The sequence below is a fragment of the Pocillopora damicornis genome, chromosome 2, assembly GCF_964200805.1.
Source record: "Pocillopora damicornis chromosome 2, jaPocDami1.2, whole genome shotgun sequence".
Classification (NCBI taxonomy): Eukaryota; Metazoa; Cnidaria; class Anthozoa; order Scleractinia; family Pocilloporidae; genus Pocillopora; species Pocillopora damicornis.
In genome coordinates, this window is record NC_142671.1 from 31854957 (window position 1) to 31977456 (window position 122500).

Genomic DNA, 122500 nt, shown 5'->3' on the forward strand with positions numbered 1-122500 from the left:
TGGCAGCTTATCAAATGATGTTTTACTTCGTCATTGCATTCAGACAGTCGTACCAAACCACTTAAGCCACACGATGAACCAAAGTTTTTTCCATCTTTGCTATTCAAAAAGCAGTCCTGAGACATAATGAACGTCTCGCTTGTGAACGACTTCTTCCTGTACTTGCAATTGTTTCCAAAGCGATACAAGTTCGGGAGATCTAAAGGAACTCATTATAACTTTGTATATTCGATACGATTTCAATTTCCGCGTCAAAGGAGAAGCGTACTGTAATTCGTGAGTGGTCAGTGGTTACGCTCGTGAGGTAAAGAATGGGTTTGTGACTTTCTCATTCAATTGAATCACTCGCGTCACTCTTATAAAATGGTTGAACGGAATACAGACTTCGAGCAGTCTCTTATTTTTCTTAAAGATAGTGAGGTCACGCGTATCCTGTGAGCATGGTGAATCCGAGAGACGCGAGACTCGTATCTCGCGTCTTCGCCGCTCCACGCTCTCAGACTTGGGCAAAGATAAGACACGTTATTTCCGGTGCGATACAAGAGGTTCAATGGTTATCTCGATTATCTAAACACATTTATTTACGTGGTAAAGATTTGCTTTTAAATCTATGAACTGATGCTAGTCCTATTTGGAACAAAGTGTATTTGAAATAAAAAAGAATACTAAGTAAAACAAAAGTTGTCTGCAACACGAAGTATGCCTTCACATTAAGACTGAGAATCCTAATGTTTATCGAATGTTCCCAAAAACCTTCTGATAATCTGCCCGCATCCACCCCTCACCCCGCTCCTCGCCACTGAACCGTACTGTTTTCACTCAGCAGCTGGTCAGCGGTCACGTTTACGAGGTAAACAAACCGATCGATTCTTGATCGCCGTTCTTGTCGATCGGAAAATCAAAATACCAGCGTGATATTGCCGCGAAGATGAAGCAGTTATGTTATTTGATTCGTACTTCACATTCGAGTCGAAGCTTGGGTGGCACAGGTTATTTCTTGCGGTGGAATCGACGAGGGGAATTCAGAAAGTTGTAGTGTTTGTATTGTTGGAATAAATGGTCGCATGGGGATGGTAAGTTTAACAAACAATTTCAAATTTTGCTGCTTGAATTGAAAGAAAAGTTCATTTGAATTGCTTTCTTATATATTTCTGACGGTTTAAGATTAACCTGCTTGATTTATATCGGTTACGCTTCATGTTGACAAGTCCCTCAAAATGGCGGCCAAACTTGGAGATTGCCAAAAATTAGGTAAGTTCACGGAGTTATAAAGTTCTCGTAAAGGTCGGGCCGCAAAGTTTTTTTCTTTAGTTATCTTTTCTATGGCACCTACTTCCTAGCTATGTTAGTTGGATCAGTTAAGAACGCCTCACTTTTTCAAAAATTTACCTTGAATTTGATCGGTTTTGGCGTGTTTGATTTAGGCGAACCGATAAGGTGTCATTCAAGTCTTCCTGTTTCCTTGATTGACACGTGATGTATACGAAAGTCCCCTCGATAGATAAGATAGAGTTAATATACATGGCTGTGGTATTTGTTTTTTGCTGAGTTCCGTAGTTTTTTGTAAATTGTCTTCTAAAGTTGTATGAAATTAAAATCTTGAAAAGTGTCACAACAAGCCTTCGCTTGAGTGAAATTTAAGTTCCGTAAAACTCTGAAAAATAAAGAGATCCGATCAAACTGATTGTGGTTTTAGTATAGGTACATGAATGTCTTACAACACACGAGAAACGAGCGAAATCCGTGTCTCAAGCAAAATCGACCGGACCGCTCTTACAGAGACACTCTCTTAACATTGTTATGCTGTTTAGGTATGACAGTCTATCCCTGACCAAAATTAGGTCTATATTTCTCCAATCCCCAGCTTGCTCTCTTACTGTCAATGCCAAACGGCGATCCTTATCTGTGAGTGATGTTGATGATCCAAAGAGAGTTTAAAATAATTGGAACACTCTTAGATGGAACTTGTCCGCCTTTGTTATCGGTGTTGTCATCCACTTTAGACCACTAATAGCAGGACTGCCGTTGGGGGTGAGAAACCTCGTACGTGTGACTTTAAATAAAGATATAAATTTGAATTCTAAATGGTTAACGCTCTCTCCATGTAATTTCAAATACTTGAAGCTGAAACACGATATTAATCTCGATTTCCAACGCATACTAAAATGCTGAAAATTCCTGTTTCGCATTGTTATTGTGGAGCTCAAGGGCCCACACCTCGTCTCGTTGAAAGAAGAATATGATCACGTGGCTCTTTAGCCACGTGCTCGCGGCGTGCTTCTCACTGAATTTAAGCGCAGTTGGCTGGGGTTGCTATTTGGATGTGTGACCACTCATAATATCCCGTGTTATTTACTCTTTTATTCGATATCAATTCTTCACTTTGAAGACGTAGCATTAAATTTATCATTTCCAAGGTGAAACCAGAGTGATTTGTGATAACGACCAACGCATTCCAGCGTTAAGAACTACGCCAAACTAACATGTATCACGTGACTTTTTGTATCAATCATTCAAGTACGAGAGATGCAGATTTAAATGTGGTAATAGAATGCCTGAAAAAATGCAGATATTTGACGATCGAAGCAAGGCCATACACACGGAGATCTGCAGAATACTCTGAGATTGTTATCTAGCAGACAGCATGAACAATGCGCTTGAATAATTTGTACAAAATGTCTTCGGGTCACGCTACAGAAGTTTTGCAAGGAAATGTTCGATGGTGGTAAGTGACAACGACAACACTATTTCAGTTTTATTTCCGGAAGAAGAAGAAGATTTCCGGAATTAATAGAAGACCAGTTTTTAAATTTGATAGAGCTAGTGATATTTCCTTTCAAGAGAGAGGGCATAGGTATAGTTGAGAAAACCTTGCCACAGACGCATCCAAGACAAAAATATGGCAGTGCCCCAAGATTCTTTTGATTTTTTCAGAGATAAATGATAAATTACAAAGAGGAATTTGAGTTAATAATGTAGCTTTCTGGCAAGGGGAGATATTTGACCTTGAAAATTTAAAAACCCAGTCATTTATTTGCCTCTGTTGATTAACAAGCCGTCTGATACTTGTGTCGTGCATTAATTAAACTTGTAACAATATGTATGGCAACCCTCAGAGTAATCGGTTATATACCATTGCGGTGAGAGCTTCATACCCTGGTGAAAGTCAAGAAAAACTGGGGGGAGGGATGGTCTTGTATCTTAGTTGAATATCCTTGATTGACATCAGAAATTCTTCAATATCGTCAGCAGATATTGTAAGGGAAAAGGCAGAATCTTTCAAAAGTTTTTTCAGCTGTTCGGTGACTTAAGGCTTATAGCTATAGTTCTTTGACGTTGTCCATAACGCATAGCTTTACAGATGATTCTGTGTTGACATGAGAGAGTCCCTGCCTCGGCCCTGCAATTTTGGGGTTCTCGAACCGTCTCTCAAGGGCAAATGCTTCCTCTTTGTACACATTGCTCTTTTACAATTTAAAAAAACTCACTTCGATCGGCTGTATAAATGGCAAAGCAAAGTTCAAGAAAGCAATCTACCGAAAATGAAAACTTCCTTGAATGGCTCAAGGAATAATTAATGAACTGTCTCTGTTCCTCGTATGTACCCCGGAATCCCTAATATCCAAGGAATATGCATTACTTTTATTTACTCGTTGTTTATCGCTATCAGCATCCGATATGTTTCCATTACTATGTGTGCTTCCTTGTTAGTGATAACGTAGCGATTGAAACATCCACTTGAACATCATAAACAAACGCTATAAAATGAGTTTGTGTACAATTTATTAATAGAGTGAGTTTTGATTAAGTTTGACTTAAATATGGTTTTTAAAAGAGTGTTAATAGACTCGACAGTGGGCACGCTGCCGCAACAGACAACAGTGGCACGCTGGCCGATTTGAACACGTACGCTGGTTCAGGGAGTCTCGCTCGACTCGACTATAGCACTGTGCGGATTCGAGCACGCCGGTTCAGTTTTGAGCGAACGAAGAATAAAATAACAAAGATTAAAAAAAAACACTCAATTTAACTGTGCACAACTGAGTGGTCACAACAAAGAAAAACAAACTGCTCTACTCGACAATGGCTCACCGGGTGAAATACTAACAACAGCGGCCGATAAGAACACGTATATTGCACCAGTTTTTTCAAAGATTACGATTTCCATTTGGTTCAGTCGCTGGATACATCTTTGATCGAAATAAGTGCCTTGTCTTTGAATTACTGGCTTCCTAAGTTTGTGCAAGAGGTATCCAAAACCTTCTTCCGAAAATGTTTTGTTACTTCTTATTAGGGAGGTTGTTAGTAAAGGTTGGTTGTTGGCGTCTTTGTTGTAAGCATTCATATACGTGTTATTGATATTAAAAATAAAAAATGAGTTCACTAGAGTTTGATGCTTTATCAAACTTGAGGGTTTGATATTATATGCAACTCATGGATAGTGCGTCATTCCAGTGTTTCACCTGGGTTTCAAACCACATGCACGTGACGAAATTGGCGTGTATTGGTTGGATGATCACCTTATGAATAATTGATAAGTTTGAGAAAGTATTATGAGGTCACCACTTGTCCGTTAACATAAAAAATACTGTTTTTACAACCAGAAATATGATGATAAAGTTAAAAACCAACAAAACTAGGTTTATAAACGTAATGTTGATTACAGGTACTTATCATCTTCCTTTGAAGATCCTGAAATACATCACAGAAGAGTTAAGGAAATACTGTTCAATCTTGTATGATTCTTTAAAGGATTAGTTCATGCATAGCGTGCGTATATCGGGTTATGAATGTACATGGTAAGTTTGGAGAGCACGATAGAACCGTAAGAGTCGCTTGAGGCGCACCCGAGAGCAACTCTAGCTTCACAAGTGCTCTCCAAACTTTCAAAGTGCATCTATAACTCGATATACGCACTGCTAAAAGCATGAGCCAATTCTTTTATAACATAGCAGACAGAAATTGTGGTCGAAGAAAAAGTTTTATTATTATTGTGTCGGCCTAACCAGGTAATTACGATCTATGACTAAACGGCGAGTCAAACACGACCAAGACGCATTTGGATACTCATAGAATTGGAAATTTGGTGATAAGAAGCTTAAAACGAAGGAATTTATTGTGAGCGAGAAGTTCGAGTCAAAACATTTACTATTGCTAGAACGCGCACATTACAGAAATTTTTGCAGACAAGGACAAAGTTGAAACTGTTTGAAAGGAAAATTATTACTTGAAAATGGACAACTTGGAGATTTAAGAGCGGAGTTCGAGTATATCAAGAAAAAGATGGCGGATCAGAATAAATGCCAAAACCATATGGCGTCTGTGGTCTTGCCGGATGTGAGAGGTGTGCAATTTCTTAGTGATAGTTATGATACTATAGTCCAGTCCAAAACTACCATGGACGAACACTTCGGTAATTTTTGCTCTAAGATTGGATTTGTTAGCATCAAATATTGACGAGATAAGCAAAGCTGTCGTCGAAATGCTGCATTATAGCTATCAATACAACCTCAAGATTGTTGGCGTAACTCAAGTCAAAGAAGACGAACTTTCCCAAGATACCCCAAAATTGTTTAAAGCTAATTTACCTAAAATATATAGCCAATTTAATGATTCTTCCTAGGTATTTCTGAAATAAAATAAACTGGCATTAAGTGGCATAACATGGTAATGGCATAAAATGGCATAACATGGCATAACATGGCATTACTCGGCATAAAATGGTGTAACATAGGATAACATGGCATAACATGGTATAACATTGCATAAAATGGCGTAATATGGCATGACATAGCATAACATGGTTTAAATAGCTTAAAATGGCATAGCATGACATCATATGGCATAAAATGGCATAAAACTGGCATAACATGGCAGAAAATTGCATAACATAGCATAACATGGCATGAAATGGCATAACATGGCATAAGATGGCAGGAACTGGCATGAAATGGGACAACATGGCATAACCAGCCAAAAATGACATAAAATGGCATAACATCGTATAACATGGTCTTAAATGGCACAAATGGCCTAAAATGGAAGAACATTGCATAAAGTGGCATAAAATGGCATAACATGGCATAAGACGGCATAAAATGGCATAAAATGGGATAACATGGCATAAACTGGCATAAACTGGCATAAAAAGGGATAACATGACATAACATAGAATGGGATAACATGGTATAAAATGGCACAAAATGGCAAAACATGGCATAAAAAAAGCATAACATGGCATGATATGGCATAAAATGGCGTTTTGATTGTTTTTTAAGTGGTCACCCCACCATTCCCGGGGGTGACCGCTTAATAAAGTTTGGCTTTATTTCTAGATATAAAGATAGGGAATGCATCGCTCGCTTGTCAAACTCATTCCTCAATTTTTTTTTTTGGTATGCATTTCTTATATCCTCCTTCAGACTTTTCAACATCTATCTTGAAGAAATTTTAAACTTTCTGTTAGATAAATATATTGATAGACAGTTTACTTTTTTATAATAAAAAAACGTAGTCTGTAAGCTGAATTACGTAATTATTTACAATAATATATGGAGTGAGCGGAGTCCAATTTGGTCTGTTATCATATTAGTGAGTCCCATTTGTTAGTCCCGATGAAATGTTTCATAGTATGTTAGGCATCATTTGCTTGACGGGGCATTGAAATCATAAAAGAGTTCTTCATTTTGACCCGTAAACGTTCTTTCCCAAACATGTTTTGGAAAAGGTGGCACGCTCGAGTTCTGGATTCGAAGTAGGTTTGTTATTTTATTTACATAATTCAATCTGAACGCAAGGTAATGATTTAATAATTTATTGCCAACTCGAACTTAAACTCGAAGTCTAATTAGAACTCGGACTCGAATCCAAACTGGATGGTTCGAGATGTCTTACAGTCACATAGAGAGAGAGAGTTAAAAACTACGAATTTTGCCAACGCTTAACTACAGGAAGAATGAAATTAAATCAGTTTACGAGACTTGCGTCTGATGATTGCTCCAAATTCGAGGATGTGGAAGACTTGTATGAGACTCCGATTGACTCCTTAAAAATTTTAACTCGAGGCTTTTGGGCACGTGTTTGTCTGATGTGACTCCCAACAACTGAATGCTTCTGATTGAAATTACAGCTAAGCTACAAGAGAGACAATTTGGATTAAATTACAATGTGTATCGATTAGCCTGCAATCGATCAAAATATTTCAACATTTAGGTAAACAAAGGGGATAACGTTCGTGTTGCATAATCTGGTGACGTGAAAACAACTGCAATCATTTGATAAGATGCCTCGATTGATCGTAAACACCAGACATTTAGTAAATTCGGAGTTAGTTCTACCTCGGCGATTGTTGAATTTGTTGCTTATAGCTTCCACGACTCCTTATCTTCCTATTCAGTCTTCCTTTGACGCAGTGCAGGAAGGCGTACTTTCAAGACCTCTTACAAGAATTTATGATTAGTATCAAACAATACCGTACTTCTCACTGTTACACGTGCAAACCACAGTAGCAGAATTTTATAGACCTGAATCCTTAACCTAAATTCGTTTAGGCGGTTGTCTGCGGCTGTTACATTTGGCGATCAATAACACCGTAATTATTCGAGAACGCCTTTATATCGCGGCAGTTTGTTGAAATTTCACTCAACGTCAGTTCCATCTATGAGGTGTTGTCACACATCCTGATGATATGGCTAAAACTACGAAGTCGACTCCATTAACTTTTCTTTTCCAATTAATTCCTCACGAGCTAGTCCAAAAACTACTTTATAGCTGATACAGTGATGCCATTTGCCATATAAACAATAGCCTCTATTTGGCGTGAAAACACGAAAGGATATTTTTCCGCAGATATCCTCTGTGCTGAGGCGCAAAAAGTTTTGCGAAAGCGAAGCTCGAGCAAATGTATGAGCTTTGAGGAAGAGATCATGTCGAAAGCCAAATATACAAGCATATTTTCGCGAAAAAAAATCCTTTTTGAGCGCTGACGGCTGAATTTTTGGCCCTTTGACGAGTGACGGTTAAACTCCATTGAGACCCTCTGAATAGAATTAAAAAAAAAAAAAGGGTAATTAGAAAAAATGCAAGTTTTTTTGGATTACGATTGCTTCAGATTCAGCCTGGGACCAATGCCACAGCAATAAGGAAAGCCAGTACCGAAAAAATGACACCGTGTTCGTTCTGACGAAGGGCTAACGCTTGACACGTCAGCTTTAAAACTCTTTACGGTGGCCAATTTACGTTATCAACTCAGTTGATTATCCTAAATTGCCATGTAGTTTCCAAAGGACTACCTCTTGTATAAGGCGAGTATGGAAATACAATCTCTCCGATAATTTTCTTTCGGGTAAGGCCACAATATTGTAGGGAAATATCCCTCCATTACTTACCTATTTATGTCCCAGTTAAGTAATCGTTTGTGTCATCATACGAGGAGGAGGATTGAAGTGCTGAACATCAGTCATGTGCCATGTGGCCTATTAGCAAAACAGTTTTTTGGTGTTAATATTATTATGGACTTATTCCTGGTAGCGTCTGCTTTTTCATCCCCTCCTACCAAAGAAAGTGGGAAGAGGATGGTCAGATTACAATAAACCTTCCATCCTCTTGAAATAGTATTGTATAGCGAAGTATCTCAGTTCAGAATAGGTTAATACAACGATGAATGCAAAATTCTTCTCGCAGATACAGTGGTAGGAAAAGTGCACTCAGGTACCGGAGGCACCGCCTTTGTTTGTGACTTGTGGATGTTGAAGAACATGTCATCCTATATATGATAAACAACATCGGATCTTTTTCTAAATGGATATTTGTTTACGAAAGTAAAAGTATATCTTTCATCTAAAACATTCTTGAAGGTTTTTCTCAATTTTGGGGAACCTCTTTTTAAAGATCAGATCTTTGGTACGTTTCTGAATTCTATTTTTCTGTTTTGTTTTTTTTTTCTGATTAATATTGAATGACAGTGGTGTGACTTGATCGTGACACTAGCGTTTAATTTGTGCTGACCTCTGCAAGGTGGGATGAAAAGTTGAGGCATAAATTCCCAGTTTTTTAGCAGTTTGCCGATTGTGTAGGGGTTACATCTCACCCTGACAGGAAAAACCAGGATTAACTAGTTTCAATTTTTCAATGGTTTAATCAAAGCTGACTGAAGCAAATGTGGGTGGAAATATTAATTAAAGATTTGTTTACTTATATATTTACTTAACTGTGTACTCGGGCACCGGTTAAATTGGACCTGTTAGCGGGTAAGTCCTTTGATTTCAATGATCACACTTATTCCCTCCTCCGCGAAGAGAGCATTCAATTTTAATGAGGTTATTTACCTTTTTCCTATGTTGCGTTGCTCTGTTGCCATTGAAAGAGAACCATTCATTCAGTTCACACAGGCAACCACTCTGGAGCAGTGGGTGACCACTCTTCAGTGAGATTAAGATAAGTAATGAATCTGGCTCTACTTTTGGCTTTTCTTACAGCTCTGGACTTCGGCCTCAGCCAAGGTTTGTGGTACAGGCATTGTATTGATCTAAATGATTCGAATTTTTTTCGTCAATCTAACCGGGTAGGTTTTGTAACGCTAAGACATAATTACAGCTTATCGCGAAAGAAAAGACTTAGAAGATTGCGCATCTCTAACTGGCAAGAAATAACAGTTTCCTTTGAAACATCGTGATTTAGAACATTCCATTGCACGTTGGGCGAGGCAATACTAAGGATCTTGCCTGAAAGAGCATCTTTACTGGAACATAGTACTTTACTCCTCACCATTATGTTAGAAGCATACCGATTTTCTATTTTCTAGTATGCCTGCATTACTGATTAAGAAAACCAGCTTCTTAACTGAACAGACGTGTTAATTTTTTAAATACAAGATTTCGAGGACAATAAGAGAGTAGAATTCATGGAAAACAAAACTCCTTGCAGAGAATGGTTTTGTTATACGAGAATGCATACATTACTACTGATACACGGTATTTTCAAAGAAGCAGTTGTCGATGTAAAGCACTCAAAATTTACCCTTGTTCAATTTTTTAAAGTCAGATTAAACAAAGACTTTAAAATTGTTTAAACGAGAAAAAAGTTAAACTTTCTACAGGGTGCAAAAGTTATACTGTCATAATTTTGCTCAAATCTTTTTAAACTGAATTGAAATCTAAAGCTGAAGAAAATGTGTCACATATATTCTTGCTGCCAACTGTTTTACGTTTCTTCCTTCTACCTTTGCAGAAAATGGATGCTCGACTTTGCCAGCAGGAGATCAGTCTTTCAGCGAAACTCTTGAATATCCTAATATGACATGGTTTGAGACTCCGTCGATTGTTCCTCTCAGTGCAGGTAGAATAAAGAACGCTTATCGCAATTTAGTTCGGTATGGATTTTAGCAGAATACATCGTACGTAGGCGCAACAAATGATGATATAATTCCGTTTATTGTCTAATTCTATTTCCCCGCCCCCTTATTATCCTTTGTGACGTGATCGTCCAAAGAAAGTTGAATCAGAAGCAAAGACCCATTTTCTCTTGTCGTTTTCTGGATCGTTTTCAGTTGGCAAAAGGTTCTAATAGCATTGTACAAGGCAACTTGATTACGTTCAGGGAACGTTGGCAAGAAGATCAGCGGTTATTGGGCATTCTAGTTATCAATACATAACTATCAGAAATGATAAAGAGGATCAATTAAAATCTAGAGGGTGAAATTGCAATTAACTGTTGTACATGTGGGTCACGATAAATTTTGCGATCCATAATTAGATATGTGGTAAGTTAATTCGGATTTCAAACGACCTGCCTCTACTTAGAGAAAAAGAATTCGAATGCGTTTTTGATTTCTGTGCACTTCCTGCATGCTGGAACGAAATAGGTGATTGCTATATCGAAGTTAAGTAAAAACATAACGTTTTTTAATTGAACTTGCTTGAAAGAAACTTTCTCAATCAAACACTGTTCAATGCAACTTTTTCCCACCAGCTTGCACAGGTAACGAGCCACTTGGACTGGAGAGTGGTCTAGTCCTAAACCAACAAATGACAGCATCCTCCCAAAAGAGCAGCCTCTACGCTCCCTTTAATGCACGACTGAACCGCAGAAAAGTTCAAGAAAGGAAAGGAGGATGGTCGCCTCTAAGAAGTAACACAAACGAATATCTCCAAATTGACTTCAACCAGAATGTTAAAATTACGAGAGTTGCGACCCAGGGGCGTCGTGATTGGAACGAATGGGTAATCACCTACACTCTTCAATATTCTGCTGATGGTCAATCTAGTTTTCAAACATATCAAGAGAGTGGCATTGATAAGGTGAGCAGCGGTGATATTTTTATGCGTCGAATGTACTCTTGTTCAAGTTGCAGAGACATTCTGAGTACTATTTATTCTTACAGGTGTTTTCCGGCAACAGCGACAGGAACACCATTGTCACCCATACTCTCATGCAGCCAATAGAAGCTCGGTACGTCCAAATAAATCCAAAAACATGGCATCGCTTTATTTCAATGAGGGCAGAGTTCTACGGCTGCAGGCTTTCGGGTAAGCTTTGCATCCTCTTATGCTGATAATTATCATTATTATTATCGAAGTAAACCTGGTCTCGGTTGTTTAAAGGCTGAATAACGCTATCCAGCAGATAAATCGCTATCCAGCGGATAAGTGTTAAAAAAAAATTATTACTCTATCGGCCGAATAGCACTTTATCCGGTGGATAGCATTGTCCATGCTTCCAACAACAAGGGCCAACAAGGGCCAGGATGCTTCCAACAACAAGGGCCAACAAGGGCCAGGATGCTTCCAACAACAAGGGCCAGGATGATAGTGTCTTGAAATATTGAAAACAGGTCATACATCGTTGTATCAGATAAGTAATTCTCGTGCATGGAACCTTGTCAAATGAAAAGCCATGATCCTCAAAAACGAGTGGCATTTTTAGAAATGTACAAAAGAAGCCAGAAAAAATATATTCAGGCTTCTACAGGGCGTTCGCACGCGTGCCTCAAAGAGATTTGTTAGACGCTACTACCAACTGAGGTATGAGGCCACGCGACCCTCATGCTCCACATTCTGCTATTGCTCGCTTCTTCAAGTATCATGAAATTTCGCCATCGTATGAAGAGTTTTTTTTATCTGTTAACTAACATGGGTCACGATTCGAAACCGTTTGCAACATTTCTGAAGAATAAAGTGAGTAAGTGCCGTTGTAAAATTGACCAGAATCTGTCTTAACAAGGAAATGAAATGAAAAAGTGTAGTTTAGCACTTGTAAAATAAACGACATCTGGACTTCCATCAGTCAGTACCTCTTTGTGCGCCGCACCAATAGTCTCTAAATATTATGTGTCTGCTGACAGACCGGTACAAAGTTCTTGGGCGGACCGTTCACATGGATTTTGTGCGAGAACACCTAACATCGCAGCGAAGCATCAACTTCGGCGATTCCCAGGAGTGGCCCAATAACATTGACCTTCAAGTTATGGCAGACACCATTGTTGTATCGGTATGATGATAAATTTCTGGCCTATACTATTATTCTGAAATACATTGGAGCAAAATATGTTCTTTTAAAGTAGGCACAGTTGATAAAGGTGAGAAACGGCTAGTTAAGAGGGAAGCAGATAACTACGCAAGGGAGCAGAAGGAAATGAAGAGGTGTAAAATTACCAATCTTCTCGTCCTTGAGGCTCTTTCAATTGCCAAACACGATGCTGTCACATTGATTTTTTGTTATTCCAGTTACGGGGAAAGTATTGAAGGAGAATGAGACAAGAAAAATAGCCACCGTACAAAAATTACTGCTCTGAAGTTCAAATGACGCCAGCTAAGGCAAGGAAGAATTTCCCGCTTGTCCCTCAGTCGCAAAAAGTTTCAGGTCTTCAGGAAGTGTTGAGGAGGAAGCCTCACAAATCTTAGGAGATTTTGATCCTGGGAAGAATATCGTTTATCTTATAAAGATAAGGAAATGGCGATTTGGCTAGTTATTTTGGCCGTTAGGTTCTGTTACAAAACAACGACAACAACAACAACAACAACAACAAAAAACGCAAAATAAAAATCCTAAGTAGAGAAAGAAACGCACTGCTTGCTATAACCAAAACGGGAAAAAAAAAACCGACTGACACTACGGCTCACCCTAATTGTATAACCGAAACACTTTAACAGCGTTTGTAATGCTAATAGACTTTGGTAAAACAATAAACTTGTATTACGCAGGGTAACATCAAATTGCGTGGCGTAAAGAAGTTGACAATGTTTAGCCGTAAACTGGCATTTGTTGACTCAAGTAGTAAATTGGACATCAGAGCTCCGGCGGTGACGAAAAGCTGCAGTGCAGGAACTCTCGGAAAAGATGGATGCGATGGAAATCATGGAGCAGATGGACCAACAGGTAAAGCAAATAACGCCTTGTCGAATTTTCTACATTCTTTAAAATAAGGAATTATTGGAGCACAACCTCTCTTAACTGCTTGTAAGCCATTCTCGAGTGGCTAAGGACACAACCCATGATGGAGAAAAGAAAGAATCAAAGAAAAATTGTTTTTTATCATCTAGAAGGAAATTTATTAGCGGAAAATCTTTTTTGATTATAATCGCAAGTATTATTTTCACAATGGCTATCACCGTGTAAGACAAATTTATTCCAAGCAAATTTTCTGATCAAATCTAATTAGAAAGTAAGTAGGTAAGTAAACAATTTATTTAAAGAAGGTAGCAGTCGATAGCTACAAGGCTAATAAACTTGTGTTCCTCATACAACACATATGATAATACTAATACAAATATAGATATCATTAAATAAAATAAAAACGTTATCATAAAAATAGAAGAACAGTTCAAAACGTTAAAGTCCTATGATAAAATCTAAAATAAAGTAGATCTCAAGGATTAAATGACACAGTCAGGAAACTATAAAATGATTCAAACTCTGTTAAAATTGCCAAACACTATTGACTTTTGAGGTCTCTAAGAGTATGAATGTGATTCTTTCTTTTTCATTTAATGTGCAGAAGTATTTTATTTATTCTTATAAGTGGAGATATTTGCGGATACGGCAGAAGGATACATCAACATACTCACAGATGGAGGAAATGGTATGACAGGCGGCAACGGTGAAGACGGCGACGGAGGACCTGATGATGACCATCAGGTATAACAAAGGAAACTTTAATTACTTAAGAAACAAGTTATTATTTTTTCTTTAGTGAAGCGTTCCTTTCAAAGTTGTGTATCGGCTTTATGGAAAAGCATAGTTCTGATTGAACAATAGAGTGCTAGGTCTGTCAATTGCGACTGTTTTGAGAAGACCATGGGTCAAGTATCAGAAATGAGAAATTCAACAATTAAGGCGCATGAAGAAATACCTTAACCCCTTAGACAAAATAAGTCCATATCTTTGAATTTGTTTGGAGTCGGATGACATCGTTAGATTTTAACTTCCTCTGTGAATTTTGAACTATGATTGTGGGCTTCAATTTCATTGGTAATGGATTTCAAAATGGCTGCCGTCTTTGTGTGTTCAAATCCGACCAAATTGCAGTTTAAGGAGGTAAAAATATGTCAAATACTTGAAAATAGATCTACCACGATCCACTTTCCAAGATATCCGTTGCTGCCATGATAACCTGACCCGGTATGTTGTAATTTATGATCCATCAAAAATTTTTTCTCTCAAGCGATTTATCCAAACGCATCACGTGACCTAATATGCCACTGCTAAAACAGGGGAATAGCCGAGGAAATACCCTAAGGGATATTCCTCAAATTCCAAACCTTGTGTTCACTACAATAAAAGTCTTCCGGATTGAAATTTAAATCAAGATGAGAGAGCGTCTACTGTTGCAGAAGAAGGGATATGTTTATTTGTTTCTAACGTCGAACCAAAGAACGCTGAAAAGTAAACATGCCGCGCAGCAAACAGTAAGCTGTTCGTTAACATCTTTCCCGCGCGTTGCAAAAATATTTGAAGTGTAATAAAGACACTAATCTCCATTTGGCGAGAAAATATGCTCGTGTGTTTTCCTTGAACATTATCTCTTCCTTATGACTCACAGTTTTTTTCAAGCTTCGCTATAAAAAAGCTGTTCTCATGTCGGAACATATAATTACCGTCGGTGGACAAATTCCTTGGCGTATTTTCGCGCCAAATGGAGGCTGTTGTTTGTATAGATAGAAAAAAACTTAGATAATGGTAGAGGATGATTTTCAAATTTCACTCAGGCTGAAAGATAGTAAGTAAGTTCTGTAAACCCTTAAGAAAGGTCTTTAAATTTCCGAAGTTGATGACAGTATTTTCGTATTTATTTTTTTTATCTATCACATCGCTTTTTTCATTTTGTTCATTTATTGCTCTAAGACTCTTTCATCTCGACCTAGGAACGTAACAGGAATCGGAGGGACGATTGTGAAGGTGACCAGTACGCCACAAGAAACAGTCAAGGTGTAATAACTGCATGTACATCAAGAATCCCCGGGATACCAGGTCGAAAAGGAATGCGAGGATATCCTGGAGGATATGCTGGGAATGCAGGTTATTGACTGATAAGCAAGTCCTTATACACGATATACCCCTTTCCTTTGGGTTGTTGGTACATCAACTGAGCCTCAGATCACTGATTTTTTTCGTAACCGAAAAGGAAATGTGGAGCAATTTTAGAATAAAGCATTTTTTTCTACGTTTTAATTTGTTAGCAGACTACTTGGGATCCTACCAGTCGCTTTTATAACTTACGCCTTCATTTTCCTCACGTTCTCGGTAGGAAATGGTGGAGATGCAGGGCATCAAACAATCAGCATCAGAAGCCTGCGGGGGAAGATGAATCTTAGGACATGTCGTGGAACAGGAGGCCCAGTAGCTGCTAATGGAATGGGAGGACCAGGTAAGAGGATTATATTCAGTGGTGTCACGTCCATTTGAGTTCAGGCATCTTTTAGGAGTCTCCCTCAACCTTGTCACCATTCCCTTGCGAAGGAGTATTCAATAACTTACAAAATTTAAGATTTTCCTATCATTCCACCATTAAACCATTCTACTATATTACGAGAACGTTACGCGCTAAATATGTGATAGCATTAAAGAATAGAACAAGGCAAAAAGGACAGAAAGAGGACCAACAAAATGGTTGCAATTAAGCAATAAACGATTCAAACTTTCATTTGCGACCAACTTCTAAGGGAAACACATATATCTGTTTGACCCAAAGGACGCTAATATGTTTCGTTTCTGATCGTTTCATCTTTAACGACAACTTAAAGCTAACATACTAGAAAATCAAACAGTAGTTGAGAAGTAAATCCCTTTTTCGATGATTTAAAGTACAATGAGGGGGAACATTTTCTCATTGCTCGTATTTTTCTCACTCTTATGCGACCTCAGACAAAATACAACACAAATCGCAAAAATATCTGCTTATATCTATTTCATTTTACTCTTCTAGACACTTTCTTTCAGGATTTGAACATTTTCCAGCTAAAATGTGATTGGCTAAATGGCTTGAAAGCTATACAGTCGACTACATTCAGCATTCGGTATTCAAAGTACCGAAAATTTAACTGCTTAATTGCTGTAACTTTCACCTCTATTAAGCAGTCGTGGTTCCCCTTTTCTGGGCATGAGTCCCAACGGCCTGTTTTTTTAATCCTGTGTCTGTATGGAACGGTCACTTATTTAATCAAAACTAAGAATAATCTTTCAAGTAAAATTTAATCCACGATTATCTCCCGAAATTATTGTTAGTAGTGTTTTATTTAGCGAGGTTTTTGTTAGGTGATATCTTGGCCATTCTCCGTGAGTGAGGAAAAAGAGCATTGAATGCTTTGTGTTGCTGTGATACCTAGATTCTCTCAGGATTCCTATCTATGTCTTCATTGTAGCTCACTTGCAGGGACCACAACTTTAGTAATTTATCATCTGCAAATCGAAGTAAAATTCATTTAATTTAATTGTGATAAGATTCCCCTACGGAAGCGAATAGTCCTCTAAAACGTACCTGACATCCAACGTGTGGCTTGTTGAGTTACATGTAAAAGGCATGGGTTCGAATATCTTCCAAGACTGAATTTTGCTTTGCTTCTTTTCTGCGCTTTTTTGTTCATTGAAACTCGCCAACGCGGATCATCTATTAAATTCGATTTTGTTTTTAACAGGAGGTCAAGGAGGACGTGGAGGCCGTGGAATTAAATGTTATCATGACCGAGTCTGTTACTTCACTGCGTGTACCGGACACTGTTACAAGGGTGGTACCCTACCAGAGGCGGCTCGCGGGCCTCCTGGCGATCAAGGACCTAACGGACCAGGTTGAGTGGGTTTAATTCTTTAACTGTGTCAAAAGTATAGTACTCTCAAAGCTATAACTGAAACCCTGTTGCCACTCAAAGAAGACAATAGAAACTTTCTTTATATCAGAGCACTCAATAAAGAATATCTTGTTGTCAGCCAACTGCTTTTAAGATAGAGTGGAAACACTTCTTGGACGGGAGCAAGGTATAGCTTACACAGACAGACTGACTGACTGCATGTATATGAATGAATGAATATTTCATCACTGACTATCCGTTTTACTTAATGACCGACTGACTGACTGCTTGTTTATTGACGGGTCGACTGAATGACTGCCTTGTTTATTGACCGATCGACTGACTGACTTACCGGCTGCCTATCTGACCGACTAACTGTCCGAAAGACTGACTGACTCGCTCACTCGCTCATTCGCTCACTGACTGATTGCGTATGCTATAGCTTTCAGGTCTACTCAATTATAGTTTCGGGCAATTCTTGAAGTTGTGGTTTGATCTCGATTAGTTTGAATTAAATAACTTTCTCTTTTATCATACCATAGCTGTGGTAATGCCTGGTACTAATGGTGAGATAGCAAACTCCTACCTTCAAAACTCAGCGCTCAGTCGCAGCCAAAAAGACATGTATCCGTTGCCGCTGCTAAAGGTGATGACAAGATACGCTGAAGACCTTGTCTGGGCAAACAAGACAGCAGACGCCGAAGCAGTCTTGACCTTTTTAGTCAACGTTACGGACGGAAGATCAGACTCATTGGAACTGAAAAAACGTGAGTATAACTACCAAAGCGAAGCCATTCAATGCAAAAGCATGATTATGGACAGCGGACTTTGGCAAAACCTTGACATGCATATTGCTGCTATTGGTAAATTATATGTGATTTATCAATTCTGCCGTATCAGGGATTCTCTTTCCATACGAGTTATATTTATGGATCTTCTTGTTAATACTAAGGGAAAAGTGTATGATGTAATTATGTTACAATAATCAAATGGCATGGTTTCCATGATCAGACACTTTAACCCGGACCCACCTCTTTAAAAGAAACATGTCTGGCATCCTTGCATGCGTCAATTACTCTGTTTTTATGATGAAGTTCCACGGTAATTTCGGATCATTTAATTTCATGTTCTTGTTTATCAAGTTAAATCGGATTGAAAAAAAAAAAAAAAAAAAAGAAAAAAACTAGGACAGAGGCCCATGCTCCTTTTGTTAATCTTTACACTTCGGGAAATTCGTCGGCGTCTTTCAAAATATTTAAAACAATGCCCCCCCTGGGCCTGAAACTAATGCATGTGCCCTGCTTCTTCTTGAATTAGATGCACAACAAAGGTTGACATTCCTAGACGCCGCAGGATATGATAGATTTGGAAATAATGAACTGTTTGCTCCTCTCATTAAATGGGAGACATTCAAGACACAGCTGACAGCACTGAGAAACAACGCTAGGGACTACGAGAGTGCTTACAATGGAATTCAGACATCGATTCAACAAAATTCTGGGATAAAAGAAATAGCACAAACTATTTCTACAGCAGCGAGGATTCAGGTCGACAATCAAAAATCCAGACTTCAAGCTGCGAAAACAACAGCAACGAACGAAAAAAACGTTTACGTCCAAGTACGCAGCAAATGTTCTGTATTGTTATGTCATGGATCTGTACAGATCTAGTAATATCATGACCATTTTGTTTAATATAGGCAAAATAATATTTGGTTTTGAGAAGTAAGAACAGCGGACAAGTGAGATAACGTGTTAAACACTAGAAGAGAAATCCCATATCTACAAGCAACCATGTATTATTCTATTTATTTTATAAACACCATAGGCCATTCCTGAAAAGAAAATTCGACAGACGACCTTGGATTGAGAATGGTGAACTCTTTGCCATTCATTTCTCGACCTGACAAGGTGACCGGAAAGGCGAGTGACGTGTCAGCAGCTGATTGGCGATGTAAATTGCGCAAAAAAAAATTATCGAAATTTTACACTTGTACAGTTTATATTATAGAGTTTCTTAAACCACGAGACTTCTTTCCATCTAAAATTTTATTACTCAGCTCGTTTATTTGTTGGATTTTTTAAAGAAGCCGAGATTAACCTAACACATTAATTTCAGTTCCGAATATTACGAAATCGTCTCTTGCGTGTTTTTTTTCCTGCATTGTTGTTCTTCTTGTTAGTAGAGCCTGTATGTTTACTATATTTGTTCATCCCATCTAATCTCATCGGAGTAGATTCCATGTTGCGGTCGTTTTATCAGAGAGAGATCACAGATGACGTCAAAATGTAGTAAGAACGAAAAAAGTACCACACACGGCTGTCTTCCCTGATTCTTTATTGTACAGACCTACTGCAACATCGATTCTACTTGATTTACACATAAAAAGACAATATGCTGTTGATAGTTTCGTCATCTATGCGCCTTTCCTCCAACAGATCATAAGTTAGAACCATTCAAAATGTTTCTATATATTTTTTAGCTAATCATCTAATTTTATTTTATTTGATTTTTGATGGATTAGGCTATCACCCAACTGGAACTTAACATGAATGGTTCTCTTACAGCTCTATTCAATGAGCTGCCTGATGGAGATGCAGATGCACAGTTCACTAAGCGAGACCTCTTAGTTGTACTCCAAGGACTCGCAGGGATTGTTGCTGCAGGTACAGTGAGTGATCCCTTCACGGCTGCTTCCACCATTTTCAGAGTGATCGGGAATTTTGCAACGCAATGCAACACCGGGACACTCCAGGAAAACAAAGACAAACTCTTAAAGTGGCTGACATTTGGTAAGAATTATGCTGCTCTTAAAGATTCAAGTGAATTGGATTTTACCCAATTGGATGTAGAAGCTGTACCAGAAATCATGAAGGTAAACTACCATATGTCTTCTAAAATGATCACAATTAGTTGCAAAGAGCTTTCGAGCCATCTTAGATTTAAGTAATAAAGTTGTTGTTTCAAATTTCAGTCAGGATGAAGAGGTAAATCCTACACGAGACCCTGCTTGAGATACGTAACAACTCGATCAAATTTTAACTACAAAGTAAACCCCTGGTGTTTGGAGATCAGGCTCTGGTCCTATGTTAACTTTAACAGGCATGAATTTTCGGTTTATCTATGTGAAAGCAATTTTCCAAATTTTTTTTGTCCCAAATCATTTTTCCAAATGAAATAAAGAGTGGTCAAAAATTGAAAACTTTCCTCGAATTTTATACTGATATATGCAAGTATTCAAATGGCACTCATTTTCTATTTCGTTTCATACTTTTTTCCAAGGCCAATCTAGAAATAAACAAGGAAGGTCTTATAGCGGACCTTGGATGTATGTTAAATGAGGCATCGGGGGCATTTAGAAGGGAGATGGAAAGCTTCTTTATTTCTGGTGCAGCAAGGATTGACCTCATAGCCAAAGTTATCGACCTGGACAATGCTATTGGAGGATACAATTTTGATATTCAAAATTTAGAGGCAACGTCTAATGAACTAGCAAGTCTTCGTAGTGCTGGCGGTAAGATTTTTTGCCTTGTAAAGAAAACCTCTAATAATGAATGTTAACGGTGGTTACCGTTGAAGACGTGCTCTGATTGGCAACTCAAACTCCGAGTATCCTTAGCTATTTGCTTTCGACCAACTCGCGCGGGATTTGCAACCAAGGATTTTTTAATTGTTGCAGGAATAAATGAGCTAAATGATCTTTTTGTGCTATACCATCTCATTTGTTTAGTTTATACTAAAAAAAATATTCATCTTAGTGTTTGTGGCTAGAGGTAGACATTTACCTATCCGCCTCGCGACGATAAATATCTTCAATCAGCCACTTCCGCTACGGAGAATGGCTGTTTTGCGTTTTACCCCAAAATTGCTGTCTTTAACTTTGAACTTAAAATCAATTTTCACGCAAGTATATTAAATAAAATGCATTATGAACCTGTACATTAAACATGGGATGAGACTATTCCCAGTTTCCAGCCCGAGCCTACGATACTGTCATCCTCAGCGGCTGGATTATTTTGGGCTTCACATCTAATATAACTCATTCGCTGGAGCCATTTGTTTATCCCAAGTGTGCATCTGCTTTAAACTGTTCATAATCTTCACGTTGAACATTATCACCTTCGATTTACTCATTCAGACTCACCTATCGCTGAAAATGTACAGCAGATTTTTCTTGACGATCTCCTGACTTCCTATCAGCAAATGGAAACCAGTTTCACCAAGAATCTCATCCAGTTATACAAAGGCTTCGAGTTCCGCACACTCTGGAATGTAGATGGCACCCTAAAAAATCACCAACGACTCGCAGTTGGGGCTGCTCCCGGCACTGGACAACTGCGAGGAGTTTTGGAGTTGAACAAGGCCTTGACAGCGTTCAATTCTGTTCTTAGGAAAGGACAGCAATGCTTTTCACAGTTCATTCACCAAACCAGCACTCACAAATGGTCTTTCAACAGTACCACACACCCTTTAGTAAGTATTGCATGCTGCTAACGACGTAGGCTTAAAAGAAGGGGAGATAACTTTATACAGCATGTTGTGCCCAGGCGAGCCCACCGTTTCAAATGAAGCTTTGTTGCCATAACACCACATGATGTGTAGATCGGCAAGTGAGGCACATGATGGCTATATAGCCAACGGATGCTGACTGACGACAATGATGAAGATGAGTTTAATCTATTATCAGAACAAAAGAAAGCATAGCCTAAAAGCTATGCACTTCTCACACTTAGTCATTTGTACCCTTTTGACGGACAAGACATTCAATTACTACACTTCAGTGTGCATTCCTCCCCCAAGATGTCTCCAGATATTTGCACCTAGTTTATCAAGCACTTTGCTTAATGCTAGTGAGAACCTAGTGACTCTTGTCTTTGTTTCCTCTCTAGTTATTTAGTGACTTGCACAATGGCAAAGCGATGTTTGATTTATCTATAGACGACAGTTGTAGCAATTGCTATAATATACGCTTACTAAAGGTAAGTGGTAAGTGTATTGATCAAACGATATGAATTCCCAAGCTAAGTTTAGTCGCTGTTTTTGAGGGCCAAATTTATCAACTCATCTATCCATGCTTCCGCCTGTAATCTAGTTTTTCTTCAAATAATTTATTTTGGGAAGGTTCCTTTGACTTCTGTTTTACTATATCCATACTTGTCTACCTACATCTCTTTATCAGTTTGTGTCTGGCTGCTTATTGACCTTACTGTTCAGTTGCCTGACGACCTTACTCTCTGACTTAAGGCCCATTTATATGGTCTCGGGTACCTAAAACAGCCCCCATCCCTCCTGCGAGTTACCCTGACCTTTTCGCTTATTTCTTTGGAAAAATTCAACCAACCGTTTACATATAAATGGTAAACTCTTTACGGGGGGCAAGACAACTCTGGGGGGCGGGTCTTCTCGCCTTGGCGAGTAGGGTAATCCTCTCAGGCGGGACGACTTATGTCATACTGAAACACTTCAGATCGCCTGCCTGAGACGAGAAGGCTCAAATTGTTTCCAGAACCTTTGTGTTTAAGGGAGTAAAGAGAATGATGAGGGGACAGTTGCTACAACACACATTTCCGTATGAACGCTTTCTAAAGTTATTTCGAGGCAAGGGTTGCCTCGGGTCAATTTAAGCCATAAAAATGGAGTCTTACACAGTTCATATTCTCACTTCTGACCGTCCGATTTCCTAACTATGTGACTTGCTGTTTCAAAAGTTTCTTACTGTTTAACCATCTGATTGTCTGACTATTAACTCACTGACTATAAACTGTCTGTCTGTCCACCTGTATTTTTTATATTGAGATTACTTGTTTTAATTTTCCATTTTAGATGTATATTGAGCTCTACGGGAGCGGATCTCAAACCGAAAACAACCTCCCGGATAGAGTTTACCTTGGGTTAAAACATTCGACAGGATCGTACTTTAGAGATGGAAATGGAGCAGTGAGGGAATTCCGACAGCCATTGGCATTACAGTACAGAACGTTCGAGTTCAACCGCTTTGCAATAACTGATAGATCTAGATGTGCAGAAGCCCAATTGGCCGGAAATGGTGGGCATTTTTGTCATACTTGGTCGTTTGTATCCAGTCTATTGGAAAATTAAGGTCTTGTTTAATGCACCATTGAAAAGCTCGAAGAGCTGTTGAGTTTAAATAAACATCATTCAATAATGATAAACCGAGCAATCAGCACGCAAACGTATACTTTAACGGTTCCTCTAATGGTTAACGGCGCTAACACCGTTAAGGATCCTTGGAGCCAGTTTCCAGTGGTTAAATGTGGCCTAACTTAGAAGTTCCTTGGTGCTTAGTTAAAGAGCATTTAAAAGCCAAATTTGTCTTTGAGTTTCTCTCATTTTAGTCATCACCAACAATGCATACAAGTATAAAATGCTGTGTTTTACCTCCGGTAATTCTGGGACCAACACGAATGAAGAGTTTAGAGTCAGACATAAAAACCGTTCGACTTCGATAAGATTTTAGCCAACACATCAAAGATTGAATAACAATTTAAATTACTCTCAATTTCTGTTTCATTGATTTGCGATATTGAACGTTGTAAAACATGCAGTTATTAATCCTTTACACCCTAACGTCAGTATGCATATCCCCCATAATGTTTTATAGAAATGTTTTTTAACAAACAAGAGCTTCTTCAGTTAGTGAAAATTTCCTCTGATTCTCGTGACCTTTGTGATATAGGGGTGATATTGTAAAGAGGAATCAGATGCCAATCATTCTCAGGGGTTAATGGTTAATAATACCTTCATGACTGTGATCTTCCAGGGGATTCTTCTTTCTGTTTGGGAGAAGACGACGTACGTTTGGTACCAATGTGTTGCCATTACCTCAGCGGTGACTCGTGTGACGACGCACTCAGCGGAGGAAATGAGTGCCAGAGTCCATTTGGAACTTACGAATTGACTATGCCAAAAGACGATCAACTTATTTGTTCGACGGAAAGTACACAAATAACGAACAAAAACTGCAAAGATTTCGATGTGAGTCTCCGCATATTAACCTATTTAGTCATAATTCTTCTCTTTAACTTTTTCATGAATGGATTTTTCCTTCTTTCTTGTGGTTTGCGCTGGATGAAGTTTCGTCTTTAGGGAGACGTTTGACAAACGGTGATAAGTTATTGCTTATCACTCATCCAATAATTAACCCGGCCTCCCAGTAATTGCAAAGCTAGGACCAGAAGACGTCGATTAAAAAATGAGTTTATATGATTGCGCGAATGGCTTCCTTATGATAAGTTGTCATTGTGGTTTCCATGGTCATACCACGCAAATTTTTTCGCGATATCACGTTGTTGTTTAACAGAGGACGGAAAAGAAATGTACAAAAGTTTGACACGCACGTGCTGAGCTATTGTTCTGTCCATTACATCTTTTGTTTTGCCACATTCTTGCTGCTGTCGTCGTGGTGATTTGTGTAAGGTTTCCAATAATAACAAAGAAAAAGAGCTCAAGATATATGAAAAAATAATTATATAGAGAGCAGAGTGAAATCTCTTTGAAATGAGACTTAAATTAGCTGACGTAGGAATCAAGTACAATGTAGAACACACGAGGCATCTGATTTTCATAGTTTTATTATTTTTTTTCTTTGACAGCGTACCATTTATACCCATATGAACATCTGGGTACTCAATCTGCTTTGGACCGATCAGTATCCCAAAGCACCCGACGATTCTAGATGTGGCCATTCTGCTCTTACGAAGTCTGTTGTGAGGCGCCCCCGGGAAGGCAAAGTTTTAAAAAAGTTTAAGATATAACATAAACACTATGAATTCGAATATGAATTAAACCGAGAAAAACGGAATGATTAAATGACACAATGACAAGTAGATGAATAAAATAGAAAATGCACTGTATGATATTACGCTAATTTGAAGTTGAAGTTGTTTAGAGTAGTTCTTTTGTTTTTTTTTTTTTAAGTCACTATTTAAACCTACCGCAAGATGCTTAAATGGTACTTTCGTTTATTTTCGTTGAAATTAAGCGCCGAAAACTGTGGCATTGGTTCATGTGTCAAACTCAAAGTGCGTCCGCTCTAAATTAGGAAATCTTGAGTTTTCCTCTTCAATCACTCGAACAGTAATTTTAGTACCCACTTCGTTCTTGTGAGCTCGTGGAAAAATTGAAATTTCGATACTTTGGATCAGCCAAAACTAGTCATGCATTAAAATTTTCTGAGCGAAACTCCCTCCCCCCTCCCCCCTCCCCCCTCCCCCCTCCCCCCTTTCGCCCACTTGTTTAACATTCTGTGAACAAGTCATGTGATTGGATTGTTTGGATTTCTACACGCTACATTCTTAGCGTGGCGTGACAAAAATGTAACACGCGTGACGTGCTTCATTCTTAAGGGATCAGTTCGTGCTAATTCCTGTGGCAAGGTTTGGTTGTATGCTACCAAAGGAAATGTGTTGGAGTGTACTTCGCAGAGAATTTCGCTTGGTTAATTTCCGTTTGTTGTATCCTAACTCAGAGGATTTTGTTCAATCTCCGGTAAGTGAGACTTTTTAGTGTCAAACAAACAAAATTGTAAATATTGCTTCGTATGCATGTCATTTGCACATTTTAGCAGTGATCGAGTGGTAGTTGAGGGCTGCATTTCGTAAAACTATTTTACCGTTTATCGGTTAAAATAATGTTAAATACGTGAACTGGCTTGCATGAGGCCGACCGACGTTATGGATAAATGAATGACGCGGGTATTTGTTTCTAAACAAACTGTGTTGCTGCTTCGGTGGGAGAGTATAACAAGGTGATTTGGTATTATAAACTGAGTTGACGACATAAATCGGTCACCATTAAGAGTTTTAAAGCTGACGTTTCGAGCGTTAGCCCTTCATCAGATGCTATAGACAAATAACTAAGGATTTGACTGCTATAAATATCGTTTACATACGATCTGCATCTCTGAGTGTTTGTTTCCGAATATATTATAATCATGTTGAAATTTTGCTGTCGATTCTACTTACTACATTCGGTCATCAAGTTCAGATATCTGATCTTAACGTAGTATATCACTTCTCTTCCCCTTATTTCAGTCATAGACTGTAAAATATATCGACTAGAAAAGCCGTGACTTGATGTTTCTCAGTAAAGCGTGACTTGATAGATATTTATTGCATGTTAATTCCTGCGTAGCTACGTTCGGTTCTTATAATAGTAAGACATTTCGTCGAGTACATTTCGTAGTTTTTTCGTAAATATATATTTCCAGTGATTTAGAACCTGTTAAATTTTAATTCTTTTTCATAGTTTGCAATTCAGGTGGTATGATTCATATCTCGTTTAAAGGAGTTTTGGCCCGATATAGTTCTGCAATATCCCTTCGTGATCAGCATACACTTTTCTCGGTTATAAGTAACATCATGAATAATTACAACATTGATAACTAGCAAGTAATCACCGAAGTGGAAGTAAATTTTCACCGACACTGAGGTGAATAATTTTTTTAGTAAATACCACATAGAAACCAAAAATTAGCACATATTTGTCGATATACCAAAGAATGGTCGGAAATAAATTTGTTGACGCGCAACTTTTTTGTTGGGGGAGGGGGAGGTTGGGGGATTTTGATTGTGCAACAATAAAATTTATTTGATCCTCTTATAAGGCTCTGCAGCATTTTAATGATCCGCTTCATTGGCAGTCAATTTCCTATTCCACACCCTTCCTTCCTTTTACCCTTGCATACTCCTTTAGATACAAATGATTCCCCTCCATTCCACTGAAAATCATATGATTTTGTCCAAACATACTCCGACCTCGCCTCCCCCTCCTCCCCTCAGGAATAAATAACGACCAGTCCCTTAATCAATCATAGTTAAATCAAATAAACGATTTACGATTCAGATACGATGCTTATGCTAATATTTTATATATTCCTAGTGGTTTGGAACGTTGACTGTTTTGCTGTATCGTTTTATCGTCGCCGTGTTCTGCCTTGGCACAACGATTGCGAGTGGAGTTTATCACCGAAAAAACGGACCCAAGTGGTTCATTTATCTGACCAATTGGAGTTTCTCTTTCATCACAACGTATTTCATTTGTGCTTGCACAATCACAGCTCTTCACTACAAGAAACAATGGAAAATGAGAAAACATATTTTCCAGTATAGAATGGATGTTGAAACAGAAGAGGCTCCACAACAAAAGGAAGGTGAGATAAACAACGGATGCAGAGAAGGACGTGAGCAAGGAGATGATGACACTTTTCCCACTGATGGCAATTTTGAAGCAACACGGGCGACGCCAATGTATTGGTACCATGAGGCCTTGTGGGTAATATATAACATTGCATCGGCTGCCGCCCTTCTTGTGACTTTATCTTACTGGACGTTCATATCCGAGAAAAACCCAAACGCCCTGTCAGTTATTGTACATGGCGTTAACTCCATCCTTATGGTTGCTGAAACCATGCTGAGTTCAGTGCCAGTGCGTTTATTCCATGTCATCTACTCTATGCTCTACGAAATAGCCTATATCGTATTTACGGTGATCTATTGGGCGTCCGGTGGAACTAGCTCGTTTGGTAGGAGTTATATCTACCCCCAGACCGACTACACAGGGAGACCAGTCTTTTCTGCCGTTTCCCTGATTTGTTTTTTCTTCATTGGGCTTCCGTTTTGTCAAAGTGTTTTGTTTTGTTTTTATCGCATACGAGTCTGGATGAAAACCAAGTATAGAAAATAGATTACGATTATTTAACCTCATGTCATGTCACAAAAGTCACAAAACAGTACCAGTCTGGCCTAGATTGTTGTTTCGCGAAAAGCATTTATGGTGAGGACATATAAAACCTGGTGCTGATTATTCCAACTTTGGTTTAAAGCAGTATTTTCCTACACTGAATAGAGGGTGCATGTTATAAGTACGCATCTAAGTTTTTATTGAAAAATATTGTTAGAGATAGTTTCTAACACTCTTAATACAGTTGAAGTTTTCTTTATCCTTCTCTTTCTTACATACAACTTATTACTTCGGGACTAGCTCAGATCTGTCGAGGAAAATGTGGGTCACCGAGTATAAAGGTGACGCTTACCGAGCCGTCAATCTCTAACCTTCGTCATGCTTTTATACTTAGCTAGCGAATCACGTTAAGCTACGCAGAGCGGAGTTCGCATACTAAGTAGATACCTTTGCGAGGTTTACGCTTTACAAAATGATTTTCTACCTTAAATTTCTTAGTCGTGCGGTCAAGTTCGGGAAAAACAAAAACAAGATTGACAATATAAAAATTATGATAAACTTACTAACAGAATTAAACTCATATTTCACTTCTGACTTTTCTGCACTCCAAATTAGTCTTACCCTCCCTGGAATCACTTTTCACAAGAGTACGTTAACATTTATTCTTTTATTTGGTCTTGTACCTCTAGCTGGTAGGATCTGAAGGGGCTCAGAAAACACAACCGGCTAGAGGTACAGCCTGCATAGTTAGTCGACTTTGCCCAATTTTCATTACGGTTTGCTCCATATCTGACTTTTCTGCACTTCAAATTACATATCAGTCTTACACTCCCTGGAATCACTTTTTACAAGAGTATGTTAACATTTATTTTTTTATTTTGTCTCCTACCTTTAGCTGTAGTATCTTAAGAGGCTTATAAAATACAACTGGCTAGGGGTACATACTTAGTCGACTTTGCCCAATTTTTACCATGGTTTGCTTCACATTTCACTTTTTCTACATTCCAAATTAGTCTTACACTCCTCTGAATCACTTTTTTTCAAGAATACGTTTCCATTTATACATTTTTATTTGGTCTGGTACCTTTAGCTGGTAGGATCTGTTGGGGCTTAGAAAATACTACCGGCTAGAGGTACAGCTTGCATATATGTATTAAGACAACTTTTTTTTATTTATTTATTTAATAGCTTTCACCATGATCACTATGCTAAAATTACACCAGAAAGAATAAATACTTTCGAAGTGGTCAAAAGAACGAGAGACGAAGGTGCGGGACACACAACAGAGCGAGGCTCTAAAGTAAGTGTACCCAAATTTTGCTATGGTTTGCTTCGCATTTGACTGTATCTGAAGTAAGCTTGAAATCATATACATTGTTATCTTTTAAATAAATTTGATGTAAATAAATTTTAAAAACTTGTCTGATTTTTATTTTCTTTGATTGTGGATTTATTTCAATGCAAGTCAAACCAGTTTTAGATAAATTTGACTTGAAATTCATTTCAGACTTGAACATGTCAACCAGATTTAATAGAGTTTGTCGTGTGATACTCTGCATAAGTGTGAGTGGAATTTCTTAGAAAGGTACAGTCTCAATTTTTATGATATTTGTGTTTGACAAGGCCAACCATTGTCTGATATACTAAAATCGAGTCATCTTTGGGATAGCATGATATTAATTCACCAAATTGACATTTTCCTTAGAAATTTCCGTGCAGAAATTCCAAACAATCCAATCACATGACTCATTCACAGAATGTTAAACAGGTGGGATAAAGGGGGGGGGGGGGGAAGGGGGAAAATATATCTATAAATAATTAGTTTTGGCTGATCCAAAGTATCGACATTTCTATTTTTTTTCACCAGCTTATGAGAACGAAGAAGGAACTAGAATAACTGTTCGAAAGCCAAAAAGAACCACCTGGTAGATTAACTCAGGGAGAGATTGAAGAAGAAAACTCAAGATTTCCTTATTAGAGCGCATACAGTTTGAGTTTAACACATGAACCAATTCCACAGTTTTCGCCGCTTAATTTCAACGAAAATGAACGAAAGTACTATTTAAGAATCTTTCGGTAGGTTAAAATAGTGACATAAAGAAAACAAAAGAACTAGTCTAAACAACTTTAACAATAATAGACAATCAGCGTAAGATCAGACAGTGCATTTTCTATTTTATTCATCTACTTGTCATTGCGTCACTTGACTATTTTATTTTTCTCGGTTTAATTTATATTGGAATTCATCGTGTTTTAGTTATGTCTCAAACTTTTTTAAAACTTTGTCTTCGGGGGGGCGCCTCACAGCAGACTTCGTAAGAGCAGAATGGCCACATCTAGAATCGTCTGGTGTTGTGGGATACTGACCGGTCCAGAGCAAGTTGAGTACCCAGATGTTCATATGGGTATAAATGGTACGCTTTCAAAGGAAAAGAAATAAAACTATGAAAATCAGATGCCTCTAATTTAAAACAATGTACGCGTTATGTTCCACCTTGTACTCGCTTCCTGCGTCAGCTAATTTAAGTCTTATTTCAAAGAGATTTCATGCTGCTCTTTCTAAAACTACTTTTTCGTTTATTTTAGGCTCTCTTTCTTTGTCATTATTGGAAACCTTAAACAAATCACGACGGCGACAGCAACTTCTAAAACTTTGTTTATTTCTTTTTCTGTCCTCTGCAAAACAACAACGTGGTAACGTTAACACTTTGCTTGGTATGAGCACGGAAAACCACGATGGCAACTTATTTTTGAAAAATGTGGGTAAATTTCCCAGTTGGAACTCAGATGCTGCTCACATATGATACGCCGAAGTTCTGTGGTACCTAAAAGATGCCGATGAACACATCAGGCAGCCATTCGAGAAATCATATGAATTCATTTTTTAATCAACATCTTCTGGTCCTAGCTTTGCAATTACTTAGAGACCGGGTTAATTATTGGATGAGTGTTAAGCAATAACTTATCACCGTTTGTCAATTTGCCTGAAGACAAAGCTTCATCCAGCGTAAACCACAAGAAAGAAGGAAAAATCCATTTATAAAAAAATTAAAGAGAAGAATTATAATTAAATATTTAATATGCGGAGACTCACATCAAAATCTTTGCAGTTTTTGTCCGTTATTTGTGCACCTCCTGTTGAACAAATAAGTTGATCGTCTTTTGGTATAGTCAATTCGTACGTTCCAAATGGACTCTGGCACTCATTTCCTCCGCCGAGTCGGTCTTTACACGAGTCACCGCTGAGGTAATGGCAACACATTGGTACCAACCGTGTGTCGTCTTCTCCCAAACAGAAAGAAGAATCCCCTGGAAGATCACAGTCATGAAGGTGAGTTTCATGAAGGTATTATTGACCCATTAACCCCTAAGAATGACTGGGATCTCAGTAATTCCTCTTTACAATATCACTCCTGTATCACACAGGTGACGAGAATCAGAGGAAATGTTCACTAACTAAAGAAGCTCTTTTTTGTTGAAGAAACATTTTTATAAAACATTATGGAGGATATGTATACTGACCTAAGGGTGTAAAGGGTTGATAACTGTATGTTTTACGTTCAATACCGCAAATCAATTAATCATAAATTGATCAAGAGTAATTTACATTGTTATTTAATCTCTGATGTGTTGGCTAAAATCTTATCTAAGCCGAACGGTTTTTGTGTCTGACTCTGAAATCTTCATTCGTGTTAGCCTCAGAATTACCGGAGGGGAAACACAGCATTTTATACCTATGTGTACTGTTGGTGATGACTAAAATGAGAGAAACTCAAAGACAAATTTGGTTGTTAAATGCTTTTTAAGCAAGCACCGAGGAACTTCTAAGTTAGACAACATTTAACCACTGAAAACTGTCTCCAAGGATCTTTAACCGTGTTAGGTCCGTCAAACCATTAAAGGAACCGTTAAGGTATACGTTTGCGTGCTGATTGCTCGGTTTATCATTATTGAATAATGTTTATTACACAGCTCTTCGATCTTTTCAATGCTGAATTAAAAAAGACCTTCATTTTCCAATAGACTGGATATAAACGACCAAGTATGACATAAATGCCCACCATTTCCAGCCAGTTGCATTTCTACACATTTAGCTGTATCAGTTATTTCAAAGCGGTTGAACTTAAACGTTCTATGCTGTAATGCCAATGGCTGTCGGAATTCCCTCACTGCTCCATTTCCATCTCTAAAGTACGATCCTGTCGAATGTTTTAACCCAAGGTAAACTCTACCCGGGAGGTTGTTTTTGGTTTGAGATCCATTCCCGTAGAGCTCAATGTACATCTAAAATGGAAAATTAAAACAAGTAATCTCAATATACTCCGGAATACAGGTGAACAGACAGACAGTTTATAGTCAGTGAGTTAATAGTCAGACAATCAGATGGTTAAACAGTAAGAAACTTTTGAAACAGCAAGTTACATAGTTAGAAAATCGGACGGTCAGAAGTGAGAATATGAACTGTGTTAGACTCCATTTTTATGGCCTAAACTGACCCGAGGCAACCCTTGCCTCGAAAAAACTTTAGAGAGTGTTCATACGGAAATGTGAGTTGTAACAACTGTCCCCTCATCATCCTCTTTACTCACCGAAAAACACAGGTTCTGGAAATAATTTGAGCCTTCTCGTCTCAGGTAGGCGATCTGAAGTGTTTCAGTATGACATAAGTCGTCCCGCCTGAGAGTATTACCCTTCCTGCCAAGGCGAGAAGACCTGCCCCCCAGAGTAGTCTCGTCCCCCGTGAAGAGTTTGCCATTTATATGTAAAAGTTTTGTTGAGTTTTTCAAAGAAATAAGTGAAAAGTTCGCTCAGCAAGGGTAACTCGAAGAGGGGATGGAGGTTGTTTTGGGTACCCGAGACCATATAAATGGGTCCTAAGTCAGTCAGACAGTAAGATAATCTGGAAAATGGACAGTAAGGTCGGTAAACAGCCAGACACAAACTGATAAAGAGATGTAGGTAGACATGTATGGAGATAGTAAAACAGAAGTCAGAGGAACCTTCCCAAAGTAAATTACTTGAAGAATAACTAGATTACAGGTGGAAGCATGAAAAGATGAATTTATAAATTTGGCCCTTAAAAATAGCGATTAAACTTAGCCTTGGAATTCATATCGTTTGATCAATACACTAACCACTTACCTTTAGTAAGCGTATATTGTAGCAATTGCTACAACTGTCGTCTATAGATAAATCAAACATCGCTTTGCCATCGTGCAAGTCACTAAATAACTAGAAAGAAAACAAAGAAAAGAGTCACTGGCTTTTTATTAGCATTAAACAAAGTGCTTGATAAACCAGGTGCAAAAATATGGAGACATTTTGCAGGAGGAATGCGCACTGAAGTGTAGAAATTGAATGTCTGGTCTGTCTTAAACTCATCTTCATCATTGTCGTCAGTCAGCATCCGTTGGCTATATAGCCATCAAGTGCCTCACTTACCGATCTACACATCATTTGGTTTTATGGCAACTAAGCTTCATTTGGAACAGTGGGCTCGCCTAGCACTCAGTCTTATAATTATTCCCCACGCGGTACTGTCTATCATTTCCTTGACGCTAAAAGTTAGTTACGTTAAGCAATATATCCAAATTTTCAGGTAGGTTCATATTATCTTTGGCCGTTTGTTTTTCACATTTTTTTGCTCGGCTTTTACTTAATATAGCTTTTTTCCTTTTATCCACTGTCAACTTCATTATATCTATATTTTACTGTTCTAGAAGCCTCTGACCAAGATTTCATGGGAATTTCAGATGGAGGTAGCTGTCATGTAAGCACACCCCCTCCTCCCCTCCCCCCCAGAAATAATTTACCGCTGCGTTCGCTACAGGTGCCGTATGGCAAATCCCACAGTCGCCATTCCAATATATTATAGTTAGACAGAGAGTGCAGGAGTTTAGTCCGCATGTTATATAACGTTATCTCCCCTGATTCTGCGCTTACGTCGTTAGCAGCATGCCTATACTTACTAAAGGGTGTGTGGTGCTGTTAAAAGACCATTTGTGAGTGCTGGTTTGGTGAATGAACTGTGAAAAGCATTGCTGTCCTTTCCTAAGAACAGAATTGAACGCTGTCAAGGCGTTGTTCAACTCTAAAACTCCTCACAGTTGTCCAGTGCCGGGAGCAGCCCCAACTGCGAGTCGTTGGTGATTTTTTAGGGTGCCATCTACATTCCAGAGTGTGCGGAACTCGAAGCCTTTGTATAACTGGATGAGATTCTTGGTGAAACTGGTCTCCATTTGCTGATAGGAAGTCAGGAGATCGTCGAGAAAAATCTGCTGTATATTTTCAGCGATAGGTGAAGCTGAGTGAGTAAATTGAAGGTGATAATGTTCAACGTGAAGGTTATGAACGGTTTAAAGTAGATGCACACTTGAGATAAACAAATGGCTCCAGCGAGTGAGTTATATTAGATGTGAAGCCCAAAATAATCCAGCCGCTGAGGATGACAGTATCGTAGGCTCGGGCTGGAAATTGGGAACAGTCTTATCCCATGATTAACGTACAGGTTCATGATGCATTTTATTAAATATATCCTAGGCTATTCTTGCGTGAATATTGATTTTAAGTTCAAGTTAAATAAAGCAATTTTGGGGTAAAAAGGATAAAAAGTCATTCTCCGTAGTGGAGGTGGCTAATGGAAGATATTTATCGTTGCGAGGCGGATAGGTAAATGTCTACCTCTGGCCACAAGCACTGAGATGAATATTTGTTTTAGTATATACTAAACAAATGAGATGGTATAGCACGAAAAGATAATTTAACTCATTTATTCCTACAACAGTTAAAAAATCCTTGGGCGCAAATCCCACGCGAATTGGTCGGAAGTAAATAGCAAAGGATACTCGGAGTTTGAGTAGCCAATCAGAGCACGTCTTCAACGCTAACCACTGCTAACATTCATAACTAGAGGCTATCTCTTACAAAGGAATAAATCTTACCGCCAGCACTACGAAGACTTGCTAGTTCATTAGACGTTGCCTCTAAATTTTGAATGTCAAAATTGTATCCTCCGATAGCATTGTCCAGGTCGATAACTTTGGCTATGAGGTCAATCCTTGCTGCACCAGAAATAAAGAAGCTTTCCATCTCCCTTTTAAATGCCCCCGATGCCTCGTTTAACATGCATCCAAGGTCCGCTATAAGACCTTCCTTGTTTATTTCTAGATTGGCCTTGGAAAAAAGTATGAAACGAAATAGAAAATGTCTCGTGTAGGATTTACCCCTTCATCATGACTGAAATTTGAAACAACAACTTTATTACATAAATCTAAGATAGCTCGAAAGCTCTTTGCAACTAATTGTGATCATTTTAGAAGACATATGGTAGTTTACCTTTATGATTTCTGGTACAGCTTCTACATCCAATTGTGTAAAATCCAATTCACTTGAATCTTTAAGAGCAGCATAATTCTTACCAAATGTCAGCCACTTTAAGAGTTTGTCTTTGTTTTCCTGGAGTGTCCCGGTGTTGCATTGCGTTGCAAAATTCCCGATCACTCTGAAAGTGGTGGAAGCAACCGTGAAGGGATCACTTATTGTACCTGCAGCAACAATCCCTGCGAGTCCTTGGAGTACAACTAAGAGGTCTCGCTTTGTGAACTCTGCATCTGCATCTCCATCAGGCAGCTCATTGGATAGAGCTGTAAGAGCGCCATTCATGTTAAGCTCCAGTTGGGTGATAGCCTAATCCAGCAAAAATAAAAAAAAATAAAATTAGATGATCAGCTAAAAAATTTATAGAAACATTTTAAATGGTTCTAACTTATGATCTGTTGGAGGAAAGACGCATAGATGACAAAACCATCAACAGGATATTGCCTTTTTCTATGTAAATAAAATAGAATCGATGTTGCAGTGGATCTGTACAGGAAAGAATCACAGAGGACAGCCGTGTGTGGTACTTTTTTGTTCTTGCTACATTTTGACGTCACCTGTGATCTATCACTGATAAGACGACCGCAACATGGAATCTATTCAGATTAGATAAGATGGGATGAACAAATAAAGTAAACATACAGTCTCCAGCAACAGGGAGAACAACAATGCAGGAAAAAAAAAACGCAAGAGAGGATTTCGTAATATTCGGAACTGAAATTAATGTATTAGGTTAATCTTGGCTTCTTTAGAAAATTTAACAAATAAACTAGCTAAGTACTCAATTTAGACGGAAAAAAGTTTCATGGTTTAAGGAACTCTATTATATAAACTGTACACGTGTAAAATTTGGATAATTTTCTTTGTGCGATTTATATCGTCAATCAGCTGCTGACACGTCAGTCGCCTTTCGTGCCACCCGGTCAGGTCGAGAAATGAATGACAGATTTCACCATTCTCAATCCAAGGTCATCTGTCGAATTTTCTTGTCAGGAAAGGCCTATGGTGTTTATATAATAAACAAAATAATACATGGTTGCTTATAGATATGGAATTTCTCTTTTCGTGTTCCAAACGTTATCTATCTTATTCGCTTTGCTTATTTCTCAAAACCAAATATTATTTTGCCTACATTAAAGAAAATGGTCATGATATTACTAGATATGTACAGGTCCATGACATAACAATACAGGACATTTGCTACGTACTTGGACGTAAACGTTTTTTTCGTCCATTGCTGTTTTTTTCGCATCTTGAAGTCTGGATTTTTGACTGTCGACCTGAATCCTCGCTGCTGTAGAAATAGTTTTTGCTATTTGTTTTATCCCAGCATTTTGTTGAATCGATGTCTGAATTCCATTGTAAGCACTCTCGTAGTCCCTAGCATTGTCTCTCAGTGTTGTCAGCTGTGTCTTGAATGTCTCCCATTTAGTGAGAGGAGCAAACAACTCATTATTTCCAAATCTGTCATATCCTGCAGCGTCTAGGAATGTCAACCTTCGTTGTGCATCTAATTTAAGAAGAAGCAGGGTACATGCATTAGTTTCCGGCTTAGGAGGCATTGTTTAAAATATTTTGAAAGACGCTGATGAAATTCCTACCCTAAAGTGTAAAGATTAACAAAAGGAGCATGGGCCTCTGTTCTAGTTTTTTTTTAAAATTCGATTTAATTTGAAAAACAATAACATGAAATTAAATAATATTGTTTACCATAATGTCATACACAAGAAAAATGAGCCGAAATTACCGTGGAACTTAAAACAGGGTAATCGACGTATGCATGGATGCCAGAAACATTTCTTTTAAGAGGCGGGATCAGGATTAAAGTGCCTGATCATGAAAACCATGCCATTTGATTATTGTTACACAATTAAATCATAAACTTTTCCATTAGTATTAACAAGAGATCAATAAATAACTAATATGAAAAGAGAATCCCTGGAACGGCAGAATTGACAAATCACATGTAAGTTACCTATGCAATAGCAGCAATATGTATGTAAAGACTGTGTTAGCGACACATTTGGCCGCTGTCCATAATTATGTTTTTGCATTGAATGACTACGCTTTGATACTTATACTCACGCTTTTTCAGTTCCGATGAGTCTGATCTTCCGTCTGTAACGTTGACTAAAAAGGTCAAGACTGCTTTGGCGTCTCCTGTCTTGTTTGCCCAGACAAGGTCTTCAGCGTATCTCGTTATCACCTTTAGCAGTGGCAATGGATACATATCTTTTTGGCTGCGACTGAGCTCTGATTTTTGAAGGTAGGAGTTTGCTACCTCACCATTAGTACCAGGCATCACCAAAGCTATGGTATGATAAAAGAGAATGTTATGTATTTCAAACTAATCGAGATCGAACCACAACTTAAAGAATTACCCAAAACTATAAATAAGTAAGCCTGAAAGCTATAGCATACTCAATCAGTCGATGAGCGAGCGAGCGAGTGAGTGAGTGTGTGAGTCTTTTAAACAGTTAGTCAGTCAGGAAGCCGGATACTCAGTCATTCGATCCGTCAATAAACAAGGCAATCAGTCAGTCGCTCGGTAAGTAAAATGGACATTCATTGATGAAATATTCATTCATTCATATACATGCAGTCAGTCAGTCTGTCGGTGTAAGCTATACCTTACTCCCGTCCAAGAAGTGTTGCTACACTATCCTAAGAGCAGTTGGCTAACAACAAGATATTCTTTTCTATTCTTTTATTCTATTGTCTCCTTAGAACAGTTGAATGGCAACAGGGTTTCAATAATAGCTTAGAGAGTATTATAATTTTGACACAGTTGAAGAATTAAACCCACTTAACCTGGTCCGTCAGGTCCTTTATAGCCAGGAGGCCCGCGCGCCGCCCGTGGTAAGGTACCACCCTTGTAACAGTGTCCGGTACACGCAGTGTACAAACAGACTCGGTGATGATAACATCTAATTCCATGGCCTCCACGTCCTCCTTGACCTCCTGTTGAAAAGAAACTCAAATTTAGGAGATGATCCGCGTGAGTGAGTTTCAATGAACAAAAAAAGTGCAGAAAAGAAGCATAACCGGAAAATTCAGTCTTGGAAAATATTCGAACCCATGCCTCTCACATGTAATTCAGCTAAGCCATACGTTGGATGTCAGGTACGTTTTAGAGGATTATTCGTTTCCGTTGGGAATCTTATCGCAATTAAATCAAATGAATTTCACTTTGATCTACAGATGATAAATTACTAAAGATGTGGTTCCTGTAAGTGAGCTACAATGAAGACATGGAGAGGAATCCTGAGAAAGTCTGAGCTTCGGCCGGAATCGAAACTGGGTTTTTTTTGCGTACTAGTTGCGCTGAGTTACGAAGCCACATGTTGGCAGCGCGGCTTGTACATAATATCTACAAGTCAAATCATTTTTGTTTTCTTTATCATTAGTTTTTTTCTTCATCACCAGCTGTAAAAGAAAATCGCCAAAAAGGGATTGATTTTTAGGTATCCTAACAACACAAAGTATTCAATGCTCTTTTTCCTCACTCACGGGAAATGGCTGAGATATCACAAGTTTTCCGCTTAATACAGGATCTACAGTTAATAAATATGAAATTAAAAAATCGGTAAAAAACACTATTTTATGCCATAGTTTAGCGCTTAATGTAATTAAACCTCGCTAAATAAAACACTACTACTAATAATTTTGGGAGATAATCATAGGTTAAATTTTACTTGAAAAATTATTCTTAGGTTTGATTGAATAAGTGAACGTTTCATAAAGGTGTAGGACTAAACAAAAAGGCCGTTGAGACTCAGAAAAGTGGAACCACGACTGCTTAACAGAGGTGAAAATTACACCAATTAAGGGGGGAAATTTTCGGGACTTCGAAAACCAACCGCTGAACAGATTCGACTGTGTAACTTTCAAGCCATTCAGCTGATTAAGTTTTCGTTGAAAATGTTTAAATCCTGAAAGAAAGTGTCGAGAAGAGTAAAATAAAATAGATACGAGCAGATATTTTGAAATTTGTGTTGTATTTTGTGAGGGTGAGAAAAGCACGAGCAATGAGAGAATGTGCCCTCCTATTATACTTTAAATCATCGAAAAAGGGATTAATTTAGATCTGAACTATTGGTTCATTTTCCAGTATGTTGGCTTTTAGTTGTCGTCAAAGATGAAACGATCAGAAACGAAATATATTAGTGTCCTTTGGGTCAAACAGAAGTATCTGTTTCCCTTAAAAGTTGGTCGCATATGAAAGTCTGAATCGTTTATTGCAACCATTTTGTTGGTCCCTTTCTGTCATTTTTGCCTTGTTCTATTCTGTAATGCTATCACATATTTAGAGCGTAACGTCCTCGTAATATGGCAGAATGGTTTAATGGTGGAATGATAGGAAAGTCTCAAATTTTGTAACAGTTATTGAATACCCCTTCGCAAGGGAATGGTGACAAGGTTGAGGGAGACTCCTAAAAGATGCCTGACTCAAACCCTAACAGACGGTAGCTCGACCGCCGACTGTTCGAACTTGGAGGAAATATTGAGAAATTAAGCATTCTCTTTTCCGCCTTAGGATACCGGATAGTACATATTTTTATACGTAGCGTTTGAGTATTATATTACTTACCGGGGAGATATCAATTGAAAGCGAACATTAATCAAATGGACGTGACACCACTGAATATAATCCTCTTACCCGGTCCTCCCCTTCCATTAGCAGCTACGGGGCCTCCTGTTCCACGACATGTCTTAAGATTCATCTTCCCCCGCAGGCTTCTGATGTTGATTGTTTGATGCCCTGCATCTCCACCATTTCCTACCGAGAACGTGAGGAAAACGAAGGCGTAATAAATAAAAGCGACTGCTAGGATTCTAAGTAATCTTCTAACAAATTAAAACAGGAAAAAAATGGTTTATCCTAAAATTGCTCATCATCTGCTTTTCGGTCAAGAAAAAAAATCAGTGATCTGAGGCTCAGTTGATGTACCAACAACCCAAAGGAAAGGGGTATATCGTGTATAGAGATTTGCTTATCAGTCAATAACCTGCATTCCCAGCATATCCTCCAGGATATCCTCGCATTCCTTTTCGACCTCGTATCCCGGGGATTGTTGATGTACATGCAGTTATTACACCTTGACTGTTTCTTGTGGCGTACTGGTCACCTTCACAATCGTCCGCCCGATTCCTGTTGCGTTGCTGGGTCGAGAGAAAAGGATTTTGGAGCAATAATTGAACAAAATGAAAAAAACGATGCGATAGATAAGAAAATAAATGCGAAAAATACTTTCATCAACTTCGAAAACTTTTAGTCTTTTTTTAAGGGTTTACAGAACTTACATACTATCTTTCTGAGTGAAATTTGAAAATCATCCTTTACCATTATCTAAATCTTTTTCCTATATCTATACAAAACAACAGCCTCCGTTTGGCGCGAAAATACGCCAGGTAATTTGTCCACTGACGGTAATTATCTGTTACGACATGAGAACAGCTTTCTTAGAGCGAAGCTTGAAAAAAACTGTGAGTTTCAAGGAAGAGATAAGGTCCAAGGAAAATACACGAGTATAATTTCTCGCCAAATGGAGATTATTGTCTTTATTATACTTCAAATGTTTTTGCAACGCGTGGGAAAGATGTTAACGAACAGCTTACTGTTTGCTGCGCGGCATGTTTACTTTTCAGTGTTCTTTGGTTCGACGTTAGAAACAAATAAATACGTCTCTTCTATAACAGTAGACACTCGCTCATCTTGATTTAAATTTCAATTCGGAAGACTTTAATTGTAATAGACACAAGATTTTAAAATTGGGGAATAGAACTTGAGGTGTATCCTCAGCTATTCCCCTGTTTTAGCAGTTGCGTATTGGGTCACGCGATGCGTTTGAATCAATCGCTTGCAAGAAAAAATATTTGATAGATCATAAATTACAACATACCGGATCAGGTTATTGTGGCAACGACGAATATATTGCAAAGTGGATCGTGGCAGATCTATTTTCAAGTATTTGGCATATTTTTACCTCTGTAAACTGCAATTTGGTCGGATTTGATCACACAAAGACGGCGGCATTTTGGAATCCATTACTAATGAAATCGAAGCCCACAATCATAGTTCAAAATTTTACAGGTAGTTAAAAACCAACGAGGTCATCCGACTCCAAACAAATCCAAAGGTATGGACTGATTATGTCTATGGGGCTAGGGTATTTCTTCATAAAATTATGTGCCTTAATTGATGAATTTCTCATTTTTGATACTTGTTCCCATGGTATAGATCTGTCTTCTCAAAAATAGTTATAATTGACAGACCTAGCACTCTATTGTTCAATCAGATCTATGCTTTTCCATAAAGTCGATACACAGCTCTGAAAGGAGCGCTTCAGTAAATAAAAAATAATAACTAAAATAATAACTTAAATAATTAAAGTTTCCTTTGTTATACCTGATGGTTATCATTAGGTCCTCCGGCGCCGTTTTGGCCGTTGCCGCCTCTCATACCATTTCCTCCATTTGTGAGTATGTTGATGTATCCTTCTGCCGTATCCGCAAATATCTCCACTTATAAGAATAAATAAAATACTTCTGCACATTAAATGAAAAAGAAAGAACCACATACATGCTCTTAGAAACTTCAAAAGTTAATCGTGTTTGGCAATTTTAACAGAGTTTGAATCATTTTATAGTTTCCTGACTGTGTCATTTAATCCTTGAGATCTACTTTAAATTTAATTATAGGACTTTAATTTCTTTTTAACAGTTCTTCTATTTCTATAATAATGTATTTATTTTTATTTTTTGATATTTATATTTGTATTAGTATTATTATATGTGTTGTTTGAGGAACACAAGTTTATTAGCCTGGTAGCTAGTGAGTGCTATCCTCTTTAAATAAATTGTTTACTTAATTATTTACTTACTAATTAGATTTTATTAGAAAATTTGCTTGGAATATAAAAGGTGACAGTCATTATGAAAATAAAACTGGCGATCATAATTAAAAAAAAAAAACTTTTCGCTAATTGATTTCCTTCTGGATGATAAAAAGCAATTTTTCTTTGATTCTTTCTTCTCTCCATCATGGGTTGTGTCCTTAGCCACTCGAGAATGGCTTACTAACAGTGAACAGCGGTTGTGCTCCAATAATTCCATGTAGAGATATATGCAGCTCCTTTTTATTTCAGTTAAAGAATATAGAGAGTTCGACAAGGCGTTATTTGCTTTACCTGTTGGTCCATCTGCTCCATGATTTCCATCGCATCCATCTTTGCCGAGAGTTCCTGCACTGCAGCTTTTTGTCACCGCCGGGGCTCTGATGTCCAATTTACTACTTGAGTCAACAAATGCCAGTTTACGGCTAAACGTTGTCAACTTCTTTACGCCACGCAATTTGATGTTGCCCTGCGTAATACAAGTTTATTGTTTTACCAAATTATATTGGCATCACACACGCTGTTCAAGTGTTTCGCTGATCCAATTAGGGTGAGCCGTTGTGTCAGTCGGTTTTTTTCAGTTTTGGTTATAAAAGCAGTGTTTTTTTTTCCCTATTTAGGATTATTTTTTGTGTTTTATATTTTGTTGTCGTTGTTGTTGTTTTTTCGCAACAGAACCAAAAAACCAAAATAACGAACCAAATCGTCATTTCCTTATCTTTACAGGATAAAGATCTTGTACTCAGGATCAAAATCTCCTAAGATTTGTGAGGCTTCCACCTCAACACTTCCTGAAGACCTGAAACTTTTTGCGACTGAGGGACAAGTGGTAAATTCTTCCTTGCCTTAGCTGGCGTCATTTTAACTTCAGAGCAGTAATTTTTATTCGGTGGCTATTTTTCTCGTCTCATTCTCCTTCAATATTTTCCTTGTAACTGGAATAACAAACAATCAATGTGACAGCATCGTGTTTGACAATTTAAAGAGCCTCAGTAATTTTACACCTTTTCATTTTCTCGTACTCCCCTGCACAGTTATCTGCTTCCCTCTAAGCTAGCCGCTTCTCACCTTTATCAACTGTGCCTACTTTAAAAAAATAGGTCTTGCTCCAATGTAAAAATAATAATAGTAATAATAGTATAGGCCAGAAATTTATTATCATACCGATACAACAATGGTGTCTGCCATAACTTGAAGGTCAATGTTATTGGGCCACTCTTGGGAATCGCCGAAGTTGATGCTTCGCTGCGATGTTAGGTGTTCTCGCACAAAATCCATGTGAACGGTCCGCCCAAGAACTTTGTACCGGTCTGTCAGCAGACACACATGATATTTAGACTATTGGTGCGGCGCTCAAAGAGGTACTGAGTGATGGAAGTCCAGAACTCGTCGCTGTATTTCTTAGAAACTAATATTTATTTTACAAGTGCTATACGCAGTCAAGCGAAGTTAAGCCTGTCAACATGTTAATCTTGTAATGCAACGAGGTAGCTATTCAACTCATTCCATTTCAGTATTCTGTATAGTTACCGATTATGAATGATGTAAATGATGATGAGTTAAAAAAAAGATGGCATAGGCGCGTGTTATCCCTTTTCTCATCACCACCCTTTCATGTCTTCTGCAAATTTTAAATCGCAGAGAGTTGAAAGTTCAAACTTACCTGTTATCGCTAGCCTTTTTTCCATTCCAGGCACTGGCCAAGTCGAAAAGAGTACTTTTTGTTTTGGTTTCCGTAGAATCATAACCGTCAAAGACTTTAAATCAAAAGTTTTAATGCAAATACACAAACTACACTCTACCTCGCTTTTTCTTCTCGTTTTCCCTTCGCAGTTTCCGGATGTACTGTCGTGAGATACCGCTGGCCCAGCATACTACACTTTTTCATTTCATTTGCTTATTAAGACAGCTTCTGGTCAATTTTACAACAGCGCTTAATCACTTTTTCCTTAAAAATGTAGCACGTTTTCGAATCGTGACCCATGTTAGTTAACTGACAAAAAAAACTCTCCATACGATGGCGAAATTTCATGATACTTGAAGAGGCGAGCAATAAAAGAATGTGGAGCATGAGGGTCGCGTGGCCTCATACCTCAGTTGGTAGTAGCGTCTAACAAATCTCTGGGAGGCACGCGTGCGAACTCCCTGTAGAAGCCTGGATTTTTTTTCTGGCTTCTTCTGTACATTTCTAAAAATGCCGCTCATTTTCGAGGATCATGGCTTTTTATTTGATAAGGTTCATTGCACGAGAATTAATCATCTGATGCAACGATGTATGACCTGTATTGAACATTTCAAGACACTATCATTCTGGCCCTGGTTTTTTTGAAGCGTGGACAATGCTATCCACCGGATAAAGTGCTATCCAGCCGATAGAGTAGTAAGTTTTGTAAACAGTTATCCGCTGAATAGCGATTTATCCGCTGGATAGTGTTATCCAGCCTTTGAACAACCGAGAGCAGGCTTACTTCAATAATAATAATAATGATGACTATCAGCATAACAGGATGCAAAGTTTACCCGAAAGCCTGCAGCCATAGAACTCTGCCCTCATTGAAATAAAGCGATGCCATGTTTTTGGATTTATTTGGACGTACCGAGCTTCTATTGGCTGCATGAAGGTATGGGTGACAATGGTGTTCCTGTCGCTGTTGCCGGAAAACACCTGTAAGAATAAATAGTACTCAGAATGTCTCTGCAACGTGAACAAGAGTACATTCGACGCATAAAAATATCACCGCTGCTCACCTTATCAATGCCACTCTCTTGGTATGTTTGAAAACTAGATTGACCATCAGCAGAGTGTTGAAGAGTGTAGGTGATTACCCATGCGTTCCCGTCACGACGCCCCTGGGTCGCAACTCTCGTGATTTTAACATTCTGGTTGAAGTCAACTTGGAGATATTGGTTCGTGTCACTTGTGCGAGGCAACCATCCCGCTATCCTTTCTTGAACTTTTCTGCGGTTCAGCCGTGCATTAAAGGGAGCGTGGAGGCTGCTCTTTTGGGAGGATGCTGTCATTTGTTGGTTTAGGACTAGACCACTCTCCAGTCCAAGTGGCTCGTCACCTGTGCAAGCTGGTAGCAAAAAGTTGCATTGAACAATGTTTGATTGAGAAAGTTTCTTTCAAGCAAGTTCAATTAAAAAACGTTATGTTTTTACTTAACTTCGATATAGCAATCAGCTATTTCCTTCCAGCATGTAGGAAGTGCACAGAAATCAAAAACGCATTCGAATTCTTTTTCTCTAAGTAGAGGCATGTCATTTGAAATCCGAATTAACTTACCACATATCTAATTATGGATCGCAAATTTATCGTGACCCACATGTACAACAGTTAATTGCAACTTCACCCTCTAGATTTTGGTTGATCCTCTTTATCATTTCTGATAGTTATGTATTGATAACTAGAATGCCCAATAACCGCTGATCTTCTTTCCAACATTGCTATTAGAACCTTTTGCCAACTGAAAACGATCGAGAAAACGACAAGAGAAAATGGGTCTTTGCTTCTGATTCAACTTTCTTTGGACGATCACGTCACAAAGGATAATAAGGGGGCGGGGAAATAGAATTAGACAATAAACGGAATTATATCATCATTTGTTGCGCCTACGTACGATGTATTCTGCTAAAATCCATACCGAGCTAAATTGCGATAAGCGTTCTTTATTCTACCTGCACTGAGAGGAACAATCGACGGAGTCTCAAACCATGTCATATTAGGATATTCAAGAGTTTCGCTGAAAGACTGATCTCCTGCTAACAAAGTTGAGCATCCATTTTCTGCAAAGGTAGAAGGAAGAAACGTAAAACAGTTAGCAGCAAGAATATATGTGACATATTCTTCAGCTTTAGATTTTAATTCAGTTTAAAAAGATTTGAGCAAAATTATGACAGTATAACTTTTGCACCCTGTAGAAAGTTTAACTTTTTTTCTCGTTTAAACAATTTTATACAGTTTTTATTTTATCTGACTTTAAAAAATTGAACTAGGGTACATTTTGAATGCTTTACATCGACAACTGCTTCTTTGCAAATACCGTGTATCAGTAGTAACGTATGCATTTTCGTGTAACAAAACCATTTTCTGTAAGGAGTTTTGTTTTCCATGAATTCTACTCTCTAATTGTCTTCGAGATCTTGTATTTAAAAATTAACACGTCTGTTAAGTTAAAAAGCTGTTTTTCTGAATCATTAATGCAGGCATACTAGCAAATAGAAAAGGAGTAAAGAACTTTGTTTGTAAAGATGCTCTTTCAGGCAAGATCTCTAATATTGCCACGTCCAACGTGCAATGGCATGTTCTAAATCACAATATTTCAAAGGAAACTCTTATTTCTTGTCAGCAAGAGACGCGCAATCTTCTAAGTCTTTCCTTTTAGCGATAAGCTGTAATTTTGAAAAGTTTATAGATTGTCTTTGCGTTACAAAACCTACCCGGTTAGATCGACAAAAAAGAGTCAAATCATTTAGATCAATAAAATGCCTGCACCACAAACCTTGGCTGAAGCCGAAGTCCAGAGCTGTAAGAAAAGCCAAAAGTAGAGCCAGATCCATAACTTATCTTAATATCACTGAAGAGTGGTCACCCACTGCTCCAGAGTGGTTGCCTGTGTGAACTGATCGAATGGCCCTCTCTCAATGGCAACAGAGCGACGCACGATAGGAAAAAAGGTAAATAAACTCATTAAAATTGAATGCTCTTTTCGCGGAGGAGGGAATAAGCGTGATCATTGAAATCAGAGGACTTACCCGCTAACAGGTCGAATTTACCGGTGCCCGGGTAAACAGTTAAGTAAATATATTTTGTAACAAATCTTTAATTAATATTTCCACCCGTATTTGCTTCAGTCAGCTTTGTTCAAACCATTGTAAAATTGAAATTAGTTAATCCTGTTTTTTCCCATTAGGGTGAGATGTAACCACCACACAAACTACAAACTGCTTAAAAACTAGGAATTATGCCTCAACTTTTCAGCCCACATTGCAGAGGTCATAACAAATCCACCGCTTGTGTCACGATCAAGTCGCACCACCGTCATTCAATATTAATCAGAAAAAAAAGACAGAAAAATAGAATTCAAAAGACTTGATCTTTAAAAAGAGGTTCCCCAAAAGTGAAAAAAATTTATAGAATGTTTTAGATGACAGGCGTAGTTTTATTTTTATAAACAAATATCCATTTAGAATAAGATCCGATGTTGTTTATCATATATAGGATGATATATCCTTCAACATCCACAAGTCACAAACAAAGGCAGTGCCTCCGGTACCTGAGTGCACTTTTCCTACCACTGTATCTACGAGAAGAATTTAGCATCAGCGTTATATTAGCCTATTCTGACCTAAAATACTTCGCTATACAATATTATTTTAAGAGGATGGAAGGTTTATTGTAATCTGACTATACTCTTCCATCTTTCTTTGATAGGAGCGAATGAAAAAAACAGACGTTACCAGAAATGAGTCCATGTAATATTAACACCAAGAAACTGTTTTGCTCATAGGCCACAGCGGGTGGTGGTGGTGGTAGTGGTCAGCACTACGATCCTTCTTCTCCTCCTCCTCGGTTAATGACATAAACGATTACTTGCCCAAGACATAAATAGATAATTAATGGAGGGATGTTTCCATACATTATTCTGGCCCTACCCAAGAGAGAATTATCGGAAGGATTGGATCTTTCATACTCGCCTTATACAAGAGGTAGTTCTTTGGAGACTACAGGGCAATTTAGTATTATCAACTGAGTTGATAGTGTAAATTGGCCACCGTAAAGAGTTTTAAAGCTGACGTGTCAAGCGTCAGCCCTTCGTCAGAGCGAACACCGAGTCTTTTTTTCGGTACTGGCTTTCCTTATTGCTGTGGCATATTCCCGCGCTGAATCTGAAGCAATCGTGATCTTTAAAATTTCCTTTTTTCCCTCCTATTTGCCCTTTTTTTAAATTCTATTCAGAGGGTCTCAATGCCGTCACTCGTCAAAGGACCTAAAATTCAGCCGTCAGCGCTCAAAAAGGATTATCTTTTTTTTTCGCGAAAATATGCTTTTATATTTGGCTTTCGACATTATCTCTTCCTCAAAGCTAAAACATTTGCTCGAGCTTCGCTCCCTCAAAACTGTTCGCACCTCAGCACAGATAATGTCCGCGAAAAAATATCCGTGCTTGTTTTCACGGCAAATAGAGGTTATTGTTTATACGCCACATGGCATCACTATGTCAGCTTTAAAGTAGTTTTTAGATTAGCTCGTGTGGAATTAATTGAATTCCTTTTGTAGAACCTACGCGTAGTACCGCAGAACAGTTTGTGACTGTGCATATCTACTCTGATACATCCTAAAGTCACTGCTATTCTAGACTTGATATCTAAACCGTCTTGGTTAGAAAGGCAGTTTAGAAGAAAGGTACACATACTGAATCTGTTACTGCTTTAGTTTGCTCAGTAATTTCCCGAGGTCCAGGTTATAGCTTTCGTGAGACAATACTATATATTATTATGATGAATTATTGCTAGTGCAAAAGAGTTCTGGTGTTCGTCTTCGCGCAGTATTCATAAAAGGTTAATAATTGACGGGTGACAACATGCAAATGTTTATCGAAGTCTTCGTTTGAGCTTTAGACACTAATTCAAGACGAATGAAATAATTATACTCTGAAGACAAATAATTTGACTTAATTTATGTTGGAATCAGATATCCCCAGTCAAACACGTCTTAAATCAAAGTCCTTTATAATATAATTGTCTTTACACATTCTTATCTATAAGAAGGTGTCAAAACAAAAATACAAATTCGTCAAATACCAGTTAATGATTAACCTTTTGGACAAGTGTCCTTTGATTAACAAGTCCTCTCGTGTAAAACCTAGAAGTTCAATTTTGAAGAGGGACACTTGTACAATAAAAACTTGAGAATTGCTCTTTCCCATATTACTGACGTGGTTTTTTTTTTTTTTTTTTTTAATTACAAACACAATGCTTACAATACAATATGAAACACCACTTACACTAATTACAATGCTTATTTACATTACTCTACTTACAGTCACTAATAATTACACTACTTACAGTCACTAATAATTACACTACTTACAGTATCCAGCTCTATTAACAACACAATCTACTAATTATGCCATTACATACAAAAAGTACTATTTTCTTTTAACATTGCACAGTGACACATACCGGCGATGGCGACGCCCAGTTAATTCTCTAACAAAAATAAACTACAATAAACTAATAAACAAGGAAGAATATGAGATCTAAGTTTATGCATTGGTCTTCCATTCTTTTCCTTAAAAAAAGGGCAAACACAAAATTATATGAGAAATTCCCATCTAATTTGAAAATCGCGAAGCTTTCTGTTTCTTATAGCAATTATTTTTTCAACTTGTTTTTTAACTTCAACCTTGTGCAAAAACAATCTAAATATTGGAGAGGTGTTATTTTTTCTACATTCCCAAATAGTCAATTTCCCTAAAATTATCAAATAATTTAACAGATCATTCCTCTGAAGTAAGCCAACCATAATATCTTTTAAAGACAAAATTAAATATTCGCCACTAAGATCAAACCACCAGACTGTAAATACGTTCCAAAAAGCTTGCACAAAGGAGCAGTTAAAGAAGAGGTGGTACAGATCTTCCGTATAGGTTCCACAAAAAGAACACTTGTCCGAATCACTTAACCCTATTTTGAACAATTTATCGTTTGTAAACAAAATGAAATTCAATACTCTGTATTGAAACGACCAAACATACGTTTCGCTCGCAACAAGATAAGGAATAGAGAAAACTTCCTGCGCATTTGAAAGCTCAAAATCCGCTGTCAACTTTTTAAAGCCATTCGGGATTCTCGCTTTACTTGTTATCATCGTAGAATAAAACTGTTTACACTTTGCAGTATATGCATTAAAAGATTTAGACTTATAATCAAAATTCATAGGATCGAGATTACCCGCTGTGGGGATGGGGCAGGAGCTTTTTGATTTCATATTAATAATAGAAGATCTCAAGGCTGTCCAAGTCAGGAAATTAGTGTTAAGTCCTTTTTGCTTAAAGAATTCATAAGAACGCACATTGTCAACATCGAACTGTAAATCATTCAAATAAGTTATGCCCTTGTCAAAGTATGTTTTATAAAAAACAGGTTTATTATTAATTCGTATATCCTTATTATTCCAAATTACATTTTGAGAATAATTCACATCAGAAAAGGAGCATCTAAAATCCGCCCACCATCTTAGAAGCTGTAAGTAAAACTTACTAAGACTTAAGTCAAGATCATTTACATCATAGTTACATCTAAAAAGAAAACATCCTCCGTATTTTTTTAAGTTGTATTTGAGATAAGAAATCCAGGGCCCTTCCTTCTCATCTATGAGACGCGGAATCCAGGACAATCTTAATGCTTTAATATGTAGCTCAAGGTCTGTGAGATTCAGTCCACCATTCTCTAAAGTATTTATCACAGAAAGCCTTGTGACTTTATCAGGGCCTTTCCACAAAAATTTGTAGATCATTTTCTCCATCTGTTTAATAATTTCGGGTGGGGTTTCTATTATTGAGGAAACATATAATAATTTTGGGATTAGGAAAGATTTAATTATTGTTACTTTGCCAAATAGGGAGAGACCTCTGAGTTTCCATAAATTAATCATTTTTTGAACTTCATTTAATCTATCCTGGAAATTTTGTTTTATAACTTGTTCTTGATCACAGGAGAAGTGAATACCTAGGGTCTTAACACCTGTACACCACTTAAGGTCCAGAGGTGTTTCTAAAGAATTTTTGTTTTTTCCAACCCACATAGCTTTGGTTTTAGAAAGGTTCATTTTTAAGCCAGAACATTTTTCGAAGTCATTAAGGATTTGTATTACTTTTTCGACTGATGAAATATTTGCTAGAGTAGCTGTCATGTCGTCGGCGTACAACAGAGACCTAGTTTCATCTTCCCCGATTTTTATGCCTTCAATATTCTCATTTGTTCTTATAGATATCGCCATAATTTCAATGGCAATTAAAAATAAATAAGGCGACAGAGGGTCTCCCTGCCTAACACCCCTTTCTAGTTGAAAAGGAGAAGAGAAAAAGCCATTATTAAGAACACAACCTGAGAGGTTATTGTAAAACGTTTGAATCCACTTCATGAAGGAGGGTCCGAAATTAAAACACTCTAATGCTTTATAAAGAAATTCATGTTCTATGGAGTCAAAAGCTTTTTCAAAATCAATAAACAGTAAAACACCTGGTAACTGCAGTGATTCAGTATGAGCGATAATGTCTAAGATTGAACGAGCTGTTTCCCCAATAAACCTACCCTTCATAAAACCGGATTGATTTGCATGGATTACAGAGGGAAGAACATTTTTTATTCTATTTGCGATGACCTTAGTTGCGATTTTTGAGTCGACATTAATCAACGAGATTGGTCTCCAATATAACTGACGTCGTGCGTGTCAATTGGAATCCTTGAAATTGAAAAGTCTCACACGGCGCCGGAATTTTCTTTTGTCAATTTTTAACTCGCGTGACGGTTAAAAGAGGGAAATGAATGTTGGATACAGAACCGTAAAGGACGTGGTCTGTGAGTGTGCATGACCTCTAAAGGTAAATAATGGCAAGGACATTACAAACATTTATCGGATGTTCTGCTCTAGCACGAACAAATATACTATTTTCTTATGTAAGCATAGTTTATTATTAAAGCTTGTCATGCATAAGGTATTTCGACACGCTCGGCGAACTCTAATACTGCATAATATATGCAAACATCTTTGAGACAAACATCGAAGTTACTCCTCGTCAGAGAGACATCACTCGAAACAATGTGTTGTAAGGTACTTCGCGACGAATTCCGTCTCGTTCAGGCCCGTCTACTGTATCCAAATGCAGACGATTTTGTTCAGTCACCGGTGAGTTCATCCAGATATTTATAATGCTAGAGTAATTGCGTAACGACGTATTGTTGCTGATGTTCAGTTCAGATTGTTGGATTTGATTACAGATAAGCTTACATATTGCACTGTACACATATAATCGTTTTACTGTATCGCATCTGACAAGTATAGTCGTTTTATAGGGTTTTTGGACTAATCGTGACACATCTCAAATGAGTTTTTAAACTTGTGTGTGTTCCATTTAAGCGGCTTACTGAATGACTTAGTCTAGAAAATTTCCCTTTCTCTAAATCGAGAGCACACATAGAGTATTAAAGGAATTTGATTTAAGAAGTGTTTGATTGGGGATATTTGATTCCACCATAAGTTATGTCAAACTATTTGTCTTCAGAATAGAATTATTTCATTCGTCTTGAATTAGTGTCGAAAGTTCAAGTGAAGACTTCGATAAACATTTGCATGTTTTCACCCGTTAATTATTAGCCTTTTAGGGAAAGGTCGGCTTCAAATTAACCACAGCATGAATACTGTGCTAAGACGAAAACCTTTTTTGCACTAGTAATAATTTATCATATTAATATATGGTATTGTCTTACGAAAGCTATAGCCTGAACCTCGGGAATTACTGAGCAACCTAAAGCAGTGAAAAAAACAAATCAGAAATCTTCGGAAACTTGCACGACCTCGAGCCAATATCGATTTGCGTTACGCAATTTTTAGCTTCAAAACCTCGGCAAATCAATTTCCTTCACTAACTATGCTTTTCAATACTTTGCTTGTGCGACGCGGAGTACGAAAGCCCTCAGCTCAGGCGTTTTTCTCTTGGCATTTTCTAGGCGTTCAAAGGCAAACATGAGACGACAGCGTGTCACGCTTTCCTCGTACTTTCCTCACGCTCCATCCCGCTTTGCTTGAGCTTCCACGCGCTTCCTCGCGCTTCCACATGCTTTCCTCCGCTTACCTTAAAAAAGGGGGAAGAAATGAAAAGAATCCTGAATGAGGAGAATCTATAGATAAATTTTCCAAGGCATTTTGTTCTTTCAGTGGTTTGGCACGCTATTTGTCCTGATGTACCGTTTCGTCATTGCTGTGTTCTGCCTAGGATGGACGATAGCAAGTATGACTCTCTTTGAATCTTGGTTTATTTGGCTGAGCAACTGGAGTTTTTACCTTGTCACGGTGTACTTTACCTGTGCGACTATAGTGACAGCCATCCACTACAAGAGAGATCGCAGGACAACAGGAAATGGCAGTGGCGCCGGACATGAAAACGATTCCGGTGGTGAAACACCTAAGGAAATGACTGACTGTGCAGTAGAACGCAGGAGAGACAAAGACGTCTATTGTAACGGAGGATCCAACACTGACACAAAAGGCGGAGAGGTCACCTTCACCGCTGGCTCCCAGACTCCGAGCGCTACGCCGATGGCTTGGTTCCACGAAGCCTTGTGGGTAATTTACAACATAGCAGCTACGGCCGCTTTTCTAGTTACTATCTCATTCTGGACTTTGATTTACGGCTCGGGTATCAATAATAACGTAACTCCTTTTGGAATTGTTGTGCACGTGATTAACGCCATTGTAATCATTGCGGATACCATGCTGACGTCAATGCCCGTGCGGTTGTTGCATGTTGTTTACCCGATGTTCTACAGCGTAGTCTACATTATCTTTACAGTTATTTACTGGGCGTCCGGTGATGGTATGCGTTATATCTACCCCCAAACTGATTACACAGGAAGACCAGTCTTCTCCGCCTTGTCGATCGTAGGACTTTTACTCATCGGCCTTCCATTATGTCAAATTATTTTGTTTTGCCTCTATTGCATTCGAGTCTGGATGAAAACCAGACGGGGCTATTGTTTCAGTTAAAATCGATTCACTTTATGTACCTTTCTTCTAAACTGCCTTTCCGACTAAGACGGTTTAGATGTCAAGTTTAGAACAACAGTGACTTTAAGATGTATCAGAGTAGATTAGCACAGTCACAAACTGTTCTGTGGTACTCCGATTAAGTTCTACGAAACGACTCCTGATTACTCAGTCGATTAACTAATCTTTGCCTTCTTGTTTTTAAAGTGGGACCAAGCTAACAGAAGGATTGAAATAAATTCGATTTTAATGAAACCTAAATTTTTTCAAGCTTTTCTAGTCAATGTTACACCCATGAAAACAGTCCACTCATCCGGGTATGGATGGTGCCAGAAATGTGGTAACTCAACGTCGCTAACAAGCTATAAAGGACTCTCGATTTTTCAAGCACAAAGATCTTTTTACTCCAATCTGGTTTTGTCAATCATTTCAATCAATGGTTTGACTTCATCATCCTTTATAATAAGTCTCAAAAGCTCTTACCTCTCTTATTCTCAACCAATCAGATGCAAAACTAAAACAAATCGCGATAGAGAATCCCATTTCCTCTTTTTTTCTTAAACCAGTTCAATTTATTGACCTGTAGTTGTGCTGAGATTTGCAGCAGTCATTTCTTACTTCAAACGAAAAGTGCTTGAAGAGCTTCTCAGAGCTTTACGTTTGTATCAAACTGTATTACTGGAGAAGCTCCTCGAGAAGCATTCGCGTTTTCAAGCGCTACTGCATGATAATCGCGGAAGACAAGACGGAAACGCTGTGCTTTTGCGACGAAGGCGCGCCTAATCGAGCTAAGAAACTACCCGGTAAAGAACGTTCAAAAGTTCCGTTAGCTGGGCTTTTATCTCCATACCGACCCGCGCGCTGCCAAGCTCGATGAACAAACCTCTATGGCCTGGGACAAGTGCCCCGAAATGAAACATATCTTCACGGACCGCAAGATACATATACCGCTGTGGATTAGAGCCAAAATGCTCGAGAGTACAGTGCGCGCGAGACTATCGTACGCAGTCCAGACACGGCTACTGCTACAAAATTACAGGAAATTGTTTTTTCTTCGAAGCAAGAGCATTTTACAGTTTCAATCAGAGAATTATGCCGAGTAGATCCGAAGATATATTTTTTTTCGGTTTTTTTTATCCGTTACACTACAAAAGACGATAAACATCTCAAAACAATTTCCTAGTGGCGTCTCCGACAAAAGACTTTTCCTTGCAGAAATATGTAAATAGGTTTGATCTGCACATCGTGAAAACCTTTGAAGGAAAATTTTATTTATTCGAAGAGAGAGCATTTTACTTTTTGAATTACCTACTAAAGCCCTAAGCCGCTTAATTTGCGAAGTCGTGTCCCAATAAAATTTACCTGATCCCAGTACGGCTCTGTAGTATACTGATGACCCCCCCCCCCTTCCCCCTCATTAACAATCCATTTTCTAATGTACCCCCCTGTTAGCTGTTAGCGGCGACTGATCTCCGCTCTGTTCACCCTAAAAACCATGTGAACCTCCCCCTCGACCCTCCACCCCCACCCCCCCACCCCTTTGGTGAGAAATAATGAGTAGTTCCTTTCGAATGTTCACATGCTTATGTGTTTCATGCAAACATTTTATTTATGAAATAAAATCACAATGTGTAGTTGAAGATTTATTATGGTTTAAATTATGTTTACATATTATTGGCTATTTCATCTTGACCGTGCAAGCCTGCATGGCAGGAATCCCTCTAATCATCACTGGTCGCGAGAGATTACTAACGACAAAAGCATTCGAGATAGCATGCATGTATGAGGTGGTGTGACAAAAGTTAGATACTGACACTACCAAATAAGATTTTAAGACAACCTCCACCGTGAAAGCAAAAGTCTTATTAACTGCAATGATTTCTTTTCTTACTGCTGAATTCTTTAGCGGCAAAATGTAAACAGAAAATTAGAGATTGTTTATTAAAAAGCCGCCGAGAGTATCAGAAGGTATGGAACGGCAAAGGCTCCATTCAACAAAAAAAAAATACTAATCTGTTAATCCCAAAGAGTGACAGGCGTCTCTTTTCTGCCCTCGAACGAGATGGTGCGGCATTAGTTGGATACTGATGCTAAGAAATGAGATTTTTTAAGACAACCTCCACCGTAAAATCAAAAGTCGTATAAACTGCAATGATTTGTTATTGCTGATTTCCTTACTGGCGAGATGTAAACAGAAACTAAAGATTGTTAATAACCAAGACGCCGAGAGCAATCAGAGGAAAAGGAACGGCAAAGAATTCCATTTTTCAAACATTCTAATCCTTTGATCCCTAAGATTACAAGCGTCTGGTCTGCCCTCGCACGAGATAGCGAGGCATGAGTTGAATACTGATGCAAGAAAATGAGATTTTAAGGCAATATTCACAGCCGTTAAAACCAAGTCTTCAATGATATCTTTTTCTCGTTGCTGATTTTTTTCAGTGGCAAAATGTTAACAACAGATCACAGATCGTATCTTAAAACTTCAAGGTACACTTTATTAAAGTGATTCGAAAAAAATTCGCGTTAATTTAATGCATTTTAATTTACGTCCATAGTTATTGAAATCATAATTGGTGTTTTATAGCATTTGTTCAATAACGGAACCTTATCTGTTTTTAGCCGAGGCACTCGAAGAAGCCAGGATCCAAGGAGGTGTTCCTTACCCATTTACGGAGCAATAACATAATAACAATGAGCCAACAATGACTGAAGATCCTGCTGTTTTTTCCATTCGAAATAATTGTTGAGACGCCGGTTTCAGCATATTCGCGTAAATAATTTTAGGCGCACATTGTTTTCGAAGAGTTCGCGTTAGTTTGATTTAAATCCGCCATTTTGGAAATTCGAGTTAACTTTGTGTAATGTAAATTTTCGTCGCGTTGTCAACCTGCATCTTTAATTTCTTACAATAAAGGTAATCAAACAACAACAGAGAAAAAGCAAAGAAAATGGAACGGCAATTTAACCCCTGAGAGTGACAGGCGTCTCATCTATCTTCACACGAGATGGAGGCATAAGTTGGAGACTGACACAAGGAAATAAGATTTTAAGACAACCTCCACTGTGGAACCAAACGTCTTATCAATGATTTCTTTTTTCTTGTTGCTGATTTCTTTAATGGCAAAATATAATCAGAAGATTACAGACTGTAATTAAAAAGACAACCGAGGGCAATCTAAAGAAAAGGAACGGCAAAGAATTCCAACAATCAGATATTGAAATTTTTTGACCCTAAGAGAGACAAGTGTCCAATCTGCTCATTGTCATTGTGTCGCTGCTGAATCAAACATTAACCTGACGAGAATAAATGAAAAGTTTGCAAACTAAAGAAGCTCTCGATCGGTAATGAAATTTCACTTGTGAAAAATGTATAGAGAGCTGTATAGACAGTATTTCTACTAATATTAGGGTTTAGAGGGGAAAAAAAACCTGTGTGTGCGCAAGCGTTACCAACAACTAATATAATTAGTTCGTTTAAACCGGCAAGGCGAAACAGGTCCAGTAATTTTACATATTGTTAGTTGTATGAATAACCTTTTACTATTCAAAGGTTATAAACCGCTTGTGTATTCCTACCAGTTTGTTGTCATTGCCTAATTAAGTTTTTGCCTCGATATGCGAAAGGTTACGTCAAAACTATTCATGCTCTGCTGGCCCTGAACAAAGCCGATGGATTTTGATTCTCGAAGATTTTGTTTCAGGCACATAAGGCATTAAGGTTTTGATGACGAATTGACAGGTTGAGACCCGTAAACTGAAGAGTGTAACCTGATTTCGTCAGTTGAGATATCAACGTCCGCTCTGTCGCAAGCATCTTTGAGAAAGAGCCACTCCCGGTTTTGTACCTGGCAAGCAGATTAAGATGAACAAACTTCTGCTCTCTTTCCTGGTCATCTCAGTTGTTCTCGCTGTGTGCTGTGCACTGAGAGAACGGCGAGAGGTGCGTCAGGATTCTAATCGCCAAAAGCGTTCTATCCGGGACATGGTTCGTCGAGAGGCAAGACGCCTAGATCTGTCCCGCAGAGAATTTGCGCGTCGCGATCTTACACGCCGGGAATTATTTCGACGCGATCTCAGCCGTCGAGATCTCACTCGCCAAGGTAACGGATGGTGTTATTTTAGTGATCGTAGAAGAAACCTGTAAAAAAAATCTGCTCTATGTGTGACTTCGAGGCTCAGTAAGCAGTGGCGCCAAACAAATGTCTGGGAGGAACGGGTTCGTAGTCGAAGCCTAAATTTTTTTTCCAAATTTTTTATGCAGCTCACCCGCCAAGATCATTGCTTACTTGATCGTAGCTAAATTAGATTTGACCAGTTTGGGCGTCTCAGTAGATTTTTTACCATGTTCTGGTAAAACGCTGCTCTTCAGAACAACTGTGACCGTTGGTAAATCACAAAAGGATAAAAAAAATTTGCTGTACCTTACGTAATGTCTATACTTCCTTGTAGTAATATATCTACAAGGAGATCATTTCGCGTTCCAACACCCTAGTTCCAAAAGAGCACCTCGTCCAGGCATTTCAGCGAGTAACTGTTTGTCGTTAAACTATTTTTTATAAAGCACAAGCAGACTGAGTTGTCTGAAAGTGGCCTAATATCTTGCAAAAATTGCTGACCCTTCATCTTTAAATCTTGATATCGTTCTTTAGCCCGCCGTCTTGGAGCAAACGATTATCAAGCAGTGCATGCTCAGTTCCACGAGGATGAAGGAGCATTTGCAGGTACGAAAACTGAACTAATATCTTTTTGGCAGCTTTGGCTATCTCATTAACGACCAGCCAGCTGCTTCCTTTCGGAAACCAGGGACAGGACTTGAAACAGATTTTACCAAAATCAATATGCACACATCATAAAGAGATTAAGATAACTGCTTTGAATTGTTCTCAATTGAGATGGTCCGAATGTCACTTAATTAACGTTGAACTCATTTCCGACCATGTTTGAAAGATAACGCTAACTAACAGTCACATTTAATTTCTTTGGACGACCCCAGGTGGACAATGCGAAATCTTTGTTCTAAACATAACTTCTCTTTTGTTTACAAATGCAAACAGTTCGTATTTACTCGGTGGAAATTAGTTCAAATTTATTTCTTTGTTCATGTTATGCACGGGCTCTTATTTGCCTTAAAAGTTTACTTATATCGTAACAGATTCTCGACAACATAGTCTGAAGACTAATCATTATTTGGTGTCGCGGGGGGGGGGGGGAAGTGGATCATGGGGGTCTCATGGTTCTCAGGGAGACAGGAGGGGGGAATTAGTCGTCACCGACAGAGTTTCAAAGGGAGCTGAAAAAAATCGACTGCCAAGGTAGGGGGGTCATTACATTACTAAAGGCAGACTGCTGGGTTGGGGGGGGGGTGGACGTGGGTTGTGAGACTGGAGGTGGGGGTGGTGGTGAGCGCTACCTGTGAATCATAACACTTTGCTATGGTTTTTGTTTTTCTTTCTCTTTGCTACTTACATTCAGAGACAGATTGAGAGCATTTTTCTCTGCCAAATACATCTGGGAAGCTTAGGTAAGGTATTTTTAATACTCACGAGGTTTTAAGGCCAAAAATACCCGTTATCATTTACATTTAGAAAAACCTACGAGTGGGTAGGCACTGTAGGTTTGTCAAATAACTAATTTTCAAAACCTGAAATGATTCTTTTTTATTGCGATGCGAGGAAACTCAGCTCCAAAGAAAATTTATCTTGGAGGCGAAAGAAATTGCTTAAAATAAACATCAAGATACAGTTGAAAGTTCTTTAGGGATTGTACGTTATGCGAACTTCAAATCTCGCAAAATAGAACAGCCAGGCACTTTTTCACAGATATATGAAAAAGTCTATGAATGAGTGAGAGGGCTCTCAGACTAACTGAACAAATGAGCACGCTTTAGGGAGGGCTTTTCTCGTGCTAATTTTAGAGGATAAAGAGTTGTCTATCTTAGATCATTAGTCCTATTTTTCATCAATTTTGCTGACTTCTTAAAAGATACTGATTAACTATGATGGAATAGTTAAAGACTTTTTGCTTTTTTTTTCCACCTTCACCGTCGAAATAAAACCAAACCATTTTCTTCTTTACCTTTGTTCGTTACTTTTCTTTACTCCTTTATTCATTTCTTTTTCTTTTTCAGGTGATGGTGCATAGAACCAAGAGAGTGTCTTTTTTACATAATCGTCGTGAATTGGTTGTTAGTTTGAAAGTTTGTTGTTTACACAATAAAAATAGGCTTCGGATGTAATCTGTGTTTAGTTGTTACTTGAAAGAATATCTGAAAGCAAAAAACGATACTGTAAAATCCGAAATATCTTTCCTCAGGATTCTTTCTTAATTCTAAAATACATATATTGTTGCCCAGATATAAAGTTATATGGAATTTTATATATTGCGGTAGTAAGAAAATACAATAATACCTCATAAGTTACTATTTTTTTGCTGCAATCTAACTCCTCAAAGTTAAAATGTAACTCCACTGTCACAAACCTGGTAATTTCGAGCAACTAAGACGAATAACAACAAAAGATGAACTACAAGAAATCGAGAAAAAGCGACAAAAATGGGAAAAAAGGAGGAAAACATTCCTGGTGTGTTTTAAAGTGCTTCTAATGCTTCACTCGGCCAATTATCAAAATCTGGTGATATTATAAGCAATACAACCTTATCGCTGGGGAAATATGTGGAAATCTCATTCATCTCCGGGCCATTCAAATACGAATGTATGAGCTCCCCCCCCCGTACATATCTTAGAATCAGTTTAAGATGACCTCTTTCTTCTGTTTTGCAGAAAATATAATTCTTTTATAGTCTGCTCAAACGAACACAGCCTCTAAGCGCCTCGTGGTCAAAATCATATTAAGGTGGAAAAAAGAAAGAGTTGGATCGATTAGCTGCAGATGCTGGCTTAACCGCAATCTCTTGCATGAAACGGAAATTCTGTACAATGGCCACATCACGTTATCAACTCAGTTGATGAACCAACTTATCTTAAAATATTCACTGATGGATGCAAAATTCCATTATAACGAAGAAGTCTCCTTTCTGGATAGGAATGTCATTTCAAGATTACTGTATCATTTAATCGATTGAACGACGCGGCGTTTATTAAATTCTTCGTGATTCGAGTACGGCGTTTAGTCGAAGGCGGCGTTTATTTAAAATCCAAACAATTGTATGGTAACTGACCATTTCAATTTTAAAAAACAGAAACATGTTTTAATGCTTGTCTAAAAAGTAGTTTTCTATATTGCTCTCAATTTCACAATTTGCATGTTAATACTACTGCAATACATAAAGTGAATAAAGATCTTATGTCGGATATGCTTTCTCGACATCAGAACTGGTACACTCAAAAGAGTTTGTGTCTGTTTCACTCAAAATTCAACTGCGATGGAAGCAATGACCGCTGTGTGCTTTATGAGTCTATTATTCGAATAAACGCCGCATGATGAAGCGGCGTTGATTCGAGGGCAGCGTTTATTAATATTTCTGCTCTAAAATGCGGCTTTTATTCGAGGGCGGCGTTTGTTCGAATAAATACGTTAAGCTAATTACCAAAAGATGAAAAGTTACTTAACCTGGAAGATGTGATTTTCAAAATGCTTACACTCGGTCTGAACCCTTAAAATTGTACACGTAGATTCGGGAAAAGTTCCACGCGAAACTTTAATTTGCTAAAACTTATCTTTTTGTTGACATCGCGTAGGCCTCCGATACCTGGCCATAGTTAATTGCAATTACGCTGGTATCGAAACGATATTTTTTGTTCTAGCTAATCCTTCAGGCTAATTGTTCAAGTTGTTTTGAAGTTGCAGTTACAAATTGTTGTAGCTTGTGTCAGTCTGGCGGTCCCCTTTAGCATAAACTCCACGTCATGCCAGTTGTTTCGAACAAGCTTAGTACTAGAAGTAATATTCAACCTCAGCCGTTCTGCCAGAAAAAACCGTGGTATCATTTGTGAATGAACAATGGAACTTTAAATTAGGTTGTTTACGAATTCTATTTGTAAGCTTTTTTAACTAACTTTTATATTTTAGTATTTGTTACGGGTACGGATCACGTACTAAAGTACGACGCAACTTTTCCGTGCGCACAACCATTGGTGTTTGACACTCGTGCAGGTTGAACCTTCGTTACATCCATTTGGTCTTCTGAAACACTAAAAGGTTTGACTTCACTAATCCTTCGGATTAGGTTCTTAACCCTGTGCACAAAGTTGTAAAGTTCTTTGTTCTGTGGTTTCCAACACCAACAGTCTCAAACAATCACGGTACGTTGCGAGGCATTATATTTTCGGTACTTTAAGCGTCGCTTGTAGGAAACGTAGTCCAGTTGCTGACCCTAGCCGAGAATAAAAGTCATAACAACCATAGTTAGTAGAGGAGACTCCTCTACTAACTATGTAACAACATACCATAAGTCTACACTGTTGAAAAGTAAGACCACACTGTTGTGAAGTAACCTGCAACACTTTTCTGCCCTTAGATTTTTGTGAAAGTTTTTAGTTTAGGCTAATTTTGTGAAATCCCGAGAGACTGGATACTTTGGAGACTTGGAGACCTGGAGACCTGGAGACTTTCATTTTAATAAACTTTCATTTAATAAACTTGGACCACAACGTTAGGATAACTTTCTTCCTTAATCTTTGTTTGGCAATGAGGTGCATTCGTGCATGCAATGGAGTACTAATTGACGGCTCTCGATGGGGTCCACAGTCAACTGTCAAGAAATCGGAAATTTACTGTTAAGCCATCAAATAATAGCATGTTAAAGTGGTATCCACGGGACTTTGTAGCCAGCGGTAATAGTACGCTTTCAATACACTTCTGATTGAAAACATACAGTAAGAACCTATTTGATTTCGCCAAAAGAAAAAGAAGTTTGCCCAATTAGCAATTTCTTTCAATTTTTTAGTGGGCTTTAAACAATCGACTGACATGGACTATGAAGATGACATCCGCTAAGGTTGTCGAAACGTCAGTCACTTTTACAGACAATAATCCTTCCAGGACTCCCTCGGACTATGATGCCACACAAACAGTTAAGATAATTATGCAAACAATAATAATAACAATGATAATAAATCATTGTCTGTAAATCTGTTTCTTTACCGAGCTCAAAACTTACCATTTTTCTTATTCTATTTACAGACATGACGCCAACGACATCGCTGATCCTGGCAGTATGCAAGACGCGTGTCATGTATGAACTTCGTAATGGACCTCGCTCACCATAGAGTCTCTGTGGGTTAGTAGTAGAGCATCGGAGGTCTGAGGTTCGATTCTTTGTCCCACGCTGGTGATGACACGAAGAACACAATTCTCAAACAATGATAATGTTTATAAATAACAAATAATAATGATAACAATAACAATGATAATAACTGAAAGGTAGAGGAACAACGACAACAACACGAACGGTTTAAAAACGTATCTGGAAGAGGAATTCATTAAAATGTTTGTCGGATGTCTACGTCTGTTTGCGGAATATGTGTAACTGCACACTCGTTACGATAGAAATACTTAAAAAAAAGTCCAAATCAGGCTGAAAGATTTATCCGCTACTAGTAAAAGGGAATTCGTCTAATTGGCCGAGATGCATTTTCATATAACAATGTAATGTGAGAAGTACGGTTGACCGTTTTCAGTAATTTTTCCAATGGCAGCAGAACAGGTTCTTGTCAATCTTACTCGCCAGTACTCAAACATAAATCACAAATATAACAAATACTGACCAATCACTTGCTCAATAGAAGAAATCAAAACTAAGTGATATATCCAAAACGCCAAAATAAATTTTGGTATAAAATGAAATCACTCCGTAAACACAGCTGCCGTCAGAAACGTAACCCGCATTAGAAACGGAGGGAGATTTGTTTGAGTCGTATGCGATCAGTAGGAGCAAAATGTTGCAAGCTGTTGAGGTTTTTTAGTTTGAACATTTTATGCGTCTCTATGCAGCATTAAAAAAGAGATTTTATTGAATTTTACGATGGAATTATACCATACCGTACATGTTTTGTTCTTTTCTTTGATGTTTTGTTTTCATGCAGAGGTAAGTCAAACAGGCCTCGCCATAATTCTGGTGCTTTACAAACACTAGTTAAATGCATGACAACAAATTTTAATGACTTGATTTTTATTCTCAATTTAATTTCAGAACTATATCGCTGCTTTATCGTTCCCCGGCAAAGGTAGGGATAAAAATCAACAAACGATTTAAAGACCTATTACAAAAGTAAAAAAGGGGGCAAAATAATGCCATTCAATTTTGCTCGAAAATTATGTAATCAAGGTGGAATCATAGCTAAGCAACGGGTTGTAGTCCTACAGATCATTAATTTCCCAAGAAATCACATTACCGAACCTCAATGTTCCACGAGAAATGGTGTTAAGCTTTTTGGAAAATTCTCCCCCTTTCTTGAGTAAACAAATTTAATTGCCAAATGTTTGATCATGAAAATGTCATGAGCAGATTGCTCCTTATTCATTATCATTCTTTATGCGGCTAACCTTTTTTTATAGAAATATTTTTTAGTGTAAAACTTGAAAATAAGAAAAGACGAGTATCTTATTCATTCATCTTTTTATTCAACTTGAGATTTTTGAGACAATAATGAATCGCGAAACGAAACAAACACTTGGAAAAAGAAAATAAGCTTTCGCTCCGTTAGTTATGGGAAAATTTTCATCTTGCCAAGCTGACATATCGATGTTGACAAGTTCAATCTAACGAGTTTAGATTTCTTTCACAAAGTGATTTCACTTCCGTCGTTTCGTTGTTTGGTTGAGTTCTATTTTATATTTGAAATGAAAGATCACGTTCATGTCTAGTTCATTAGTTTTGTTTGCCAAATTTTTATCGAAATGGCAATCGACTCATGTTCCTTTCCCATGCTTTTGTCATTATACAATTACTTACAAACAGATGATTTCTTGGTGGAGTGTCAACTTAGCTCAAAAGATGTTTCTTTACGAAAGGATTGTAATTACTAAAAGCATTTTAAAACTCTTAGGAGCCCCTAAGTCAAGCCTGTGATTTGGTTCTCAAGCCTGCTCAAATAAAATTTAAGAAAGTCGCAGTGTAACGAGATATTATTTTCCATGTGTATTTAAAATAAGATAGAGCCGTTTTTCTCAAGTTTTAAAAATGTATCTCTCGTTGAATTAGTTTAAATGCAGTCAGAACTCGATATACCTTAAAAAGGCTCGTTCTACTTGTCTTGTTCCGAACAAGTCATGTTCATTTTTCCATTATTTTATAGCTAATTCTTTATTATTATCATAAATAAATCGGCATTCCTCCATTGAAGCTATTTTATGGCGGGTTTCTTCGAATTGCTTTCTATCAAGCATCTGTGTCAATATCATGTGCTCTCATTTAAACAATTTGTATGTGTGTCAGTCGAGGTGGACTAACAGTAAGTCCTAGTAAAACAAACCTTATTGACAAGAACAAAGAACTACAAGATGTTAGTTTATTCTGCTTCTGAGTGGTTTAAAAATATACAATCCCACTATAGTTTATTCTTAAGACACTTTGTACTCCTATTGAAGCAATAGACCACACTTTCTAAGGGTTTAACGGCGTAATAACCCACGCGGGATGTCGGCAGGACGGAAAATGATTTACAAACTCGTCGAAACGGTTATTTAAACAAAGTTTAGCCGTTGTTTGAAAAAAACGCGTTCTAAGCTAGCCATCTTCAATTTAGCCGAACTTTTTATCGGAAAATTTATTTTTGTGAACAGTGTAAACAGAGAGCTAATATTGGAGGGAAATTTATTCAGTTAGATCAACCTTCTTTTAGAGAATCCTTGGTGCCCACTGCTTGCATAAAACCGCGGTTTGGGTGAGACCTCGTGAAAATAACGGGCCCTCTGAGTGTTCTCAAAGTGGGTTATTAAGCCGGTAAAACGAAAGAAACTGCGTTCTATCGCTTTAACTGAGAATAAGCATGAAACAAATGAAAAATCTTTTTTTGTGTTTTTCTGCATACTATTCCGTATAACTGTGCAAATAGCGGATAAACATTTAAAACACTGAAACACTTGCATTGATGAATGTATTCGGACTGTTACCCATACACGTGTGAAGAAGACGTGCTGTCATCCAAAAAATCTCATTTCAACCATTTCACTCTCAAGAAGTTCATGGCGTCCGCCCTTTAATTCTTATGATGCCAGTTTTGAGAATTTAGCATTGGATCAACTTACAATTTCCTTATTGTTATTTTTCTTACTGATATCATGAGGAGAAATTCTGTCTTGGTCACACATGGGAGTTTTCAGGGTTAAAAATCTACCTCTCATCCTCAAACGTCTCATTTATCTTTCTCTTGGTTCTATTTTGTCGCATTGTTTTTAGACACTTGTGACAGTGGCTGGCTAAACTATCAGACCATATGCATCAAATATTTCCCAGAGAAAAAGACTTGGAGTGAAGCCAGAGAAACATGCCGTGACTATGAAGGAGATCTGGTGACTATACACGATAAAAAAAAACAGACGTTTGTTTACAAAAATTTTGCTGTAGACAGAACTCTATGGATCGGCCTTATGAGAAATGAAGAGTATGTTACTTGAGTAGTACGTCGATAATAAAGATAATAATCATGATAGTAGTCTTGATATTGATGATGGTGATAGAGCGTATTTCGATTGAGTGTCGTAAAACCTGTATCAGAGAAATCACATCGACCAATCAGATGAGAGGAAATATCACATAGAGCCAATGAGAACGAAAAGTGAAAAAAACAAAACAAAAACAAGAGAGAAAACGCGGGAAAGCGTGAGTGACAACTCGCGATTTGTTTTTAGTTTTGAATCTGATTGGTTAAGAGGATTGCGTGAGGTTTCTGGACCAATCACTTGGATAAGGAAAGAAAAATCAATGCAACAAAGCGTTAATTTTATCAATAAATTCAAAATCACCTTAATGATAATAACAGCAATTATACACGGAGATAGGTTAAGGTAGATATGTACCTCTGCACACGCAGATATTATTGCATCGCCTGAGGAACATTTTGCTGATAGGCTGATATTTTTGGTCTCAAATTATATGACCTTGGTTCTGGAATTTGTTATCGTTTGGGGAGTCAGTGTTATGACTAAATTTTATCCTGAGTAAATCGATGCGTTCCTCATGAAACAAAAAACTTAGTGATTACAGAGAAAACTATTTCAAGGAAACTTGTAGTTTTTCATTTTTTCTTCCGGTAGTTTCCATCATAGCATTTCTCTAATATTTATTTGGTCATTTTTTAATATCTTATTCTTTTTTGTTTTGTTTTGTTTTTGTTTCTCAAAACTTCTCCTCAAGTAACGTGTTCCAGTGGGTTGATGGCACAGAACTTACATTCACAAACTGGGTCACTAGAGCCCCCGACAATTTGGATGAGAAGTGTGGAGAAATGACGAGTTATTCCAGTTTTAACGGAAGATGGAACGACAATTCCTGCAGAAAACAACAAGCATTTATTTGCCAGACAGGTTGAGTATTTCATTAATACCGACGTATTTCAAATTTCCTCAGCAGTGAGTGCTTTTTTTTTCAAGAAGTGAAAGTCGTAAAGGATTGCTAGGTGTGTGTCCACGATTCACTCTGCATCTTTGGCCACGTCTCACCTTTCTCGCGCTTTCCCACGCTTTCCCACGCTTTCCCGCGCTTTCCCACGCATAAGAATGGCCACTTGTGAAAGCCTCGAGATCTGTTCTGATAATCACATGGAAAACGCGAGTTTCCAAGAATGTATTGATTTAGTTTCGCTTTTGATAAGACTCGAGGCACGCTATTGGTTTTTTTCCTTTTTTTTGACTAGAGGATCGTAAAACGAGTTTTAAACCACTGCAGTCCCAGATTAGTGTCGTCACTCCATTGAAATTACTCTTACATCTAATTCAAAGTTATCGTGGTTTTTGTTGCAGAAATAAGGTACAACAGCATCTTCAGACGGTTACCGGGAAAAGAACTTCTTGGTCACGCGATAAGCCATCTCAAAGTAAAGAGTGACGTTGAATGCATGTTGCGATGCCAAAGACATCCCGGATGTAAATCGATAAACTATGTTCGCAGTAATTCAGAGTCAGACGAACAAAGAACATGCGAGTTAAATGAACAAGTAAATGGAGCTTTGTCGGAAATCCTTCATGGAAAGGAGGAGTCTTGCCACTTTGTAGTCGTTTAAAGATTTCTAAGAGGAAAAAGCCATCAAGAATACTGTATACAAATATCACGTCATGATCTACGTGGCAAGAGAGAGTCACAATAATCAAAGTACATCTAGAGTAGAGCAATTTTCAATTAACCATCGAAATCAATTGGGAACTGCATTCGTATTGGTTGACTTCGCTCTGTGATTGGTCGAGAAAACTCGTACCATTCTCCCAACCAATTAAATGCAAAACTTACACCAATCACCACTTGTTCGCCCACGTTTACCCGCTCTTCAGGCGGTTTGTTTTATCTTGCTCTGAGTTCTCATTGGTTCATTAAGGCATTTTCCTTTATTCCAATTGGCCGTTGTAAATACTTTGGTTTTGGTTTTGCGCGCGAAACTTAAATGAAAGGGCTCTTCGGATGAATTTTGGGAGAGTCTGCTTAACCCATATCTTAAGGACAATCGAAGCTTCACTTTCTCATGATAAAGTAATATATGACTTACAAATTTGCATTTTATATACGTGCCGTGCAGAAAATCGATAACTAAAACGTGTACATAAGCTTACTTGAATACCTATGAATGTACATATTAGATAGATTGATACAGATATGTGAATGGTGTTACACAATCAATAAACAGAATGGTTTAAAAAAGGTCGTAAAAATTCGGATCAATGTTGGTATCGGAGCAACTTTGCACTTACCCCTCCCCTTAACCAAAATTAAAGCTAGCTTTTTATAAGTGGCTGTTGTTGGGTTAAGGGACATGAAGGGAGGGGTAGGTGCCCAACTGCTCAGATGCTGACCTTGAAAAATTTATAAGGTTAGGCTGGAAAGTCAGTCTGACTCCTTGCGATTCTTATGATTTTGATATTTTCCATTTGGAACCCTGAACTTTTAAATTGAAAGATTAATATTTCTCGCTGTTTTATTTGAAAATTAAGTCTAAAACCAAATATTTTCCGCAGATTTCCGGAGTCATCTCGAAGAGTTCCGACATAGCCTCTAATCTCTCCCCTCTAAAATCAAAGGCTAACGAGAGAGTACAGTCATTCTGATGAATTCAGGAAACTTGGGATCGAAACCCAACTCGAAAAACGTGGGTAAGTGTAGGCCTGTTGGTATGTAAAACGAGAAACATGAGAGGCTGAGAAGGAGCTAAGAGTCTGGGAACGAAATACTTGCAACCTGGCCTTGTCATAGGAATGCCTGGTAAATACTTCAAAGATTGAAAGCTTTACTTGCAGATATTAATAACAATAATCGAAAATTATGTGTTTTGGTAAAGGGAGTAATGGATATCATTCCTTAGATCGTTACTCAGGCATAGCTGGACTATCAGCTGCTGGATTTACGGCGATAATTCCAGGTTTTTATCGTTCTGTCGCTAGCGTTTTGCAGGTTCCACGGTCGCGGGCCGCCATGTTTATCACCCCAGCATTTTGCGGGAGTATCACTTGTTTGTCATGGCAATATTTGGTTTCTAATCCGATAAAAAGGCGTAAACTGGAATGTGTTTCATGTGCAGCTATCAGAGGATCACTGATTTTGGGTCTCAGCGGCTGCTTGTTACCGTCAGTTTTAATAGCATCGTTACACTTTGAGAGAAACACAGGTGTACCTAAGCCTCTCTTCGCTTCTTTTCTTGACTTTTGTTATTCTCCGTATTACGGCCGATCGAAGGCGTATATCATTGGACTTGGAGTATTTCAAGCAGTGCTTGGGTATGGACTGGCCATCTGGGTTTACAAAGACGAGTTCATTTACAGGAAGAATGATCCTAGTTGATTAAGACTGTAGGTTGTAAAGAACTATTTATTTACTAGTTTTTATCAAACATATTGTAAAGATGCTTGGCCATAGACGAACAATTTCAGAGTAAAAACGTTGTAAGCATTCTTTTTCATTGGGGGATCAAGGAGGGTGGAAAACAAAACCAATGTTGTCACCCTCCCTTCCTTTAGAAAAGGATAGAAACCCTGATTCCTTCATCAAGAACCTTATAAAAGGCTAAAAATTTGATTTTTTTTAAGAAGGTGGGGAAACTAAACTATGTTTGTAACTCCTTCCTCCCCCTTAGGAGAGGACAGAACTCTTTATTCCTTCCCTAGGAAACCTTTGAAAGGCTAAAAGAATTTTCTTTCAAGAACATAAACTCATTTTTTGTGTGTGTAATATTTGTTGATAAATTCTTCTTGTGAGCCATGCCAGTTTACATGTAGCCTGGATCAGTTCTCTTATCTCTCAATACGAATGTATGTTTGCAGGACAAAACATTTTAAAAAACAGTTCTAACAATTCAGTTGCATAGTCTGATTGTCCAGACAAAAGTGACATGTAGCACATGTATGTAATCTTAGTGTATTCTATGTTTACTTGTAAGGGGTCTGCAAGATTTCAGGCTTCCCAGTTAAAGCCCTATTGTTTTTACACTTCTTAATGTTCCCTGACCTCAACTGTAGCTTACCTGTGAAGATTAATTTTCAGATTGTCTTTAATTTTTGCAGGTAATATCAATAAAAAAGATATTTGAATTACCAACAATTATTGGTAATTCAAAACTTACCAATAGACTTAATCTTTGTTATGTTACATACCCATCTTGGATAACTTTTCTTTGTTATTTCAACTGTACTTGAGCCACTCAAACTTGTACCAACACCACTAGACTGTAAATTTATTATCATAAATCTTTAATAACTTTCAAAATATCTTAAATATAATTGCAACAATCTTCTCATTTTCTAAGACAGTTAAAAATAATTTTGCAAATACATTCCCTCCTGCAAACACACTTTGTAAGCAACAGCATGTAAATTTAACATTTCACATAGTAAAATATAAATGGATATTGGGGGATGTTAAAATATAAGGCCACTCTAGGGTACAAATTTTATCTTCAGGCACTGATAGTATTTCTCAAAGTGTCAAAGTACAGTAATGATAAAAGAAGTAACTTTTTAAAGAAACTGTGGGGGTATTAACCCTTTAACTCCCATGAGTGACCAAGACAGAATTTCTCCTTACAATATTAATACAAAACCAACCAGATGAGTGATGAGAATAAAGAAAAATACCAATTTGGGGATAATTAGTTGATCCAATATTAAATTCTCTGCTCTAACATTATAAGAATTGTATGGCTTACAGTAAGGAGAATGACAAATTTGATTTGGGAGTTAAAGGGTTAAAGAATAATTTGGTTTTATTGACGCAATTGATTATGTAAATTGGCCACTGAAAAGAGTATCTAAAGCTGATGTATCTAGTCACTGCCCTTCTATTTGTCCTGACAAGGGGTTAGTGCTTGGAATGGCAGTGGCCAATTTATATTATCAACACAGTTGACAAAACCTAATTATACATTAAAAGATAGATACTGTTAGCTCAAGGAGACAAGATTCATAGGCGCAAATGGCCCTGGTAAGTTCTAATTCTGTATGTACAGGAACACTGAGTGTGATGACTGCCCACACACATATGTACATGTACATGCACTCTGTAGCTGACTTGTAAAAAACACCTTTCCTTATAGGATTTAAAAAATAAAGTTACAGTTACAGTTAAATTTTAAACCTCAGTAATTAAATTTCTTTTGCTTTTAAAATCAAAGACTTTAAATATACCATTAATCAAGACCACATATTGAGACCTTCACTGAAAAAATATAAATATATATTACAGTCTCTCTTTACTGTGTTTGCTGAATATACTGTATCATAAATGTCATAAGTGACAGGAAAAATTTAAAGTGACTTTTGAATTACATCTGGTTTAACACATAGTCAGGTAAAGTTTGAAAAATAAGACCCTGAAATTCTTGGCTACCAAAAACAAAATTACTATTCAGTTGTGTATAAACTGTTGTCAATGTCTTTTTATGTTGTAAAGATACTAGCCTGTAAGCAGGCCCTCATATTTGCACTGCAGGATAAGTGTTTCTCTATCTGCAGGAAGATTTGAGACAAGTTGGGAAAGGTTTGCACAGACCACTTTCAGATTTCTTGCTAGTTGGCATCATTCAAAGCCTCAAACTTTCTCACAGACAAAGAAACATTTATACTGAAGCAGTAATAAGAGGGGCTTGCTCACTGGCTACTTAAAAACTACAATCATTTCTGAATAAGAAGTAAAATCAAAACAGGTCATCATCACTGCATGTGTCATATTGTCAGACAGCTTAGTGATGCAAAACCCTCTGAACATTTTTCTTTTTACTGTCTCTACTGAACTGGAGGATGTCAGCTCACCACTATCCCTTACAAAATTATTACACAGTTATAGACAAGGCAATTGGAACAAAGAAAATGATAAAATGCATATGAAGGAGTCACTTCATCAGAAATCATATGACTACCAAGTTTGATTTCACGGTCAGCAGCTAACACACTTAAGACTCACTGGGGAGCTGGGCCATGAGCAAGTTCTTTTCTTTAAAGTTCCAAAACCTCAGAACCACATTGTAATCTGTGTGGGATGATGTATAGAGTGTGGAGAACAATAAGGAGGGCTTCAATCTTTGACAAAATGATACATTACCAATGAAATCCCAATACTCTGAAATAAGCATAACAATTTTATCTCTTAGACCCATAATTCACCCCCCCCCTTCCCCACTAGCATTGATACAATGCACTCTGTATTCTGTGACTGTATAGTTTTAAGTGATGGAAGGGGGGGGCATAGTATGGAAAACTGCATTTCAATTCGCACATCATTTTGAAACAATTCCTCATAAGTGGCTCCATGAAATTTGTCACAGATTGTAGCCTAATGAAAGGCATGTAAATCATGAAATGATTTATGATGTTAATGATTATTCAACCAACAGCAGCCATGCGCTGCAGGACAGGTAATAGTCAATCCTGTGGTAAAATGTCTGCGTGACACATAGGGCATTTGTCTTGCACATAGAGCCATTTTCTTAAGCACAAACTATGAAAGAAATGATTACATTTAGTAACTTTAGCCCTATCTAACACTTCATAACATATGCAGCAGACATCATTTAGTTGCTCTAACTGTTCTTCAGTGGCCCACTGCAAGGAGTTGAGTCTCTTTACTGCATTGCGTCGCAATAGGAAATTATTCCATCCTTCTTGAGCTCGCTTGTAAACATTGAAGTAAGCATGCATTGAAATTACCAACGCACCTAGGGGGGGGGGGAGAAAAAAGAAAATTAACACTTTACACACTAACATCAATATCTATTTTCTCCATATTTAACTCTGTATACATTATATTTAAAACAGACTAAGAGAATTCATTTAATAATCAAAGCTTGTTAGGTCAGTGATGATTCCCTTTATACTAATGATCTTAATGAATGATTGTACAGATACATGTAGTAACATGTAAATTAGACACTGCCCACCCTTAGGGTTTAACCCTTTAACTCCCATGAGGGACCAAGATAGACTTTCTCCTTACAATATCAATACAGTATCAACCAGATTAATGATGAGAATAAGAAATATATCAATTAACGAATAATTGGTTGATCCAACACCAAATTCTCTCAACTAACATTATAAGAATTGTATGGTTAACTGTGAGGAGAATTACAAATTTGATCTGGGAGTTAAAGGGTTAAGTTAATCTCAATTCATTCTAATTACAAGTCTTCATGAAAATTTGCCTTCTTGAATTTTGGTCATTGTTAAATCTGCAAAATCAAAGATTTTGCATGAAAACAAAATGCAATGTTTTGTGTGGGAGAGAAAACTTTGGGTCATTTTTCCCTTTTGGAATGTCAACTATGAGGTAGGATTATCTGCAAAAAGTTTCCCAATGTCCAAAATATTTATTCCCATTACTGTTAAGCAATACAACATATGCAACTTATTAACAAGTTACAAGTACAGGGCCTTTACAGTTAAGATTCTTACCAATATAGTTCCACTCCCCAGTTAAGGTAGCCCATGCAGTGTATCCAAGGACAACCACAGCAACTAAGAACTCAAAAACTTTTGAGCCAGCATTAATGTAATAAACATAGTCATCTAGATCCTTCATTTGACTTTCTGAATGTACATTGGACACAAAAAGTCCATAAATTATCAGTGAACCCATCACTTGAACAATCGTCACCAAGTTACTGGATATGATAACAAACAACCATGCATCAAAAGTGAACATTTGGCAGAGAACAATGATCATGTATCCAGGAAGTACCAGAATCAACAAACACACTCCTAATGTGCGCAAGTGTTTGCTGGTGAAAACACCAGTGTAAGTTGCACCCAATGACATGAGAGCTGGTTCTGCAAGCTCATACATAGATTGCAAGAACAAGGAGAGTGTGACAAACAAGACCAGGCCTATAAGCATAAGGCGCTGCTGCGTGGGTACGCTAGAAATTCCAACTTGAACACTCAAAAGAAAGAATGAAACGCTATTGTTCCACTGTTCCTGTTGACGCTCCTCCATTGGTCGTTCAATATTTCCTTTCATCAGCGTGCTAGTGAAGTCTAATATAAGATTTGCTACAAATCCAATGATCAGACTTGCCCCTGCCAAATCCAGAAGGCTATCAAAGCAATAAATTAAACTTCCAGAAAAAGCAATAGGAAAACTATGGGTTCCAATCAACAAAAGATTGAATAAAGCCAAACATTTCATTAGCCAAGTTATCATTAGAACTTGGCCTAAGTTCACCCTTCTCCAGTGGTATACAAAGAAGTCCAACCATCCAAAAGTGACAACAATTCTGCATGTATCCTTAATCAGCCCTGGAACCTCCTGTAGTAGTTGCAGGATGCCAAGACAAGCTTTGTAAGCCTGAATTACTGTAGCAAATACAATATAACCCAGGCAGACATCTCGCAAAATTGAAGAGGCTTTGACAAATGGGAGTGAGACAAGCTGAATGATAACTGGAAAAATGATGAAAATTCCAACAGTTTGCTTGGCGCTAACAGCTGCCCATTTGCGTGGAACAATAGCAACACTAACAGCGACAAAAACCTGGGCATATAACAATGAATAGCCATAAGTCACATCAAGATGAGATGACACATTTGGATTTGAACTGCTCCATAAGAAATCTTCCTTAACATCTGAAGGACCATATGCTACAATGGCAGCAAATGCGACAAGAAGAACAACTTCTTCAATTAACCAAACGAAGAATTTCTGGAGATAGCTCAAGTTTGTTATTACACCAATTGTACCCACAAGCCCACAAATAACAGCTGCAATGCAATGTAGAAGGCATATATAAATGAAGTAATAGAGAAATATAAAGTGTGATTCATTTGAGAGCCAAAGCTGAAAAAATTTACAACTATGTAACCTAATAAAGAAAGATGTTTTTCATCTTGTCACAGGTGTGGGACAAAGAAAAAATTCTGAGTCCTCACGAGGAGTTGAACCTCAGCCCTAAGGATTCCGTGCTCCGATGCCACCATCGACTACAGAGACTACACAGTGAGCGAGGTCTATAATGAAGTTCATATGACATGTGTCCTGCATACCACTAGGATCAGCAATGTGGAAAGTATCTACAAGACGCTCATGACAAGACAAAAAACATTTTTCTTTATTTTTTCTTCACTAAGCTCAAAATTTACCATCTCTCTTTTTTCTGTCTTTATAAACTAATTATACAACAGTTAAAATGAATTTAAGTCAAAATGAGTTTACCATTGTTAATTTTTGTATTTTGTTTGTTACAGATCAATTAACATAGAGGGCGGCAAAGGGTTCCTGTGCAGCACCTGATAAAGCCCAAAATTAATACATGATGTGATAATTTTCAAACAGGCTAGGTAAGGTGAGATTTGAAGTTTTATCTTTAAATTTTTGGCACGTGAAATCCTGTTTAAAGTACACCTGACTTCCTGCATGAAACAAAATGAGGAGCCCCCCTCCCTTTTGCTATCCTCTTCAGTAAGACATGTAAATCCCAGATGTCTACAAAATGTGCTAAGAATGAAAAAAGTGGCACATGAGGCAAAACTGAGTGTCTCACTGATCTTACCATATCAGGAAGTCTTTTGTGATCTACTACTGAACAGGTGCATAGCAACACAAAACCTATTTGTTTGATATCATAAAGAAGCAAAACGTTGCTTGAGTTGGTTGTGTCATCCATGCATCTGACCTCCAATAGATCATGGGTAAGGACCAATCAAAATGTGTGTATATGATTTTATATATATATATATTTCCATACACTCAACCAGGAGCATATGTGCTTCCACCCAGCTAACATGCTTCTGACTTAGCAAGATACCACTTTCCTGACCAATTGGTGACTCACTGGTCCACCTCGAATACATCGAAAAGGGTTCTAATAAATCCCATACTGCATTCTGTTCAAAGCATTAACGCATCCGAAATAGCATTCGAGGTTGATTTTGTGGACAATATTAAAGAGAAATAATCAAATGACCCTCAAATGCATCTTAATAACATACTTATGGTCACTAGAAAATCTCAACGTACATACCTGCAATCTCATGCGATGGTTTGGAGCCTTCGCCAGAACCTTGAACAATCTTGTCAAAGTAAGTTCCCAGTTGTAAGACAAAGCAGAATGGTACCCTTAAAATAACATTTTCGTATCTAAAATAGTACGTCTTCATTGAAGACCACAACGTTGAAGGTTCCATTCTTGCTTTCTAGCAAGAGTGGCATTAAAATACTTCATGTGACAATCGATAAAAACAGAGATGACGAGCCTACCGCGAAGTCGACCAGCGGACGGTAGTTCAACTTGCTAGGGTAGGGAGTAGGGATGATATTACACAATTTCTTTCGATGCTTTCAGTTTTCTACTTTTGTCATTTAAATAGACTACCTGATATTTTTTCATCAGTTCTTGCACGATAACTAAAAATTTGCGTTACTTGTTCCAATATTTTTATAAATTTAAGGAAATTTTATTTCAGAGTCCCTTCCAGCCCACCCTAAAATTCTCATTTGCTGCATTGGTCCCAGGCTCTTGACTGTTTTTGTAACAATCAAGATGGCGGCTGTCATGATTGCAAGCTCGATCAAATTACTACGCGAAAGTTTACCTATAAAAACTTACTGGTAGATTTCATTCAACTGAAGATACATGCGTAAAGATGAGTTCTGTTGCACTGCACTGGATCAAGAACCTGGAAGAATTTCAACGTTCACCAGACACTTTTCTGAAATCCAGAGAGATCACAGCGCACCACTTTGTTTTGGACATCCTTCAGGTAAATTTCACTTGTTACTCTGCTTTCATGCGAAGGAACTGAAATCACCGATTTGATTTTCCTTCCCGCAGGTATCGTAGTTTAGGAAACTAGCAAGCTTAATTTAATGGCATCAACTGACATCTTCTGAATTTCCTTTAGGTTCTCTATCATGAAAATCTTCCTGAAAATGTGAAGCTTCAGATGTTGTTTCTTCTTCAAGAAAAGGTGCTTACATATCGTGGCATTGTTACCACTGACACTTGATCGTTTGTGCATTTATCCGTCTTTTTCACTTTTTGCTTTTATGAAATTAATCCATGATGTATTAATTTTTCTAGGTTTCAAGTCTTTTCCTTGATTTGATAAGGTACATGTACAGAACTGCTAGTACACTCATGACTGTCTATTTTCGAGAAAATCAGCGACTGGTGATTGTGTAATGAGGAGTGCTCAGTTTTTGCTGATCCCCCACCCTTACCCACTCTGAACCCTTTCACTTTCAAGATCTCAATAGTAATTCTCCTTTCTTTCTGCTACACATTCCCATAGTCTTAGTTGTGAGAATTTGGTGTCAGATCAAATAATAGCACTATAGTTTAAATTTTTTTGGGTCCATTCTTAATATTTTTCTTCTCCGTTTTGCTTGGATAATTAACTCATCTCTCAATAATTATCCTTGCACACATTCATGTTCTTCTACCATCTTCTTCCTCTTATTTTCATGCTTCTGCTTTTGTCTTCAAATTACAGTGTAGAATGTGCAGTACAATCACTAAAGGAAATGTTTCTTCCTGCACATAAAGCCATGCTTGAGCTTTACACAGCCCAGGTATAGTATAGGTTTAGTTGAAATACTATTTACTACTTCTTTCAGTCTATATGATATAGAAAGAAGTACTGCTTCATGGATTTGGTGCTGTGATTTGGTGCTGTAATTTGGTAGTTAAAAGACAATTTATTGCTACTAAATGTTCAATTTACAGCACAGCATGTGACTACTGGTAATTCTAAGTAATGAAAAAAGGGTCTAATCCTAAACCTAGGTAAAGGTCATTGTTTGCTGCTTTTGGAGCAGGACACTAAACTTTCACTGCTGCATTGCGTATATTTATTCAAGAGTAAAGATGAATATCAACAAATTTTCACAATTTGAATAATATGACAACATGCTTGCAAGGATATTTTCCCCTTTAAGAGGAGAAAATATTGCATCCTCTTGTCTTTGTCAATTGTGGACTACAGATATGCCATCTAAGTGTGCCAGACGTAGGGACAGTCATGTAATTACATGTTAAGTCCTGTTAAGTCAAACAACCTGTATAAGAATTTCAGATTTTTGAGCTGAGAGTAGATTTTTTTTTTCTAAAGAGAAGTTTATTGTTAGTTATGGGGTTGTCTAATATATAATATTATGTCTTGAGATTTCACCTTGTATGTTCATTGTATATTTACTGTTCTCACAGACATCAAGTAGCTTTTACCCAAACAGCAATGCTTCAAGGTAAATATTGTATGGCTGTCATTTTAAGCTTTCATTCCCAGTACATCAATCTCCCTTGAAGTTTATTAAAAAAAAAGCTTCATCAGTTTGCTCTACAGTTGCAATGTTTCAGTTGTTTTGTAATTTAAAGGGAAGAATTGATTGATGGAAATGTCCACTTCATTGCTGTAGGTTATTATGGGAAGAAGCTAGAAAGAAAGTAAGATTATGGCAAGATAAGGATGAACCCTTTCCACCCTAAAATCAGTATGCCTTTTCTCCATGCTGCTCTTTATACATTTCCTTAGGTGCTGACAAGGAGAATTTGTTTACCAATCAAAAGCTTTTTTCTTTGAGGATCATTTCCTTTGTTCTCATGACCTTGATGTGTGATTCAGGGGTGATGTTGTATGGAGAAATTTGATGCTGGTCTCGTTAAGAGTTTTGTCTTCTTTTTATATCAATCCATTTTCAGGGCAGACTCAAATCCAAGTTCAAGGAGGGATATGACTCCTTATTCCCTGGTTGCTCAGTCATCTCAGATTTATCTCAGTCAGGTACATGTATTTCCTTTGTCTGATATTGGTGGCAAACTTTTATTTTATGCAACATGAAGAAAGACTTTATATTCTGTTCCTTGACTAGGGCTAGTTGTTTGAAGGCTGGTTAGTGCTAACTCGAGGTTAAATTTTTTAATGTGGGTTTCTTTATTCCTTTGTGGAGAAGCCTTTTTGGGATAATTTTCTCTATTCCTTTTTTTATTGCATCACATAATCAAATTCTGCATAAAAGGAAGTATACTAAATTTCTTGTGTACACCTCTTAAGATTTCACACTAATCCTGGCATAACATAGCCCAGCTTTGAACAACCCAGCCCTGAGTTGCAGATGTAGGATATATTTTGCAAAATAGAGACAGCAGATTTATTTTGTTGCTCAATACGTAATAATTTTTATATTAGTTTTGTTGTTTTTAGATTTTGGTTACAGGAACCGTCATTCTTATCTCAAAGGAAACTCTGGTAGGTCATTTAGTTTTGACTTTACTTGTAGGATGCATTTTAAACATAGAGGTAACTTACCACTGACAGCACATTGTTTATTTATTATTCCAAACAATTTTAATGCTGGGGCTATTTTCAATTTCTGGATGATTTTTAATCAGTCACACAATAATTATTATGCAGTGCTGGGTATTACTTACTGTTTAATGTGAAATCTCTTTGAATTTGTGTATTTACAGGAAAACAATCAAGAGGTTTTTGTTGATTTTGTTGAAGTCCTGACTGATGTCATAGATGTGGTCAGTAATTTTAATATTTCATATCAGTCTGTAAACTAATTTTTCTAGTTTATGGTTAACATCTTTGTATGGTTTGGCTACAATACAAAGTAAATCATTTGATGGTGATATTACTTTACATACATATACAGTTTTGTACAATCCATATAATATTTGTATCACTAATCACCTTACTGTGCATCCTGCATGGTAATGATCCTCTGGACGATGATGAAGTGTTAAATAAAATGAAGATATTGGGACTACTTACCTTTTGCATTTTGCTTCCTTTTGGGCCATGTGGCTTTTTATAGCCCAGTGCTTACTTCTCTGCTTACATTTGTTACAGGAATTTTTTTCCTTATGGGCCAGAGCCTGTGCAGTCACACAGTCAATAAGTCATAATATTGCACAAGAATGTGTGCTGTAAACTATTGTCATGTACAACTGGTGAAGTATAACTGATCTTTACTTTTGCTTTGGAAGTCCTAATTCCATAACTCTGTTTTAACAGGTAAACAACCCTTACAATCTACTTGTGAGAAGAACTGCTTGTGACTGCCTTTGGGAACTAGAAATGTCATATCCAGTAAGTTATTACTGGTTCTTTTTATGTGCATTCTTTTAACTCCTTTGAAGCTGAAATAATTATGTAGATGTTATGGAATGGCTGAAAACATGTGCAGCATAAAGCTTAGATACAATATACAACACAGTATTTAAGTTAACATACATCATAGTCTGTCAATAAGTACATGCATTATGAATGGTCAATGAAACAGGCGATATTTCACTGTGCCCCTGGCTAAATTCAAATGTTTGTTTGAATTTAAATCTTCCCATTCTATTTAAACCCAGGGGTATGATAAATATATTACTGACCTCATTTTTTCAATCTGTACTGTAAGTTACAAAAGCTGGTTTTTTTTTTGCAATATTTATACATACAGGTATGGTGGTGTATGCCTGAACAAATTGGATGTATTGATCTTTAATTATAATCTTTTACATGCAATTTTTTCTTTCCTAATTGTCAGATATGAATTTAATAATATGTAATACATGTAATATATTTAATTTTTACAAAGGGTCTTCTCCATGCAAAATTGGATCATTTTTATGCCAAAAGTGCTGCGGAGAACAGTCCTATATTTCAGAGTTACATGGTGAGTGTTATTAATTCTGTTTACACATAACAAGTGAACATTACTTTCATGCAGTAATGACGATAATGTGAGAAATTTCAAATTCACAAAATTTAGAATCAGGTGCATCAACAGACAAATTTGTCGTGGCTTCAAAAAAATGTTCATGTAGTAATAATTTAACTATAATAAATTTTAGGGTAGGAATCTTGTTGTGAGATAAACCAAGTGGATTAATGTTGCCTGCGCATATGCTTCTTCTGCTTTAGGTCTTGTTTGTAACAGTCTTGCGCCATGCTATGGAACTCTTACTACAAGAGTCTGCGAATAGGTAAGTAACAATTTTTTTCTGTCTTGAAAGTGTAATTGCTAGTAATACGCTGTACAGCATATAATTAGGTGAATCATTTAATTGTAATCAATGCTCTCAGTACCTTTTTTGAACTGAATTTCTCAGTGGTGAGATGATATCATATGTGATCTGATATGTCTGCATGTATGTTTACTTTAAAATGTAGTGGAACTAAAATTGTCTTCTCTTATTGTGTGTCTCAGACTAGATGACAACTGTGTAAACAGTTTACTTACAAGCCGTACAGAACCTCTTAAGGTAAAATGAACTGAACTTACATAATTTATGAGATATTTCAGATACTTAATATGATATGATGTTTTTTTTAGAAATGAATTTTAAGATCTTTAGTTGAAATCTACTTAAAAAATAATATGAAAATTAATCTTTCAAAGGAAAAGAGATTGTTAAAAATGATAATACTGATGTTGAAGGGGACAATGATGATGATGATAATGATGATGATGAATTATTTTACCACTGTCCAATAGAAGTGGGTGTGGACATGCATCATGCAATATAAGTGGATACTTGACATGATAATACAATGAAGCTGAGAAACATTTGTTACATGACTCATCCTATTGTGGAACTCATAGACAAGTGTATATGCTTTACGTTCTTTAGCCACTTTATTTACCCAAAGATGCTTCAAAGCAGTTTTTACCGGTAACAATTCAGGTGAGAGAATGAAATTTTAGTCAGACTGCCATGTACATTTTTCTATTCTAGGAAAAAAAATATTTAGTTTTTAACTCGTGAATTGCGCGCATGCGCAAGAGCGAGTTATAGATACGATGTGGGGAATGGAATTCGCTCGCTCGATTGGTCGATTCCTGTAAACTTTTTTTTAGATTTTAGGCTTTTGAGTGCATTTTATAGTTTTTGGCGAGCAATAAACAGACGAAATGGCGACCTTTTTTGCTAAGAATAGTGGTGGGGTGAAAAAGAAGCCAATGATAATCTTGAAAGAGTTTTTTTTTTCGTTTTAGTTTCAACAAGCGGCGCCAGCGACTGGCAGGCATGCAAGGATTCACACTGAAATAACAGAACAACCTTCGTTTTTCATAAAATTGTAATTTACAATCCTTGAACTTGAAAACAATCCCAAGATTCATTGAAAATATCACTTACTGCGAAGCGCTCGGAGTTTACAGATGTTCAAAAGCTTTTTCTGTTATAGCGTGAGATTGAGGACAAAATTGATCATTACGTTTCGTCGCGTGTGTTTTTCCTGTGTGAAGCAACAAAAGATGCCGGCGACTGACGAAATAACAAGTTAACACGAAAATCAGATAACACCTAAACAAACAATTTTAGCTACCGATTTCAGTGAATTTTTAAAGAAAAATTTTCTTTTAAGTTTTTAAGACAAATTGAAGATTCCATATAGATACAACGTACTAAAATGCGAAAGTTACACACCACGAAATTGATAACTAGGCCTGAAATGAAATTCTATCTTGTTATTGATTATACGTTGCCTAGCACGTGACTTAAATCTACCCAGGCGGAGATCCAAAATGACGGTGGCAGGCTTGGCTTAATTATATCACTCAAAACTCGTTCCCGTTTGTCTCATTTGATAAAGAGGGAATCGTTAATGTTTTCATTAAAACAGTATTGCCTTGATTTTCTAATATTTACAACGAAAGACAGTAAATTTCACTTTTCTCCCACATTTACTTCCAACCTTTTCTTTTGAACCAGAAACAAAAATGATAGACGTTTAAAACACATGACATCATCCACCTTGTCAAATGTAATAGCATGATCATTTCAATTGTAATGCCTTCTTATCCCAACGTTACTTTGTTTCTTTGCTACATTAGCGAACACTGAACTACTGCTCGTACTCTAGATATGACAATCAACCACAAAATTCCCTAAACCAGATAACATTAAACATAATCTAAAAAATCATGTGTCAATTCACGAGTTTGCTCACAGAGCACTTTGATTAATAAATGGAACAAATGCTAAGGTCTCATCAGTAGAATAGTACACTGTTAGGTTCAAACACTAATACAAGCTGTCCTTTCTAACTTTTAGGCTGGAGCGTTGAGCTCCAGGTCATTGACTTTACCAGAGAATGTTGACACCAAGGAATTGAAAAGAGCAGTTTCCTTCTTGATGGACAACATTGGTTTTCTTAACACCACTGGAATTTTCCATGTTATGTTCCAAGTAAGCTTTCCCATTTTTTTGTCTCTCTATTGCTTTGAAGTTAATCTTAACCCTTTAAATCCTAAGATCTCATTAGTAATTCTCCTTACTGTCTGCCATACAATTGTTATGATGTAAATTTGGAGAATTTGGTATCGGATCAACTAGCACTCCCCTAATTGATATTTTACTTTATTCTCGTCACTTCTGTGCTTGATATTGTATTGATATTGTGAGGAGAGATTCTCTCTTGGTCATTCATGGCAGTAAAGGGTTACATGTAAGTATCTAGTCATGACATTCTGGCAGTGTAAGGCTCATCTTCTGTTCAAATAATTATGTAGTGTTGCATTGTATTTACCTCTTCTAGCTCATGCAATGCGTGAAACTAGCAGAACTTGCCCCAAATGTGAGTTGTTATTTTTGTCTATTAAATATAATTGAATCAATATTATAGACAGTTGTTGTAGATGCTGTGCACCAACAAAGTGTATTTTTATATTAAGTACGAAGTTATATGTAATTTGCTTTTCTCAACTGAGTTGATAATTTGATTTGCCTTGGTAGAGAGGTTCTGAGGCTGACATTTAGAGAATTAGCCCTTCTCCAAAGCATTGGTCATCTTCTCGACATCTATTGTTAACTCATCAACATCTCCACTGAACTCACCTAGTGTGCTTTACGTCAGCAAGTAAACACACAAATGCAAAGTAACTGCTGAACAGATGGTTATAATTCTTTTTATACTAGAGGCAGCTCCATAAATTATTACACTGCTAATAGCAGTCAGCCCTTCGCTTATGGGCAGTTGAAATAGCTGTGACCCAAATTAAATCCTCAGTTAATTTAATTTTTAATATTTTATTTGTTTTCCTTAGATGTTCAAATCACAGTTTATTACTTGGGTTTCCACAACTGATCTTTCTGTTTTTCATGTTCTACTTCTCTTAAAGGTAAGGTATTAAATTCTTGAACTGTTTAATGCTCAGTTACACCAAATTTTGGTACTTGTATTAAGTACATGTACAGTACTTACATTTATTTCATAATACTGAGATTTACATTGTGAAGTACTTTCATTTGTACTTTTAATTGGATGAATGATTTATTTTCACAGTCGTTCACTTCCAATCTTTGTATTGAAATGTAAAAAATAACTCAGCATATACGCGTCTGAAATAAAAACATCGTACCATGGTTGGTGCTTGAACGATTTTTCTTCACTCAATGCGATGCAACAACAAAAAACGTACCCCTTTGCTGCACTCACTCATTCGTTTTTTTGATGCATCGCAACTTGTGAATAAAAATTGTTTGTGCCTACTTTCTGGATGGAATAATCTCAATGTATTTCTTTTACTGCCTTGTGCATGGTTAATACAAGTAATTTCATTGTGGTGCATAAGCGGCAGATAGGATACAACAAGAAGTTCCTTTCTTTCAGCTGTTTACCGTCTAAAGTACATGTCATGCCTAAATTTTCTACAGATTACTAGCTTGAAGCCTATCCCTTATATCATTTCTTCCCTTTTTTCTCTCTGGTAGCTTAAATTTTCAGATGATTTATTCTTGGAAGGCGACGAACTTCTTCTTCTTCACAGGTAAAGTCCGTCAGTTGTTGGAAAAATTAATGTTTGTGCAATTACATGTTCAGTAGACTGCTTATTTTGTTCAGCCCTTAAGGAAAAGCGTTAAAAAAATTTTAGGAAGGGGTAGTAAATTTACAGTGTGTGTTTGGTGAAATGGAATTTGTGAATACAGAAGTTTTAAAAGCTACGTTTTTTCGTTTGTCTCACGATGTAGTCACGCGATGTACATCACACGTGACTACATCGTGAGACAAACGAAAAAACTTAGCTTTTATTGTTATTCACCACGATAAATAACCACAACCTTTTTTACAGAAGTTTTATACAGGCTTAAGATCTAATAGCAGATGTACCATTTTATGAGAGCTTTTTTTTTAACACTAAGATACTAAATGCATTTACCTTTTTAGAATGTTGTTGGTGTCGAGTCAGCCCACTCTGGCACAAGGTCAGCGGTTGTTGTGTTTTGAGTGGCTTATGCACTTTCCCACTGAAGAGGTAACTTTGAGTCAGTCAATTAGTTAATTAGTTGATTAGGCGAAGATCGTTCTCACATTCACCGTTTCTTTATCCGCATTCACATAAATTACATTATTTTCGTAGACTGACAGTCATTCATTTACCACTTCACGGATTTATTTGAAACCAACATAATGACCAGCTTCCAGTTGGCCTGCTAGGTCAGTTGCTAGAGCACTGCACCTGTATCGCAGAGGTCATGGTTACAGGCCTTATTTTCACTACAACTTAAGTTGTGTTCATTACTGCGAAGATCGCTCTCACATTCACTTCTTTATCCGCAGTTCACATATATGATTTTCATATATTCACAGTCATTTATATGTATCCTCAATGGTCTCCAACTGTCTGATAACGGAATTGTAATGTATTGTGCTTTTTCAGGACACTTTAATTTTACAACCAACCGTTCCTCACTGCTTGGATTATTCACAGTTTCGTTTCTTTTACCCGTCTGTGTTCGATTCTGTGGGTGAGTGTTGTCTTCTACTTCAGTTCAACTCTGCATCCATTGCTGATATTTTCGGTATACCATGAATAAATGGTTGTACCAACTTTTCAGGTCTTATTTCAACTACTAGTTCGTTAGTGTTTATAGCTGCGAGGACCTTTATATTCATTTATTCACCGCAGTGCACATATATGATTTTCGTATATCTACAGTCATTATTGAGTTGATAATGTTAATTGGCCATCGTAAAGAGTCTTTATGAAGCTGACGTTTCGAGTGTTAATCCCTTTGTCAGAGCAAACAACGAAGTGCTACTGCTCGAGACATTAGCTTTAAAAACTCATAACGGTAGCCAATTTACATTATCAACTTATTTGATAATGTAAATCGCAACACCCCCCGCTGACTGTAAATTAAAAAACTAAACCCCTAAATTCATATGAAAGAATGGTTTACCAGATATCTTATGGAAACAATGAAATTATGTTTAAGAATGATCAACTGAGAAATTTTCAATTGATTGTCGCAAGAAATTCTTAGTTTTCCTTAACTTCCCTCTGTGGTCCAGAAAACGCGCACAGTTTCTGATTCAAGACTAAGACCATTCGCCATTTGGTCTCTCGCGTTTTTCCGCGCTTCAGGTAATTTGCTCGTTATCACTTTGAGTTCTGGTTGGTTCCTCGTTATGACTTTCTTTGTTCTGATTGGCTGAAGTTGTGATTAGTTTGGTGTTGGTTTCACGACACTCAATCGATACACGCTCTATCAATTGTCGCATGCAATCCAGGGTCACAATGGTTTTCCCTCACTATGGTCCTTGATCGATCAAATAAAAATTTGCGCCAACCCTCGAACCAATCAAATGCGACTTGGTTTCTCATATTTTTGATCGTGACACCCTGGATTCGTGATCCTCATACTACCAAAGTTCCGCGGCACGCTAACGTCAGCTTTTAATTTCACCTGTATTCTTTTTTCGCCGAAAAGTAGGGACTGTTCTTAGTCTATACTTAGCGAGGTCCGTGGGCTTTAGCAAATGTCTTTGCAGTCTTAACAGTTTCCAGTGTGTCCGTGCGTTAGAAGGCAATAACACATAATACACATTATATGTCCAAGCGCAATCCAGTTGAAACGATTTGAGGAAAGAAAGATTCAAGAGACTAAAGTTTTGCCAAGACAGACAATCATATTTTGCGATAACGATGATTTCCGCGCCAAAACGCAGAGGGAGAGGGGGGAGAGGTGGTGGGGGTAAGACCCCATAATATCCTTCCTACCCATCGGCTGCTACGTTATTAAAATTTATTATAATTTTTTTATAACATCATTTGCGTTGTTTCTTAGGATATTTTGTTACCGTCTTCTTTGCCCGTCTTAATTTCAGTGGACCTAAATGCTTTCAATTTTGTTGTGCTCTTCAGATGTGACAGTTGATAAACTCAAGGTTCTGTGTCTATGCTTGGATCACGAGACATTACATTCATCAGGTACCAAAGGAAATAATTGTTGGATGTCAAATTTCAGGCAAATTCGATTTACTGGGAGGGAAACTTTAAATCAGTATAGCATGTTCGTCAAGGGAATGTCAAAATGGAAAACAAATATTCCATTGCTTTTTCCACTGCGATCTCTGATTGGTTAAGAATTCTTGCGCGACTTTTAACTCGTGTCGTCCCAGGATTGAATTCGTTACTTGTTTACACTGTGAGTTCTTCTGGTGATGTTTAATGTTCTTCTGATTTGCTGTGGGGACTACATTTATTTTAATTTTAACGAAACTACATCGAAAGGCGCTCGATGCAGGTGTCACTTTTTTTTCTATGCTTTATTTTCTTAGTCTCTGCTGGTGTCCCATTAATGCAATGCCTAATGCCACTTCTGAAGAGAGTCCGTCAGGGAATCGGAGGGAAGACTGTGGTAGCACTGTTCAGAATCCTTTTCTGGTATTACAAGCATCACTGGGATTCAGAGCTTGAACGTGAAATTTACAAGTGAGTATCAAATGTGCCTTCAATGCAGCCTATTCACTAGGCGTTCACTCTTGCCTCGTCGTCTGTGTGAAGTCTGGGAAGAGGCAAATGAGAATTTCGATGACGTTGCGGCTCTTACTGGGATCCAGGTTTCACAGAGTATAGATCTGCTAGCGTGTCGCTTTATGGAAATCTGTGCGTCAATTTTTCTTGTTTAATGGTTGTCTTTGCAGGCTAGTGTTGTCAATAGTAACTGACCACCCACAGTTCATACCTCATACTGTAGATTTGCTAAACTCAGTGTCTGCCATAACTCCAGACAGGTTAGTACACTTGCGTTGCACCATTCTGCCATCTACAGCTGCATGTGTGCAGTCTAGTGTCTAGACGTTTCTTGGGAGATGATCACTCTCACCCTAATACGCTTCGTGATTGGTCTAGGAAATTCTTACCTCCCTCTCTACCAATCAGAAGCAAAATGTAAACCAATCTCAACTTGGTTACATGCGTTTTCCCGCGCTTTAGGTAAATTACTTCTTATTTCCCTTTGTGCTGATTGTTTGTTGTCATTACCGTGTTTTTTTTTGTTTCGCAACGCTCAATCGAAATGTGTTCCGTTGTTGTTGTTCCTGTTTTAGTTAGTTTAGGTGATTTGTATCTATGTCTTGAAATTTGCTTGTGACAGTTTTTGCTTATCAATAATTCACGAGTTATTGCATAGATAAAGTTCCCTGACCTAGCTTCATGTTTTGGTCCACTCTTTCATGCATGTCTATCGAACGATCTCTTGCACAGATTTTCAAACTACTTTGTAGAGGTTTATAAGTTTTTTTAAAAAGTGCAATTTATTTTTGCTCTAACTCGAATCCCAAACGCCAATTACCTTATTTATCGTAGTTGTCAACAGATCATCTTAATAATTATGATATCTATGTTTTGCCATTAACAGTAAACTTCCCACCGATTTACTGCGATCTCTGAGCGACCATGTAGTGTCGCAGCCAGTGGAGTCTGTTCTACCAAACTTAACGCATCATCTCAAATTACTTTCCCTTGCAATGAGAGGTTCAGATATACAACCTTCAGTAAGTAATATAATTTGTTGTTCGCCTTTGAACATACCTAATTTGAACGGTTTAAACCCAGGATTACCGGGAAATTGCTACGGCAGCGAAGCCTGGAAAGTAATGGAAGGCGAGGGCTTTGTCGCCAACTTTTTCATCGAGCCCTCGACACTGCCTGCTACTAATACTATTTCAACGCGAGAGTTCTCTTTTTTCAAGTAATGACACCAATTCTGTGTTTGTTGTAGCCAACCATGCGTTTTTTGATTCAAATCCTTGACAAAGCGGATATCGCCCGCAAGGGCGACTGGACTGTTGGAAATTGTGTCCTAGCTGTGTGCTACAGTATTCTTTTACATCATAATTCGAGCTCAACAATTACAGGTGATTACTTTAGCAAGTGTTACTTAGTATTTGGTAATTTTTGGTGTTGTTTTTGTTTGTTCTGTTTTGTTTTATTTTCTTTTTTGGTAAGGTTTGGATGGACCTGTCGCTGTGTTTTATTACCTTATCTGTTCATTGATACATTTTGTCATCATTAAAAGTGACATTGTATTATATTGTACGCTCAATTATACACCTATTTTGATTGGTTATCACCTATAATCTGTAGGAAAACAGACACATAGTTGACGTCATCATTGACCACATTTTGCTTTTTTTGTCCACTACCACCTCTTTATTCTGACAACATTTTGAACAGACGCATGGTAATGTGAAATCTCTATATTAATGAGACCTTCAGATGGTAGTGCAAGGGTGGAATTTTAATGTTTTTTCTATTCTTTTTCTTAGAACTTGGCAATCTGTTGCTTTTTATATGTGCAACATACCGGGACATTGGTATCCTTAATCATCTTTATCATGGCTTATATCTGACGAATTTGTCACAAAATTACATGTCGAGTAACGTGATGGAAGCCTGAAGTCGACTTGTGTCTCACGTTCCTCTTTGTTTTACAAAAGATTATCCTCAAATTAGATGAAACCGCAAAATATTAATATGCAAAGAAATCGCAACACTAAAGAAGCGGTACTTAACATGATAGAAACGATGTTTGAGATGGAGAGTGGAATGCATGCCCAAACACACACTTTAGCCAAAACGGTCATTTTCATTTAGGCAGGATTGTTAAGATCTCCTTGCTCTTTAGACAACAAGCAGTCGAAATAACCAACCTGTATAGATTGCATTGTATGGGCAAAATTAACGAGGGTTTGTGTAAGTCATTGTTGCCATCAGAATATTACGCTGGGTTCTACAGAGGCGATGTAGCATTTTGTTTTAATCTTAATGTTTCCACTAGATATCAGAGACCGTGCAAGATTTTACTACTGTCTTTTGACTAATGTATCGAGTAAAAAGGTAAGTAAACAGAATAAGTGAATGCGAGCTTTTGGATTACTTTATGCGCCAAGAAGATGTATTTTTTTCCTGAATAACGTGGATGGTAAACTTACTGAAATGACATAGCAGGGTTAGTGTGCAACGGAAAATTTTCAGCCTCAACCGACACTGTTTGAAAAGTTTGTCTTTGAAACATATGACTATCGAGATATTGTATTTCAATTTCAAGGACTAAACTTCAGGGTAAGGGAAAATTGATAGATGAATTGTAAATAGTTGGTAAAATGACAATCAGCTTCGAAAAAAGAATGTAGTTGTTAGCTGATAATCTTACTCCTTTGGTTAATTCTATCTTTTTTTTTTAATTGTTTTTGCGGTTTATTCAGTGTTTCTTTCCCTTATTTCTTTGAACAGTGTTCCAAAATACTAACCTCCGAGACAGCAAAGCAAGGTCTTCCTCATGTCATCGCTGGTAAACATTGTTTCTTCGCCCGTGTTGCTATTATGTTATTATAATTATTGTATCTGAAGCCACGTCTATCCCGGCTAGGGTGGACATTGACAGCCAAAGCGAAAGTCACACCCTCATGAGTCATGTGGGGGCAGTCATTTGAATCTGTTGATGGCTTTGTCAAAACCCAGGTCATTGTCACTTATACCAGCCCTCTTTCGACTTCACTCACACGGACGAATACGTATAGATCATAACACGATTTCGAGTGCAATATTTGGTGTTAATGAGCACGAGTAACTTTTTCAAAGGCAACAAAATTGCACTAGCCCGTCGGGCTCTTAGTGCAAGAGAAATCTTGTGATTACTTGTGGATAATATACATGAAAAAACATCAGAAAGTCAAGAGGTGACAAAATTTTAAAAGCGTGCGCGTACCATTTGTATACAACTTTACTCTTGTGTTACATGAGAATGTACTCGTTTTCAACCACTCAGGTGTGCGTAATTTTTTTCATGTACATTTTCAGCACTGCAATTGTTATAAATCATGAAATACACTATTCTCTCAATTCTCAGGCATTCTTCAGTTTACAAAAACAAAAAACCAACAACAAATAAAGACAAAATTGAAGTAAACAAAACAAAATAAAACAGAAATAACGGCAAACAAAACAGAACAATGTACATCTAGGCAAATGAAAACAAATTAAAATGACAGAAAAACAAAACAATGAACAAACACAGACATAGTTCTCTCATTTTTTGAAACGTTCCATCACTTTACAAAAACAAAACAAAACACAAAATAAAACATAACGTGAATTCTTAATTATTGTTTTTCTTGATAATTTGTCCCCAGATGATATCACAACCAGCACATTTCCCGTTCCTCCTCCGGTAAAACACATCAGTTCGCCTTTTCTCAAGCTTACAAGGTAAAGAATCTCGTCACCTTGTTTCCTCTCCACGTAACAACAGAGCAAATTAGGTTCCTAAGAATTCCTTTCTAACTTCCACGGGATGCTCTGACTTCTTCACTTCTACTCTATGTCTCACGCTGTTGACAAAACGATCCACATCTTTCTCAATTCTTTACACCCTAACATCCGAATACATATTTTCCATACTCTTCTCTATACATTGCTTAGGTGCTGACAATAGGAATTTCTTCAACAATCCAGAGTTTCTTCAGTTGGTGATCATCTCCTTTGTTCTCATGATTTTATTGTGTAATTCAGGGCTAATATTGTAAGGAGAATTTAGATGCTAGTCTCTCCTAGGAATCCAAGGGTCAATCCGACAACCGAACTCGAAAGTTACCATCTTTCTTATTCGACTTAAACACAAACGCATACCACACAGCTGATCCTAACAGTATGCAGGACACCTGTCACAAGTGAACTGTGGACATATGGACGAGCTCGAATTCGAGATTCAGCCCCTTCGTTTCATCAGTCCGCTTCTCTTTGCGGCGCCTTTGGAAGCAGACTCGTAGGATCACATTTCATTCAGCGTCTAAATTTCAAACCCACTGTTGGTTTTGTAGGGGACTTAATTTTCCTCCTTGATGTTATGATGGGGGCATTATCGCAGAGGTCATGTTGTTATTGCGTTAGACGTAAACAAACCTGTTTTGAGAAGTTATGAAAAACGAGAGCGTAAAGTGGTTCGGCCTTGTTAGGATTGTTGACAAAAACGGGAAAAATGAATAGTGTCGTGTTTCTTTTCCTTAACAGGGTCCCACGGCCAAAATTTGAAGGCTCCCTGACTGATTTGAAGCTTTCAACCCATGGCGAAGCTAAGGAGTTCACCACTACAAAAGGTGTGTTTTGTTTTCTTTGCAATTTGAAGTTTCGCAATGTCTTAATTATTGTACAGGTTAAGCCTTTAGGTTTGAGTTGCGAGCAAAGAAAGTTTTTTTGCTGTTGTGCTCATTATCCTAGGTTCCTGAAAACAGATGCAATGTGTCTGCAAGACTTCGTAGAATCTCTTTTTTTTTTTTTTTTTTTTTTTACTGAAGTTGTTTACTGCACTTTTCGATGGTTTGTTTTACAACAAAAACTGAAGCAGTTAAAAGACTCACAGTGAATCACAGGGTGCCAATGAGAACTCATATGCGAAACAAGGAAACTGCCTTAAGCGCGGGAAAACGCGAGTGACCAAGTCACATCTCATTGGTAGAAATGGGCACGGTTTTTCTTGACCAATCACAGTGCGATGGAAAGGATTACTTTCGACACACAATTGAGAATCGCTCTAATGCGAACGCCGGATGTAATTTGTTCCCTGAAAAGTCATGGTCCTTATTTCATCGCTACAGTGTAGTTGTGTATGTTGGATTTAAGCCGAAGTTGCCAATTTCTGCTCCATCCATTATTTTTCAGGTCTGTTAGATCATTATCTCAAGATGGTCGACGGAAATGCCTATGGTGAAGAAATCCCCATAAAGTATTATGTCCACTTTGTGAGTATTTGTATTTCTCAGTTAAGAGTTATTCAAGTTTGCACTTCCATTTTCTTCAACGATTATTGTCCTATACGAATAATGTTAGGATTTCGAAATACGTTGCTTGAGAACGTTTTTCCATTGTGCTTCCGAATGATTGCCGAGAGACCTGTTTACATACTGGGAAAATATATATTTCATTATGGAAGGAATGAGGACTTCCTCCTAAACAATGACTTTCGTGAGATTGGAGTCGATGATCGGGACCTTCAGCAAACCTCGAAGGCGACGAGAACGAGGACGCTGCAAAACACAAGATCTAATCAGTGGAAAAGTAACTTAGTGCGTGCGTTTGAAAGTGTGTACATTTCTTAGCCGTCCTCTGCAAAACAACGGGCACCTTAAGCAAGCCACGACGGCGATGGCAACGAGGACATGGAAAAACAAAAGGTCTAATTGGTAGAACAATAGCTCAGCACGTTCGTATTAAAACTTTGTACATTTCTTAGCCGTCCTCTGCAAGACAATAGGGACCTTAAGCAAACCACGACGGCGACGGCAACGAGGACATGAAAAAACAAAAGAACTAATTAGCAGAACAATAGCTCAGCACGTGCGTTTGAAAACTTTGTACATTTCTTTGCCGTCCTATGCAAAACAACAACGTGAAATCACCACAACTTGCGTCCTCTGCGAACCGAAACCGCGACGGCAAATCATTTTAATTTCCATTTGGAACTCAAGGCTTCTCTTATACGTTATGCTGAAGTAGAGGTGTGGAGCCGTATGAGACGGTAAACACATGCAGCCATTTTTTAAATTTAATTAAAGGCAGAAATTCATTTTTTTAATCGAAGTCTTCCTAGGCGTTGCTATCATGACTACTTAAGGTCCCTAACAACGTGAAATCACCATAACTTGCGTCGTCTGCGAGCCGAAACCGCGACGGCAAATTATTTCAATTTTCATTTGGAACTCAAAGCTTCTTTTATATGCTATGTTGAAGTTGAGGTGTGGCGCCGTATGAGACAGTAAACAAATGCAGCCATTTTTAAAATTCTAATTAAAGGCAGAAATTCATTTTTTAATCAAAGTCTTCCTTGGCGTTGCCGTCCTGACTGCCGAAGAAGGTCCCTAACAACGTGGAATAACCAAACTTAACTCCACGCTGCTTTTATATGTTTTGCTGAAGTTGGAGTGTGGCGCTGCAAGAGATAGTTAAAGGTTCCAGCCATTCGCGAAATTCTAGCTGAAAAAATAATTTTGTTTTTGATTGACTTCTTCGTCGTCGTTCCCGTTCTTTCAATTTTAGTTAATTTTTTTTTTAATAAAATATAAATGGAACTGTGATATCTCTTTCAACAGACAGATTCTTCGACTCTACCTATTCCAACGATTATCTATGCTTTGGTTCTGAAATTTCACACAGACAGAAGATACAAGCAACTCAAAGGTTGGTTCGTTGCAGTTGTTTACAACTTCTTGCATCGTTTGACTCCTCTGCTTTGGTTTGACCAAATCAAAGGAGTAAAATAGACAGGGGAGGGAAAATTATTGCTTGGAGTCAATTAGAACTCAAAGGAAAGATATATAAACCGCCAGAAGCGCTAGTTGCACATGGGTTTAGTTTTGCAGTGATTGCGTTAGCGGGTGTTCTGAGTTTTTAAGACCAATCTTAGCCTAACCCCTGCAATCCCGAATTGCAAAATTGTTCTGAATTTTGATGTGTCTCTGTTTGTTTTGATCTCTCGTAATAATAAAATTGTGCATGTTTATAATGGGCTTTTTATTTCTGTTTAGACATTCACATCTCATACTTATCGGCCGCTAAGTCGACATCTCCATCTGAAGGTGAGAGCTAATCGTTATTAAAATATACGTGCGCAGGCAAAGAGGCGTAGGAAACAAATGTCCTCACACGCAATTGGAATTAGAGAAAGGGGGGGGGGAGGGAGGGGTGGTTTCTTTGAAACACTAAATGCTCTTCATTTTTTTCCAGCTTTGTTATTGTGCTAGGCTCTGTTAAGCGTTACTTGGTTGTATTAAGCTGAACATTTTTCTTTTGCATCCCACAGGCTGTTATGTGATAACTGTAAACTTTTGCCCTCTCGATCCAGTACCCGCCGTGTTCAAAGTTAGGTAAGGTTTGTGGAAAATTGCAACTAATAAGGACAGCGTAGCACGTGTGACTCGTTTTATACGATTGAGCACAAGTTTGAGTAGAGAATCTTACTTTGATATATCCAATATGTCGGCGATTTGTAACCATTTATGTGACTTTCGGGTTTGTTTTATTGCAGTCTATTCAACATAACCCTTCCGATTTTTAGATGATAAGTAAGAAAAGAGTTCACTTTAAGTGATCGATGCCCACAAAGTATGTTAAGGGGGGTGGTTCGATTTTTCTCATCCTATTTTCAAACTAGTTTACTAAACAGCCCCCCACTGAAGATGTAAAGAATAAAAACAAAACAAAACAAAAGGATTGAAGTCTGTCTCGCAACTGTAACAAGCTTGGGTGGATGCCAACGCAAACTATACAGTTTTTGGACCGTTCTTTCCCACTTTTATAGGTTATTAAACTGGGCACCCGCCTACAATGGCAAAATTTAGGGTCTTAAAATTGCTTGATTTACCACTATCACCTTAACACTTTACTCCCTAAAATATGATATTTATATTCACCACAATGCTCTCTTTACATTTTCTTTGAGAATGACCAGGCGACTAATTTATTTGACAAGTAGGAGCTTGGTGATCATTTCCTTTTTTATCGTGACCTTAACATTTGATTCAAGGGTGACACTGTAAAGAAAAATTTATAGCCAGTCACTCTTTGGAATTTGAATATGCTTCACAACGAAATATTAAACTGCTACTCTTTACTTTCAGAGCGATATTCAGTGATGATAATGGTTTAACCAGTGCAATGCAACTGGAGAATTTGCCAGTTCAGTTTTGTGACTTGTTTAATCCTCTTCAAGTGCCAGCTTACTTCAAGGTAAAACGGGAGGGAATAATTGATGAGCACTGACGTAGTTTCGATGTATTTCAAATAGTGAACCGTTCAGTACCAGACCACAAAATTTCGTCTTTTCTTTCAGACTGCACCGGTAACGAGTGTCAAAGCAGAACTTTTCTCTGTGCTGTGGGATCACATCGTTAAAGTGCAGCGCACCAGGTATTCTTTACGAAATCATTGACTTCTTTGCCACAGAATGTTCCTCTAGTAATGGGTAACTTTTGAGATGAGATAGAGTTTAGTGTTTGGATAACTTTAGAGAATCCCCCACCCCTAGCCTCCTCCACCACCCCCTGCTGAGTGCTTTGACGAAGTAATGCAAGCACGAAGATAATCCTCTTCTGTTTGTTTGAAATTTGTCTCAAAAGTACACGCGAAATTAAGACATTACAAGTGTGGCTCTACACACTCTCAGACCAATGAGATCACTTGACCAATTAATCATAAAAATCACAATTTCCGATAAAAGAAGATTAGCCAAGTTATAAAAGAAAGGGAAAATTCACAACATCAACTGATGACTCTGTTAAACAATTGAAAATACGAATCAACAATAACAAGTTTGGGATCAATATCAGTATCAGGGCAACTGCCCACCTACCCCTCCCCTAACCCAACATTAACCTTAACTTGTTGTCAATCGACTGTTGTTGAGTTAGGGGAGGGGTAGAACCACGTTACTACAACTCCGTGTTTTCATTTTCAAGTACACTTACGTGTAGGTTAGACTGATTATGCCGGGTTGAAAGTAAAAAACCCCCGAAAGTTAAGATGTAAATTAGAGATAAGCAATCTGAATCGATGAAGGTGTTAGTTATTAAGTTAATATAGATACTGCCACGGTTTAGGTTTCTAGTCTTAACCAAAAAGCATTCTGTGGATGAGATAATCCTACTTTTTATGGCATCTCTTCGGATAACTGTTTTTGTTAAATCAAAGCAGTCATGCATTTTTGTAGTTTTTTGTATTTTCGTCTTTCTTTCGGTTCAGTCTCACGTCGCAATGCCAATTTGTTCAATATGGTTCTTACTTATTCTAATTTTTCTCTTTTACTACTGGAATCTCAGTTCTTTAATTTGTTTGCATGTGATATTGCAGTGAATACCCCGCGGGGACTGGGGCTGAATCAATCATCTCCCTCTCGGTGAAGTGGAACACCATGGGAAACATCTTAGAGGAACACTTGCTACCGTTTGTTATGAGTGCTTCAGGTTAGTTTGGCTAGGTATAAGAATATTTTAGATTTGAAATAGTATATTTCTCCCTAGTTGTTCCTTTGCTTACTCCAGTTGTTTTCCCTTTTGTATTTGCCATGCGTCACGTGCCATGTGTTTTTAACCAATGGCTGTTATTTTCTAGATGATGAAGTTCACCTTGGTATTTTCATGCCACCTTGTCAGCATCTTTTACTAAAATTCCGTCCACTAAACAATCTAACTGTTGTTACCATGGCGACTGATGATTGGCGGCTACTTCAACTCGTGGAATCTTACTTGCAGCAATTCGAACACGTCAACAGATAACCTCTTCAGAAGATTTACTGTAAACTCATTTATTAAAAAGCTAGGCGCCCAGACAGAAATAATTTCTCTATCGAACTTATACGTACCACGGAAAAAGCGTGGTTTAACAGCCGGATGATTTGATTAGCCACAGATCTCTGTTAGGGAAATTTGATTGCTACCTCAAGGACATGTTGCACTGAATGAGCAAGCTACTGCTCTCTCTCTCAAGTATCTGGGATTTTGCAAAATATATTCAAACTTTTCAAAACATGAAAGGGTTAAGGAGTGTTACCAACTCCAGGAGATCGATCAACGCATGGGCTCTGTGTTCAAAAAAGTACGGAGTCTTAAAACTGTTTCTGAATGTTTTTTGAGGAACACTTGTACCTGAATTAAGGTAATTTTTTTATATATATTTTGGAAATATTTTGTCTTTAGAGAGAAAATTGTACACGAAGTACTTCTATAGAAAAAAAGACATAGAGGCTAAGTCTACCAACCCCACCCTTCCTAACTAAAATTATTTCACTTATGAAGGTTTAGTAAATAAACACAGACTTGATGTCGTAAATTTTTTATTATCTTCCTAGTGGTGAATGATTTATAGACCTAAGTTATAACTTCATGGCAACACTTCTTGTTTCCAGCCGTACGTAGCTTATTAAAAATTTCATATCCCTTCTAATTGTATCCCAAGGTTTCCACTATCACACAGAAGCTGGAAAGTTGGTCGGTTTTATAGATGGGGACTAAACGGGTCAATTTTTTAAGTTTTCAGTCTGCATATATGCATGTTGTCCGAAACGTCAGATATAGGAAGAAACGTACTGCATGAATTTGTTCTGATATTTAGCCGACATGGCGACCGGAAAGAAAAAGGGGTTTTGAATCATGACGTTGGTCACAAACGCGAATGATCACCTGCGCGGAAAAGGAGAAGGATTACAGTGACACTTCCCCAATTTTCTTACCCAACTTTGTGACTGTAGATGTGATCATCTTGCCCCGTAACAATGCCACCAAGCCCCCCTCCCCCGCCAAGTATTCTAGTGGTGGAAGCGTGACGAATCAAACAGCGGCTGTAAGAGACTTGACAATTACATCAAGTCACACGGAAACAACCAATAGACAAGAATTTCACTTTAAGTTTTACCTTTAATTGGTGTCGCTGTCTAGTTTGTTTGGCTTTTAAACTTCGATAACTACACGATGAATATTTTAAGTTTTTTTTATTTGTGTGTGTGTGTGTGTATGGCGAGCAGACACTGGCCACTGCCTTGCAGATATGTCTGGTTAAGAGAACGACGAGAGTTTTCTTCAAATTTCAGATTCAAGATGCTCTACGATGAAAAGAGGAGAGAACTTGAATTTAGCATGAAGGAAGAAAATTTTCATTTTCTTGAATGTTCCAACGATTGTCTCAACGCAAATTCATAGCTAGCGTATTAGTGTCTGGTAAAGATTGCAACCACTGGATACATTTTTGTCTGTAGTCCTGAGAATTACCCACCCTATTCAGGGGTGTTTCTTGTGAATATTTTTCACCGTCATTGTCTGTCGTAGCTGTTTTCTTCGAAGTATCTGTTTTTCTGCGAAGTAGTGACTTTCTTGCTTTCATGCCCTTCGTGGTTTGTCCAGTATTAGCCGTCCTGTTTTGCCCTCTGGACTGCTGTGCTTGTGGTTTAGCACTAGTGTCAGCGGTCTTCACCCCTATTCTATAATTCAAAGATGAACTCCTGTTGAACCATTCTGAATATCGACTGGGCAAAAATGTTAGAGCCTCGTCCGGCTTCCATTTCCCAGCACTCCCAAAGGCCCTTGTTCCCTTATTTGGCGTTTTACTTTCACTTGCATCCATCCGGGAAACCCCTAAAGTTGTGTGCCGTCCATTTTCCCGCCAAATGTCTGCGCCGTAGGCGCTGTTGGCGGGTGTTTCGAAAGATACCTTGAGAAGGGGTAGCCCGTGGACTCCCTGTGATTTGCAAAGTGTGGTTCCAGTCTTTTCTGGGTCAGAGCTTCCAGATACTCTGCGAGGCTTAAATCCTTCGTCATGAAAGTCAAGTGATATGGCGGATTTTTGAGCCAGTGCCGGCATGCTGCCGAATTTTCGTGTTAGGGGTACTGTCAGGCAGTCGTTTGACGTTGTCATTTCGAGACGAACAGAATGCACGAAACGGCTGGAACGAAAAAGCAATACTGTAATACACTGGAATGTTTAGTTTCTGCTCAGATTTTTTTCTTTCTTCTCAATGGAGGTAGTTCAATCACATATAAACCCACTTTGCCATATCAATAAATTCCCTAGCATAAAAATGATGGGCCAGGACAACTACTTGGCAAGAGGCCGAGTAAGCGAGGGGATAGGGAGTTAAGTTTCTTGGTTAAATCAACCGAGTTGATGATGTAAATTGGCTAACGTAATGTTTTTTTTAAGCTGATTTTTCGAGCGTCAGACCTTCGAAACGCCAGCTTTAGAAACTTTTTACAGTAGCGACGCAGTTGATGAAACGGGAAGGGTTTCTCCCGAAATTAAAACTAACCGATTTTCTTGAACTTGAATAACGTAAATGATTTTTTCCATGAGAAAAGGAGGCATTAATTAGGATGCGACAATTCAACTAAAGAGGGTAACTGAGATCTCTTTCCCAAGACCTGCTCACTGTGAACTCAAACCCTTGCAAGGCCACTTTATTTGGCCGACCTAATTTCGGAGGACAGCAGTATGTAGTCGTCAGGGACGTAGCCAGCTTCGACTTGCCGTAGGCCTGTACCGTGAGAAAGTTCAATTTCTGTCTAAAAATTTGTAATAGTTGTACTATAAAAGCGGATAAGTGGGCGGAAACAAATTGTAGGCCTAGGCCCTCAGGACTATGTGCAGGCTACCCTTGTCGTGAAGTCGCGATTTATATCGGAAGTGATTGCACCCACAACCAATTAGGCCGTCATTAAATGCAAAATGACTCTAACAAATGGAAACGAGGATTATGCACCGGCTGTTAGCAGCACGAAAACAGAAACGTGATATTTTTGTTGTATTTGTTGTCAAGTTAAGAAAATATCAGGCCATGCCTTACACAATAAAATTGGCTTTGAGTTGAGGAAGGGATTTTAAATATATCCGGATAAAGGAGTTATGTCGTTTTCTGGAAAAATACTGAAAATACCGGAGAGTTTGTATCATACAATGTTCAACTCCATGTGTAAAATCCTCTCTTGTTATGTGTCATTCAGGTATTGCTTAATTATAAAGCTGTTTTGAAAAAAAAAATTGTGTTATAAGATTTTTAAAAATGTTTTCGTTTTAAAATGTGTATAGTCTGAACTGTAATAGAATAACGATGTTAAAAGGTTTTTTTTTTAAATCTTTCAATCGCCGAATTTCTCGTACCGATCGAGTCTCTTGGTCAATCGCCACTCAAAAGGCCTGTCACAGCCCTCTGTTTAGCATTAGAGTCGGCCCTTGATTTCGCTTTCAAATAATGACATAGCCGCCCAATGCACCATCACCAGCCGCTTATGGAATAAAAGTTATTGAGATCTCCGCATGCATTTTATTTATGGCCACGAAGATCGATTTGAATCTGAAATAATTTCATTTTAAGATCTGATGTATATTCAGTATTATCTTCATCCCACACATGTCGGTGTTGTGCGATATTTAGTGATGTTTATCGGTCTTCTTTGACGTAACTAAGAACTGCTAAGAAAACCGTGACCAAACTTGGAGTCATTTTCATTCAGGCAGGTTTGAGTTCGAATAAAGTTTTCTTGTAATATCTAACTCGTCTTAACATAGATTAGCGCTGTTGTGATCAGTGACAATTTTTTTTCGAATCGTATGTTCCATGAGAAACGAAAACAAATCATGAAGTTTGTCAACACATTCAAGCTGGATTGCTCGCACAAATAGTTCACTTAGCGAGCAGTTTTCCGATACCTTTGGCAATTTAAATTCGCACACATGAAAGAAGAAAACTTGATATTTCTTACCGTTTCTAAAAAAACTGCTCCGCTAAACGAATTACTTCTTTACCCCTGCTTTGTGAAATTTCTGTTTGTGTATTTGGCAATCTTTTTGACTAAAGAACTCAGCGATTTCCTGAGAACTAGAAAGTTCCCATGCCAATAAGAATTGTTGCTCGCGCAGGTGTTTTTAAAGCGATTGGAAACCCATTTGTTAGTGCCTTAGACGTCAAATATCCTATTTTCGCGGAGGCGGTATATATATTAGGTTTTTAAATTATTTATTTAATGCATTAATGTCATTGGTAATTTCAATCATTCGTATACGCAAATAGATTCATTTTGTTTGTAATTTTCCCAGTTGGAAACTCTTCCATACGTCATAGGTTTACGGTCTAGCAGGGTTCTTTAAAGGAAATATTTTTTTGCGGTGCGTTGTTAATACGGAGGATTAAAGAGTTCATCCCGCAGCTAAGCTGCTGGATTCTTCACTACAATTCTGTCCCCATAGATTCAATTTCCGTTTCTATTTCGGTGGAAAGAAAGAAATATGGCTCTATTAAAAAATAGTTTGTTTTCCCTTTTTCCACAATTTCCAAGTACCTGGTGTCATGGTTATGTTTTTATTCGTTTAGCTTAAAATTTGAATCAGGAAGGAAATTTTTTTTCTATTTCCCTTTTTTTCTTTTCGTAAAATGCATTAAGCCTGGTGAAAGTTAGTTATTCCTTAGTTTTTCCGACAGTAATTATAGTTGTTAATTGGAAATGGAACCAGGATAACCAAATATATTACGGAAAGCCAACGTATGTAAAGTATGAGATCGTCGCTGCAAAGAGAAAAAAAAAAACACATACACACACACGGGGGAGTGCAGAAGAATAAAATATCAAACAGATTAATAACAGAAAAAACGGCGCTGTCTCATTTCTTTGCGGCTCTTCGTTATTTTTTTTATTCTGAAGGAAAATCAATCATTGAAAATTTCATTCATTGAGATGAAAAGCATCTTAAAAGGTTTGCCATCAGTCGATGTTGAAGATGAAAAAAAAAATGTTTTTAATGCTGCGCTTCTGTTAAGAGTTCCGGTGCCTCCATATGAGCCAGCCGGTGTTTATATAGACCATTTTTCATGTAGTTAGATAGAATTGTTGTATTTTCATTTAATGGTCGATACAAGCTCTCGACGTAAATCAACAGGAAGTTGTCGAGTTTCTATTTTTATTTTACTGATATCTTGTTCATTGACGTGAATATAACAAGGCGCCAACCGTATTTCGTTTTAATTAATTTACTCCGCTTTTTTTTTCCGCTTTTTTGAACTAATATGCGAGTTAAAATTTATATTTGTTGACCTTTGCCTGAAAGAGGTATGAAGCGTGAGGCGGGACATGAACATTTCATTTGCAGAAGTCAGTTGTTTTCTCAAGAGAATTTTGCTATTTTCTTGTTGTTTTAACCCAGTTTTTGGTCCGCTTCAATTTCTGTTATTGTTTCGTTGCATTAGTTTATTTATTTGCCTTTCTGGTTAATATATGATTAAAATTTCTGATCTTCGCCGACAAAATTCTCGTTGACTTATTTCAACGTTAATTTAGAACCCACTCCAACTCTTCCGAGCATATCACATTAAACTGAAGATGGTTAGTAAATTTAAATTGACAAAAAAATTATAATGTCAAGTTTACGTTCATTTCATCTTCCTTGCACCATTTCCACAAAGTCCAGTTGATTATTTACGTCAAAAAAAGGAATGAACAACTTCCATCAAGCTTAATGCAGTTAACGAAAAAAATTACGCATTGCTTTTTAAGCATTAAGGTCACGAAAATAAGGAAAAAGATTACCAACTAAAGCAGTCCTTGATCGTTCATCAAACTCTCCTTGTCAGCACCTTTGGAAAGGCATGAGGAACAGTATGGAGAATATACATACTGATGTTGGGGTGTAGAGGATTATAAACAAGCCTTAATTATACATGTTATGAAATGGCTCGTCCGATCGAGTGGCGCTGCTATAATGGAGATTACACTATTAAAACAGACTGTCACAAGAAAGAGGGAAAAAACTCTGTTGACTTTGAAATAAAATGTTTATAAAATTGATAGCATAAATCACCATAGACCCACATAAGCAGTTAAGGTAATCTTCATTATAGAGGCGGCGCTCTCTTATTGCATATAAGCTTGATATTAAACGTATTTCACACAGCCTGCTGACGCTTACTCATTTTAAGGGACCCGTTTTTTTTTTCCTATTTTTTTCGGAAGGGATGGGAGGCAGGGTCACGTGGTTTTCAGGGGCAGCTGTGTGCGTGTCAATCCGGCTGCCAACAGAGCGCCAATTTGAAAGATAAATTTTTGTTCTAGAGTTTTGCCACTTTTTCTTTTGGATATGTCCTTGTCTTTCCTTTCTACGTCGCGAAGGTGTGCTCGGAATCGGTCACTCGGTCGTCTTCCTGTTTTACTGATGTATCCATTTTTTCAAAAAGTGCGAAAATTTGATATTATCTTACAAATCGGCCCTCTTAACCCCCAAGGTATCAAAGAACGCTTTCCATTCAACTAATTTTTTTTCTTGTAACCACGTTCCTACAATAGCACCAATAGCGTACTCCATTTTCTGCATATAAACACAACGTACAATCCTCCATTAGCTCTGACAAAAGCTAACGCTCGAGACGTCAGCTTTAGAAACTCCTTACGGTGGCCAATTTACATTATCAACTCAGTTGATAAAAACCCAAATGATTTTGTTGTACTCCCCTTCCGACCCAGCTCCACAGTTTCTTTAAAAACATACCCGTTTTATTAAAGGGGTAAGTTTCGTCCATTCGCTCTGACGAAGAGCTAAGAAAGTCGAAACGTTAGCTTTGAAACTCTTTACTGTGGCCAGTTTACGTTATCAACTCAGTTAAAAATAATCAATTACCTTGTTACCTCCTTTAATTTATTAGTTCACTGTGGGGCACGTTTGGTCCTGTGCACTTTTACCAGAAAGCTTTAATAACATTGATATTGATGATGATAATAATAATAATAATAATAATAATAGAGATAATACTAATAAAAATAAAATGATTAGTAATAATAAGGATTGAGAGCATATATAAAGGGTCTCTATGCTCTTACGATGCCACAAAATAAAATAACCTTTAAAAGTGGAAACGACTTTCGCCAATGGAAATCTATAGAAAATATATTTACTTCTATTTAAAAAGGCTTCTCTTTTTGTTTTACAATAAAGAATCCTTTAAATTCCCAAGGCGTTACTTTAAATTTTTAAAACGAACTTTCTTTCCAAAGCTAACAACAGTGTCGTCAGCATGCTCTATACTCTCATAAAGCACGCTACAATAAGCCAAACAGAATCCCTGTTAGAATAGTTCAAATAATCTTATTGGCCGTACAAGACTAAATCTGTCAAAAATGTCAAACCATCAAAATTCAAAAACCATCAAAGTTCACGTTCCGCAATAGTTTACAAACCTAATAGTTCAGCAAGTCGAATTTACCTCTTTCGCCTGGAGTCTTTTAGTCTCCAATACAAAATCTGAACGAGAAATGTTCAGTGAAACCCGGCCGAATTGTGGCTCATAAAAACACGCAAGTTTTTTCAGATGACAATTAGAAAATAAACTGTTCAAACGCGTGTTTTATGAATGAACGACAACCGAATTTACCGGAATATGAAGATTGCTCGGAATGACAGCGCCGTAAAACTCGGCTGCGGTGACTGATGTGTCCTTCCACTCAACGCCTCGGAATGAATATCAGAGCAAGCTTTTAGTTGTTCTCTTAAGAGGCGGCCGATGTAGTTTCTGAGGCTTACTTGACTGCGATGACCGGAAATCGACAAGATGAGCTAGCCGCGTTGGACCTCAGCACGACACCGTCATGATTAGTATGAGTTTTGGCATTCACCCCAGTTTGGCTGTATTTTTCATCATTCCTGTTTTGTTCTGTTTCGTTTTTGAACACGAAATTATATATAAAACACGAGCGTTAGCTGTGCTTGATTTTTATTACGCAAAGTAAGCTTGCATTCTAGCTAAGTTTGAAAACCTTCAAAACTCGGACCGTCCATTTCGTTTACTCTTTGAGGATTTTCGTCTCTGCTTACCTTATAATAACGTCAATTAAGGCGCCTGGTATGTTAACAAACCTTCTTTGGTTCCTCTGTTGTTATTTGCCGACTTACCTGTTCCGAAATTTCAATTTCAATTAAAGAAAAAAAAAAACTAGGGAAAAGTCCCGGAGAAAGTCGGACATAGTACAATTTGGCAGACGGCGTGACAGCTTTAGCTCAGCTCTATACTGTATGCTCTCGTAGAGCACGCTCTTTCAACCAATGACAGTGCGCGTTATATCCGAAATGTATTATAAACCTATATATTATGTGTCGAGAGGAAATCAGCTGACATTCTCTTGCATACATATATTTATATCTGTGCATATTCAAACCTAAATAATAAGTAAGTTCTAACAAATATACGTTTAGACTGAGCTTTTGAAACTACTTTAGACAAAAATCCCCGCGTGAGGGCTGTATGCGATGGCGTTAGCAGGGCCTTAAAGAGCTGTGCGGCCCCGTGAGCTGGGAACTGAGAGAAGAAAAGAAGAAAAAGAAAGATAAAATTACTAATGACTGAGTTAGGTCGGGCCAGACGGGAAAGTATTTGGCTCCCAGCCGTGAAGCACAGACCCCGCTGCGTTCGGTCTGTATGTCTTGACCTCGAGTCAAAAATTTTCCCCTTCCGGCCCTCCCCCTCTGTCAACAAGTACACACATGTATTATTATATGGCAAGTAAATCCGAGCGTTTTGATTGGTTCTTACTCGGTCCGCATTTTACCATATTTGTGTATGCAAATCTGAAAAAGTTAAAATAAACAAGTTTGGTCCGGTCTGAGTTTCATATTAGTCTAAAAGTAATAACATGATTTCGAGTGCAATTTGGTGTTAATAAGCACGAGTGAATTTTTCAAAGATAACAAATTTGACCGTAAATTTTCGATATCTTGATTTTAAGAGTTTGTCTTCAAATCCATTTTTTAGTGAATCTTTGTTTGGCATGGAAATACAGCAATAAAATCGATAAATCACCATGGCCCCAAACGGCGAAAAATCTTAGCAAAAAGCAAACGGTATGTCATTTATAATCTTGACAGGTAACGAGACAGGTGCACTTGAGGGCAAAGTTTGCGAAAGAAACTAAATAGAGAAGGTTTGCGCACAGAATTTTAACCAGAGCATCCTTTACAAGAGTTAACAAAGCTTGAGGTAAGGTATAGACGCAACTATCTAGAACTTTTTCAGCGTCCTCTTTGAAAAGTCATTTCTAAACAATGTACTGTCAAAGCTTGTTTGAGCAACAATGGGTTGTGCAACTCCTCAGTGTTAAACGTAATAGAGACCAAATAGAAATGAAGAAGAGTTCATATTCTCTTGGAGCAGACTTTTCTGTGGCGAAAATTAGCATGCTTTTACCATTTTTTTTCTGTTCTCAACGATTTCAATATTTTTTTTCAAGTTATTGCCGCGGCAAAAAGAGTAAAGAAAATTTTCATGGATAACAACGTTGGACGCAAAATATATTATTCAAATGACTGTGGATTCATGAAAATCATAGATGTTAACTGATGATTAAGAAATAAATGTGAAAGCGATTTTCGCAGTAATGAGAACTACTCGAGCAGTAGTGAAAATAAGGTCTGAAAAAAATCAGGCCTGTATGGGATTTGAAAACATGGCTTTTGCGATACTGGTGCAGTGCTCTACCAACCCTTAAGTTAACAAGCCAAATGGGAGCTAGTTATTATGTTACCTCGTAAGAAACCCGTGAACTGATGAATAAATGACTGTGAATATATGAAAGTCATATATATGAACTGTGGGCCAAGAAATGTTTATGAAAGGGATCTTCGCGGCTAATAGTGAACACTGCTTAAATTAAGCGGAGGTAAAAAAATGCTTATTCAGACGACTGTGAATATATGAAAGTCATATATTTGAACTGCGGATAAAGACGTTAATATGAACGCGATCTTCGCAGTAATGAAAACTACTTGGGCAGTAATGAAAATAAGGCCTTATTTTCACTACTGCTCAAGCAGTGTTCATTACTGCGATGATCGCTTTCATATTCATGTGCCTATTCAGTTAGTAAAAATACTACAACAAATCTATTAGCACGATGTCATGATGTCTCTGAAATGTTCTTCAGGACTCTTCAATAGTTACCTACGCATGCATCCTGACAATTCAAAATATGAATAACGAATTTGAAATGTCCAAAGTGTCGAAAGTGGATTGGTTGCAATTAATTTGACTGGATATCAAAGATTAAGCGTTTGTCAAAAATGATCAGATTTCAGACTTAAACGACTCAATATTTCGTCAAATATATATTGGAGAGTCGTGCACTTAACTCAAACTTTGTTAGGTAGGCTGCACTTTGCTTTTGTGCTGATCGTGAATCGACGGGCATGTACTCAGACCGTTGTTGCTTTTCTTATTAGTTTCGCCTTGAAGAGTGTTTTTTTCTCAATTTAAAGGAAAATGTAAAGGGTTTTTGGTTACACAAGTGAAGGCGATGTGAAAAAATATTAATTATTCAGTCTTTGATATCCAATGATGAAGTTAGATACGTTGAATGAAAAATATGCACCTGTCGACTAATTGGAACCCACTCTGCATCGCTTGTCCATGAATCATGAGTATTCAATGATAGCTGTGATTAGGATATGTGGGCATCACTTGCATATTGGCTTATATTTTAGCCAATGCACAAAATGAACACTAAAAAACCTCGGCTGTCATATCGTCCGCGAATCTAAAGAAAATAGCAATTCTGAGGGAATACTGAAGCTTTTAAAAATAAGTAAGGGGTATATTTCTCTTTCCTTCTTTATTCCGTTCTTTCTTTTTTTTCTTCCTTTTTATAAAGACTAGATGTTTGTGAAATGTGCCAGTGAAGAATGGTTTCGATAGCAACATTTTTCTTGCCATTAGTAAAATTAACCACAGCAATCATCATTATAGATATCTAGTTCAAAGCTTAATGAATAAAACCAGTTGGTCGTCAATCAAGGGATGGCATTAAACAGTTTTTTAAGCCGATTTCTGGCTTCAGAATTCGTATTGTTATCATCAAAATGAATAAAACAGACGTCTTTAAAGCAATAATTTACCAAATAATCAAATTACAGTAGAAGTTTCGATGAACTGTCAATAGACACATTTTTTTTGCCGTTGTTGTTGCTCTCCTCGTAAGGACAAAAGGCAAAAAGCTGATTGTCAAGCCGAGCCAAGAGAGAACGGAACATTACGAGATCAAAAGACACTGTGAGCAAAATTCAAGGGTCTCGCACTACACATTACAATCACTGAAAAAAACCGACAATTCATTTTGCCCCGAGGCAATCGTGCTCTCAAGGAAATTAAGCCGAATTTTTTATGGAGGATTTTGGACGCACGTCTCCTCTTCAAAACCTATGAAAAGAAAAACTAGGAGAGCAAGATTAGCTGCGATATCCAGCATTGTTTTCACTGTAAAACGGTTGGTAAAGAGACAGTATTTGCTAATTCAAACTACAGCTTGTAACTATGAAGTGAGAGCACTCGGAGTCTATTTTCGGTGTAAGGAATATTTACTTGGACTTCACTTAATGACCATAGAAACATTTGCGGCTCAAAGAAGCCGAGGATCGCTGTCAAGTTTTACGAACACTTTGATTGAGTAAACACTTGATCAATACGAAGGAAATGAAGGCCAACTGAGAGCGATGTGCGTCACAAATCGAAAGGATGGAAAAAGGAACGTAGAAGATCCAAGTGTCGGTCGGTTATAAATTTTCATAGAAATGAAAAAAACAACAACAACAACGAAGTTGACTCCAAGAAATACGCAACAACAACGTGCGTACATGATGCGTACTGACCTTTTACACTGCCCAATCACAAGTATGAAGCGCACACTGTCCTTTTAGTGGTCAAATTTGGCTTAAATTGAAAATTTTAGTTTTAGTTTTGATGAACAGTAAGTATAAGCTTGAGTGAAGTTTTTTTTAATAAAAAAATAATAAAGTACAAGTACTTAGACCATAGCTTGCCTATATTCAATATTTCTGCACAAGCTAAGTCAAATATCCGAAATTACGTTTGATTATCGTATGTCAGAAATTAATATTCCTTTTTTACTTTCCAGTAGCATGCACGCTACATATTTCACTAACGTAAGGCTGTGTTCTCATTCTTGAGCAGAAATACAACTACGAAGATGTCCCTTTACAAATACTCAGAGGCTGCCCAAATTGGAATCACTGCCGCTTTCTGCTTCTTGGTAATTGCGGACCTCATCGGCAATACCTTGGTTTGCCTGGTAGTCTACCGCAACCGAATAATGCGCAGCCCTATGAACTATCTTTTGGTCAACCTAGCGGCTTCGGATATAACTGTGGCGATTTTCATCGCGGTGCGCTATATCTTCCCACTGCTGTTCATGCATCCGAAAGGAAGAGCCGGTGACGTGGTTTGCCAGTTGTTCACAGGGGAAGCATTTGTATGGGTGGGTGCGCTCGCCTCCACTTTCTCCCTCGTCTGCATAGCGGTAGAGCGCTATCTCGCTATTAAATTCCCCTACGACGAGCGCAAGCGGGTAACAACCGCCAAGTTAAAATGTGTTGTTGTATTCAGCTGGGTGTTCGCCGCATCGTGGAACTTACCCCTTTTCCTTTATGTACGCTACGACCCTGTTAGCGAGTTCTGCCTGTTCCAATGGCCCACAGCAAGTTTCCCGCAAGTTCACAGCCCACTATGCACCGTGTTGTACGGGGTTCTACCGATTTCCATCATGAGTTACTTGTATTCTAAGCTGGTTTACAAGCTGTGGTTTCGTCCTTTGGTTACCTCGACCATGGTCCAACAGAGTAAGCTACGTTACACCAGAAAGTCCGCTCGGTTAGTGGTCACCGTAAGCGTGGTTTACTCGATCTGTTGGATACCCAACCTAGTAGTGTACGTCTTCTCTTCATTCAGCACACAGCAACTGTACTCTGCCGTACACACGACAAGCATCGTCTTGGTCACTTTTAATTCTGCTATCAATCCTGTATTATACAGCTTGCAGAGTGACCGTTTCAGAAGGCATATGCTGGCGCTACTACCGTTTGGTTGCTCCACCAGGCAGTGTCGAGTATCCCCCGCGGTTATATCGAAAGGGAATGCTACGAGCAAGGCCTCACGTCCCACACAGATTACTCCGCTTTTGAGTAGGGGCCCTGTCGCTTGAATATTATAGCCCTGTGAGACCCAAAAGGGCTGTACATCCATTGAACGCTTGCCACTGTTTCCTAACCTCTTAGAATGACTAGAAGACTAATTTTATCTACAGTATCTCTCCTGAAGTCAATATTCGGGTAGTGAAAAGAAAGATGATCGCCATTTAATGAGGATCTTGATTGTTAAACAAATTCTCCTTGTAAGCATCATAGTAAATTCATAGAGAGCAGTATAGAGAATAAGCGCACTGATTCTAGGGGGTAACGGGGTAATTCGGGTCTATGGTGTGACACTTAGCGACCCAAATCTTGGAAGGAACTGAAGGGAGAGCTCAAGGATTCTCGCCGCTCTTCGCCAGGCCTCGAGGACATGGTTTTATAACTTTGCGACTGAAGCTTAAAGAACGACTGTGGATATAAGGACCATCATTTTTCTGTGTGTGTGTGTGTGTGTGGGGGGGTATGAGAATTTTTTTTCTGTAACATTTTTTTTAAACATGAACATCCCTGCAAACATTTGTTCCTTACATCATCTTCATGCAAACAATTTTTCCCATTTTTTTTCGATGTTCTTTTTATGGTGCTAAATATTACCATTGCATTATTAAACTATTTTACGAAGAACATAATCAATAGTGCTATAGCCACTTATTTAATCGATATACACTCCACTAACCTTTTAAAATTTTTTGGCTGCTACTAACGCAAATAAAAGTCATACAACAGGAAATAGGCAAAGGGAGTAACGGGCGTTTTAAGCGATTCCACAATACCGAAGTCCTGATCCTCTTTGTTGATGTTTCCACGAGCTATCATACTCGCACCACCCAGCTTGTGATACCAAGGGCGAAGGTAGGCACACTGCTGATTTGAAATGATTGCCGTTGCCATAGGTCACTCCAAATAAACTTTAAAGTAGCAATGGTAAATATAGCCAAGATCGAAGAATATTTATTTGTTTAATACAGTTTTGAGAAAAATACCTAATATATGAAGTTTTGTAGTAGAACAAAATATTGACAAGCAACGTTGAGATTTAATTGCCACAACAAATTCCCATTTTTTCAAGAAATATTGAGCTATTTTCAGATTTGTTATTTGCGTAATACAGAATGACCCCTTTTTAGTGCCCTAATTGTGTTAATTTTATACTAATGCTTCCATTTAGATATATGAAAATTCACATATTTGCACTGCGGTGGAAAGATGAAATTAGAAGATCCTCGCAGCTAAGAACACTACTGAAACTAGTAGTTGTAAGTAGGACCTGAAAAAAATTTCAGGCCCGTACGGGATTTGAACCCATGACCTCTGCGATACCGGTGCAGCGCTCTACTAATTGAGCTAACAAGCCAACTGGGAGCTGGTCAATGAATTGGGTACAAATAAACATCCGAGTGAATGAAGATTTAGATATATGAAAATTCACATATTTGCACTGCGGTGGAAAGATGAAATTAGAAGATCCTCGCAGCTAAGAACACTACTGAAACTAGTAGTTGTAAGTAGGACCTGAAAAAAATTTCAGGCCCGTACGGGATTTGAACCCATGACCTCTGCGATACCGGTGCAGCGCTCTACCAATTGAGCTAACAAGCCAACTGGGAGCTGGTCAATGAATTGGGTACAAATAAACATCCGAGTGAATGAAGATTTAGATATATGAAAATTCACATATTTGCACTGCGGTGGAAAGATGAAATTAGAAGATCCTAAGTGTTCTTAGCTGCGAGAAATTAGAAGATCCTAGTGTTCTTAGCTGCGAGGATCTTCTAATTTCATCTTTCCACCGCAGTGCAAATATGTGAATTTTCATATATCTAAATCTTCATTCACTCGGATGTTTATTTGTACCCAATTCATTGACCAGCTCCCAGTTGGCTTGTTAGCTCAATTGGTAGAGCGCTGCACCGGTATCGCAGAGGTCATGGGTTCAAATCCCGTACGGGCCTGAAATTTTTTTCAGGTCCTACTTACAACTACTAGTTTCAGTAGTGTTCTTAGCTGCGAGGATCTTCTAATTTCATCTTTCCACCGCAGTGCAAATATGTGAATTTTCATATATCTAAATCTTCATTCACTCGGATGTTTATTTGCTTCCATTTGTTGACTTTTCTGTAAATATATTTTTATTTACCCAATCACGTTTGCAAATAGTTTATTTTGTCTTTTCAGACCCTGCAGACAGTTTTTTTTCAATATTTCTCACACCCCCCCCCCCCCTCCAGAAAAATAATGCTCCGTCCCTAAGAGTATCATATAAGTATTTGAACTGCGGGTTAATAAATGAAGATAAGAGTGATCATTGCACAGCGGTTACCACTACTCTGGCAAAAAAAGAAAAAAAAATTCAGGCTTGTACGTCAGTTGAACCCATGATCTCTGAGATACCGCTGCCGCGCCGCACCGGTTTGTCGGCTCAGGTTGTTGGGCGGTGCTTTACCACTTAAGCTAACAAGCCAACTGGGAGCTTAAAGACGGGTTAAAATTTGAATGTTTCCAAAAATGTTTTAACTTCGGTAACTGAATCTGATTATTGGAGAAAGGTGGCCGTGGCCACTGCAAGTCTGGATAGAAAGGCAACATTTCAGAGAAGTTGTTCAGTCTCACTAAACCATCGTGAAAGTACGCCAGAGGTTCAAGTGAACCTCACACAACAGTCAGTCGATTCCTTTAACTTTGTAATTTGCATGTACCTAATGCTGAGGGAAAAAAAAGGTCTGTAAATAAAACGATTGTATTTTAAGATCAGACATAGTCAGCTTTCTTTAATTTATGACCTTTTCAATTAAGGCTTAGGTGCATGTACCGTTGTATACTTGTGTGTATATTTTATTTGGTAGCGCACAAAAACAACGAAATCGTCTCTGATAAACCGCGACAAAAGAGTTGACATACATATCCAAGTTTGGTCGGGAGCTTTTGTTAATTAAATTGCATCGCCTAATTATTTCATTCCACTAGGTCCCTCGAAAAAATTTATATTGTGGGCAGCCCAAGCTCACTTCTCGAGAAAAAGCCAACGATTAATTCATGAAAGCGTCAGGCGTTGTATGACTCGGTGTTAAGTTACGAGAGGAACCGTTGAAAATTAGAACATGTTATTAGGAATAGTATGGGGAACGAAATATGGCCGACTTACAACGATAAATAATTCGAACTATGAATATTTAAACGTCAGGAATAACAGTGATGGTAAAGCCAGCTTAAAACCGCAGAAATCGCCAGAAACTACAACAGACACACAGGATTTGAGTAAATTTTATTGATTTATCGAGATTTAACATGTAAAATGTTCATATTTCAAAATATGTTATCCAATGGCTCGTTCGATAGAGTGGCGCTGCTATACAGGAGATTACACTATTACGCCAGACTATCGCGAGAAAGAGGGAAAGAAATCTGTTGACTTTGAAATAAAATGTCTGTAATTGATGGAAATATTTCACTCTGACGAAGGGCTAAGAAAGTCGGAACATCAGCTTTGAAACCCTTTACGGTGGAGAATTTTCGTTATCAACTCAGTTGGTAATACTAAATTACCCTGTTACCCCTTTTATCAGTTAATTATAGGCACGTTTGGTCCCGTGCACTTTTACTAAAAAACGTTAATAATTTTGATATTTATGATAATAATAACCACAATAAAATTATTAGTAATAATAATGATTGACAGCATGTTTACAAGGTCTCTACGCTCTTTCGATGCCAGAAAATTAAAATAACCTTTAACAATGAAAAGGACTGTCGCCAGTCGAAATTTTAAGGAAATATATTAACATCCATACCTTCATGTGTCTAGAAGAAATTAGCTGATATTCTCTCAATTTCACTCAATTTATTCAATGCCCTTTGAACAAAAAAAGGAAAGTGAGATAGTTTGCCCCACAAATATCTGGAAAGCTAATTGTGGCGGAGCAACACAAGTACATGAATAACAGAAATTATCTAACATCTAAAGACAAGGACTCATTGACTTCCAAATGATAACACAGAAAAAGAAAGGCAGATATTTAAACCCTTAGCAAGTGTATCTATGTACCTACTTTTTAATTAATCATGGGGTCTTGAAAATAGTTATCCTCTTTTTCCAAGATATCAAATAGCAATTTGCGGAGAACTCTTTTGAAAGCTTTCTTTCGAAGGTCTGTTATATAGCTTGGTATCTTATTCCACCGCTTTACTCCGAGCCGAGAGAAAGAATTGTTTTGTATTTCTAGTCTCGAACTTTTAACATAGAACTTTCCAGACGTAGACGATCGTGCATTGTATAAGTGAATATTAGAAGTTTTCTGAAATAAATTCAACATGTTTGCTAGGGCTTTATCATCATTGATATCGTGCATTAAGGATGATACCGACTCATAATAAAGAAAAGTTATTTGAAACACGTTAGCTTCGAGAAATAAAGGAATTGCATGGTCGTGCCAGTCTGCGAAGTACAGCAAACGAAGAGCTCTTTTCTAAAGAATTAGAATTTTGTTAAGATAAGTCTTGCATGCCTGACACCAGGCAGCAAGACCATAGGTTAAATAAGGATGAATTAGTGACTTATAGATATTCAGTAATATTGGTCGAGGAACAGAGTGGCGTAGCTTTGCAATTAGCCCAACATTTTCACTAATTTTTGTAACAATAGAATCGACGTGGTATTTCCAAGGTATTTTATGTAAACTTTAGACTCGAGGCAAACATATATATTCTTTTCATTATCAAACATGCAAAGTTTTGGTTGGAAAGCAAGTCGCTTTTGGTAAGGATGAAAAATTACAAAGTTGGATTCTTTTAATGTTAAGTGTTAGTTTGTTGGCTGTCAACTAGCTATAAAGATTTTGTAGCTCATTGTCGACTATTGTCTCAAGATCTCTCAGATTGTTTTCCGCATACAAAATATTAGTGTCGTTTGCTAAGAGGTAAAACCTAAATTTATTTGAGCATCTATGGATATCATTGACATATAGCAAAAAAAGCAATGGTCCAAGAATTGATCCTTGAGGAGCACCACATCCAAAGCCCGCTCTATCTGCTATATGATGGCCTTCTTGCGTTGTTTGCGTGCGATGATTTTTGATATACGTGGAGAACCAATCATTAATTAATTAATCCACGAAGCCATAGTGATTGACCTTATCAAGCAAAATGTCGTGATCGACGGTTTCGAAAGCCTTTTTAAGATCAATGAATACTCCACAGGATAGCAATCGTTGATTCATGTTTGTCTGTATATCATAAGCAATATCTAATATTGCGTGTTGGGTTGAATGCTCCTTACGAAAGCCGTGTTATGAGGAATACAAAAGTTCGTGTTTCTTTATATAGCTCGTCAATCTGTTTTAAATAATTTTGTCGAATACTCTATCAAAATTTGAAAGTAAAGAGATAGGTCTATAGTTGTTTGCGTCAGTATCATCTTTTATCTTAAATATTGGCGTAATTTTAGCAATTTTGAGCTTTGATAGATAAGTTCAGGAGCTATGACGGCACTTGAAGATTTGAAGAGTTTGGTAGGTGAGGAGTATAAACCATAAGATTTATCATTCGGTACAAGTAATATTTCTGACAATAATTCTTCGGGTAAAACTGGTTGAAAAGGAAGGATGAAATTGGAGATTTGCACTTATCAACATAGTTTAGACGACGTTTTTGGGGAATGAGCAGGTTATTAGCAGGTCTGTTTCCGGCTGTTGCAAGGTGTTTATTAATAACGTATTCGCGAACCTTCCTTTACAATTTTGTTGCGACTATTAAAATCCTTTCGTGCGGATATGACTTTTAAGTTTCTTTTCCGTCGATGTAAAAGTTCATTGATTCCTTGCCAGATTTTTTCATGTTGCTCATATTATTTTCGAAAAATGTATCATAATATCTCCTTTTGCTCAAGTGTATCAGTGTACAAATTTTATCTCTATAGTGTTCCTACCTAACTTTGTCTCCAGTTGCATATAATTTATTTTTAAATTTAGTCGCCGCTCTAATTCCATTAGTTATCCAAGGTTTAGATAGCTGCTTTGCTTTGCGATTAGATAATTTTTTCATGGGGGCGTGTTTGTCGACAATTGTATTATATTTGTTGTAAAACGATGAAAACAATTTGTTCACAGAATTCGTTCCATTTGCAATTATTCGATTCCAGTCAATTTCAGACAACTCATAGTGAAAGCGACCAGCAGAGAGTCTTAGTCACATATTTTATACTTTTTAACTTGTTGAAGTCTATCTTTCGCTGAAGTTGTGATATAGAACTGCGAAAAATGATCACTAATATCAGAAATAATGTCTCCGCCAGCGAGAAGTCTGCGAGGATCGTTAACGAAGATGTTGTCAATCAACGTAGCAGAAGTTCTATGAACGCGCTTCGGTTTGTCCTGTTGGAATAAGATAACAGCTTCGAAGAGAGATTAAAAAATTCCTGGCTTATTTTAGATGATTCACACTCGAGTAGATCTATATTAAAATCACCCATGATATAAAAGTTCTTGTCATCAGATACCAATATTTCTACTGTCTTACCTAAATACGTCAGGAAATAATTGGGCGAATTGTGTTGACCATAAATTATTCCACAAATGATGTTTTTATGGTTGAAAAAAGAGATTTCAATTCAGAGGACTTGGAATGCCTCATTTGATATTTTTTTTCAAGAAAATTGTAGTCAAGTGATTGATCAACTAAGAGGCCAGCGCCTCCAGAGGCTAGTGGCGTTGGCACGTGCTCAAGAACATAACCTAGAATACACTAGCTTCCACAGTGGCAATAGTATTCGTTAGATTTCTCATGGAATGCGTAAAGTGATAACTATTCTTTTATGGAGAGATGTTTTTTCTTCATTCCAAGAACGTGGGAAAGGAAGAATTCCGTGTGCATAAGGAATTGAACCTTAGACATTCAGATCTGTTCTCCGATGAGCCACATAGACTTTACCGTGAGAAGGTCTTAGGTTCGTATCCTCCTGTGGACTCGGACTGTTTTCTTTGTCTCACGCTCCTGGACAAGACGGAAAACACCATCTTTTTTAATTCTGCCGGTGCATCCTTTTATGTATTCACCGACTCTGTTCGTCAAGCATGGTTCTCAAACGTTATCAAGCTCTTTTAGTATCAAGAACTAAGGTTTTTTTTGTCTCAGGTATGACAAGAACAGGTCTACAAAGACAATAAGAAGAAAGTCGGGGCAATCTTGAACAAAATAGGTAGTCACTGATTTTTTTCAATGCCATCAAATCTGGCTTCGCCAGAGGAGGTTTTACCTTCAAACGTGACCATTTCTGTAGCTAAAATTAGCATGTGTTGACCATTTATTTTTTTTCTTTTCTCAACGATTTACACAGTTTTTTTTTCAAGTTATTACCGCGACAAAAAGAGAAAAGAAGATTTTCACGGATAACAACGTTGAATGGAGGATATTCTTATTCAAATGACTGTGAATTCATGAAAATCATAGATATTGATTGCTGATCAAGAGATAAATATGAAAGCGATTTTCGCAGTAATGAGAACTACTCAAGCAGTAGTGAAAATAAGCTCTGAAAAAAATCAGGCCGGTATGGGATTTGAAACCATGGCTTTTGCGATACTGGTGCAGTGCTCTACCAACTGAGCCAACAAGCCAACTGAGAGCTGGTTCTTATGTTAGTTAGTCGGGAACCCGTGAATTGTTTTTGAAATCTGCTAGTGAAGCATGGTTTCCAGCAATATTTTTTTCCGCCATTAGTAAAATTAAACACAGCAGTCATCATTATAGATATTTAGTTCAACGCTTAATGAATAAGACCAGTTTGTCGTCAGTCAGTAGATGACATTGACCAATTTTTTAAGCCGATTTCTTGCCTCAGAATCCGTATTGTTATCACCAAAATGTATAAAACAGACGTCTTCAGAGCGATAATTTTATCAAATAATAAAATTACATTAGAAGTTTCGATGAACTGTCATTAGACAAATTTTTTTTCGCCGCTGTCGTTGCTTTCCTCGTGAGGGAAAGAGACAAAAAGCTGATTGCCAACGCGAGCCAAGAGAGAACGGAACATCACGAGATCAAAAGACACTGTGAGCAAAATCCAAGGGTCTCACAATACACATCACAGCCACAGAAAAAAACAGACAATTTATTTTACCCCGAGGCAATTCTGCTCTCAAGGAAATTAAGTCAAATTCTGATAGGGATTTTGGACGCACGTCTTCTCTTCAAAATGAGTGGAAAGAAAAACTTGGAGAGCAAGATTATCTGCGATATCCAGCGTTGTTTTCAATATAAAACGGTCAGTTAGGAGACAGTATTTACTAGCTTCAAACTACAGCTTATAACTATATAGTGGGAGCACTTGGAGTCTATTTTCGTGGTAAGGAATATTTATTTGGACTTCACTGAGTGACCATGGAAACATTCGCTGTTCAGAAGCCGAGGATCGCTGCCAAGTTTTACAAACACTTTGACTGAGTAAACACTTGATCAATATAAAGGAAATGAAAATAGCTGATACATATATATATATATAGCAATATTGATATCGGCGCTATATAAGTATTATTGTTATTGAATGAAAGCCAGCTGAGGGCGATGTGCGTCACAAATCGAAAGGATGGGCAAATAAACGAAGGAGATCCAAGTGTCGGTCGAAAATAAATGTTCACAAAAATAAATGAAAAAAAATCAACAACAAAGTTGACTCCGAGAAATGTGCGACAACAACGTGCGTACATGATGTGTACTGACCTATTACACAGTCCAATCACAAGCATGAAGCGTTCACTGTCCTTTTGGTGGTCAAATTCGCCTCAAATTGAAAATTTCTGTTTCAGTTTTGATCAACAATATCATATAAGCTTGAGTGAAGCATTTTGAATAAAAAAAATGGATTGATAAGTACAAGTACATAGACGATAGCTTACCTATATTCAATATTTCTGCGCAATCTAAGTCCAATATCCGAAATTCCGTTTGAGTATCGTATGCCAGAAATAGCTGTTCCTTTTTTACTTTCCAGAAGCATGCGCGCTACATATTTCACTAGCGTTACGCTGTGTTCTCATTCTTGAGCAGAAATACATCTACGAAGATGTCCCTTTACAAATACTCAGAGGCCGCCCAAATTGGAATAACTGCCGCTTTCTGCTTCTTGGTAATTGCAGACCTCATCGGCAATACCTTGGTTTGCCTGGTAGTCTACCGTAACCGAATAATGCGCAGCCCTATGAACTATCTTTTGGTCAACCTAGCGGCTTCGGATATAACTGTGGCGATTTTCATCGCGGTGCGCTATATCTTCCCACTGCTGTTCGAGCATCCGAAAGGAAGATCCGGTGACGTGGTTTGCCAGTTGTTCACAGGGGAAGCATTTGTATGGGTCGGTGCGCTCGCCTCCACTTTCTCCCTCGTCTGCATAGCAGTAGAGCGCTATCTCGCTATTAAATTCCCCTACGACGAGCGCAAGCGGGTAACAAACGCCAAATTAAAATATGTTGTTGTATTGGGCTGGGTGTTCGCCGCATCATGGAACTTACCCCTTTTCCTGTATGTACGTTACGACCCTGTTAGCGAGTTCTGCCTGTTCCAATGGCCCACATCAAGTTTCCCGAAAGTTCACAGCCTACTGTGCGCCTTGTTGTACGGCGTTCTACCGATTTCCATCATGAGTTACTTGTATTCTAAGCTGGTTTACAAGCTGTGGTTTCGTCCTTTGGTTACCTCGACTACGGTCCAAGAGAGCAAGCTACGTTACACCAGAAAGTCCGCCCGGTTAGTGGTCACTGTAAGCGTGGTTTACGCGATCTGTTGGATACCCAACCTGGCAGTGTACGTCATCTCTTCATTCAGCACACAGCAACTGTACTCCGCCGTACACACGACAAGCATCGTCTTGGTCACTTTTAATTCTGCTATCAATCCTGTGTTATATAGCTGGCAGAGTGACCGTTTCAGGAGGCATATGCTGGCGCTGCTACCGTTTGGTTGCTCCACCAGGCAGTGTCGAGTACCCCCCGCGATTACGTCGAAAAGGAATCCTTCGAGTCAGGCCTCACGTCCTACACAGATTCCTTCGATTGTAAGTAGGGGCCCTGTCGCTTGAAAATTACAACACAATGAGACCCATGAGGGCTGGACACCCATTGAACGCTTACCACTGTTTCTTAACCTCTTAGAATGACTAGAAGACTAATTTTATTTACAGTATCTCTCCTGAAGTCAATATTCGGGTCGTGATAAGAAAGATGATCACCATTTAATGAGGATCTTGATTGTTAAACAAATTCTTCTTGTTAGCATCTTAGGAAATTCATTGAGAGCATTAGGGAGAATAAGCGTACTGATCCTATGAGGTAACGGGGTAATTTGGGTCTACAGTGTGACACTTAGCGACCAAAATCTTGGAAGGAATTGAAGGAGGAACTTTAGCATTCTAGCTGCTCTTTGCCAGGCCTCGTGAGCATGTTCTTATTGCTTTGCGACTGAAGCTTAAAGAAGGACTGTGGATAGAGGTGTACGAGAAATTTTCATCGGCAAACATTTTTTTTAAACATATACGTCTCCGCAAAAGTTTTTTTTCCGACATCATCTTCGTGCAAACAATTTTTTTTTCCAGTTTTTTCAGTGTTCGTTTTATTTGTGCTAAATATTACCATCGTCTTATTGAACTATTTTACGAAGAACGTCATTAATAGTGCCATAGCCACGTATTTTGTCGATGTACACCCCAATCACCTTTCAGGCAGCTACTGACGCAGCTACTGACACAGCTACGCAAATAAAGGGCATACAACAGGAAATGGGCAAAGGGAGTAGCGGGCTTTTTTTGCGATTCCATAGTAACGAAGTCCTGGTCCTCTTTTATGATGTTCCCACGAGCTATCATACTCGTACCACCCGGCTTGTGATATCAGGGGACGAGGGCAGGTACATTGCTGATTTGAAACGATTGCCGTTGCCATAGGTCACTCCAAATAACCTTTAAAGTAGCAATGGTAAATATAGCTAAGATAAAAGAATATTTAGTTGTTTAATACAGTTTTGAGAAAAGTACCTGATATATAGAGTTTTGTAGTAGGACAAGATATTGACAAGCAACGTTGAGATTTAACTGCTACCATAAATTCCCTTTTTTTCCCAAGAAGTATTCA

At 37.8% G+C, this 122500-nt stretch overlaps 10 protein-coding genes, 1 long non-coding RNA gene and 1 pseudogene across 15 annotated transcripts in view; 8 read left to right on the forward strand and 4 right to left on the reverse strand.

The window, feature by feature from the left end:
• Window positions 1-9312: 9312 nt before the first annotated feature.
• LOC113683009 (uncharacterized) lies at window positions 9313-25148 on the forward strand. The gene is made up of 19 exons (XM_089195267.1): window positions 9313-9500; window positions 10228-10335; window positions 10969-11297; window positions 11381-11525; window positions 12341-12486; window positions 13200-13374; window positions 14018-14133; window positions 15360-15513; window positions 15743-15862; window positions 17130-17279; window positions 17822-18046; window positions 18597-18898; window positions 19804-20154; window positions 20562-20793; window positions 21418-21752; window positions 22169-22258; window positions 23103-23325; window positions 24061-24275; window positions 24893-25148. The coding sequence occupies exons 1-19, from the start codon at window positions 9443-9445 to the stop codon at window positions 25052-25054; spliced, it is 3636 nt and encodes a 1211-aa protein (XP_089051393.1). The 5' UTR covers window positions 9313-9442; the 3' UTR covers window positions 25055-25148.
• Window positions 25149-25590: 442 nt separating this feature from the next.
• Window positions 25591-28568, forward strand: LOC113683023 (protein rolling stone). Its single transcript, XM_027200221.2, has 2 exons — window positions 25591-25787; window positions 27180-28568. The coding sequence occupies exons 1-2, from the start codon at window positions 25686-25688 to the stop codon at window positions 27981-27983; spliced, it is 906 nt and encodes a 301-aa protein (XP_027056022.2). The 5' UTR covers window positions 25591-25685; the 3' UTR covers window positions 27984-28568.
• A 1643-nt stretch (window positions 28569-30211) lies between these two features.
• Window positions 30212-48711, reverse strand: LOC149050858 (uncharacterized; annotated as a pseudogene). Its single transcript, XR_016182994.1, has 19 exons — window positions 46756-48711; window positions 45932-46039; window positions 45002-45330; window positions 44774-44918; window positions 43418-43563; window positions 42548-42722; window positions 41767-41882; window positions 40367-40520; window positions 40018-40137; window positions 38169-38318; window positions 37443-37667; window positions 36566-36867; window positions 35316-35666; window positions 34922-35153; window positions 33950-34284; window positions 33123-33212; window positions 32042-32264; window positions 31075-31289; window positions 30212-30399 (listed from the first exon to the last, which is right to left on the reverse strand). The product of XR_016182994.1 is annotated as an uncharacterized LOC149050858 (transcript).
• Window positions 48712-51719: 3008 nt separating this feature from the next.
• LOC113683022 (protein rolling stone) lies at window positions 51720-56878 on the forward strand. Of its 4 annotated transcripts, XM_089197857.1 has the most exons (3): window positions 52017-52166; window positions 53196-53603; window positions 56646-56878. In XM_089197857.1, the coding sequence occupies exons 1-3, from the start codon at window positions 52017-52019 to the stop codon at window positions 56730-56732; spliced, it is 645 nt and encodes a 214-aa protein (XP_089053983.1). In that variant the 3' UTR covers window positions 56733-56878. The 4 variants fall into 4 exon arrangements, with proteins under 4 accessions (XP_089053982.1, XP_089053983.1, XP_027056021.2 ...); XM_089197856.1 differs by lacking the exons at window positions 52017-52166; window positions 56646-56878 and adding an exon at window positions 51720-51861 and having other exon boundaries at window positions 53196-54293; XM_027200220.2 differs by lacking the exon at window positions 56646-56878 and having other exon boundaries at window positions 53196-54293.
• Window positions 51926-53479, reverse strand: LOC149050859 (uncharacterized). The gene is made up of 2 exons (XR_016184098.1): window positions 53342-53479; window positions 51926-53112 (listed from the first exon to the last, which is right to left on the reverse strand). It is a non-coding gene; the product is annotated as an uncharacterized LOC149050859 (long non-coding RNA).
• A 927-nt stretch (window positions 56879-57805) lies between the features above and the next one.
• LOC149050860 (uncharacterized) lies at window positions 57806-60261 on the forward strand. The gene is made up of 4 exons (XM_089197858.1): window positions 57806-58126; window positions 58676-58747; window positions 59499-59547; window positions 60154-60261. The coding sequence occupies exons 1-3, from the start codon at window positions 57889-57891 to the stop codon at window positions 59507-59509; spliced, it is 321 nt and encodes a 106-aa protein (XP_089053984.1). The 5' UTR covers window positions 57806-57888; the 3' UTR covers window positions 59510-59547; window positions 60154-60261.
• A 3587-nt stretch (window positions 60262-63848) lies between these two features.
• LOC113683008 (C-type lectin lectoxin-Phi2) lies at window positions 63849-68835 on the forward strand. Its single transcript, XM_027200207.2, has 5 exons — window positions 63849-64070; window positions 64176-64209; window positions 66384-66588; window positions 67341-67510; window positions 67946-68835. Exons 1-5 carry the CDS (start codon window positions 64008-64010, stop codon window positions 68203-68205), a joined length of 732 nt encoding a protein of 243 aa, XP_027056008.2. The 5' UTR covers window positions 63849-64007; the 3' UTR covers window positions 68206-68835.
• A 2021-nt stretch (window positions 68836-70856) lies between these two features.
• Window positions 70857-76884, reverse strand: LOC113683019 (RING finger protein 145). Its single transcript, XM_027200218.2, has 3 exons — window positions 76633-76884; window positions 74069-75373; window positions 70857-73332 (listed from the first exon to the last, which is right to left on the reverse strand). The coding sequence occupies exons 1-3, from the start codon at window positions 76793-76795 to the stop codon at window positions 73040-73042; spliced, it is 1761 nt and encodes a 586-aa protein (XP_027056019.2). The 5' UTR covers window positions 76796-76884; the 3' UTR covers window positions 70857-73039.
• Window positions 76885-77126: 242 nt separating this feature from the next.
• LOC113683011 (AP-5 complex subunit beta-1) lies at window positions 77127-98721 on the forward strand. The gene is made up of 37 exons (XM_089197852.1): window positions 77127-77371; window positions 77513-77578; window positions 77692-77720; window positions 78104-78182; window positions 78817-78854; window positions 79309-79390; window positions 79811-79855; window positions 80077-80136; window positions 80630-80704; window positions 81204-81281; window positions 81530-81591; window positions 81816-81870; window positions 82240-82293; window positions 83665-83799; window positions 84149-84187; window positions 84657-84731; window positions 85324-85379; window positions 85778-85865; window positions 86271-86358; window positions 87759-87824; window positions 88175-88328; window positions 88541-88630; window positions 89257-89392; window positions 89620-89755; window positions 90167-90214; window positions 90679-90737; window positions 91134-91191; window positions 92033-92108; window positions 92910-92995; window positions 93558-93637; window positions 94985-95072; window positions 95420-95470; window positions 95695-95758; window positions 96512-96620; window positions 96724-96800; window positions 97740-97852; window positions 98001-98721. Exons 1-37 carry the CDS (start codon window positions 77255-77257, stop codon window positions 98162-98164), a joined length of 2976 nt encoding a protein of 991 aa, XP_089053978.1. The 5' UTR covers window positions 77127-77254; the 3' UTR covers window positions 98165-98721.
• LOC113683015 (uncharacterized) lies at window positions 98705-102340 on the reverse strand. Its single transcript, XM_027200214.2, has 2 exons — window positions 102137-102340; window positions 98705-100323 (listed from the first exon to the last, which is right to left on the reverse strand). The coding sequence occupies exon 2, from the start codon at window positions 100293-100295 to the stop codon at window positions 99567-99569; it is 729 nt and encodes a 242-aa protein (XP_027056015.2). The 5' UTR covers window positions 100296-100323; window positions 102137-102340; the 3' UTR covers window positions 98705-99566.
• Window positions 102341-106548: 4208 nt separating this feature from the next.
• LOC149050861 (QRFP-like peptide receptor) lies at window positions 106549-111801 on the forward strand. Its single transcript, XM_089196295.1, has one exon. The coding sequence runs from the start codon at window positions 110387-110389 to the stop codon at window positions 111395-111397; it is 1011 nt and encodes a 336-aa protein (XP_089052421.1). The 5' UTR covers window positions 106549-110386; the 3' UTR covers window positions 111398-111801.
• An 8606-nt stretch (window positions 111802-120407) lies between these two features.
• LOC149050862 (QRFP-like peptide receptor) overlaps window positions 120408-122500 on the forward strand; it is a 2148-nt gene continuing 55 nt past the window's right edge. Inside the window, exon 1 of the mRNA XM_089195294.1 lies at window positions 120408-122500. This exon is cut by the window's right edge and continues 55 nt beyond it. Within this exon, the coding sequence (XP_089051420.1) occupies window positions 120442-121452 (1011 nt within the window). The 5' untranslated portion in view covers window positions 120408-120441 and the 3' untranslated portion in view covers window positions 121453-122500.

What these genes read in the sequence shown, in the direction of transcription:
- LOC113683009 (XM_089195267.1), top strand. Translation starts at nt 9,443, where the DNA reads ATGAATCTGGCTCTACTTTTGGCTTTTCTTACAGCTCTGGACTTCGGC. An exon ending in AAGAGAGTGGCATTGATAAG is followed by an intron (nt 11,298 to 11,380) that starts GTGAGCAGCGGT and finishes TTATTCTTACAG; the next exon opens with GTGTTTTCCGGCAACAGCGA. An exon ending in AAAAAAACGTTTACGTCCAA is followed by an intron (nt 18,899 to 19,803) that starts GTACGCAGCAAA and finishes TTGATGGATTAG; the next exon opens with GCTATCACCCAACTGGAACT.
- LOC113683023 (XM_027200221.2), top strand. Translation starts at nt 25,686, where the DNA reads ATGCTACCAAAGGAAATGTGTTGGAGTGTACTTCGCAGAGAATTTCGC. An exon ending in AGGATTTTGTTCAATCTCCG is followed by an intron (nt 25,788 to 27,179) that starts GTAAGTGAGACT and finishes ATATATTCCTAG; the next exon opens with TGGTTTGGAACGTTGACTGT.
- LOC113683022 (XM_027200220.2), top strand. Translation starts at nt 52,017, where the DNA reads ATGCAAACATCTTTGAGACAAACATCGAAGTTACTCCTCGTCAGAGAG. An exon ending in ACGATTTTGTTCAGTCACCG is followed by an intron (nt 52,167 to 53,195) that starts GTGAGTTCATCC and finishes TTGTTCTTTCAG; the next exon opens with TGGTTTGGCACGCTATTTGT.
- LOC149050860 (XM_089197858.1), top strand. Translation starts at nt 57,889, where the DNA reads ATGAACAAACTTCTGCTCTCTTTCCTGGTCATCTCAGTTGTTCTCGCT. An exon ending in TCGAGATCTCACTCGCCAAG is followed by an intron (nt 58,127 to 58,675) that starts GTAACGGATGGT and finishes ATCGTTCTTTAG; the next exon opens with CCCGCCGTCTTGGAGCAAAC.
- LOC113683008 (XM_027200207.2), top strand. Translation starts at nt 64,008, where the DNA reads ATGGAATTATACCATACCGTACATGTTTTGTTCTTTTCTTTGATGTTT. An exon ending in TGTTTTGTTTTCATGCAGAG is followed by an intron (nt 64,071 to 64,175) that starts GTAAGTCAAACA and finishes ATTTAATTTCAG; the next exon opens with AACTATATCGCTGCTTTATC. An exon ending in AGCATTTATTTGCCAGACAG is followed by an intron (nt 67,511 to 67,945) that starts GTTGAGTATTTC and finishes TTTTTGTTGCAG; the next exon opens with AAATAAGGTACAACAGCATC.
- LOC113683019 (XM_027200218.2), bottom strand. Translation starts at nt 76,795, where the DNA reads ATGGAACCTTCAACGTTGTGGTCTTCAATGAAGACGTACTATTTTAGA. An exon ending in ACCATCGCATGAGATTGCAG is followed by an intron (nt 75,374 to 76,632) that starts GTATGTACGTTG and finishes ATTGCATTGCAG; the next exon opens with CTGTTATTTGTGGGCTTGTG. An exon ending in TGGGGAGTGGAACTATATTG is followed by an intron (nt 73,333 to 74,068) that starts GTAAGAATCTTA and finishes CCCCCCCCCTAG; the next exon opens with GTGCGTTGGTAATTTCAATG.
- LOC113683011 (XM_089197852.1), top strand. Translation starts at nt 77,255, where the DNA reads ATGAGTTCTGTTGCACTGCACTGGATCAAGAACCTGGAAGAATTTCAA. An exon ending in TTTTACCGGTAACAATTCAG is followed by an intron (nt 82,294 to 83,664) that starts GTGAGAGAATGA and finishes TCTAACTTTTAG; the next exon opens with GCTGGAGCGTTGAGCTCCAG. An exon ending in AAGTGCCAGCTTACTTCAAG is followed by an intron (nt 96,621 to 96,723) that starts GTAAAACGGGAG and finishes CTTTTCTTTCAG; the next exon opens with ACTGCACCGGTAACGAGTGT.
- LOC113683015 (XM_027200214.2), bottom strand. Translation starts at nt 100,295, where the DNA reads ATGACAACGTCAAACGACTGCCTGACAGTACCCCTAACACGAAAATTC.
- LOC149050861 (XM_089196295.1), top strand. Translation starts at nt 110,387, where the DNA reads ATGTCCCTTTACAAATACTCAGAGGCTGCCCAAATTGGAATCACTGCC.